This window comes from Euleptes europaea, chromosome 2 (assembly GCF_029931775.1).
Source record: "Euleptes europaea isolate rEulEur1 chromosome 2, rEulEur1.hap1, whole genome shotgun sequence".
Taxonomy (NCBI): Eukaryota; Metazoa; Chordata; class Lepidosauria; order Squamata; family Sphaerodactylidae; genus Euleptes; species Euleptes europaea.
Window position 1 is genome coordinate 133,170,093 of NC_079313.1, and position 115,818 is coordinate 133,285,910.

The following is a 115,818-nucleotide window of genomic DNA, read 5'->3' on the forward strand; positions in this document are numbered from 1 at the left end:
CTTTTTTTTTTGTTTACTTTTTACTTGCCTAATGGAAACTTAATAAAGCCTGAGCAGCCTTTTAAACAGCTTGTGTCTGGTTCATTCTTGTCCTCAAACAATAGGGTTGCCAACTTTTGAGTTGGTAGCTTCTGAAACTACAAGATACCCCCCCATCCCTCGCCAATGGCCAAGGGGGGACTTGGCAATCAGTGAAATAACTCCTGTTTAAAGCAGGAGATCAAGGTTTTTTTTGGTAGAGGCCTGGTATACCAACTCCAGGTGTGGATACTGCCAGATTGCTTTTGCCTGATTCCCCTTCTCCATTGCAGGCCCTGTTCCCTGTGGCTTTGTCCAAGGGTCCCATGATCTCTAGCAATACCCCTCCTGGTGTTTGAAAGGGATCCCCTCCCTTTGTCCAATGGAAAAGCGGGGAAGACCCATCCAACCCATCAATCTCACATTTATCTTCCTCAAAGGAGTTTGTGGTGTCATATTCCCCTCACCTTACCCTCACAACAATCCTGTGAGGGCGTTTAGGCTGAGAATTATGGGGTCGGCTTCATGGCAGGGGGGATCTCAACCTGGGTTCTGTCAGTAGTGCTCTAATGCTCTCACCCAATGTTTCCCAAGGGAATGCCTATGGGTGCCATAGTGTTGGCCAATGTTTCTGGACACCCACCTCCTTCTTCCCCAAAGTAAAGAGTCGATGCTGGCTATCCTATACCACACCAGAGAAGAAAGTGTTTCAAGGGAGCCCAGGAAACATAACATTTGTGCCTTCAGAGAACGTCCATTCAGAAGCAGCCATCTTAGGGCAACCCTTGACCTGGACCCACCTGCCATTTGGGGAGTGGCCCCAGCTCCCATGGCAGCCATCTTGGGGCAGCACACACTGCCTGCTCACAAAATTAGAGGGCCCAATGGTCAACCCTGTTAGAGATCCCTGCTCTAACTACGACCCTACATAGGGTTGCCAATCTCCAGGTGGTGGATGGAGATCTCTCACTATTATAACTGATGATCTGGTGACAGAGATCAGTTCCCCTGGAGAAAATGGCCACTGTGGACTCTGGCATTATACCCCATTGTAGTCCCCAAACCCTGCCCTCCTCAGGCTCCATCCCCTAAGTCTCCAGGTATTTCCCAACCTGGAGCTGGCAACCCAGCAGTGCTTAAGATCTTGGGACCACACACTCAACTCTTCACAGTTGAAGATGGCTGGAAAGGACTGCCAGTGAGTAAACATATCCTTCCCACTTCAGCTTCCAGGAAACAGGGTGGACAGGCTTTGGTGCTTTAACAAAACCCTGTTTTGACCAGACTGCAGTGGAGAGCCAGCGTGGTGTGGTGGTTAAGAGCGGTGGTTTGGAGCGGTGGACTCTGACCTGGAGAACCAGGTTTGATTCCCCGCTCCTCCACTTGAGTGGCGGAGGCTAGTCTGGTGAACTGGATTTGTTTCCCCACTCCTCCACATGAAGCCAGCTGGGTGACCTTGGGCTAATCACAGCTCTCTGAGCTCTCTCAGCCCCACCTACCTCACAGGGTGTCTGTTGGGAAGGGAAGGTGATTGTAAGTGGGTTTGAGTCTCCCTTAAGTGGTAGAGAAAGTCGGCATATAAAAACCAACTCTTCTTGAATCAAAAGTATATAGACCAGAAAAGGCTTCTTCAAACCATGTTTTTGTCTTAAAACTCAGTTCTTCAAAGGAAGATTTTCCTATGTGTGTATTCAGTGCATTTTTGCCTTGCCTATAAAGAGCTAAGAATGGCTCTACCTACTTTCCTTTTGCCCTCACACCTACCAGCATGGCGTAGTGGTTAAGAGCAGTGGACTCTAATCCAGAGAACTGGGTTTGATTCCCCACCCCTCCACATGAGCAGTGGACCCTAATCTGGAAAACCGGCTGGTTTCCCCACTCCTCCACATGAAGCCAGCGGGGTGACCTTGGGCCTGTCACAGTTCTCAGAACTCTTTCCGCCCCATCTACCTCACAAGGGGAGAGGAAGGGAAAGCACTTGTAAACCACTTTGAGACGCCTTAAAAGGTAGAGAAAAAGCAGGGTGTGAAAACCAGCTACCCTGCGAGGTATGCCGGGCCTGGAGCATGTGAGGTGGTCACGTGACCGACTTGCCCCCTTTCCAACACCTTTAAGGGAGTCCTGAGCTGCAAATCAGTATCCGTATGTCTGAATGCAATTGCCTGGATTCCAAGACCTTTGCCCAGTCATGTTGATCTGTAGTCGGCGTGTGCTGGGAAACAGAGTGGAACCGGTTTGGTTGGTTGCGTTCCAAGGCGCGATGGAACCCAGCCTCCAAAACTCATTAGCCAAGCTAAACCGGCGTCCTCAAATGCCTTCTTTGTTCATGCCAGATCTGCTTTGTAGGCATCGCTGCGGTGTTTTCTGGGACTCAGATCCGCTTTTTTTCTTTAAGTGATCTTTATGTCCGGCTTACGTAGTTCCCCCCAGAATGTCTTTCGACGGGCAGTCTGGCCGCCACCCCCCGCCCAGTGGTACCATGATGAGATTGAAGTTCCCAACAATTATGTGACACCCAACTGATACATCTTACTCATCTCTGTTATAGGAGCTATTTATGCATATAGGTTGCAGAGCTGATGCAAACAAGCTGTGGGTATAGATGCCGGTCAGTCTACAGCCAGGATGAATTGCCCAAGAGTGAGCTGAGATACAGCTGTTCTTTCCTTTTAGTGAGGGCATGCCAAGGAAGGCAGAACTGCACCCATTTTAATATGTTTTCAGCTGTTGATCGAGCAGTCTGTAACAGGCCTCTGCATACTTCTGTTGTCTTTGTACTGCCCTTGTACAAATCTATGGTGAGACCACACTTGGAATACTGTGTACAGTTCTGGTCACCACACCTCAAAAAGGATATTACAGAGCTTGAGAAGGTGCAGAAAAGAGCAACCAAAATGATCAGGGGACTAGAGCAACTGCCCTATGAGGAGCGGTTAAAACTCTTCGGCTGTTTAGCCTGGAGAGAAGGCGGTTAAGGGGAGACATGATGTGTGTGTGTGTTAAGTGCCATCAAGTCGCTTCCGACTCATGGCGACCCTATGAATGAAAGTCCTCCAAAATGTCCTATCTTTGACAGCCTTGCTCAGATCTTGCAAATTGAAGGCTGTGGCTTCCTTTATTGAGTCAACCCATCTCTTGTTGGGTCTTCCTCTTTTCCTGCTTCCCTCAACTTTTCCTAGCATGACTGTCTTTTCCAGTGACTCTTGTCGTCTCATGACGTGACCAAAATACGACAGCCTCAGTTTAGTCATTTTAACTTCTAGGGTCAGTTCAGGCTTGATTTGATCTATAACCCACCGATTTGTTTTTTTGGCAGTTCACGGTATCCGTAACCCTCTCCTCCAACACCACATTTTAAAGGAATCTATTTTCTTCCTTTCAGCTTTCTTCACTGTCCAGCTTTCATAGCCATACATAGTAATAAGAAATACGATGGCATGAATTAACTTGATCTCGGTGGCCAGTGACACATCCTTACACTTCAGAATCTTTTCTAGCTCCTTCATGGCTGCCCTTCCCAGTCTCAATATCCTTCTGATTTCTTGGCTGCAGTCTCCCTTTTGGTTGATGGTGGAGCCAAGGAATAGAAAGTCTTGAAGGAGGTTGCATTTACCTATCATGGCTAACAGCTGGAAACAACACAAAGACTCAAACTCACTGTTAATACAATATTGTAGAACCCAAACAGAGAAGGCTCACAGATTTCAAAATTATCAAAAATGTATTCAGAGTCAGTCAAAACAAGTGCAAACAAACTACAAAACAGCACAGTGTCAATTAGCTATATACAAATACTATACAATCATAAGTGAACTATTTACAGAAATGTATAGTACCAACAAGCACACTGGCTGTATCAAAAGCACTAACAAGCACACTGGCTTTTTCCGAGGTTAGACGTGAAGCAAAGTCCACTTCAAAAGGTGAGTTGGAAATTCCTTTTGGATGTTATAAGTTTGCCGCCGCACCAACCGCAGGCAAAAGTGAAAAGAAACGTTTTCCGGATATTTTTTGGCGTTTTCACTGTACCAGCTTCATCAGCCTTAAGCACTGAAGAAAAAGATATCCCCACGGGATGTTTTCCAATTTTCCGGGACTATCGTGAATTCACTTAAAGAACTGGTTAATTAACCTTGTTTATTTATTTTGATATTTTTATTTATTTTTATTATTGTCTATGCTCCCCAAAGAACCGGGGCTGCAATGCATAGACAATAATAAAAATAAATAAAAATAGCAAGTTCTTTAAGTGAATTCACGATAGTCCCGGAAAATTGGAAAACATCCCACGGGGATATCTTTTTCTTCAGTGCTTAAGGCTGATGAAGCTGGTACAGTGAAAACGCCAAAAAATATCCGGAAAACGTTTCCTTTCACTTTTGCCTGCGGTTGGTGCGGCGGCAAACTTATAACATCCAAAAGGAATTTCCAACTCACCTTTTGAAGTGGACTTTGCTTCACGTCTAACCTTGGAAAAAGCCAGTGTGCTTGTTGGTGCTTTTGAAACAGCCAGTGTGCTTGTTGGTACTATACATTTCTGTAAATAGTTCACTTATGGTTGTATAGTGTTTGTATATAGCTAATTGACACTGTACTGTTTTGTAGTTTGTTTGCACTTGTTTTGACTGACTCTGAATACATTTTTGATAATTTTGAAATCTGTGAGCCTGCTCTGTTTGGTTTCTACAATAACAGCTGGAAACGGCAAAAAATACACTGTCTGCTGGGTGACTCTCAGACTATTTAGCCCAGATTGGCAGGATTTTGTATTTGCAGTTACTTTAATGTAATTACTAAACTAGTCCTGCTTTTTCCACTTAAATATAACCCAGCCAAAAGATTCTCTAAACTCTGGCTACGCCCAATTTTTTCACTATATCCTGTTGCACTCAATTGAACTTGACTTCTGGCAACAAAGGAATTCTTCTGCATACTCACATGGCTTTTTTTTTAAATAAACAGGTTCTTCAAAATCATTCCTTTTATTGGGGACTTCTGTGTTTTCCCATTAGGGCTGCCAACCTCCAGGTACTAGCTGGAGATCTCCTGCTTTGACAACTGGTCTCCAGCCGATAGAGATCAGTTCCCCTGGAGAAAACGGCCGCTTTGGCAATTGGACTCTACAGCACTGAAGCCCCTCCCCAAACCCCGCTCTCCTCAGGCTCCGCCCTGAAAACCTCCCGCTGGGGGCGAAGAGGGACTTGGCAACCCTGTGTGAAACAAGCTGCCCCCTTGGCTGTATTTACAAAAGAAAAAAGTATTTCAAAATAAAGTCGGAACTAACTTTGTTTACGGGGTACTGAGGGAGAAACAAATGTAAGGTTTGTGGATTAGGGTTTATGGATGACTCATGTGAGAAAAGTCCATGTTTGCTTACAGTTGCTTCTTTCATGCTCTTATCAGGTGTTGTGCAAACCCTACCCCTAGCTATCAGAACTGTTTTTCTAGAGATTGGCAGTCAAGGCAATCTAACTTGCATTAACTCAAGGTAGGGCAGCTGATAACCGCATGCTCCTGTCATGATGCGCAGGGCAGTTAGGGTTGCTGATGCTGGGTTGGGAAATTTCTGGAGATTTGGGGGCAAAGCCTAGGAAGGGCAGGATTTGGGGAGGGGAAGGAGCTCAGCAGGGTATAATGCCATAGGGTCCACCCACCAAGCCATTTTCTCCAGGGGAATTGCTCCCCGTCCCAGTACGCAGACCAGTTGTAATTCTGGGAGATCTCCAGGTCCCACTGTGATATTTGCAACCTTAATAGTGTAATGCCTGTAATCATTATTATTATTCGAATGTATGCTTTTGTGTTCAGTCTGCATAATTGCTCTTATGGAAATGCTAGGCCTAAAGTGTAAGAGCTGGTTTGAAACACTATGTATTCATGTGCACCCACATGAGGGCTTTGGGAAGGTGGCACCTGGGAGTCATGAGTCAGTAAATCAGGCTCTCTGTGTCTGGTGCAGCCTTCCACCAATACACGGCCCAGAATTACCTACCGCTTAAGGAATGTTAAGTTTCGGTTCCCCGTCCCAGATCATGTAGCCACCTAGATCCCCGCCTCAGCTCCCACTGATAGGCCTATGCTAATCCAAAGGTGTCCATCATAGGGTCTTTGTGGGTCTATGCTCTGTATTACGTATATTGTAACACCCCTGACCAGAAGTTATAAATGTTGTGGCAATCCTTTGTTCTAGTGTGTAAAATTGTCCTGCACTTTAGGACAATTGCACCCGACTGCATTAGTTTGGCCACAATAAACAGATTGTTAATCTTTCAACCTCCGACTGTATTATTTATCATTGGCTACTAAGTAATACAGCAGCACTTCAATAGTCCTCACGCCTCAAAGAGAGAGTCCTGCATGACTTTTAAGGAAATCTTTTCCTATGCTGTTTGCTGCAGAGTCACTTCCAGAATTGCTCTACGTAAAGTTGCCAACCTCCAGGTAGTTGCAGGAGATCTCCTGCTCTTACAACTGATCTCCAGCCGATAGAGATCAGTTCCCCTGGAGAAAATGGCTGCTTTGGCAATCGGACTTTATGGCATTGAAGTCCCTCGCCAAGCCCCGCCCCCCGCCCCCGCCCCCCAAATCTCCTGCCGATGGCAAAGAGGGACCTGGCAACCCTAGCTCTATGTGATCATGGTCCCCGCCCCCAGCCAGAGATCTAAGTTATTATTCCGAATTTGACTTGTAAAACACTTGTGCACAAAAGATTTTTTAAAAAAAAAACTGGAATGGAAAGACATTTGGATGGGAATTTCTCTACATGATCATGTAATAGCAGGAGATCTCCAGCTAGTACCTTGAGGTTGGCAACCCTATTGTTTGAGGACAAGAATGGCTGAGGTGTGTGTGGGGGACACCCACTTTTTCATCCTTCCTTCCCCTGCTGCTTCCTTGCTACAAAAGCCACTGCTTAACTGGGAGGGGATAATAGGTACTTGGGAGTTTCTCCCAACAGAGATCAAACTAGCAGATTTTTTTTTCCCAGCAAGAAAATAGTTGGGAAGAAAAAGCTAGGGTTGCCAGTATCCAGGTGGTGGCTGGAGATCTCCCGGAATTACAACTGGTCTCCAGGTTACAAAAACCAGTTCCCCTGGAGAAAATGGCTGCCTCAGAGGGCAGACTTTATGGCATTATACCCCACTGAGGTCCCTCCCCTCCACAAACCCTGCCCTCCCCAGGCTCCACCCCAAAATCCTCAGGAATTTCCCAACCCAGAGCTGGCAACCCCAGTCAAAAGCCCGTCCCCCCCAACTGTTCCCTTGGTTGAAATGGCAGTTCCTTTAGTTGCACTTTGAAGAGGAAACGGAAAAAGCCTTTTAACGTGAACGTTGCAGAAAATGTAATGTGCGGTTTGGCACTTAGTTCAGAAAAACCAGCAGCTGGAATTCTGCTGCTGCTGTCCGGGTCCTGGCTCAAGGTCAGGGATGATGGAAAGAGAAGAGAAGAAGAAGAGTCGGTGACTTTCTCTACTACTTAAGGCAGAATCAAACCCTCCAGGATCCCTGGCCAATCTGGCCTGGAGGAAAATTGCTTCCTGATGCCAAAGTGGCGATCAGCATTTCCCTGGGCATGTAAAGAAGAAGAAGAGTTGGATTTTATATGCTGACTTTCTCTACCACTTAAGGAAGAATCAAGCCAGTTTACAATCACCTTCCCCTCCCATCCCCACAGCAGACACCCTGTGAAGTAGGTGGGTAGGCTTGCCAGGTCCCATAGCTCTACCGGCGGGAGCTTTGCAGGGCCAGGCCTATGGTGCATGATGTGCAAGCCTGGCATACCACATGCACACACCCCGCACGACGCAAACACTCTAGCGATCTCTAGAGTGTTTAACGCAGGTTGCCAGAGTGTCTGCGTCGCTTCCGGGTAAACCTGAAAGTGACGTGCGTGCATGCGTTGCCCGCCGGCCCTCAGCTGGTCAGCAGGTAGCCCGGTGGATGGGCGGGATTTTACCCGCCACCACTGGGCACTTGGCAACCCTATAGGTTGGGCTGAGAGCTCTAAGAGAGCTGTGACTAGCCCAATGCCACCCAGCTGGCTTCAAGTGGAGGAGTGGGGAAACCAACCTGGTTCATCCGATTAGCCTCCGCCGCGCATGTGGATGTCCCCCCCCCCCCTCGAGGCTATTGGCAACCACAGCAGGAGCCGAGGTGGGCATGCCTCTCTCACATCTGTGCTGGAATGCAAAGCCACTGAAAAGGTAAAACTGACTTCACAAAAATAAGATTATCTGGATACATCCGTAGGGTTGCCAGCTCCGGGTTGGGAAATAGCTGTTGATTTTGGGGGAGGAGCCTGAGGAGGGCGGGGTTTGGGGAGGTTTTGATTCTCCTAGTAATGCCATAGAGTCCAATGGCCAAAGCAGCCATTTCCTCCTGGCGAACTGATCTCTATTGGCTGGAGATCAGTTGTAATAGCAGGAAATCTCCAGCTAGCACCTGGAGGTTGGCAACCCTATACATCCATTCTCAGCATCTTCTGGAAAGTCATGCCTTGTAGCACTCCCACTTGAGAAATATCTGGAGATTTGGGGTGCGGAGCCTAGGAAGGGTGGGGTGTGGGGAGAGGGGACCTCAGTGGGGCACAGTGCCATAGAATCCGCCCTCCAAAGCAGCTTTTTTTCTGCCCTCTGGAGATCAGTTGTAATTCCAGGGGATCTCCAGCCCCGACTTGGATGCTGGGCAACCCTATGAAACAGCCCTGGAAAAATAAATAAGCCATCAGCCTTAGTATTTTTAAAAGAACACTTTTATTACACTTTTATTAACCAAACCACGGTAGTATCGAATGTGAGTGTTGGCATGCTATTGGTTGAGTCACTCTCAGCTGACCCCTCAGAGCAATTTTTGCTCCCACACCGTTCAGAAAGGGAACAGCGAGCCAGCAGCTGCCTTTGTGTGGTGTAAGACACAACTTGTGATGCACAAAAACAAACGCAGACGCTCTGCAAACCTCTTCCTGTTGAACAGCAGGGCTGTGAAGCACCTAGAAGCCACAGTTCATGACAAGTCAGGCAAGGTTGCCAACAGACTGGAGAACAAAAGACCCTCCCCCTTTAACAGAGGCTTCATGGCACCTTATTTCCCAGGTGATAATATTTACCTGCCCTGACCTGGATAGCTCAGTCTAGCCTGATCTTATCAGATCTCCTGATTCCAGGGGGGGGGGGGCTGTGGCTCAGTGGTAGGACCTCTGCTTTGCATGCAGAAGGTCTCAGATTCATTCCCCGGCATCTCCAGTTAAAGCACTGGTTCCCAACCGGGGGTCCGTGGACCTCCAGGGGTCCGCGAGGACTAAATTAAGGTCCGCGAAACAGTTATAAACCCATAATAAATTAATATTTTCAATTAAAAGTTATCTTTTACAAAATATATATATTCAAATATTATTCTAAGTTTAATGTTTAACTAACAGTTATGATTAAAGTTTATTTTCAAATTCTCGGAATTTTTATTTTGAACCTTGGGGTCCCTGCACCGAACAAAAAAGTCCTAGTGGTCCCTGGTCAAAAAAAGGTTGGGGACCACTGATAAAGGGACTAGCCAAGTAGGTGATGCGAAGGACCTCTGCCTGAGACCCTGGAGAGCCATGGTGAGGGGCTATGGCTCAGTGGCAGAGCATCTGCTTGGCATGCAGAAGGTCCCAGGTTCAATCCCCGGCATCTCCAGTTAAAGGGACTAGGCAGGTAGGTGATGGGAAAGACCTCTACTTGAAACGCAGGAGAGCTGCTGCTGGTCTGAGTAGACAATACTGACTTCGATGGACCAAGGGTCTGATTCAGTATAAGGGTGTTCATGTGTGTTCAAGATCTCAAAAGCTAAGCAAAGACTTGGATGGGAGACCATCAAGGAAGACCAAGGTTGCTACACACACTGGCAAACCACCTCTGAACATCTCTTGCCATGAAAACCCTGTGGAGTTGCCATAAGTTGGCTGCGACTTGACAGCAGTTTCCAGCACCAGCAATACTTACCTCCATGCCATGAAAAGCTTCAGCTGTTCATTTTCAAACATGAAGCCTATATTAGGGGCAAGATGTTGTCTCTATAGCCTGTTAGAAACCCAGCTAGGGCGCTACTTACGAAGCCAAAACACGCTACGGATATGACATCTGCTTCTCCAGAATCACATCTGGTTTGATCCTTCTAAGCTGTTTGCAAATGCAAGTCTGTCAACCGTTGGACGAGGAACTCTATCGCGCCTCCCTCTTCTTGAACGGAAACAAAGTTATTTTTAGTTTTAATGTTTCTGGAAGAAGCTGAGTAGGAAAACACACAGAGATAAAATTATATAAGTCGCTTGCCTCTGCAAAGCCCATACAGAGCGTGGAAAAGATCTAGTTTCCATTGCTTTTTTGCACAGTGAAGGTGGCGTTTTTGTCATTCTGTTAGATCCAGGGTCAGCATGGTGTAGCTGGGTCTCATCAGCTCTCGGAAGCTAAGCAGGGTTGATACTTGGAAGGGAGACCACCAAAGAAGGCTCTGCAGAGGAAGGCAATGGCAAACCACCTCTGCTTCTCACTTGCCTTGAAAGCCCCTTGCTGGGGTTGGGGTTGCCGTAAGTTGGCTGCAGAGGCCACTTTACACACACACACATACACATCCAGGGTTAACGATATGTTTTGAGGGGGAAATGCTGCACCTGTTGGATATCTGCCTCTACATTTCTTGTGTATTATTTAAGTTGTTAGAGGCACAGAAAAAGTGGGGCAGGCAGATGGTTGTAGCAGCACAGTTCAGAATTGCAGTTTCAGGGCAGTGGCATTTAGATTGGCCGGGTCGTCTGAGTTAGATCCGGAAACAACACACTCTTTGAACACATGAAGCTGCCTTATACTGAATCAGACCCTGGGTCCATCAAAGTCAGTATTATCTACTCAGACCGGCAGCGGCTCTCCAGGGTCTCAGGCAGGGGTCTTTCACATCACCCACTTGCCTAGTCCCTTTAACTGGAGATGCCGGGGATTGAACCTGGGACCTTCTGCAAGCCTAGCAGATGCTCTACAAACGGAGCCACGGTCCCACCCCTTTGAATTGGGCAGAGGCTTCGCTGCCAGTTGACAATCAGGAATAATTGATGAAGGGATAAATCCTTAGATAAATTGTTGCCTATTTCTCCCCAATTTCCAAGCAACTTCTGGAAATCTTTCACTGTTCCTCCCCCAGCCCGCTTCTGTTTTGCAACACAAATCTTGAGCAAATTATTCTTCTGGCAATAGCAAGGGGTTCAGTGATGAGGTTGCTTTTCCTTGTATTTTCTGTCGGGAGCTACAGCTGGGTTCCGGTTGCTGAGGCTACGCCCAAGGTGGCCACAGCGATTGTGATGAAAACTATCCATCATCAAATGCCTAAAAAGGAAAGTTGCCTAAAATGAACTCTTGGCTTGGCTGGGGGAAGATGGAGTTATGTAACCTGCAGTTTGCTCTGGGAAGTCGTGTCATAATCATTCCACATGCGCTCTGCACCCAGCCCCCACCTCTGTAGTTAAATTCAGGATAAAAGCTTCCATTTGCAGAAATCATGTTTCTTGTACTCCCATCTTTTGATTGTCCCTCTGCAAAAGTGATCTGTTAAAAACCTGTCCATTACTCATAACTGATCTGAGATCCAGTGTGGTGTAGTGGTGAAGAGTGGCTGACTCTAATCTGGAGAACCGTGTTCGATTTCCCATTCCTCCCCATGAAGCCAGCTGGGTGACCTTGGGCCAGTCACAGTTCTCTCCGAACTCTCTCAGCCCCACTTACCTCACAAGGTGTCTGTTGTGGGGAGAGGAAGGGAAGGAGATTATAAGCCGGTTTGAGACTCCTTAAAGGTAGAGAAAATTGGGGTATAAAAGCCACTACTACTACTACTACTACTACTACTACTTCTTCTTCTTCTTCTTCTTCTCCTCCAAATTACTAATCTTTACTAAATTTTCCAATATACTGTCCAGCTGATCCTATTGGGGTACCATCCATGTGTACAGCTGTGTCTGGAAAGACCAAAATTGTCTATCAAGCAGAATATTTCTGTCAAGAGAGAGAGAGTGCCAGTGTGGTGTAATTGTTAAGCAGAGAACCTCAGACAATCCCGGCTGTCCAGCAAGGTTATATAGTCTGACCCCATGCCTACAAATATTTGACACATTCACAAATGACTCTTTTAGATGTACCTTGAAAAGCAAATAATATGTGAATAGGCTCCAGAAACAGACTGTGCCTATAGGATATGTGTAAAGTGCTGTCAAGACACAGCTGGCTTATGGCGACCCCTTATGGGGTTTTCAAGTGACAGAAGTGGTTTGCTATTGCCTTCCTCTGCATAGCGACCCTGGTATTCCATGGTGGTCTCCCATCCAAGTACTAGCCAGGGCTGACACGTACGGGGTAGTAGTACCCATTTTAGCTTCCATTAGCTCTTTCCTTAGTGCATCTTCTAAAATCAGTCTCCATCTTCCTTCATAAACAGACTGTCATGGTTTTCCTCTGCTCTTGGCCATTTAAGGGACCTGCGTCTTCCTTCTGGTGTCAGGGAGACATCTGACTGACCGCTGGCTTTTATATTTGCAACTGGAACTCTGCCACCGTCTCACCGTCTTCTTCCCAGAAGGCTGCGATATGGTACCAGCTCCACTGTTAAATTGTGCCTGCCATTCTGTGCAGGATACAGAGGCCAGACTTTCTTATCAGGGACCCAAACTTCTTTTCTTTTCCTTCCCTCGCTTTTTAAAACATCCAACTTGATGAAGAATTCTAGAAGATTCAAATGCTGTCCTGGAGTGGTGAGCTCTCCTTCCCTGGAGACTTTTCAGCAGAGGCTAGATGGCCATCTGTCCGCAATGCTGAGTCTATGACCTTAAGCAGATGATGAGAGGGAGGGCACCTTGGCCATCTTCTGGGCATGGAGCAGGGGTCTCTGCGGGTGTGGGGGAGAGGTAGTTGTGAATTTCCTGCATGGTGCAGGGGGTTGGACTAGATGACCCTGGTGGTCCCTTCCAACTCTATGATTCTATTCTATTCTAGCTCCAGGAATTTCCCAACCCAGAGTTGGCAACCCTAGGCCTGCCCATCCCTGGAAACAGTCCACCGGGCTAGAAGGATCTTTGATCTGAACCAGCATGACAATTCCTGTGTCCTTTTGAGAGCAGCCGTTTTCATCTGTCTGAGGCTGAACAGATTATAGAAAGCCTTTTGGCTTATCGCCTTTCCTCCCAAGGACTGACCTTCCATCTGTTTCCAAGGACATATAATGGAGAATGCATAACTTTACAGCTCCCTCATTCTCATAGTTGCTTTGTCAGATGCAAAACGAAAGACGATTTCAAAAACACAACCCCAAAGCCACAGAACCAGCCCGGCGACCTACAAAGGTTTCTGTAAAGAAAGGAGACGTGCAAATGCTCTCGCCAGCCAGGTGGTCAAAGATGCCTTTCACAGAGCTGGGTTCTCCTCTTTCAAAGAGCAACCATTGGTGTGCTTACCCTCCCAATGCTGCATTAGTTACACAAGCCTCTTATCTCTCCCTGAAGCAGAGAGAGGTGGGGAAATGTCTCTTTTGTGGCAATTCATCTTCTTCCCATGTGGCCGGATGGCCACGTCTGTCAAGTTTTTAGCGCTCTCTAGTGGGAGAAAAGCTGAAAGCCCAGTTTGGGGCCTTGGTTGATGATTAGGGTTGCCAACCTCCAGGTAATAGCCGGAGATCTCCTGCTATTACAACTGATCTCCAGCAGATAGAGATCAGTTCACCTGGAGAAAATGGCCGCTTTGGCCATTGGACTCTATGGCATTGAAGTTCCTCCCCTCCCCAAACCCCGCCCTCCTCAGGCTTTGCTCCCCAAAGAGAGCCAGCACAATGGAGTGGTTAAGAGCGGTGGTTTGGAGCAGTGGACTCTGATCTGGAGAACCGGGTGTGATTCCCCACTCCTCCACATATATTCGGAGGCTGATCTGGTGAACTGGATTTGCTTCCCCACTCCTACCCAGGAAGCCAGCTGGGTGACCTTGGGCTAGTCACTGCTCTCTTAGAGCTCTCTCAGCCCCACCTACCTCACAGGGTGTCTGTTGTGGGGAGGGGAGGGGAAGGTGATTGTAAGCCGGTTTGAGTCTCCCTTAAGTGGTAGAGAAAGTCAGCATATAAAAACCAACTCTTCTTCCAGCTCAGAACAAAATTCAAAACAAAGAGAAGAGATGTGGCCTGGATCCCCAGAACATCTCATTGTCGGAACCAAGCCCTGAAGAAAAGGATATTTCCCAGAAGTGTTGAGCCCCAGAACTTCATATTTTTGAAGCTAAGAATGGAGAAAATGATGTCTCCCAAACGTTTTGAGCCCCGGAACTTCATATTTTTGAAGCCAAGCACCGAAGACAAGGATCTGGCATGTCCACTGGGTGGACAATCAGCTTCACACTCCACTAGGGTTGCCAGCCTCGGGAAGTAGCTGGAGATCTCCTGGGATTACTACAATACTGACCTGGATGGACCAATGGTCTGGTTCAGTAGAAGGCACTAGGCAGCTTCATGTGTGTTCAGTCACGTGTGCCAATTGCATAGGAGTGGATTTCTGGCAGGTAGTGTGTGTGTTTGTGTGCTAAGTGCCGTCAAGTCGCTTCCGACTCATGGCGAACCTATGAATCAAAGTCCTCCAAAATGTCCTATCTTTGACAACCTTGCTCAGATTTTGCAAATTGAGGGCTGTGTCTTTATTGAGTCCACCCATCTCTTGTTGGGTCTTCCTCTTTTCCTGCTGCCCTCAACTTTTCCTAGCATGACTGTCTTTTCCAGCGATTCTTGTCTTCTCATGTGACCAAAGTACGACAGCCTCAGTTTAATCATTGTAGTTTTTAGGGTCAGTTCAGGCTTGATTTGATCTATAACCCACTGATTTGTTTTTTTGGCAGTCCACGGTATCCGTAACACTCTCCTCTGACACCACATTTCAAAGGAATCTACTTTCTTCCTATCAGCTTTCACACCCATACATAGCAATAGGGAATACTATGGCATGAATTAACATGATCTTGGTTGCCAGTGACACATCCTTACACTTCAGAATCTTTCCTAGCTCCTTCATGGCTGCCCTTCCCAGTCTCAGTCTCCTTCTGATTTCTTGGCTGCAGTCTCCCTTTTGGTTGATGATGAAGCCAAGGAACAGAAAGTCTTCAACAATTTCAATTTCCTCATTGTCAACCTTAATGTTGAGTAATTCTCCTTTAGTCATTACTTTTGTCTTCTTGATGTTCAGCTGTAGTCCTACTTTGGCCTACCTTTAAGCAGGGGTAAGAAGAACAGCACTTTCCAGAATTCTTCTGTTTATTGAAGTAAGAGGACCTTTGTCCTCGCTTGCATTTGGGTCACAGTGGCTCTCAATCTGTTTTTCATTGCACTGGAACTATTGGGTTCCCCCCCCCCAGCTGTTTACTGGTAGATGCTCAGGCAGGAAAAGGCCATCTATTACGAAAGTGGCCTGGAATTAGGGCTGCCTGGGGATTTGGGGGCGGAGCCTGTGGAGGGCAGTGTTTGCGGAGGGCAGAGAGCTCAGCAGGAATGTGGCGCCATCGAGTCCGCCCTCCAAAGCGGCCATTGTTTCCAGAGGAACTGATCTCAGTAGCCCAGATATCGGTTGCAGGGCTACCTGGAGGTTGACACCACAACCTGGAATGCCACCTGGGACTTTCTGTATGCCAAGCAGGTGCCCTACCACCGAGCCGTGGCCCCTACTGCGATTTGGATCCTGCCCCTTCTCAAGGCATCCCTGCAGGTGGCGAGAAACATGACATTTTAATGTGGGTTCAATTATTCAAAAGTAACATTGGCGCTGACTTTAGAACGCGGGTCTTGACAGCTGTGTTAGCAATCATTAACATGTGAAATGTCAGACTGGTGCTAGCAGAAATAAACATTGCCGTTCCCTTACTGGTTCAGGGGCCCCACCATCTCTGCAAAAGACATGCTCCTACTTGGCAGGGGTCTGGGGTGGCCATGGGTTGTGGTTGTTGTTGTTAGTTTCTGCCTCCTAAGGTCCACCAAGGCAGCGAACAATTTAAAAATTTGCATAATAAAGATCACGTAATAAAAGTCATATCTTAAAAACCATTAAAGCCAACAAAAACACATCATTAAAACCACAGCTAAACACACACACAAACATAGAGCATGCTGTTGAGTCGCCCGTGAGTCGCGGCGACCCTGTGAAGTTCCACCTCATGGGGCGTTCAGGGCCAGAGGTGAGAGGAGGTGGTTTGTCATTGCCTGCCTCTGCATAGTAGCCCCTGTCTTGGTTGTCTCCCATCCAGTACTGACCATGCTTAGCTTCCTAGCTGTGTCAACATTTGACTAGTCTGGGTAGGGTTGGCAAGTCCCTCTTTGACACCAGCGAGAGGTTTTTGGGGCGGAGCCTGAGGTCGTCAGGGTTTGGGGAGGGGAGGGACTTCAACGCCATAGAGTCCAATGGCCAAAGCGGCCATTTTCTCCAGGGGAACTGATGTCTATCGGCTGGAGATCAGTTATAATAGCAGGAGATCTCCTGCTACTACCTGGAGGTTGGAAACCCTACGTCTGGGCCATTAGGGCTGCTAAGAACCCCTTCATGCGGCCCTGTTATTGAGCAGTATTTGTTCAGAGGACGAGAGCTCGCCATTCTAGTCTGCTAAGCTGTGAGCGGAGCCCTTTCCAAATGCTAACGCAGTCAGAAAACGTTTGCGTCTCTCTGGAGGAGAGCCGTGGTTTTCTGTTGACTGGAAGCCCCTAGCGACCGTTCTTCTGGCCAACTGTTAGGCAAGGGCTGAAGGTATCTTTAACCCATTTGGCAAAAGGCAGCTGTTCAGCTGACAGATTGCGTTCGGTGTGGTTCGTGGGACTTGGCGGGTGAAGGTGACCCTCGCATCCGCCATGGTGATTTAGCTGTGTAGAGAGGGAATTATACTCTCGAGGGCATGGAAGAGGGATGACAGAAATAGGAATACATGAAAACTGCCTGATACCGAACCAGATCCTGGAGTCTTGCATTGTCTGCCATACTCGGTGACGGGTCTCTAAGCCAAAGGTTCTCCCCATCCCTGCTAACAGTGATCCCTGCTAACAGTACTAGCTGGAGATCTCCTGCTATTACAACTGATCTCCAGCTGATAGATATCAGTTCCCCGGGAGAAAATGCAATTGGACTCTATGGCATTGAAATCCCTCCCCTCCCCAAACCCCTCCCTCCTCAGGCTCCACCCCAAAAATCTCCAGGTATTTCCCAACCTGGAGCTGGCAACCCTACAGTGTGGACCTTATGGCATCATCACTCTACTGAGGTCGCTCCCCTCCCCAAACCCTGTCCTCCCCAGGCTCCACCCCCCGAATCTCCATGAATTTCCCAACCTGAAGTTGGCAAGCTTTAGTACTCCTAAGATGGTCTACTCAGAAGTCAGTCGCATTTTATTCCATGAGGATGACACCCTGGAAAGTGTTGACCTTTTTCTTGTTGTTGTTCTGATGCCCTTCGTTTTTCGTCCACCTTTCTCACTGGGATCCCCGGCATATTACAGATATGAATAAGAACTGTTCGGTCAACCAACAAGCAAATGACAAAGTAAGACAGAAATGTCTGAATCTGACAGCAAAGATTCCTGTTTGTGAGTTAAGTGCTGTTAAGTCGCTTCCAACTCCTATGAATCAGTGTCCTCCAAAATGTCCTGTCTTTGACAGCCTTGCTCAGATCTTGCAAATGGAGGGCCGTAGCTTCCTTTATGAGTCAATCCCTCTCTTGTTGAGTCTTCCTCTTTTCCTGTTGCCTTCAACTTTTCTTAGCATGATTGTCTTTTCTAGTGACTCTTGTTTGTCTTCTCATAATGTGACCAAAAGATTCCTGGTAAAACAGAACAAAGCAGCTGGCTGAGTGCAATCTCTAGTCCAGTTGTAGGATTGCAGCGTTAAGAGACAGCTGCTCTTCACAGGTTTTCAAGTTGCTGACCCATCCACATGTACCCAGGTTGGCAAATAGCAGCAGGTTTCCTTTGTTGCTACCTAGAGATGCCAAAATTTGAACCCAGATTCTGCCACATGTGAAGGATTAGGAAGAATTTTCTGACGGTGAGGGCGGTTCGATGGTGGAATGCACTGCCTCGGGGGGGGGGTGGAGTCCCCATCTTTGGAGGTCTTTAAGCAGAAGTTGGATGGCCATCTGTCAGGAGTGCTTTGATTGTGGGATCCTGCATGGCAGGGGGTTGGACTGGATGGCCCCTGTCGTCTCTTCCAACCTTGTGTGATTTTGTGAAGAAAGTGTTCTAGAATGGTGTCCAAGGAAAGGGGGACGGGGAGAAGAAGAGTTGGTTTTTATATGCTGACTTTCTCTACCACTTAAGGAAGAATCAAACTGGCTTACAATCTCTTTCCCTTCCCCACAACAGACACCCTGTGAGGTAGGTGGGGCTGAGAGAGCTGTGTCTAGCCCAAGGTCACCCTGCTGGCTTCGTGTGGAGGAGTGGGGAAACCAGTCCAGTTCACCAGATTAGCCTCCGCCGCTCATGTGGAGGAGTGGGGAATCAAACTCGGTTCTCCAGATCAGAGTCCACCGCTCCAAACCATCGCTCTTAACCACTACACCATGAAAGCTATTTTTGTTATTGTTTCTTCAAATGGAATTTGCCCTGTGACAGTATGTCGACTTTTGCCAATGTTTAGTTTGTGTGTTTTTCTTCCTAAAGATTGACAAATCCTCCTCCTTCCTGGAATGGCGTTTACAGTGAGGTTCACATTCCAAAAGGGAACCCATGTGTAGCCGTCTATGGCCCCATGAACACTGCCAAAAAGTCGTGGGGCACTGTAAGGACAAACACAGCCCTGACCTGGATAGCTCAGGCTAGCCTGATCTCGTCAGATCTCAGAAGCTAAGCAGGGATCGGCCCTGGTTAGTACTTGGAGGAGAGACCACCACAAGAACATAAGAAAGGCCCTGCTGGATCAGACCACAGCCCATCAAGCCCAGCAGTCGGTTCACACAGGGGCCAACCAGGGGCCTCTAGGAAGCCCACAAACAAGACGACTGCAGCAGCACCATCCTGCCTGTGTTCCAAAGTACTGAATATAATAGGCATGCTCCTCTAATCCGGGAGAGAATAGGGATGTGTCATGGCTAGTATCCATTTTTACTAGAAGCCATGAATAGCCCTCTCTTCCATAAGAACATAAGAAAAGCCATGCTGGATCAGACCCAAGGCCCATCAAGTCCAGCAGTCTGTCCACACAGTGGCCAACCAGGGGCCTCTCGGAAGCCCACAAACAAGTCGACTGCAGCAGCACCATCCTGCCTGTGTTCCAGAGCACCAAGGAATACCCAGCGCTGGCAAACCCTAGCTCAAAAAGGTCCCCAATAACCAAAGAGGTTATTGGGGAAGGCGGGGGGCGGGTTTCCGTGTGTTCATCGAGAGTCAGGTTGACTTCAGTTAGCAAGTTTTGCAAATGCAACGTGGGGCTGATTGCTCTTTGGTCCCAGCCCGGTCGGTGTTAGTGAATCCTTCATTAAAAAGATAAGAACCTCCAAGCAGCTGCAGATCCAGGATAGTGTAGTGGTTAAGAGCGGTGGTTTGGAGTGGTGGACTCTGATCCGGAGAACCGAGTTTGATTCCCTGCTCCTCCACATGAGCAGCGGACGCTAATCTGGTGAACCGGGTTGGTGTCCCCACTGCTACACATGAAGCCTGCTGGGTGACCTTGGGCTATTCACAGCTCTCTCAGCTCCACCTACCTCCCAGGGTGTCTGTTGTGGGGAGGGGAAAGGAAGGTGATTGTAAGCCACTTTGATCCAACCTTTAGTGGTAGGCCATTTAGCAACGTAATTAGCAAGGTAATTAGCAATGCGTTCCAGGCTGAAGTGCCCCGCATATTTTTTTTGGGTTCTTCATGCTGAATAGTCATTCCAGAATGACAGCGAAGCCGGTGCATACCTGCTTCACATTTCTTAAGAGTCCCTTTAACACGACTTTTTATGTTTGCTCACCCCCCACTTCGAAGAATCCCCTCAAGGAAGCATGCAAAATCGCAGCCCCTCGTTAGCTAAGCAAACGGCGGTTGCTAATGGCTATGCAAACGAAGGAACAAAGGAGCAGGCGAGTGTGTGTGTGTGAAATTTCTCCTTTTACATCCAGGCCCTGAATAGGCATTTTAAAGGTCGCATTTTTAAAAAAGAGCTTTGAGCAAGAATCAAAATTGACCCTGCATAAATGGCCGTGGAGAAAGTCGGCATATAAAACCTACTCTTCTTCTTTTAGCTACTGAATAACCGTAGCCGATGCTGAAAGAGCCGGTCTTACGATCGCAGGGACAGGCTGGCGCGCGTTCATAGCACTCAAAGGGGAAAACCTCCCGACCGCAAATGTGAATCCATTCCCGGCTCCTTTTATTCGAATTTAAGGGCGGGTTTGGTACGGAAGTCGGTTTCAGGTAGCCGGCTCAAGGTTGACTCAGCCTTCCATCCTTCCGAGGTCGGTGAAATGAGGCCCCAGCTTGCTGGGGGTAAAGGGATGATGACTGGGGAAGGCACTGGCAAACCACCCCGCAAACAAAGTCTGCCTAGTAAACGTTGGGATGTGGCGTCACCCCATGCGTCAGGAATGACCCGGTGCTTGCACAGGGGACCTTTACCTTTTTTCGGTACGGGCGGCTGCAATTCAGGATGTGGCCTGCAGAGGGCGCAGGATGCCCCCCAAACCTAGCGCGTCCGCCCGGCCGTCACCATCGGCCCTGCGAAGGCGGGCCTGGGAGCCGGGTAGAGCAAATTTGCATTTATGGACAACCGTCATGCATTGCGCAGGAAACCGGAGTTTCTCCGCGTCTGCCGCCGCCGTTTCGCACCGGAAGGTGACGAAAGAGGCTGCGAACCGGAGCAGAAACACAAGCACGTCTTCTTCTGCACCGGGTGCAAAACGCTCATGCCACAAACGGTGGGTCACCATATCTGCAGTGTCTGCCGTGGGAGCTGTACCTCGCCTAGTTGCGCCTTCGCAACTCATACTCTGGTTTCTCTTCAGATCGCATAAATCTTTCGCCTTTTACTAAAGATTTCCGTGGAGAGGAACATTTATGAGTTATTCGTGAATTTTTTGAGGCTCTGCTCCGGCAGAGCTGCCTTGACTCTGGTTCAAAGATAGATCTCAACGCTTGGTTTCATAACTCACCTTAAACCTCTTTACTCCTCTTTTGCAACATGTTGCACTCTGGACGCTCTTTATAACAGCTTTCCATTTCCCCCCTTTATTGCACAGCTTTCCGACTCCCACCTTGCGCTTCTCCTCCCAGGCTCCTCCTTCTCCTAAAGCAACTGCAGAGCCCCGACTCGGATGCAAAGCCCCATGGGAATTGTAGTTCGGAGAGAGGATCGAGGGACGTGGGAGATTCGTACTCCTGAGCCCCTCCCCTCGGGGGAGACCCCAAGCCAGGTTAAGGTCCTCCTCGGTTTTGCAAAAGGCCCCAGAAGGCAGGGAAAGATGGGAGTAGGGGGGTTCAGTCAAGCCCCATGGGTCAATGGGGCTGCTCAGCATAGGGTTGCCAACCTCCAGGTACGATTTAAACAAATAAAGGCATCACTATGCTTGTACCTAAGTAGGTTTGAAAATCAGCACAGTCAAGGTACAAAAATGCAAAATTGTTATTAGGGATTAGGACAAATTACAAGTGCTATACAACAATTACTTATCCTACTACTATAATACATAAAAATCACTTAATGTCAACCATTCAGGTGTACAATTATTCTTTGTGTTATAGGTGCAAATATGCAATTTTTCTTTATATTATGGTTGAAAAAGTCCAATTCGAGTAGGATATCCAATGATTGGTATAATCCAGCTCATTCTTTTTGGATTATACCAATCGTTGGATATCCTACTTGAATTGGACTTTTTCAACCATAATATAAAGAAAAATTGCATATTTGCTCCTATAACACAAAGAATAATTGTACTCCTGAATGGTTGACATTAAGTGATTTCTATGTATTATAGTAGTAGGATAAGTAATAGTTATATAGCACTTATTGTAATTTGTCCTAATCACTAATAATAATTTTGCATTTTTGTATCTTGACTGTGCTGATTTTCAAACCTCCAGGTACGGGCTGGAGATTTCCCGCTATTACAACTGATCTCCAGCTGATAGAGATCACTTCCCCCGGGGAGAAAATGGCTGCTTTGACAATTGGACTCTATGGCATTGAAGTCCCTCCCCAAACCCCGCCCTCCTCAAGCCCCACCCCCAAAACTTCCCGCTGGTGGCAAAGACAGACCTGGCAACCCTAGGTACTCAGTATAGGTTTGCCAACTTCCAGGTACTAACTGGACATCTCTTGCTATTACAAGTGATCTCCAGGAGATAGTCAGTTCCCCTGGAGAAAATGGCTGCTTTGGCAATTGGACTCTATGACATTGAAGTCCCTCCCTTCACCAAACCCCACCCTCCTCAGGCTCCGGCCCAAAAACCTCCCGCCGGTAGTGAAGAGGGACCTGGCAACCGTAGCTCAGGGGTAAACCTGGAGAAATCCCGTGGCCTTATTTCTATCAGAGGCTAAACTGCAGAGGTTGAAAGTTGGTTTTTGGTTTTGGTTGGGGTTTTTTTTTGCACCTGGTGCAGAACAGTCATGCAAATGGATGGGGGGAGACTCTTGCCTCATTGGCTTTCGCTGGGCTTTGACTTGTTTCTCTTCAGATTGTGTAAACCATTTGACTTTTGCAAAATATTTCTGGGGAGAGGGACAGTCATTAGCGCTGTATTCATTTTTGAGACTCTACAGTGGTAGAACTACCTTCGCTTCCTTTAAAAACAGCTTTAATTTATACTGTTTTAACATGGTTTCCTACTATTTTCAGGACCCACCCTGCACCATATTTACTCCATCTGTTTTGTGCCATTCAGTCACTTCCGACCCATGGCGACCCTATGAATTAACCTCCAAAAGCGTCCTCTCGTCCAGGGCCCCCATGCTTTCCTTTCCACCAACATACCTGCATGCCCCCACCTGCTTGTGCATCCTTCTCCTGCTTGCAAGCCCCCCCCACTGCCTATGCTCAGTCGCCTGCAGCCCCTGCGCACCATTTCCCTGGCAGCGTTGGCCTAGGGTATGCAGCTGGGAGGGCATCTGCCGTTGTCACCCCTGTGCACCACCCTTATGCCCTTCCTCAATCACTCCGGGCCGTTGGGAGTATGGGTAAAGACAGGTGGCCGGGAGGTGTGTGTGTGGGTGGGGGGGTCAGTGGCAGAGGGCCCCACCAGAATTCCTGGTGTCTGCCCTACCTCAGGGTAAGCTGACGCTGGCCCCGTTTCTGAATAAAGTCAGACAATCTTGGAAATACACAAATCCTTTATTTTGAGAAGAAGAGGAGTTGGTTTTTATATGCCAACTTTCTCTACCACTTAAGGCAGAATCAAACCGCCTTGCAATCGCCTTCCCTTCCCCTCCCCACAACAGACACCCTGTGAGGTAGGTGGGGCTGAGAGAGTGTGACTAGCCCAAGGTCACCCAGCTGGTTTCATGTGGAGGAGCGGGGAATCAAACCCGGTTCTCCAGACTCCACCGCTCAAAACCACCGCTCTTAACCATTACACCATGCTGTGATCACCTTTCCAGCCTGGTTGCGCATGTGTGCTGTCAAGTCACAGCTGACTTATGACGACCCTGTAGGGTTTTCAAGGCAGGAGACGTTTGGAGGTGGTTTGCCATTGCCTGCCTCCACATCACAACCCTGGTATTCCTTGGAGGTCTCCCATCCAAATACTAACCAGGGCTGACCCTGCTTAGCTTCTGAGATCTGACAAGATCAGGCTACCTGGGCTCTCCTGGTTAGGGCCTAGTCCAGTTACACACAAACACAGACATTGTGTGTATAGATTTTCCTTTCTGGAGCTGGCTAGTTCCAAGAAGGGCCTGTGGATCAGTATGAACCTGAGCACAAAATGACGTAGCCACACACATTACCAAGTGGAAGAAACTGCACGGGAAGCTCACTTCTGCTAACAAAGGCCATAGGGATGCCAACCTCCAGGTACTAGCTAGAGATCTTCTGCTATTACAACTGATCTCCAGGCGACAGAGATCAGTTCCCCTGGAGAAAATGGCCAGGCAATTGGACACTATGGAATTCATAGAATCAGAGAGTTTGAAGGGACCCCCAGGGCCATCTAGTCCAACCCCCTGCACAATTCAGGAATATCACAACTACCTCCCCCACACACCCCCAGTGACCCATACTCCATGCCCAGAAGATGACCAAGATGCCTCCCTCCCATGAACTGCCTAAGGTCATAGAATCATCATTGCTGACAGATGGCCATCTAGCCTCTGCTTAAAAACCTCCAGGGAAGGAGCGCCCACCACCTCCCGAGGAAGCCTGTACCACTGAGGAACCGCTCTAACTGTTAGAAAATTCTTCCTAATGTCTAGACGGAAACTCTTTTGATTTAATTTCAACCCGTTGGTTCTGGTCCAACCTCCTAGGGCAACAGAAAACAACTCAGCACCATCCTCTATATGACAGCCCTTCAAGTACTTGAAGAATTGAAATCCCTCCCCTTACCAAACCCCACCCTTCTCAGACTCCACCCCCAAAATCTCCAGGTAATTCCCAACCCGGAGCTGGCAATCCTAAAAGGCCATGTTATTACTCGACAGGCCAGGGCTTGTCGCCCATCTGTCCTTGTAGGGTAGTTGGATTTCATTGTGCTAAAATTCCTTTAGTACAGAGAAGGGGTGAAAAGAAAGAAAGTTCCTCTATTCCGGATTCTCGTAGTGAGTGATACTCTGAAGCAGACCCCAGAGCTGCTTAAAGTCCGGCCTTTCTTCTGGATTAAGTTCCCAGCATTTGCGCATCAGATTGTACATCATAGTGGGGCACTGGGGAGGGCAGTCCATCTTGAAACCCATTTGGACCTGCTTGAAAACTTCGCTGTTGGTCATGCCTGCAAAGGAGAGGGGGGGAAAACCCGACACTATGAGCATTCATTAAAAGGTACCGAGTGGAGACAAACTGAAAATGACCCGGGCCCACAATAAAACAAAAGTCCAGCGGCACCCTATAGATCTATCAACGTTAATCTCAATAACGCGTTCATGAGTCACTGCTCACATCTCTGATGAAGGAAAGGCAGTGACTTGGGGGTAGAGCATCTGCTTGGCATGCAGAAGGTCCCAGGCTCAATCCCCGGCATCTCCAGTTAAAAGGATCAGGTTGCAGGTGATGTGAAAGATCTCAGTCTGAGACAGCAGACCGCTGCTTTGTGTGAACAGACTGCTGGACTTGATGGGCCTTAGTCTGACCCAGCAGGGCTTTTCTTATGTTCTTATGCTGCCAGTCTGAGTGGACAATACCGAGTGACATTGATAGACCAATAGACTGATCCAGTAGAAGGCAGCTTTGTGTGTTTGGGTGTGAGTTTAAGTAAGCCATACATGTGCGTTAACTATCAAGAGGCGTGGCATTCTGTGTAAATTTAAAATGTTATCAATCTTTCAGCAATTCATATCTGAAATGCCAGACGTTATTTCCCCCAAATTTGATTTTGAAATCTGATTTTCAAGGATACTTTATTTTAGGGGGGGGGGATTAGAAACATACAGCTGGGAGGGACCTCAAGGGTCATCTAGTCCAACCCCCTGCATAAAGCAGGAAATTAACAACTATCTCTCCACACACACAGTGACCCGTCCTGTCCTGTGCATCTCCTACAAATAGTCTTGCCCAGAAGATGGCACAAAAAATTCCCTCCAGGATCCCTGGCCAATCTGGCCTGGAGGAAAGTTCTTTCCTGACCCCAAAGTGGTGGTTGTAATGATCCAGGTCATGTCAGAAAGGGCCACAAGAGCCAAACACTGACACAACAAACAGAAAAAAACCCAGAATAGTCTTCTTGGTGCTTTCTAAAGGTAGGTACTCTCAAACGCAACTTTGCCCGATGAAATCCAAGCAGCAGGATCCTCCCCGAATGTGTCCCCTGAACCCGAACCTGGAAGCGCAATATTTTGTGTGATCGGACGGTACCTGGATACGGGTTCTGGCCGAGAGTGACGATTTCATACAGAAGGATGCCGAATGACCAGATGTCGGATTTGACGGAGTAGCGCCCGTGGGAAAGAGCCTCTGGCGCGGTCCATTTGTAGGGGACGCGATGGGAATACGAGAGATAAACATCATCCTGGGACACAAAGGAATGACCATTTGAGAGAGGAACTAAGGGTCATCAGCACACCAAAACCTTTTGAAAACTTTTCCAGCCCTACATGCGTATTCAGAACTTTAGTTACCTGTCCTGTGCATCTCAGTCCTACAAATATTTATTCATAAGTGACAGGGCTGGTTCCAGGTTTAGAGGGGCTCCGGTCAGGGGATTTCCACAGTCCCCTTGCCCTCTTCTGCCCACTGCCAGGCCTGTACACCCCCCTACCCATATCCTTTCCACCTGCCTGTGCGTCCTTCCCCTGCCCAGCTTGTGATCTATCCCACTGTCCATTCCCACTACTACGCCAAACAATCTTCTATTATTGAACTTCTTGAAACTTAAGAGGTAAGGGGTTGATTCTGTGTACATGGATTTGGAAAGGAACAATGGGATTAAGGTCTTTCTCTCTACTCTGTATGTCTATTTTATACATATTTTTGCTGTGAAAAAGAGGCAGACACATTTTCACAGTTTTGAAAGGGTCAAAACCAAGCATCTGTGCTAATGTCTTCTAGACAGAAAAATTGCCCAAAATAATCTTACAGAAACCCCTGGAAGCGTATGACATTGTGAATGAACTGATGGAGTTCATTTACCCACCCCCCAAATAAACATTGCTTGAATATACAGCCTCATGCCACATTATTAAAAACTAATCCTTTTTTATATTTTTATTTAATATTTACAAAAATACACACTACACACTACATTACAAAATGCCATACATACACCATTCCAAACTTTCTAAAATGTGCCAAATGACAAACCATTCTCTACAACAGTTAACCACTAGATTATTAATAGTATCTATATTAAAAATCCTTATTAGAATAGCTCTGATATCCTTTGATTATACTATATTATACTAAAAAATAATCCTTATTTCATGATGAATAACCTTTGGACTATAATGTATCTTAAACAGAAAACTATCTTTAGATAGATGTTTCCTCAAAAAGCTTTTTATTTTTAAAAAATCTCATTTAAATTTTTAAAAATCAAATTTTTTAGTTTTTAAAAATTATTGATTTTTATCCACTCTGATGTATTTAAGATATTAATCTTATATATTAATCTTAGGTTTAGTTATTATTGTATGCTCTGTTTAATCCAGTGTTAGCCGCTCTGAGCCTGACCTTGTTGGAGAGAGCAGGGTAGAAAATCAATCAATCAATCAGCTCCAGGCTGGGAAATACCTGGAGATTTTGGGGGTGAAGCTTGACGAGGGCGGGGTTTGGGAAGGGGAGGGACTTCGGTGGGGTATAACGCCATAGAGTCCACTTTCCAAAGCTGCCGTTTCCTCCAGGAGAACCAATCTCTGTTGCCTGGAAACCAGTTGCGATAACGGGAGATCTCCAACCCCCACCTGGAAGTTGGTAAACAAAAAACAGCAGTAAAAAAGAGGAAAAAAATATTATAATGCAATATTACTATATTTGTGTGCAAAATCTAGGCAACTGAATTAGAACATATAATAAGTTCATTGAATATTTTACTGTATATGCAGTAAAATATTCAATTGAAGGCAACTAACAAAGTCCAACTAAGTTGCCTTCAATTGAATGTTTTACTGCGTATACAATGAACTTATTATATGTTCTAATTCGATTGCCTAGATTTTGCACACAAATATAGTAATATTGCATTATAATATATTTTTTCCCTCTTTTCTCTCTCTCTTTTTTACTGCTGTTTTTTGTTTACCAGCCCACTGTACAGCAGGCTAACTTATATTTACCATACCGCCACCTGGAAGTTGGCAAGCCTAGGCAATGGGCAGTGACTGCACCTGGGAGGAGAGTGGAACGCTAGCAAATAAAGGGGGGGGGGTTTGACAGCAGTGGCCCCCTCCAGAAGGCCTGTGCCCTGGCAAATGCCCCAACTCAGGGTATGCTGATGCCTGCCCTGATAAGTGAGCTTCAGGGGGAAAGCTAGAACTTTATTTTGCAGGAATATTCATGTTACAGTAGCCCTCTGGCTTCTTTTCCTGGGGGGAAAACAATGCGGGGGGCATGGGAAATGGAAGTGGTGGGCGGAGGGGCTACTTCCAGGCTTGGTTTTATGGGATTTGCGTCTACGTTGGTCTTCTCTGAGTAGGGTTGCCAACCTCCTCTGATCTCCAGAGCGCCGAGATCCGTTCCCCTGGAGAACATGGATGCTTTGGAGGGTGGACTCTGTGACATCAGATGCCCGCTGAGCTCCTTCCCCTTCCCAAACCCCACCCTTCTCAGGCTTCACCCCCAATCTCCAGGAATTTCCCAACCCGGAGCTGGAGATCAGCACACCTGGCCATTGGACTCTATGGCATTGAAGTCCCTCCCCAAACCCCGCCCTCCTCAGGCTCTGCCCCAGAAACCTCCCGCCGGTGGCAAAGAGGGACCTGGGCTATCCGGGTCACACAGTAAACAGAGACCTGTGCTCAGCCTGCCTGGTTACAGTTGGGGCACCAACTTTTGTGTTTCCTGATAACCCCTTTCAGCTCTGATGCAAAATACCTTGATAAGCCTTGCGAGCCCAAAATCTCCCACTTTGCAGATGTTGTTGTCTCCAACCAAGATGTTCCTGGCAGCCAGATCTCGGTGGATGAAATTCTGCGACTCCAAGTAGCCCATCCCGTCAGCCACTTGGGACGCCATGTCAACCAGCTCTGCCATTTTGGGGGGCTCCTTTGTGGAATCTAAAAGGAAACAGACGGAGGCATCCTTTATCTCTCGCACAAGTGCATGTCGGATGGCCGCAAAAGCCAGCTTTGCACCCAGCTTGTGGGCATCATACACACACATGTAAAGAGGTTGTTGAAAAAACTGAAGGGGAAATTAGAACAATATATAATCAAGGGACCTCTTGAGAGCCAGCGTGGTAAACCAGAGTAATGTAAGAGCGGTGGACTCTAATCTGGAGAACCAGGTTTGATTCCCCCCTCCTCCACATGAGCGGTAGACTCTAGTCTGGTGAACCGGGTTGGTTTCCCCACTCCGACACATGAAGCCTGCTAAGTGACCTTGGGCTAGTCACAACTCTCTCTGAGCTCTCTCTGCCTCACCTACCTCATAAGGTGTCTGTTGTGGGGGGGGGGGGGAAGGAAGGAGATTGTAAGCCGGTTTGATTCTCCTTGAAAGGTAGAGAAAGTCGGCATATATAGTCCAACTCTTCTTCTTCTTCTTCTCTTCGTGTTTAGTTTTATTCCCTTATGCTTAGTTATTCCATTTTCTATATTAACTGTCTTTAGCTTTCGTTCAGAATTGCCCATTTTAGAGAGAAGACTGGCTATCCTGATTTACCCCACTTGCCCGTATCCCTTCCCCCATATCCTGTTTCTCATCTTCGCCTCCTCTCGTCTATGTGCCAAACGTGATCCCCCTTAGAACTTTTTCTTAGGTTGAGCATAGTTCGATTCACAGATGATAGTTATCAAAATAGTGTCTAGATACGCAAGGATCTGGGTGACACTGGCCGGGAGGTGATAACGGTGGGAAAATACTTGCCTTTCATTGGCTAACGTACATTGTTATTAATTTGAATAAAAGGTATGTACATATGTACATATAATGGTCCTATGTACATATAATGCTGATGTCACGAGACCTATATGTGTTTGTTCAAACAATGCATTTTGTTAGTATCTTGGTCTTTTATGCATGGTCTTTTATGCATGGCTGTTTCACTCGCCGTCACCCCTCTGATGACTTTGGGTCTTTGTGTTGATTGTGCGTGCCGCTTCCGACCGTCAGAGGTTGCCTCTCTTTCCCCCTGCGTTTCCCCGCGTTCTGCCCGCATTTTCAAATTCAAAATAAAACAGGTCCCTCGAAAAGCGGGGGAAATGCGGGGAAACTCAGGGGGAGAGTGACGCGACATCTGATGGTCAGAAACGGTTTGCATAATCCAAAGAGCTGAAGTTGTTGGAGGTGTGAGGGCGAGTGAAGCAGCCATGCATAAAAGACCTTAGATTCTTTTAGAAGAACAGGTACTTCCTTGATCATGATCAATATTACTCGATAAGGAGCATGCTTCTATGTAGTAGTTTCCCATTCATTTAGACACGCATGAACACACGAAGCTGCCTTATCCTGAATCAAACCCTTGATCCATCCAAGTCAGTACTGTCTACTCAAACAGGCAATGGCTCTCCAGGGTCTCACGCAGGGGTCTTTCACATCACCCTCTTGCCTAGTCCCTTTAACTGGAGATGCTGGGGATTGAACCTGTGACCTTCTGCAGGCCAAGCAGATGCTCTACCATGGAGCCACGGCCCCTCCCTCTTAGGGTGAATCCAGGAAACTGAGTTTGTTCCTCAAAGCAATGATTGCACAACTATCCCTGAATGAAACAGTGGGAGGAAGGGCCACACCTCGAAGAAAGTCTAGCAGATTTCCTTTGCTCATGATCTCGGTGATGATGTATACAGGATCCCCGGTGGAAGAGATGGCGTAGAGCGAGAGGATGTTTTTGTGTCTCAGCTTCTTCATGGCCTCGATTTCATTCTTGAAAGTGTCCTGGAAAGTCAAGCCCTCTGGAAAAAAAAACACATCCAAGAAAAAAAGTCAGTGGATCTTCCATTGTGAAACTTCCCTGCACCGTGTGGTCTAGCTCAAGGTGGAACCAGCTCAGGTGAAGAAGAGCTGGTTTTTATATGGCGCAGTGGTAAGCTGCAGTACTGCAGTCCAAGCTCTGCTCACGACCTGAGTTCAATCCCAACGGAAGTCGGTTTCGGGTAGCCGGTTCAAGGTCGACTCAGCCTTCCATCCTTCTGAGGTCGGTCAAATGAGGACCCAGCTTGCTGGGGGTAAAGGGAAGATGACTGGGGAAGGCACTGGCAAACCACCTTGCAAACAAAGTCTGCCTCGTAAACGTCAGGATGTGACATCACCCCATGGGTCAGGAATGACCCGGTGCTTGCACAGGGGACCTTTACCTTTATAAGGAGAATCAAACCATCTTACAATCTCCTTCCCTTCCTCTCCCCACAACAGACACTTTGTGAGGTAGGAAGGCTGAGAGAGTTCTTGGAGAACTGTGACTAGCCCAAGGTCACCCAGTAGGCTTCATGTGGAGGAGTGGGGAAACCAACCCGGTTCACTAGATTAGAGTCCACCGCTAAGGAGGAGGAGGATTGGTTTTTATACCTTGATTTTCTCTACCTTTAAGGAGTTTCAAAGCGGCTTACAATCGCCTTCCCTTCCTCTCCCCACAACAGATAACTTGTGAAGTAGGTCGGGCTGAGAGAGTTCAGAGAGAACTGTGACTAGCCCAAGGTCAGCCAGCTGGCTTCATGTGGAGGAGTGGGGAATTGAATCCTGTTCTCCAGATTAGAGTCCGCCGCTCATGTGGAGGAGTGGGGAATCAAACCCGGTTCTCCAGATTAGAGTCCGCCACCCTTAACCACTACACCATGCTGGTCTAATGTACACATTTCAACAAACATGCTGCTTTGGCAGTTGTCCCCGGTAGATTAAAAAAATATTCAGCAGCATAAAGAGCCCGGGCCCCAGTATGGATGCCAGAACCAGGTTGGGAAACTCCTGGAAATTTGGGGATGGAACCTGGGGAGGACAGGGACCTCAGTGGGGCACGATGCCGTAGAGTCCACCCTCCAAAGCAGCCGTTTTCTCCAGGGGGAGTGACCTCTGTAGTCTGAAGGTAAGCTGTAATTCCGGGGGATCCCCAGGTCCCACCTGGAGGCTGGCGTCCCCTAAGCCAGCATGGTGTGGTGACTAGAGTGCTGGATCTGGGGGACCCAGGTTCGAATCCCCATTCTGCCATGGAAGATGGCTGGGTGACCTTGGGCCTCATACTCTGTTTCCCCCACCTCACAGGGTTGTTGTGAGGATAAAATGGACGCGAGGAGAACAAGGAAGGCCGCTTTGTCTTTCCCCGTTGTGGAGAAAGGCAGGGTGTTAACGATCTAAATAAATAACGTAAAGCAATAAATACTGGCAATTTCGACAAGGAACCGGCAAAGCTGGAAGAACCCCACGACCCCAGACCTCGCTGCGCCCCTTCTGGAAAGGCAGAGACACCCCAAGTATTCTGCCAACCGAAGCAGCTGTGAAAATGAACATCCATGCCATTCAATTTGGGCGTCTTCTTTCTGAAGTTGATTGGCAGGGGGGCAGAAAGAAGGAAGTACTTCATCACTCAAAGAAGAATTAACTTGTGGAATTCGCTGAGCCACGATGTAGGGATTTTTAAAATGTTTTTTGCCATCAAGTCACAGCTGGCTTATGGCGACCCTGTAGGGTTTTCAAGGCAAGAGACCTTCGGAGGTGGTTTTCCATTGCCTGCCTCCGCATCACGCCCCGGGTATTCCTTGGAGGTCTCCCATCCAAATCCTAGCCAGGGTCCGGGCCGAGTGTGTGTGACTGGCCCAAGTTTCCATGGCATGAGTGGGGATTTGAACCTGGGTTTCTGAGGTCCTAGTCTGACACCTTAACCACTATACCACGCTGGCCCTCAATGTGGGGATAGCAGGTAATTTAGTAGGGTTTGAAATGGGGTTTATGTATGTATGTGTGTGCTGTCAAGCCACAGCCCACTTATGGCGACCCCAGCAAGGGCCTTTCAAGGCAAGTGGGAAGCAGAGGTGGTCTGCCCTTTTCCTTCCTCTGCAGAGCCTTCCTTGGTGGTCTCCCTTCCAAGTGCTGACCCTGCTTAGCTTCCGAGATCTGACGAGTTCGGGATATACTATGCCACCTTTTCCTTTGCCATCCGTATCCTGGGATAAAAAGGTCTTAAGAAAAACACAAGGGGCTTTTCCACATTCTCCTTTTCGCCGCTTGTAAGTTTATTTGGGGGGAGAGTTGGTTCTGCATGTAATGTCTCCTCCTTTGTGGTTTTCTGTGGGCTTTTCCACATTCTCACTTTAGTTGGTTGTAAGTTCCTGTTTCATGGGGGGGGGGGCGGTTTGTTCCGTTCCGCATATGTTTAGCTCCCTCTAATGGTCGATTCGATATTACACCAGTTTATGTCCAGCATAAAAACCTGCAGTTTAAATCTGCAGGAAGGTGTGCTGGATAAAACTGGTGTAATACCTCCCCAAACCCCACCTTTCCCAGGCTCCACCCCCCAAATCTCCAGGTATTTCCCAACTCAGAGCTGGCAACCCTCATCAAAAGCCAGGGCCAGTAAAGCTCTTACCTCTGGGGAGCACTTTGACCGCAACCCGGACCTTTTCCTTCCAGTATCCTTCGTAGACCTCTCCAAAGTAGCCCGCACCCAGTTTCTTGATCAGGCGGAACTCTTCCATAGGCCTCTCCCAGTCATCCCAGTGGGGCATCGCCTTCGGTTCTTGCTGCAATCAAAAAGGGAATTAAGCTCATCCTTAGGGTTGCCAACCTCCAGGTACTAGCTGGAGATCTCCTGCTATTACAACTTATCTTCAGCTGATAGAGATGGGTTCCCCTGGAGAAAATGGTTGCTTTGGCAATTGGACCCTGTGGCATTTAAGTCCCTCCCCTCCCCAAACCCCCCGCCCCAAAACTCTCCAGGTATTTCCCAACCCAGAGCTGGCAACCCTACCCACCCTGAGGACTAAGAAAGCCCCCTGAGGTTTTTGAGGAGGATTATTTTTAAAGGGCCACAAAACCAGTCAATTTCTGCATGTTGCTGGCTAGCCTAGCAGGTTGGCTTATACTTAGGGTTGCCAGGTGCCCGCTGGTGGCGGGCAGCCCCCCGGCCATTTTCTCCTTTGCCCGCCGACCACGTGAGGGTCGTATGCACGCGCGTGTGCATACGGCACGCAGCACTTCTGGTTTAGAACCAGACGTTCCGCCTCGCGAGGGGCCTTTACCTCTTAGTTTGAGAGGTGAAGGGCCGCTTTACCACTCAAACTAAGAGGTATAGGCCCCTTGCGAGGAGTCACTTCCGGTTTTTTGTGCGTGCGTCAGCACACATGCACAATTACAGAGAAAAGCCTCCCGCCGAAGAAGAGGAGGCATCTGGTAACCCTGCTTATACTTTACAAAGGATCACACTACCTGTGATGTTGATATTGTCCTAAATATAACTGCTGGGAGGGGTACGTGGATTAGTAGGATTGCCAACCTGCAAGTGGGACCTGGAGATCTCCCAGAATTGCAACTGATCTAAACCGGAAGTGCTGTGCGTGCGTCGGCGCACATGCACAATTACAGAGAAAAGCCTCTCGCCAGAGAAGAGGAGGCACCTGGAAACCCTACTTATACTTTACAAAGGATCACACTACCTGTGATGTTGATGTTGTCCTAAATATAATTGCTGGGAGGGGTACGTGGATTAGTAGGATTGCCAACCTGCAAGCGGGACCTGGAGATCTCCCAGAATTGCAACTGATCTAAACCAGAAGTGCTGTGCGTGCGTCGGCGCACATGCACAATTACAGAGAAAAGCCTCTCGCCGGAGAAGAGGAGGCACCTGGAAACCCTACTTATACTTTACAAAGGATCACACTACCTGTGATGTTGATATTGTCCTAAATATAACTGCTGGGAGGGGTACGTGGATTAGTAGGATTGCCAACCTGCAAGTGGGACCTGGAGATCTCCCAGAATTGCAACTGATCTAAACCGGAAGTGCTGTGCGTGCGTCGGCGCACATACACAATTACAGAGAAAAGCCTCTCGCCAGAGAAGAGGAGGCACCTGGAAACCCTACTTATACTTTACAAAGGATCACACTACCTGTGATGTTGATGTTGTCCTAAATATAATTGCTGGGAGGGGTACGTGGATTAGTAGGATTGCCAAGCTGCAAGCGGGACCTGGAGATCTCCCAGAATTGCAACTGATTTCAAGGCTAGAGAGAAAATGGCTGCTTTGGAAGGTGGACTCTATAGCATTATATTCCATTGAAGTCCTTCCCTTCTAGGGTTGCCAACCTCCAGATAGTGGCTGGAGATCTCCTGCTATTACAACTGATCTCCAGCCGATAGAGATCAGTTCACCTGGAGAAAATGGCCACTTTGGTAATTGGACTCTATGGCACTAAAGCCCCTCCCATCTCCAAACCCCGTCCTCCTCAAGCTCTGTCCCCAAAACCTCCAGATATTTCCCAACCTAGAGCTGGCAGCCATACTATTGGTCTCTAACGTGCTAGTGGACTCAAATCAGAGTGAAGAAAGGTCCTGTCTTATCTTTATGGCCATCTTACAGAAATAATGAAGAAACCACTGGTACCACTGTTTTCATTTTGTTTTGTTCCAGTTTTACAGCCTTCTGGTCTGGTAAGTAGTCAGGAGGTTTAAAATCTGGTTGGGACAGCAAAGTTCTGGGTAGCGGGCAACCCTACGTCTTACTTATTTATTTATTTTTGCAAGTAGTAGTGTGACAAATATTTGCCGGGGCATGGGGAGGCAAACCACTCCACTTTGAAAGCCACATTTAACTGTGAGTGAGAATCTGGCCTCTCCTCTTACCTTGTAGCACGAGCTTGTCAGAGTCAAGCCGTGGGTGAGTCCCTTCCCTTTGTAATACTCGACAAGGGAAAGCAGATCTGGAAACGACCGGGTGGCGTTCATGCAGAAATTCCCTTCTTTGTTGCGCAAGATCTTGTAGTGTCTCACCACTGACTCATCTCGGACTGTGAAATCCCGGAAGAAGAGAAATGAAGTCAAGGTTCAGAGGCGTGCATGTGGGGGGAACCCCAAGAGCCATTAAAGATGTTCACATCTTCCTGTTCCCATAAGTGCCGGCATAAACATGGGGCAACAAGCCAACTCCCAAACAACGTGACCATTTGGGCCACATTTCCTTATCTGAAAGCCACCCCATGCCCAATAGGGTTGCCAACCTCCAGGTGGGGGGCTGAAGACCTCCCAGAATGATAACTGATCTCCAGACTTTCCCCTGGAGAAAATGGATGCTTTGGAGGGTGGACTCTATGGCATCCTACCCCACTGAGGTCCCTGTCCTCCCCAAACACCACTCTCCCTAGGCTGTTCCACCAAATCTCCAGGCATTTCCCAATCCAGCGCTGGCAACCCTACCACCCGACCTCAGTGATATTTCAGCCCTAATCCTGGATATTCTTGGATTGCTTGGGATGAGGTGGTAGCCACAGGAATGTGCTTTGCACATGTTCAGAAGCACTGCACTCTTCCATTATAATTTCACTGATAGTCCCCACTCTGCCAGGAAGCTCGCTGGAGAAAGCTGGTCCAGTCAACTTAACCTACCCCACAGGGCTGTTGTGAAGAGAATATAGGGAGGGAGAGCTGCTTATGCTGCCTTCTTGGAGCGAGGATGGGATATTAGATAATCATCACATATTCATGAGCCCTAGGACATCTAGAGTGGCTAAAGCTCTGGAGAAAAGAGTGTCCTCTCCTTTTAACAGAATATAATTTTTATCTATTTACTGTTTTTGTAGTCCACCTTTCTCCCTGAGACTCAAAGCAGATTAGATAGTTGATAATAGTTAGGGTTGCTACCTCCAGGTGGTGGCTGGAGATCTCCTGGCATTACAACTGATCTCCAGGCGACAGAGATCAGTTCACCAGGAGAAAATGGCCACTTTGGAAGTTGGCCTCTATGGCATTATGCCCCACTGAAGTCCCTCCCCTCCACAAACCCCACATTCCCAGGCTCCACCCCAAAAATCTCCAGGTATTTCTCAAAGTGGAGCTGGCGACCTTAATGAAGAGACTTCCAAGAAGCACTGTGTAGGTTGATACATCATATGAGACATCATATGAGAAATGTATTAGGACCAGGATTACTGACATCTGAATGAGCATCTGAAAGCCAGCGTGGTGTAGTGGTTAAGAGCGGTGGTTTGGAGAGGTGGACTCTGATCTGGAGAACCGGGTTTGATTCCCCCACTCCTCCACAGGAGCAGCGGACGCTAATCTGTTGAACTGGATTTGTTTCCCCACTCGTTCACATGAAGCCAGCTGGGTGACCTTGGGCTAGTCACAGCTCTCTTAGAGCTCTCTCAGCCTTACCAACTCACAGGTTGACTCAAACCGGCTTACAACCACCTTCCCTTCCCCTCTCCACAACAGACACCCTGTTAGGTAGGTGGGGCTGAGAGAGCTCTAACAGAGCTGTAACTTGCCCAAGGTCACCCAGCTGGCTTCGCGTGTAGGAGTGGGGAAACAAATCCAGTTCACCAGATAAGCCTCCGCTACTCATGTGGAGGAGTGGGGAATCAAACCCGGTTCAAACCAGGGAATCAAACCCGGTTCTCCAGATCAGACTCCACCGCTCCAAACCACCCCTCTTAACCACTAAACCACGCTGACCTAGCAACCCTAACTTCAACACAACTCTAAAGCAAAAGGGGTTTCCTCCTTGTTTGACATCAAGCCATTCTTCCTGGGAAGGGAGGAAGTGAAACTTCCTTACCTGACAGGACGTATTCTGCCCCTTTTTTCTCACTGATACGGATGAGGAAGGCCCCAATTTTGTTTTCTTCAGACAGCAGCCGATGGACAGATTCGGAACGGGAGATCTGCCCAAAAAACCATCTGGGGGTGGGAATAAAGAGCCAAGAATCATGATGCTTGAAGACAACAAAGTCTGTTAAGCGTGGTATTTCATTTTGTTGGGGCACACCAGCAAGACTCTGAAGGTGAAGGAGCTGGGTATAGCAAGGTACACTGCCTCTGTACATGGCAGTTCCATAAATAAAGGTTACCCCGAATAAATGGCAACCTACAGTTGACAGTCAGAGACATACTGCCTGTTATCATGGAAGTTCCATTGACTTCCTATGGATCCTCATGGTAGCTAAATGCCTACATAATATATCCCATGCCAGGTGTAAGGGGCATTTGGAGAGATCATAAAATGGTGTCAGTATGAATTGCTAGAGTTGGCAGATTACAACCCCCCTCCCCATCTCTGAGTGGGGAAGGTGAATGGATATTGTGTGTGGTCCACAGGCAAAGAAATGCATTCATGTGAATCTTAAAGTGCCTTAAAAACATAAGAACATAAGAAAAGCCCTGCTGGATCAGACCAAGGCCCATCAAGTCCAGCAGTCTGTTCACACAGTGGCCAACCAGGTGCCTCTAGGAAGCCCCCAGACAAGACAACTGTAGCAGCATTTTCCTGCCTGCGTCCCAAATATAATAGCCATGCTCCTCTTATCCTGGAGATAATAGGTATGCATCATGACTAGTATCCATTTTAACCAGTAGCTATGGATAGCCTTCTCCTCCATGAACATCTCCACTCCCCTCTTAAAGACTTTCAAGTTGGCAGCCATCACCACACCCTGGGGCAGGGAGTTCCACAATTCATACACAATTCATACACAATTCATACAATACTCCCTTCTATCGTATTGTTAGCATTAATTGAACACATGAATCTGCCTTATACTTAATCAGACCCGTGGTCCATCCAAGGGTTAGGGCTGTTTAGCTTGGAAAGAAGGCGGCCGAGGGGAGACATGACAGATGTCTATACAATTATGCATGGTTTGGAGAGAGTGGACAGGGAGAAGTTTTTCTCCCTCTCCCATAATACTAGAACATGGGGTCATCTGCTAAAGCTGGAGGGTGAGAGATTCAAAACAGATAAAAGGAAGTATTTTTTCACACAACGCATAATTAAATTGTGGAACTCCCTGCCCCAGGATGTGGTGATGGCTGCCAGCTTGGAGGGCTTTAAGAGGGGAGTGGACATATTCATGGAGGAGAGGGGTATTCATGGCTATTAGTTAGAATGGATACTAGTCATGCTGCATACCTATTCTCTCTAGTATCAGAGGAGCATGCCTATTATTTTGGGTGCGGTGGAACACAGGCAGGATGGTGCTGCTGCAGTCGTCTTGTTTGTGGCTTCCTAGAGGCACTTGGTTGGCCACTGTGTGAACAGACTGCTGGACATGATGGGCCTTAGTCTGATCCAGCAGGGCCATTCTTATGTTCTTATAAGTCACTATCGTCTACTCTGACCAACAGCAGCTCTCCAGGGTCTCAGGCAGAGGTCTTTCACATCTCCTACTTGCCTAATCCCTTTAACTGAAGATGCCAGGGATTGAACCTGGGACCTTCTGCATGCCAAGCAGATGCTCTACCACTGATCCACAACCCCTTTAATGATTCCTGGTTCCTGCTAGGGTTGCCAGTGTCCAGGTGGGATCTGGAGATCTCCTGGAATTACAACTAATCCCCAGACTACGGAGAGATCATTCCCTGGAGAAAATGGCAGCTTTGGAGGGTGGACGCTATGGCATTATACCCTCCTTTCCCCAAAACCCTATCCTCCCCAGACTCTCCTCCCAAATCTCCAGGAACTTCCCAATCCGGAGCTGGTAACCCTAGACAGATACTTACGGCTCTGTTTCTAGAGTCTCCTTCTTAGCCATGTAGTTGTATGGGACATAACCTTCCTCACAGTTCCTTCCAGCGGCATCCAATTTCTTAGCCCACCACCAATCTCCATTCTTCTCCACGACCTGGAAAACGTCCCCTGCCTTGAAGCTGAGTTCGGTCTCCGTCATCGCTCGGAAGTCCCACAAACTGGTGTAGAGGCAACTCCGTGGGTCCCGTGGTGAATCTGTCTTTGTACTCATGATGCCTGACGTTGAAGCCATAGGAAGAAGGAGATCTAGGGTGTGCGTCCCTCAAGCACACACACGAAACACTGCCTCACAATCTTGGGAGACACTGAGCCATCCGCGTTCACTCAGCTCTTGCCAACGTAGCTAGGGGAAATCTTTGCAAACCCGCAGAGTCGTTCTTATCAGAGCCGGATCAGGTTGGCGCTGCCAGCTCAAGGGACTTTGAAAGAATTCCCCCTCCACTTCCTCTCTGTGAGAAAGCAGAGTAACCTCCTAGCCCTGCCCTGTTGTTAACTCCTCCGACAGACTAAAGAAAAGGAAGGAGCTGCCAACACAGAGAGGCGACGACAGACGACCTTGAGTTTCGAGGCCTGATACCGATCTCAGTGCCTGGCAGGAATGCAGAGCAGGATTTTAAGCTAGATTTGAGTTCTCGTACTATAAGACCTGGCTCAGGCTAGCCTGATCTCGTCAGGTTTCGGAAGCTGGTTTAGTACTTGGATGGGAGAGTGCTAGGGAAGTCCAGAGACGCCATGCAGAGGAAGGCAATGGCAAACCACTTCTGTTAGTCTCTTGCCTTGAAGATCCTTCAGGGTTGCTATAAATTGGCTCTGATGTGACAGCTCTTTCCCCCGCCACAAAAACAGGGATGCCCCAGGCTGGCCCGATCTCATCAGATCTCAGACGCTAAGTAGGATCAGCCCTGGGGAGACTTTGAGGGGAGACTGCCAAGGAAGTCCAGGGTTGCTATGCAGAAGCAGGTAATGGCAAACCACCTTTGTTCATGTCTTGCCTCCAGGGTTGTGGTAAGTGGGCTGCGACTTGATGGCACTTTACACACACACGTTATCGAGTAGGAGAGTCCTTACTCAAGTTCTGCTTTGACCAAGACCTCACTAAGTAGATGTCAATTAGGGTTGCCAACCTCCAGGTAGTAGCTGGAGATCTCCTGTTATTACAACTGATCTCCAGCCGATAGGGATCAGCTCCCCTGGAGGAAATGGCCGATTTGGCAATTGGACTCTATGGCACTGAAGTCCCTCCCCTCCCGCCCTCCTCAGGCTCCGCCCCAAAAACCTCCTGCCTGTGGCGAGGACAGACCTGATAACCCTACTTGAGGACCCTTCTGGGTTGCTGTAACTTGGCTCTTACTTGATGGCACTTTCCACCACCACAATTAACAGGGATGCCCTGACCTGGATGGCTCAGGCTGGTCAGATCTCAACAGCTCTCAGAAGCTAAGCAGGGTCAGCCCTGGTTAGTACTTGGATCGGTAGGGTTGCCAGCTCCGGGTTGGGAAATACCTGGAGATTTTTGGGGCAGAGCCTGAGGAGGGCGGGGTTTGGGGAGGGGAGGGACTTCAATGCCATAGAGTCCAATTGCCAAAGTGGCCATTTTCCCCAGGTGAACTGACCTTCATCGGCTGGAGATCAGTTATAATAGCGGGAGATCTCCAGCTAGTACCTAGAGGTTGGCAACCCTTTGGATGGGAGCCCACCGAGGAAGTCCAGGGTTGCTACGCAGAGGCAGGCCATGGCAAACCACCTGTTCATCTCTCACCTAGAAAACCCTCCAGGGTTGCCTTAAGTTGGCTGCGACTTGATGGCACTTCACACACACACACATTATAGAGTTGGGGAGTCTTTATTCAAGTTCTGCTTTGACCAAGACCTCACTAGGCAGATGTAGATGCTTGGTATGGCATCTGGGGTAATTGACCTACCCTACAACTAGTGTAGCCAACCTCCATGCAAGGCCTGGAGATCTTCCAGAAATTATAACTCATCTCCAGGCTTCAGAGATCAGATCCCCTGAAGAAAATGACGGCGTTGGAAGGTGGACTCTATGGCATTCTCCCCCACCCAAGGTCTCTCCTCAAACACTGCCCTCCCCAGGCTCCGCCCCCGAAACGCCATGAATTTCCCAATCTGGACCTGGCAATCCTATCTTGAACCCTGGCTCAAGTAAAAATGCAGCTCTGACCATGATTGCAAATCTGAAAGGGAGAAAGGTAGCTTCTCAGGGAACTCTCTCCCCCCCCCCCCCGGTCTCTATGGTATTGTGCTTGTGGTGGGGAAGCCCCTGATTGGCTGCAGGGTTGACTGAACCAGAAATCAGTTTTTGCAATCCAGTTTCTGGGAAGGAAGGGAAAGTTTTAGTGTGATGCCACTCGGTGCTGAGTTTTGAAATTCTGAAAAGTGAATATTTGGGAAATCAGGTGTTGTGCAACAATAATTTATGACATACCGTAATAGAAAGGAGAAGTAACAGTGTAAAGGTACTGTTTTTTTAATGAGATATTCCAGAAATCTTTCCTTAGATCTGACTAATGAGATCGTATATTTATCTTTCTTTTGCTTTTTCTCTTGCTCTGTGCTTTTGCTCCTAAGGTGTGGATTTATTAAAACTGGGAAAGTTCCACCTGCATTTCTGCAGCTGATCAATGTGCGGGGGGAAAGGCAAGTTAAATTGCTAACAATGGTAAGATCGCCAGACTCTACAATTTTGTTTTCTATCCACACCATCTACCGAACATAGAAGAAAATCCCAATGTTAGTCTATAGCAGCAAAAAAATAAAAATAAAACAAGAGTCTTAAGGCATTTTAAAGACCAACACGTTTTAATTTCCAGCACAATCTTTTGTCAACATAGATTAAAATCCCTTTCGGCAGATATGCGTTTAACATAAGAACATAAGGAAGGCCCTGCTGGATCAGGCCAAGGTCCATCAAGTCCAGCATGGTGTAGTGGATAAGAGCGGTGGTTTGGAGCGGTGGACTCTCATCTGGAGAACCGGGTTTGAGTCCCCATTCCTCCACATAAGCGGCAGACGCTAATCTGAACCCTATGAGGAGTATTGCTCATAGGGTTGCCAACACTAGGTGGCAAAGCATCTGCTTGGCATGCAGAAGGTCACAGGTTCAACCCCTGGCATCTCCAGTTAAAAAGATCAGGTGGTTAGTCACGTGAAAGACCTCTGCCTGAGACCCTGGAGAGCCACTACTAGTCTGAGTAGACAGCGCTGACCTCAACGAACTGATGGTTTGATCCAGTTTAAGAAGGCTTTATGTTTCCATGTGTCCATTAGGCAGACATTTAGTTATGAAAGGGGGAAAGGTTGTAAACGCCATAGTCCAAAGTCTGTGAAATGCAAGTAGTACAAGCTGAGATGTAATCAGGGAAAATTCAAATATTATAATAAGTTCAGAGGCCACTGACAATAGAAGTAATTGGCGACTGTGCAATTTCCCCAGTTTTGTTACATATTTCCTTATCTTTATACTTACTGTTGTAGGTTAAATGCTAGAAAGGTGTGTCAGTCTCAAAGTGGTCAGACTGGCACTTCTGGTATCGAAATGAACCCAAGCATATGAGTTGGAAGCAATCAGTGCTATTCAAATAAGTCTTGGGCTATTTGTAGGGTTGCCAACCTCCAGGTGGCACCTGGAGATCTCTTGCTATTACTACTGATCTCCAGATTACAGAAATCAATTGCTTGGGAGAAAATGGCTGCTTTGGAGCCACACCTCATTTCTTCATGAAAGCTCGTACCCTGCCAGAAATTCATAGAATCATAGAGTTGGAAGGGACCACCAGGATCATCTAGTCCAACCCCCTGCACAATGCAGGAAATCCACAACTACCTTCCCGCACACACTCCTTGCCCAGAAGATGGCCAAGATGCCCCCCCCTCTCATAAGTGAGTTTTAAAGGTGCTACTGGACTCTTGCTCTTTTCTACTGCTATTGACAGACGAACACGGCAGGCTACCCATCGTGATCTGTATCCATGGAAGGCAACCACATTTAGCCGTACAGAATGGAAATCCATCAACCTTGATGGGCCTTAACACACACAACATAACAGGACAATTGTAAGCCGATATTGGCTCCAAACACACACACACACCTAACATTGCAGGTTTGTTTTAAGTCACACTTGCCCAAAACTCTCACTCCCCACCCCGGATTCTGGAAACAACAACTTCCTTGGCATTACTTGCAGCTGAATGCTTAAGTCAGGGAGGGGGAATTCCCCACCCCGATTTACTTGGAAAAAGCATGAAGGGCTGTCTTTACTCTAGTTGGGGTTTGTTTGTTTTTGGGCTTTTTTCCGAAGAAGAGTTGGTTTTTATATGCCGTCTTTCTCAACCACTTACAACCCTTTCCCCTCCCCACAACAGACACCCTGTGAGGTAGGTGGGGCTGAGAGAGTGTGACTAGCCCGAGGTCACCCAGCTGGCCTTGTGTGTAGGAGTGGGGAAACCAACCCGGTTCACCAGATTAGCCTCCGCCGCTCATGTGGAGGAGTGGGGAATCAAACCCCGTTCCCCAGATCAGAGTCCACAGCTCCAAACCACCGCTCTTAACCACTACACCACGTTGGGGGGCATGAGACACTTGCTAGAGCTCCATCACATTTACAAGAAAGTCATGCATTTCTCTGTACCTTCCAAGGGCAGTTATCACTTTCATGGACGGGGGAAGGAAAGATTCACAACCCCCCCCTCAAAGCCCCTTATTCTCCCCTCTGCCCTGGAGGAGCTGTGCTCTCCCTCACAGCAGCTGGTGATGGAAGAGATGTTGTTAGTCTTTGGGATGCTACCGATCTCCTGCTCAGTTGTGCCCTAACAGACTGACCCAGCTTTCCCCCCCTCCCAATTATGTGCTGCTACCAGGCTGGAAAAGACAGTCATGCTAGGAAAAGTTGAGGTCAGCAGTAAAAGAGGAAGACCCAACAAGAAATGGATTGACTCAATAAAGGAAGCCACAGCCTTCAATTTGCAAGATCTGAGCAAGGCTGTCAAAGATAGGACATTTTGGAGGCCTTTCATTCATAGGTTCGCCATGAGTCGAAAGCGACTTGACGGCACTTAACAGACACACACTCACACACCAGGCTGAGGCTGCCACCAGGCTGAGGCTGCCACCATGTGCTGCTACCAGGCTGAGGCTGCAGTTCAGGCCTCTTTGCGAACACCAAGGGTGCTTCGGAAGCTCGACGCTGCAAAATAAGATCCAGACGACCACGCAACATACGTCCCAACTCAGGATGGGGGGCCCCGCCCTGCAAAGGGACCCGCGCTGTTCCCCCCCCCACAGCCTGGTGAAAGTGCCAGCTGCCCCAAGGCGGGACGGCCCCCTCCCAGCGGAGAAACGAAGCTTAAGAATCTGGGGGCTGCCGCGCTCCAGCACGAGTTTTGGACGACCACCTCCCCCACCAGACACGGCCAGGCTCTGGGGACCGTGTCCTGCCAGGTTGACCCACGCTGGTCGGTGCCCGGCCCACACCCTGGCATGGGCATCGGCACCCGGAGCTTGGCAGACAGGCGCCCGCTCCGAAGTGTCAGCGGCCCCGACGTGAGCTCGGGATCCCTCCTTTTCTGGTGCAATAATTCACAGTGGGTAGCCGTGTTAGTCTGTCTGCAGTAGTAGAAAAGGGCAAGAGTCCGGGGAGCACCTTAAAGACTAACAAGAATATTTTCTGGTATGTGCTGCTACCAGGCTGGAAAAGACAGTAATGCTAGGAAAAGTTGAGGTCAGCAGTAAAAGAGGAAGACCCAACAAGAAATGGATTGACTCAATAAAGGGAGCCAAGAAAATATTCAATAAAGGAATATTTATTCAATAAAGGAATACTCAATAAAGGAAGCCAAGAAAATATTCTTGTTAGTCTTTAAGGTGCTACTGGACTCTTGCCCTTTTCTATTTCTGGTGCAAGATTTGCATTTCCGTGCAGCCAGGAGCACCCATCCGGAAGGGATTTCTCCAGGGTTACCGGCCCTTTCCCTGCCTCCTGCGGCCCTTTTGCAAAGCCGACGAGGCCCCCGATGGGAGGGCCCTGTGTGTGTGTGTGTGTGTGTGTGTGTGTGTGTGTGTGTGTGTGTTAAGTGCCCTCAAGTCGCTTCCAACTCATGGCGACCCTATGAATGACAGTCCTCCAAAATGTCCTATCTTTGACAGCCTTGCTCAGATCTTGCAAACTGAGGGCTGTGGCTTCCTTTATTGAGTCCATCCATCTCTTGTTGGGTCTTCCTCTTTTCCTGCTGCCCTCAACTTTTCCCAGCATGACTGTCCTTTCCAGTGACTCTTGTCGTCTCATGACGTGACCAAAATACGACAGCCTCAGTTTAGTCCTAGGGAGGGCCCTAGCAAGAACAATCTCCCAAGTCCATCAGCCTCCTTCCCAAACTACAATTCCCAGGGGGCTTTGCATTCGAGGGCGGGGCTCTGCCCCAGTCAAGCTGGTGCCTGCGCATCGCTGGCTTTGCAGCCTGCGTGGGGACCGCCCGGCTGGCCGCGGGTCTTGCGGGGGTGGGGGTAGCGGGGGCCGTTCTGCTGAAGGACGCGATTGGCTCACTCGCGGGGGGAGTTGCTTTGGGGGGAGGAGGAGCCTGGGCGGAGAAGAGCCGGAGTAGCGCAGGGTGGGAGTGGGAAAACGGTGCAACCGAGGTTACACACGGAAAGCTTTTAGAAAGGGCGTCAGAATACAACCGTTGCAAAAGAAAAAAAGTTTAAACGAAGAAGGTGAGTTAGGAAAGGAAGCGTTGAGATCTATCTTTGAACCAGAGTAAAGGCAGCTCTGCCGGAGCAGAGCCTCAAAAAATTCACGAATAACTCAAAAATGTTCCTCTCCACGGAAATCTTGGGGTGGGCAAAAGGACTCCATCCCCGCAAAGAGAACTGGCATAGAGGAGGGACTATTCAGCCCCTTGCAGATGAGCACCTGGGTGTTTGAATGACGCTAATTGCCCTCGGTATTCTCTCCGAACTACAATTCCCAGGGGGCTTTGCATCTGAGGCTGGGCTCTGCCCCAGCCAGGCTGGTACCCATGCATCTCTGGCTTTGCAGACGGCCTGGGAACTACCCGGGTCCCCCACAGGTCTTGGGGGGGGGGCATTTTGCGGAACGACACGATTGGCTCACTAACGGGGGAGTGGTTTTAGGGGAAGAAGTAGCGTGGGCGGAGAAGAGCTGGAAAAGCGCAAGGTGGGGGAACAGAAAGTTGTTATAAGGAGTGTCAGAATACAACTTGTTGCAAAAGAAGAAAGTATAAATAAGAAAAGGTTTAAGTAAAGATGGTGAGTTAGGAAAATAAGCGCTGAGATTTATTTTTGAACCAGAGCAAAGGCAGCTCTGCCGGAGCAGAGCCTCAAAAAATTCACGAATAACTCATAAATGTTCCTCTCCACGGAAATCTTTAGTAAAAGGCGAAAGATTTATACGATCTGAAGAGAAACCAGAGTATGAGTTGCGAAGGCGCAACCAGGCGCGGCACTGCAGCCACGGTGCACGCTGCACATACGGTGGCCCCTCGCCTTCGCACGGACTTTGACCATCCCATGCATGAGGCCGCAGCTCTGCGTTTGCGCTCCGGTGCGCAGCCCCGCGCGTCGCCGCCCCGGGGGAGTCGGGGGCTGCAGGGGCGGAGAGACCCGCTCCCCCTCCGCGCAATGCACGCCGGGGGCCTCGAAATGCAAATGAGATCCCCGGGACTCTCGGCCCCGCCTTCACAGGGCAGAGTGTTGGGAGGGGGGAGCGAACGGGCGGAGCTGGGGGGGGAGCTCGCGCGCCCTCTACAGGCCACATCGCGAACTGCAGCCATCTGCTGCCAATCCGGCGTCCAATTCGATTCAAGCCGGGTTGGCAGAGATGCCGGCTGCAAAGTGTCGCCTCTGCGTCCTGCCAACGCCCCCAAACCCCTTCGTGCAATTGCAATCCTGGCCCCTTCGGCGGCACCTGCCTCCCTCATTCAGTAGCCAGAAGGAATACGCTCCGCGCATCCTCTGCTCTCAAAACATTTTCGGGAACTGTAGTTTGAGAATAGAAAAGCTGCGGTGGGGGGGAGTACAAGTCGCATCTATATGATTGGAAACAGATCCTCGTGGATCCATGTGATTTTTCACAAATCCAGTTCCCCAGATCAGCCTCCGCTGCTCATGCGGAGGAGTGGGGAATCCAACCCGGCTCTCCGGGTCAGAGTCCGCTGCTCCAAACCACCGCTCTTAACCACTACACCCCGTTCGTTGATGGCTTCCGACCCATATGCTTGGTGTTCGTTTTGATACCAGAAGTGCCAATCGTCAACACCTTCGCATCACTTAACCTACAACAGTAAGTATAAAGATAAGGAAATATGTAATAAAACTGGGGGGAAATTCACAATCGCCAATTACTTCTACTGTCAGTGGCCTCTGAACTTTTTATAATATTTGAATTTTACCTGATAACATCTCAACTTGTACTTCACGGACTTTGGACTATGGCGCTTACAACCTTTCCCCCTTTCATAACTAAGTGTCTGCCTAGTGGATCCATGGAAACATATGGATCAGGTGTGGGATCCTTCTTAAACTGGATCAAACCATCAGTTCGTTGAGGTCAGCGCTGTCTAGTCAGACTAGTAGTGGCTCTGCAGGGTCTCAGGCAGAGGTCTTTCACATGACTAACCACCTGATCTTTTTAACTGGAGATGCCAGGGGTTGAACCTGTGACCTTCTGCATGCCAAGCAGATGCTCTGCCACTGAACCACAACCCCTCAGTGAAGACCCACTACACCGGTGTAGTGTAGTGCTTAGAGCAGTCATAGGATCATAGAGTTGGGGCCAGACAGGTCATCTAGTCCAACCCCCTGCTCAATGCAGGATCAGCCCTGACAAGTGCTTGTCCAGCCTCTGCTTAAAGGCTGCCCGCGAGGGCGAACTAACCACCTCTCTAGGTAGCTGATTCCACTGTTGAACAACTCTTAATGTAATCCCCCCCCCCCAATATCTAGCGGATACCTTTCTGCCCACAATTTAAACCCATTATTGTGAGTCCTATCCTCTGCTGCCAGCAGGAAGTGCTCCCTACCCTCCTCAAATACTTAGAGAGCAATCGTGTCCCCCCTCAACCTCTTCTTCTCCAGACTAAACATGCACAACTCCCCCAGCCTTTCCTCATAGGGCTTGGTCACACAGTGCCCAACACTCACACAGTGTTCCAGCCTCCAGAGGAGAACTGGAGATCACCCAGAATTACTACGGATCTCCAGACAACAGAGATCAGTTCCCCTGGAGAAAATAGCGGCTTTGGAGAGTAGACTCTATGGCATTGGACCCCGCTGAGGTCCTTCCCTTCCCCAAACCCTGTACTCCCCATGCTCCACCTCCAAAATCTCCAGGTATTTCCCCACCTACAGTTGGCAGGAAAAGAGGAAGACCCAACAAGAGATGGATTGACTCAATAAAGGAAGCCACAGCCTTCAATTTAAGAACATAAGAACACAAGAAAGGCCCTGCTGGATCAGACCAAAGCCCATCAAGTCCAGCAGTCTGTTCACACAGTAGCCAACCAGGTGCCTCTAGGAAGCCACTAACAAGACGACTGCAGCAGAACCCTCCTGCCTGTGTTCCACCGCACCCAAAATAATAGGCATGCTCCTCTGATACTAGAGAGAATAGGTATGCAGCATGACTAATAGCCATTTTAACTAACAGCCATGAATACCCCTCTCCTCCATGAATATGTCCACTCCCCTCTTAAAGCCCTCCAAGCTGGCAGCCATCACCACATCCTGGGGCAGGGAGTTCCACAATTTAACTATGCATTGTGTGAAAAAATACTTCCTTTTATCTGTTTTGAATCTCTCACCCTCCAGCTTTAGCAGATGACCCCGTGTTCTAGTATTATGGGAGAGGGAGAATTTGCAGGATCTGAGCAAGGCTGTCAAAGATAGGACATTTTGGAGGACTTTCATTCATAGGGTCGCCATGAGTTGGAAGCGACTTGACAGCACTTAACACACACACACAGAGTTGGCAATCCTATCAGCAATATTCCTCAATATGGCACCTGTCTCGTGTTTCAGGAAAGTGGGCAATGGCCTTACCTGGTGAGGACTGTGGTTGGCATTTGTTTCTCAGCTTGAACATAAGAAAGGCCCTGCTGGATCAGACCAAGGTCCATCAAGCCCAGCAGTCTGTTCACACAGTGGCCCAACCAGGTGCCTCTAGGAAGCCCACAAACAAGAGGACTTCAGAAGCACCATCCTGCCTGTGTTCCACAGCACCTGATATAGTAGGCATGCTCATCTGATCCTGGAGAGAATAGGTATGCATCATGACTAGTATCCATTTTTACTAGTAGCCACAGATAGCCCTTTCCTCCAGGAACATGTCCACCCCACTCTTCAAGCCTTCCAAGTTGGCAGCCATCACCCCATCCTGGGACAGGGAGTTCCGCAGCTTAAAATAGCTGCTGCCGGAGAGACACAAAATGTTATGAGCTTCCCTGAGGGGCAGGCTTCATGCTAGCGGTGGAAGTAAATGTGGCTTTTTTGGTAGATGGTAAATGTGACTGTGGACCTCCATAACCTGTGGGGTAAGTACCACTGGGTTAGAGTGTTGGCCTAGTGTCTGGGAGACCCAGGTTCAAATCCCCACTTTGCTATGGAATCTCGTGGGGTGACCTCTGACCAGTCATTCTCTCAGCCTAACCTGCCTCCCAGGGTTGTTGTGAGGATAAAACTCAGGAGAATAATGGGAGCTGCTTTGGGTCCCCCCCTTGGGAAGAAAAGTGGGATGTAAATATTAACATAAACAAACCTGGTTGGCCACTGTGTGAACAGACTGCTGGACTTGATGGACCTTGGTCTGATCCAACAGGGCCTTTCTTATGTTCTTATGTTAAACACACATCTGCTGAAGTGGATTTTAAGCTATGTTCACAAAAGATTATGCTGAAAATTAAAACTTGTTGGTCTTTAAAATGCCTCAAGGCTCTTGTGTTGTGGTTGTTTTGCTGCTATAGACTAACACTGGGATTTTCTTCTATGTTCGGTAGATGGTGTGGACAGAAAACAGAGAACAAGAGAAAAAGCAAAAGAAAGATAAATATGCAACCTCATTAGTCAGATCTAAGGAATGATTTCTGGAATATCTCATTTTAAAAAAACACAACCCACAGTACCTTAGAATCATTACTTCTTTTGATTATGTCATAAATTACTGTTGCAGAATGCCTGATTTCCCAAATACTCTCGTTTTCAGAATTTCAAAAACTCAGCAGAGTGGCACCACGCTAAAACCTTCCCTTCCTTCACAGAAACTGGATTGCAAAAACTGATTTCTGGCTTGAATACAGGCATACCTGGGAGATTTTGCGGTTTCGGTTCCAGACCACTGCAGTAAAAGCAAATATAGCGATAAACTGAGTCGACTTTTTTGGGTTTCCCGGTGCATAGAAAAGTTACGTTTACGCTACACTGTAGCCTATAAAGTGTGCAATGGCATTATGTCTAAAAAAAACCCATACATAATTAAAAATACTTTTTTTGCTAAAAATGTGACACGTAGACACGAAGTGAGCACATGCTGTTGGGGAAATGGCAGCGATAGATTTGCCCGACGCAGGGTTACCACAAACCTTAAATTTGTAAAATAGCTGCGAAGCACCGAAAAGCAAGGTATGCCTGTATGCAAAGTCATCCCAGCAGCCAATCGGGGGTTCACCACCACAAGCACAATACCATAGAGACCAGGGGAAAGAGTTCCTTGAGAAGCTGCCTTTCTCCCTTTCAGATTGGTGATCATGGTCAGAGCTGTATTTTCATTTGAGCCAGGGTTCAAGATAGGATTGCCAGGTCCTGATTGGGAAATTCCTGGGTTTTGGGGGGTGGAGCCTGAGGAGGGCAGCGTTTGAGGAGAGACCTCAGTGGGGAATGCTGCAGAGTCCACCTTCCGATGCCGTCATTTTCTTCAGGGGATCTGATCTCTGAAGCCTGGAGATCAGTTATAATTAGGGTTGCCAACTTCCAGGTACCAGCTGGAGATCTCCTTCTATTACAACTGACCTCCAGCCGATAGAGATCAGTTCCCCTGGAGAAAAAGGTTGCTTTGGCCATTGGACTCTAAGGCATTGAAGCCCCTCCCCTCCCCAAACCCCACCCTCCTCAGAGTTTCACTCACTATGAGAGTATCACTCACTTCACAGGTAGGGTTGCCAGGTCCCTCTTCGCTATCGGTGGGAGGTTTTTGGGGCGGAGCCTGAGGAGGGTAGGGTTGGCAACCCTACTTCACAGGGCCAACAGTGATGGGCGGGCAAACATGGTAGATTTGCAGGCTACATCCTGAATTGCAGCCGCCCATACCAAATCTGGCCTTAAATTTCCCCACCTCTTGGGGAAAGCTATGCAAAACCAGGGAGTGGGGCAACCCAGCAGCCAGGCTGTAGGTAGGCAGGGCTAGGTGCCAGGCTATTGGGGGGGGGGCTTTTCACTGCCTGCCTCTTTTTAGACAGGTGGCAGAGGCAGAGGTTGCCATATCAGTAGGGTTGCCAACCTCCAGGTACTGTATTACAAAATTATTATTAGTGATTAGGACAAATTACAACAAGTGTTATACAACAACCACAAATGCTATCCTACTATGATACATATATACAAAATTCTCTCAATGTCAACCACACAGGTGTACACATATTCTCGATGCTATAGATGCAAATATGCAATTTTTCTTTATGGTGAGGTTGAAAAGTCCAATTCAAGCAGGATATCCAATGAATGGTATAATCCAAAAAGAATGAGCTGGGGAACGGCTGTTTCAAGATGTTTTCTTCAGCCCCATGTTCAATTCATTGCAAAGTCCAAGGTCTGGTAATTTGTCATTAGTCTTCAATCCAATACTACTTCAAGTTAAATTCATGGTTCCTCAAGGGATACAATTCAGTGCTGATTTCCAAACCTACTAGGTACAGGCATAGTGATGCTCTTATTTGTTTAACCTTCAGGTACTAGCTGGTGATCTCTTGCTATTACAACTGGTCTCCAACCGATAAGAGAGCAGTTCCCTTGGAGAAAATGGCCACTTTGGCCATTGGACTCTATGGCATTGAAGCCCCTCCCCTCCCCAAACCCCATCCTCCTCAGGCTCCGCCCCAAAAATCTCCTACTGGTGGCGAAGAGGGACCTGGCAACTCTAGGTATTTCCCAACCGGGAGTTGGCAACCCTTCCTGGCCCCGCCCTCTTCCTGAAAATCACATGGATTTACAATCCATCATCATCTACCCACACCCCTTTGTCGTATTTTGGTCATGACATGAGATGACAATAGTCACTGGAAAAGACAGTCATGCTAGGAAAAGTTGAGGGCAGCAGGAAAAGAGGAAGACCCAACAAGAGATGGATTGACTCAATAAAGGAAGCCACAGCCTTCAATTTGCAAGATCTGAGCAAGGCTGTCAAAGATAGGACATTTTGGAGGACTTTCATTCATAGGGTCGAAATGAGTCGGAAGCGACTTGACGGCACTTAACACACACGCACACCCCTCAGGTTCCTCCCCTCCTTTCTGAAGGCTCGAGGGTGAAATTGTTCCCTAAATCCGTCTCACCTGGGGCTTTGCACTTTTCTATTTCCAAACTACAATTCCCGAAACGCTTTGGGGACGGAGCCCCGCTACAGTGCGGAGGATGCGCGGAGCGTATTTATTTCGGCGACTGAATGAGGCAGGGGGGTGCCTCGGAAGGGGCCTGGATTGCAATTGCACGAAAGGGTTTGGGGGCGTTGGCAGGACGCGGAGGCGAGACCTCGCAGCCGGCCTCTCTGCCCACCCTCCGCCCGCCCCAGTTCCGAATCGGACGCCGGATTGGCAGTAGATGGCTGCAGCCCACGAGGCGGCCTGCAGAGGGCGCGCGAGTCCCCCACAGCGCCGCCCGTTCGCTCCCCCCCCTCCCAACACTCTGCCCTGGGAAGGCGGGGCCGAGAGTCCCGGGGATCTCATTTGCATTCCGAGGCACCCGGCGTGCATTGCGCGGAGGGGGAGCGGGTCTCTCCGCCTCTGCAGCCCCCCACTCCCCCGGTGCGGCGCCGCGCGGGCCTGCGCACCGGAGCGCAAACGCCGAGCCAGGGTCTCATGCATGGGGTGGTCAAAGTGCACGCGCGAGCGAGGGGCCACCGTATGTGCAGCGTGCACCGTGGCTGCAGTGCCGCGCCTGGTGGGGCCGTCCCAACTCATACTCTGGTTTCTCTTCAGATCGTATAAATCTTTCGCCTTTTACTAAAGATTTCCGTGGAGAGGAACATTTATGAGTTATTCGTGAATTTTTTGAGGCTCTGCTCCGGCAGAGCTGCCTTTGCTCTGGTTCAAAGATAGATCTCAATGCTTCCTTTCCTAACTCACCATCTTTACTTACACCTCTTCTTTTTTACACTTTGTCCTTCTTTTGTAACATGTTGTATTCTGACACTCCTTATAGCAACTTTCTATTCCCCCACCTTGCGCTTTTCCAGCTCTTCTCCGCCCACACTACTTCTTCCCCTAAAACCACTCCCTTAGTGAGCCAATCGTGTCGTTCCGCAAAACGCCCCCCCGCCGAAGGCCTCAGGGGGACCCGGGTAGTTCCCAGGTCGTCTGCAAAGCCAGAGATGCATGGGTAGCAGAGCCCAGCCTCAGATGCAAAGCCCCCTGGGAATCGCCTTTTACTAAAGATTTCCGTGGAGAGGAACATTTATGAGTTATTCGTGAATTTTTTGAGGCTCTGCTCCGGCAGAGCTGCCTTTACTCTGGTTCAAAGATAGATCTCAACGCTTCCTTTCCTAACTCACCTTCTTTATTGCAACCTCTTCTTTTTTACGCTTTGTCCTTCTTTTGCAACGTATTCTGTTCTGACACTCTTATTCGTATTTTGTATTTTTATATTAGGTATTGATTTCATAATGTTGGATATAAGAACAGATTGATTACAACAATTTTGGGATCAGGTCCGTTAGCAAAAGATTATACAATTTAATTTTAGACGGGAGAGGGGGAAGTCATTTGATTGTAAAATTAGAAATACTATTTGTTTTTCTATTTATTAGTATTATTATATTTTTAATGGATATATTAAATGAAGAAAAATAAAAAAATTATTTTTTAAAAAAAACAACTCCCCTGTTAGTGAGCCAATCGTGTCCTTCTGCAAAACGCCCCCCCCCCCAAGACCTGAGGGGGACCCGGGTAGTTCCCAGGCCATCTGCAAAGCCAGAGAAGCATGGGTACCAGCCTGGCTGGGGCAGAGCCCAGCCTCAGATGCAAAGCCCCCTGGGAATCGTAGTTTGGCGAGAATACCGAGGGCAATTAGCGTCATTCAAACACCCAGGTGCTCATCTGCAAGGGGCTTAATAGTCCCTCCTCTATGCCAGTTCTGTTTGTGGGGATGGAGTCCTTTTGCCCACCCCAAGTGGGAACAGCCTGTATGGGAACAGAGGAAAAGATGTAAGTCATGCATGACTGGGTCACAGGTCGGGTCTGCGCTCCCCATCCTGGGAGAGACTGTGGCTCAGTGGCAGAGCCTCTTCTTGGCATACAGAAGGTCCCAGGTTCAATCCCCAGCATCTCCAAATAAAAGGACCAGTCAGTAGGCGATGTGAAAGACCTCTGCCTGAGACCCTGGAGATAGGGTTGCTAACCACCAGGTACTAGCTGGAGATCTCCTGCTATTACAACTGATCTCCAGCCGATAAGAGATCAGTTCACCTGGAGAAAATGGCTGCTTTAGCAATTGGCCTCTATGGCATTGAAGTCCCTCCCCAAACCCTGCCCTCCTCAGGCTCTGCCCCCAAAACCTCCCGCTGGTTGCAAAGAGGGACCTGGCAACCCTACCTGGAGAGCTGCTGCCAGTGTGAGTAGACAATCCTGACCTCAATGGACCAAGGATCTGGTTCAGCAGCTTCATGTGTGAGGAGGGGCCCCTGGCTCAATATTAGAGCATCTGCTTGGCACGCAGAAGGTCCCAGGTTCAATCGCCGGCATCTCCAGTTAACAGGATCAGGTAGTAAGTAATGGGAAAGACCTCTGCCTGAAACCCTGGAGAGCTTCTGCCAGTCTAAGTAGACAATATTGGCTTTGATGGACCACGAGTCTGGTTCAGTACAAGGCAGCTTCATGTGCGACCCTGTAAACTGCATCCTTGTGGAAATAATGCCTTGGATGTAGTAAGGCTATTTTTTTCCAAATGTTTGGATACGTATTTCTCAAAGTGCATCACACTGATAAGAAGTTTGTAACTAACTACATGATTTAGTCAGATTTTGTGGCCAATAGTTTAATACATATTATAACATTTTAATCCTATTTCATCCTTGAACGCATACACAGAGCTGCCTTCTGTAGAATCAGACCATCGATCCATCAAGGTCAGTATTGTCTACTTATACCGGCAGCGGCTCTCCAAGGTCTCTGGCAAAGGTCTTTCACTTCACCTGCTGCCTGGTCTTTTATTACTGGAGATGCTGGGAATTGAACTTGGGACCGTCTGCATGCCACGCAGATTCTCTGCCACTGAGCCGCGGCTCTTCCCTGTGGGGTTTGCCCTGACATCTTGAGATGGGTTAACCTGGGAGTGACTGGCCTCAGGTCACTCAATGAGCTTCATGGCTTTGTGGGGATCTGAAGTCCAGTTTCCCAAGTCCTAGTATGACATTCTAACCACTAACCACCCTGGTTCTCTTTCTTGATTTGGTCCGGTCTGGCAGGTTCTCCAAATGAATGGGAATATTTGATTAACCAAAGTGTTGGCTTTGCTGGTAGGAAGTAGGGTGTTAACCAATGGGTCGTAATGTGCTGACTTTGGTTTGCAGAGAGCTACGTCTTTGAACCCCTACTTTTCTCCAGATGGCCTTGGGCAAGGCACTGGTACTGAAGATAATAAGGATCAACTGGTGGCCCAGCTTAGAAGAAGAGTTAGTTTTTTATACCCCGCGGCTTACAATCGCCTTCCCTTCCCCCCTCCACAAGAGACACCTTGTGAGGTAGGAGAGGCTGAGAGAGTTCGGAGAGAACTGTGACTTGCCCCAGGTCACCCGGCAGGGTTCATGTGGAGGAACGGGGAATCAAACCCGGTTCTCCAGATTAGAGTCCACCGCCCTTAACCACTACACCGTGCATCCACAGTCGAAAGCTTCCAACAGTTTAATGAAACTCAGATCATTTTAAAAGGGGACTCAACAAGTTCATCGAGGACAGAGCCATCAATGACTATAAGCCACAATGGCTAAATGGAACCTCCATGTTCAGCAGCAGTATACCTCTGAGTGCTATTTGCTAGGGGAACAACAAAAGGAAAGGCTTGAGCTTGCCTGCCCTGCATGAAGTCTATCTTATCGGCTATTGTGGGAAAAGGGGAGTCTGGCCAATGCAAGCCCTTGGTTAGTTCCAGTAGGATTCTTTTCCTGTTCTTATCGAACAAATTACCCCCAGGCGATAATCATGTCACCCCAGAGCTCAGTTTATTTGCACAGATTTATTGAATAATGAAAATCAACCTCAGTACTTATGAGTCAATCAACCTCGGCGCAAGTAAATCAGTCCATAGCTTGCACGAGGAGAACTTTGCATCTTCTGCTTCCTTTCACAAGGACATCTTAGCGATAAGTATCAATAGTAAACGATCTTCAGGCGGACACATCCAGGAAAGTGGGGGGGGGTCTTCGTTGGACCTCCCGAGAAAAAGGCCTTCACATATTCCAACTTCAAATGTCTAAAATGTTCTTTAGGCCCAAGGTCGGCTTAGGTCGGGGGTATCTCTAGCAGTTCCTACTAATCCTGTTGAGGGTCCAGGAGTGACTGTCCATTGTTGATGCCGTTGATGGCATTCTCCCTTCAAGAGAACGAGTGATGCGACCATTTGTAAACAGAGAAGAGCTTCCCCCTCAAGGTAAGAAAAGTCGGTCTGTCGTCAGGGTTAGCTTTCCAGCAGTCTAGCATGATGCTGTATATTTCAGAACTGCAGTTGTTAGGCCGGGGGAGACGGTAGCCACGGGTAATCTGCTGGATTGTTTCTTGATTCGTCATCCCTGCAGGAGGAAAGTAAAAAAAAAAATTAAACTTTATATTCAAATACATATATTTGTTTTTTCTTTTGCTTCACTTACTGCCTTTGTCCCCAGTGGAGAACCAAAGCAGCTTGAATAGTCTCCTCTCCTCCAGGTTTATTCTCACAACATCCCTTGGAGGTAGGTCGGGATGAGGGTGTGTGACTGGCCTAGGGTTGCCAACCTCCAGCTACTAGCTGGAGATCTGCTGCTATTACAACTGATCTCCAGCTGATAGAGATCAGTTCACCTGGAGAAAATGGCCGCTTTGGCCATTGGGCTCTCTGGCATTGAAGTCCCTCCCCTCCCCAAACCCTGCCCTCCTCAGGCTCTGCCCCATAAACCTCCCACCGGTGGCGAAGAGGGACCTGGCAACCCTAGATTGGCCATGGTCACCCAGTAAGCAGAGTGGGGGTTTTCCATGGCAGAGCGGGAATTTGAACCTGGGTTTCCCAGATCTTGGTCTGACACACTAACTACTACACCACACTGGTTCTCATTTGCATTTGGCTGGGGGAAAGTGGTCTAAAGGAGGGTTGCCAACCACCATGTGAAGGCTGGAGATCTTCCAGAATTACAACTGATCTCTAGACAACAGAGATTAGTTTGCCTGGAGAAATGGCTGCTGGGGAGAGAGGACTCTATAGTATTATACACCACTGAGGTCTCTCCCCTCCCCTCTCGCCCTCGCCATATTCCATCCCCAAATCTCCAGAAATTTCCCAGCCTGGCATTGGCAATGCTATGTTTTGGATGACACTTTCAGGGGAGAATCAATAGGCCATGGAAGGAGTAAAGTTCCCTCTAGTGGTTGATTCGATATTACATCGCTTTGTTTCCCTGCAGATTTAAACTGGTCCTTTCCTGCAAATGTTTTCCCCACCACCACCACCATTCCCCTTTAACATTAACCCAAATTGGCAGGCAGTTCTACTTGCAGTGATCATTACAACAGCCCTGAACATTTGCATTATCATCTCCATACGGTGGGCAGTAGCTCGCTAAAGGACAGATGGCGAGGGTATTGGTAAGGGCAAACTTGAACCAAGTTTTCTTTCTGGTTTGCACTCTTAGCTGCTCTACTTGACTGATCAAGAAGGTCAGAGGACGAAAACCCACATCAGAAGAGAAAGGGCATGTTCAGAGAACACCTTACCTTCGTAGGGGCTTTGCCCATATGTAAAAACTTCGTAGAGAAAAATCCCGTAAGACCAAACATCTGATTTGAGGGAGTAGGTCTGGTAAACAGCTGCTTCTGGGGCCGTCCATTTTACGGGGATCATGGCGTTGCCGCTGGTGGAATAAATATCATCCTGCAGGGAAACCAAGAACGGGTCTTTTGCAAAACGGGTTCAAAATAGTCCCAGAGTTTGCTTTGGGCTGAGAGATTCATGAAAGCTTAATTGGGCATCGCCTCATGATCTAGTAGGGATTGTTGAAATGGCCACTGCTACTGTTCATTGTCCAATATTTTGACCCATCACGTACATCGTCTCAGTAATCATCACAGCTGCGTGGCAAGGTAGGCCAGCACTATGACAATTTGTAGATGGAGGGGGAGCTGAGGTTCAGAGATAGAAACTTGCCATAATCATCGGTTTAGTTCATGGCAGGATTGATATGTGGACTGGGAGCTTCCTGGTTTATTTTGATAGGGCTCCTGGCACAGGAGAATTCCTCAGTAGACTGTGTGAGGATTAGAACACCCTTTTCAGAATTAATGGAGAGCTTTGCAGTTCAGCCATATTATGCATCCTAATCTTAGAACATTATCATCTGCATAAAGGCAAAGAATCAATTTTCCACCTGTGTGATGTAGTGGTTAACAGTGTCGGACTAGTATCTGGAAGACCCAGGTTTGAATTCCCACTCATGCCATCGAACCTCACCGGGTGACCTTCGGCCAGTCAATGTTTGAGGGAAAACCTCAAAGGGGTTTTCCACATTTTCCTTGCCAGTATGTTCCTGCTGCTTCTGTGCCCCCTATATTTTGCACATGTTTTGCTCATTCTAGTGATAGATTATATTTTACATCTCTTTATGTCTGGCATTTCTCCCTGCAGATTTAAACTGCATGCTGGACATGAAAATGATGTAATAATGAATCAACCACTAGAGGGAGCAAAGCACACGTGGAACAGATCCATCCCCTCCCCACCCCAAGCAACAGAACCACACAAGCGAGGAAAAATGAGAGTTCAGAAAAGCCCACTCTATCTCTTAGACTAACCTACCTCACAGGGTTGTTGTGAGGGAAAATGGAGGAGAACAATGTAAGCTGCTTTGGGGCCCTGTTGTGGAGAAAGATGGGGAACAAACAAACAAACACAACTTTAGGGACAAAGGAGATTCACAAACCGGGGGAGACTCTTCAGTCTCCTGTCTCTCTTCCCCCTTTAAAGCTGGGTGGGGGGAGGAGGAGAACGATATGTGGGTTATCCTCCCATGTTCATTCAAAAGTCACATCTACATCATTATGGTGATTTTTGCTATGAAAGAACTACACTGCTCTGAAGTTAAGGTTTAATTTGGATTATTATTATTGTTGTTGTTGGTTTTTATATGCAGACTTTCTCTACCACTTAAGGAAGACTCATACCGGCTTACAATCCCCTCCCCTTCCCCTCACCACAACAGACACCCTGTGAGGTAGGTGGGGCTGAGAGAGCTCTAAGAGAGCTGTGACTAGCCCAAGGTCACCCAGCTGGCTTCATGTGCAGGAGTGGGGAAGCCAACCTGGCTGACCAGATTAGCGTCCGCCGCTCATGTGGAGGAGCAGGGAATCAAACCCGGTTCTCCAGATCAGAGTGCACAGCTCCAAACCACCGCTCTTAACCACTATACCATGTTGGCTCTCTATTACTCCTTTGTGTCTGTTTTCTTTAGCTTCCTAGATTCTCTGTTGTGAGTATGTGGTTTTGATTTTGTGGGAGTTGTGTTCTTGGTTGCACAACTCTCAGGGGAGAAAGCAGCTGTTACCCATCTGGGGATCTGACCTGGATGGCCCAAGCTAGCCCAGTCTCATCCAGGTCAGGTAGCCTAATACAGATGTGAAAAAAGAGACAGGCACAGGGCTTTTGGGTACGTATGTGCAGAAAGCTTCACCTGTACAGTTCTATGATTCAAGAAAAGGAATAATCGCTCCTTATCACAACATACGATGCTCCTGCCTATCAGTAAAGCAGAAGGATGTGGCCACCCACAGGGATGGTCAGGATATTTTGCTTGCTTGGGACACTCCCCAGGTATGCAGGACAAAATATTACTTTGTAATTTTTTTAAAAAGGCCACCACCCATAATGGGTTGAACTAAGTATGCTCAATATTCTCTGGGAGGCAGGGAATGTTGAGGGCTGTTGAGCATCAGTTGAAGGGTGGAGGAAACAGAGAGAGGTGGGCAAAGTAGCCGGCTCAAGTGTGTAAAATATTGGAGGGGGGGTGATCCAGGGTGTGCATTTCCTAACTATCCCTCCTCTTGGGTTGCCAACCTCCAGGTGGGGCCTGGAGATCTCCCAGAATTACAACTGATACCCACACTACAGAAATCAGTTCCCCTGGAGGAAGTGGCTGCTTTGGAGGGTGGACTCTATGGCATTAGACCTCACTGAGGTCCCTCCCCTCCCCAAACTCTGCCCCCTGGCTCCACTCCCCCCCAGAATCAATTGTAAAGGCAAAGTTTCCAAGATTTTCTTGAACAAACCTTGAGGAGTCTAGCAAGGCCGAAATCAGCGATTTTGCAAGCCAGGTCGTCTCCCACCAGAATGTTTCTGGCTGCCAAATCTCTGTGAACTACATGCTGCTCTTCCAGGTACGTCATCCCGTCAGCCACCTGGCAGGAGATGCTGAGTAGGTGATGCTTGGTGAGTTCCTTCCCTGCTATACCTTCAAAACCCAGAAAGAGTGAGAGAACCTTCATTAATTTCCAGTGAAAAGGAAGTACAGACCTCTTGGTGCAACATTTGCTGAAGATTACAAAAATGGGTGCCAAACTCTTTGATATCCTGGTGGTGAAAACCTCGCTATCTGTAGGGGCACAGGAACACACGAAGCTGCCTTATACTGAACCAGACCTTTGGGCCATCAAGGTCTGTATTGTCTGCTCAGGCTGGCAGCGGCTCTCCAAGGTCTCAGGCGGAGGTCTTTCCCTTCACCTCCTACCTGATCCTTTTAACTGGAGATGATGGGGATCAAACCGGGGACCTTCTGCATGCCCAGCAGATGCTCTTCCATTGATCCATGGAAGAGTGCAATGGATAAGGTTGTCAGCTCTGGGTTAGAAAATAACTGGAGATGTTGGGGACAGTGGGGAATGGGGTTGCCAGCTCTGGGTCAGATAATTACTGAAGATTTGGGGGGTAGAGCCTGAGGGGGGCAGGGTTTAGGGAGGGGAGGGACTTCAATGGGTATAATGCCGTAGAGTCCACCCTCCAAATTGGCTATTTTCTCCAGGTAAACATCTCTGTCGCCTGGAGATCAGTTGTAATCCCAGGAGATCTCCAGCCAGCACTTGGAGATTGACATCCCTAGAGGGGAGGGACCTCAGCAGGGCACAATGCCATAGAGTCCACCCTCCAAAGCAGCCATTTCCTCCAGGAGAACTGATCTTGGTCCACCAGAGATCAATTGTAATAGCGGGAGTTCTCCAGGTGCCACCTGGAGGTTGGATGGCCTTCAGAGGCACTCCCGTACATTATAACCTCAAAGCTATTCCAACTTTTGAATGGAAGTAGAGCCAATTTTTCTTTTCCTTATGAAATATCCACAGGGAACATTCACATTCCTGGAGATCTGTCGATTCCCAATGACCTGCCGGAAGATCTCGTCTCTGGTTTTGCAGCTGTGCGTTTTTCGAGGAAAATTCCTGTCTGGTGAATGGACAGGAGCGGACCGTTTCAGGTGGGCTCACAGTGGGAGGTTTGGCACAGACTCCCAGGATACCCAAGGGGTTTGGTGGGGCTGGATTGGTGACAGGACTCGCTCCAGGTAAGCCCCGGCATGTGTTTTCAGCACTAGAGCTTAACCCGGAAGTATGCAGTAAGGACAGACGAGAAAACAGGCGCAGAGGGTATTTCAGCAAACAACGACACGAGAGATTTTTTTTTGGGGGGGGAAACACACAGAGATGTAATTTCACTGGAAGAGCAGCTGTAAATAAACCAAACCTTTATTAAAAGCATTTGAGGTTTGCCACAATGCTTGTTCCCCAGAAGGCCCATGCTGCTGTCCTCTCCTGTTCTTTTGCAGAGTGCATTTCCCCCTCCACAATGTGGAACTACAAAGAGCCAGGCGTCATGAGACCCTCAAACCCTACAGCTGGAATTCCAGATGTTTAGTTTGGCCGAAGAAGCAGCTGTGGGATTCCCCAGTACAAACTGGGCTGTCATTCTGAGAAACATTTTTAAATCTTCCTCCTTCTGCTGTTTCCCTCAACAAAAATTACCCCTTTGGGTTGCTTTCAGCCTTTATAGGGGGAATTTGAATAATCGGGGGAAGGCTATTTTTGAATAGGGTAAATGGTGGGTGAGTAGGGTTGCCAACCTCCAGGTGGTGGCTGGAGATCTCCTGCTATTACAACTGATCTCCAGGTGACGGAGATCAGTTCCCCTGGAGAAAATGGCCACTTTGGCAATTGGACTCTATGGCAATTGGACTTTCCAAACCCCACCTTCCTCAGGCTCCACCCTAGGGTGGAAGAAAAAAGGAGGGGAATAAAACCCAACCTAAAAACAAAAGCTGGGTACCCAAAGTTGGGTGAAAGGAAAATTTATATGTCTATGTATAAATACTAAAAGTATAATTTATTAGAAGCTCTATATAAAAGTTAAAATTATTTAAAAGCATTAAAATAGCACAATGGCATTTCCTGAGGTTGATAACTATAACCACTGAAGAAAATGGCCACTTTGGCAATTGGACTCTATGGCAATTGGACTCTCCAAACCCCACCTTCCTCAGGCTCCACTCTAGGGTGGCCAACCTCCAGGTACTAGCTGGAGATCTCCTGCTATTACAACTGATCTCCAGCCGATAGAGATCAGTTCACCTGGAAAAAAATGGTGGCTTTGGCAATTAGACTCTATGACATTGAAGTCCCTCCCCACCCCAAACCCAGCCCTCCTTAGGCTCCACCCCAAAAACCTCCTGCCGGTGGCAAAGAGGGACCTGGCAACTCTAAGCTGACCCCAGCTGTATTCTAAAAATACTTGCTGGGAGCCAAGAAAAGTGTTGGCAGTAGGGTTGCTAAATCCAAGTTGGGAAATAACTGGAGATTTTGGGGGTAGAGCCTGAGGACGGTGAAGTTTGGGGAGGGGAGGGAATTCAGTGGGGCCAAAAGGGCTATTTCCTCCAGGTGAACTGATCTCTGGCACCTGGAGAGCAGTTGTAATAGCGGGAGACCTCCGGCCACCACTTGGAGGTTGGCAACCCTAGTTGGTAGGTGCCATGGTGCCCACAGACACTGTGTTGGGGACCCTGGCCTAAAGAGTCCCGACACAACAGAGATTAGGGTAAAACGTTTCAGAGGAGGCAGCACTGGTTGTCCCAGACAGGGCTGCCAAAAGCCCCCATGATATAAGATTATCTCTGGGGGTTATTATATGAGTGTACTTTTTACCTCCCTTCAGAAAAACGCACAAAATGTTTAATTAGAACAAGTATACTGCTAACTGTTTCCCAGCAGCTAACTATTTCCCCAATTGCTATTATCTTGCAGTGTCTTTCCTGCCTTCCTCAGCTCCTGGAATTTTGTACCCAAACAGACAAGATGAGGATCGTACATCTCAGTCTGCCTATAAAATGCAAATTTCAGGTTTGTTCAGCCTCAGTTTGTCTTGAGGCAGTGCAGGGAAGGGAGAAGAGGCTTAACCCTTCCCTTGCAACTCGGTTTCACCGAGGCCATTCATGCAGGGCTGTCTCCCTCGCGGTCACCCTGCCGACTGCTTCGGGGCTTCCTTTTGATTATGCATGCCTTTCCCGACTGTCAGAGGTCGCCTCGCTCTCCCCACGCGTTTCCGTGTGTTTTGCCCGTGTTCTGGATGCTATTTTAGCCAGAATGCGGAAAACGCGGGCAAAACGCGTGGAAACGCTGGGGGGGGAGCGTGAGCGACCTCTGATGGTCAGGAAAGGCACGCATCATCAAAAGGAAGCTCCGAAAGCAGTTGGTGGGGGTGACCGTGGGGAAACAGCCCTGCATAAACGGTGGGGGAAAGTTGTGTTTTAAAGGACGCATCTCTTCTCCTGTGGAATGCTAATAACTAAGCAGGGAGCTGAGTTCTGAACGGGCGAAACTGCGTGGGAGTTGAAGGTTTCCCTTTCCCTTCCTTGCAGGGCCCCGCGGCCCTCTGAAGCCGCAGCTGCCTGCAATTTGCATTTTATGGTCAGAACCCGATTGTTATCTGCCTCTCACCTGTTTGACCTCCCCTGCTCCCCAAGTCTCTCCTCTGAGAAATTTAATTGGGCAGGTCTTAGATTGCAACACTGTTGGGTATGTCTTACTGTAACACAGCAAGATCGAAGACATAGGATTGGGCTGTCCAGGTTCCCAGGTGCGTTCCAGAGATGATTATGACAACTTTATGCTGCAATCGACCCTTGGGACACTCAAGGATGCTCTCACACAAAGCCTTCCTATTGCCTGGGAACACATTGCAAAAACCTCCTTCAGGTTCATCCATGTCCTCCATGAGCCCCCAAGGGTTGATGCAAGGAAGTGCCAGCGACACAGGGTAAGAAGGAACCAAGGCAGGCCTAAGGGTGGTCTACGCCAGCATGGCATAGTGGTTAAGAGCGGTGGACTCTAATCTGGAAATCAAGTTTGATTCCCCACTCCTCCACATGATTGGCAGACTCTAATCTGATGAACCGGGTTCGGTTTCCCCACTCCTCCACATGAAGCCTGCTGGGTGACCTGGGTGACCTTGGGCTAGAAGTCACAGTTCTCTCCAAACTCTCTCAGCCCCACCTACCTCACAAGGTGTCTTTTGCGGAGAGGGGAAAGGAAGGCTAGAAAAGGTAGAGAAAAAGATGGGTATAAAACCAGCTCTTCTTCTTCTATGCTAAATATTCCAAATTCTGCTGATTAAAAATTAAAGCTGATCTCCAGACCACAGAGTTCGGTTGCCCTGGCAAAGCGGCAGCTTTGGAGGGTGGACATTTTAGTCTGGAGATCAGCTTTAAGTCCAGGATATCTCCAGGCCCCACCTGAAGGTTGGCAACTCTCCATGGCAATAAGGGTTAGACAAAGAAGTGTAGAGCTGGAAGGGACCTCAAGGATCATCTAGTCCAAGGATCATCTGCACAACACAGGAAATTCACAACTACCTCCCCTCCCACTCCTCCAGTGACCCCTGCTCTATTCCTAGAGGAAGGCAAAAAACTCTCCAGGATCCCTGGCCAATCTGGCCAGGAGGAAAATTGCTTCCTGACTCCAGTGTGGCGATCAGCCTTACCCTGGGCTTGTAAGAAAGGGCCACGAGAGCCAAACACTGGCGCAACCCTTCCTGCCCCTGTCATAATTGCCTAAGGTCACAGAATCAGCCTTGCTGTCAGATGGCCATCTAGCCTCTGCTTAAAAACCTCCAAAAAAGGAAAGCCCACCACCTCCCGAGGAAGTCTGTTCCACTGAGGAACCCCTCTAACTGTGAGGAAGTTCTTCCTAATGTTTAGCTGAAAACTTTTTGATTTAATTTCACCCCGTTGGTACCAGTCCAACCTTTTGGGGCAAAAGAAAACAACTCCACTTCATCCTCCATATGACAGCTAGGGTTGCCAGGTCCCTCTTTGGCACCGGCAGCAGGTTTTTGGGGCGGAGCCTGAGGAGGGTGGGGTTTGGGGATGGGAGGGACTTCAATGCCAAAGAGTCCAATTGCCAAAGCAGCCATTTTCTCCAGGGGAACTGATCTCTATCGGCTGGAGATCAGTTGTAATAGCGAGAGATCTCCAGGTGGTACCTGGAGGTTGGCAACCCTAATGACAGCCGTTCAAATACATGAAGATGCTTATCATTTCACCTCTCAATCATCTCCTCTCCAGGCTAAACATACCTAGCTCCTTCAACATAGGACTTGGTCTCCAGACCCCTCACCATCTTCATTGCCCTCCTCTGAACATGCACCAGCTTGTCTACACCCTTCTTAAATTAGTTGAGGCCTAACCAGAGCAGAGTAAAGCGATACCATCACTTTGCATAAACTGGACATGATTCTTCTATTAATGCAGCCCAAAATTGCATTTGCCTTTTTAGCTACCGCATCACACTGCTGACTCATGTTCCGTGCATGATCTACTAAGACCCTCAGTAGAAGGACACTTGTCTTTTCTTATTCATCGAAGGCAGAGATTCTTGGGACGCTGAATTTGGTGCTTGATATCACATCTCCATATTCCTATGACACCCCTCACATGAACACACAAAGCTGCCTTATACTGAATCAGATCCTCGGTCCATCCAAGTCAGTATTGTCTACTCAGACCGGCAGCGGCTCTCCAGGGTCTCAGGCAGAGAGACCTACCTGCCTAGTTACTTTAACTGGAGATGCCGGGGATTGGACCTGGGACACATGAACACATGAAGCTGCCTTATACTAAATGAGACCCTCGGTCCATCAAAGTCAGTATTGTCTATGCAGTGGCTCTCCGGAGTCTCAGGCTGAGGTCTTTCACATCACCTACTTTAACTAGAGATGCTGGGGATTGAACCTGGGACCTTCTGCATGCCAAGCAGATGCTCTACCACTGAGCCACAGCCCCTCCCTGCATAGTCTTGAATATAACAATATGAAAGGTGTCACTGGAAAAGTAGGGCAGAGGCTCCTGGCTCTCCGGCCTTCTGCGTGCGTGTGCGTTCTCTGGAGGAAGAGACTGTGCCATGCCTCATAAAAACAACACGTCCAAACCGTCTCCCTTCCTATCTGCCCTGTGCAATAAGGAACCTCATCAGGAGACAAAGTGCATGGTTTGGGCACGATGAAGCCCGGCTGGTCTCTCGCCGAGGTGGCTCTAGACCTGTTCTCTTTGGGTGTCGTCCCTGCTTAGGTAACTAATTCGAGAGGACGTCAGCTCGCCCACCCGAGAACGTCTCTGGTGAAGCGACGCCCTTTTCGGAAGCCGTTGGGCCGGCTTCCTGTGTCAAACATTTCCCGGGTGGGTGTTAAAAATAAATATAGCGCGCAGGGCTGTTCTTTTGTTGCGGTGGCTTATTTGTCTTCTCTGGCGCTGGCACGGGAGTCGGCCTTTGTTCGGCTCTTCGTTGACAAATTAGCAGATCCTCTTTGCCCACGGGAAGGAGATTTGGGGCATTTCAGTCTTGGAATACGTGCCAGTTTTTTTTTCCCCCTAGAGCCGCCAGGAGTTGTAGGTGCTGCAGGACAGGTTTGGGAAGCAAGAAATGCAACGTCTGGGAATCTTTCCTAGGTGAAACTGCAGCCTTGGGAGAAGCACACACACACACACATGGCTGGCCGGGCAGATTTTGTGATTGGTTGAATATTCCACGTAGGGTTGCCAACTCTGGGTTGGGAAATACCTGGAGATTTTTGGGGCGGAGCCTGAGGAGGGCGGGGTTTGGGGAGGGGAGGGACTTCAATGCCATAGAGTCCCATGGCCAAAGCGGCCATTTTCTCCAGCGTGATATAGTGGTTAAGAGCGGTGGTTTGGAGCGGTGGAGTCTGATCTGGAGAACCGGGTTTGATTCCCCACTCCTCCACATGAGCGGCGGAGGCTAATCTGGTGAACTGGATTTGGTTTCCCCACTCCTACACACGAAGCCAGCTGGGTGACCCTGGGCAAGTTACAGCTCTTTTCGAGCTCTCTCAGCCCCACCTACCCCACAGGGTGTCTGTTGTGGGGAGGGGAAGGTGATTGTAAGCCGGTTTGAGTCTCCCCTAAGTGGTAGAGAAAGTCAACATATAAAAACCAGCTCTTCTTCTTCTCCAGGAAAACTGATTTCTATCGCTGGAGATCGGTTGTAATAGCAGGAGATCTCCATCTAGTACCTGGGGTTTGGCAACCCTAACTCCATGGCAAGCAAAATTAGGAACTCCTTTCCAAACAGATTTAAATGACCGTTATGATCAGAACTCAAGACGTGTCTTCCAGGTCCCCACTGAGTTGGCTAGAGTACAGTGCACTGAAGCATACGGACCTGTAGGGTGATGCCTTTTGCGTGAAGTAAAAGAAAAGTGTGCTGAACTTTTTCCGACCGAGTACCAGTACCAGCGGGAATCATAGAATCATAGAGTTGGAAAGGGCCATAGAGGCCATCTAGTCCAACCTCCTGCTCAATGCAGGATCAGCCTAGAGCATCCCTGACAAGTGTTTGTCCAGCCTCTGCTTGAAGACTGCCAGCGAGGGGGAGCTGACCACCTCCCTAGGCAGCCGATTCCACTGCTGAACTACTCTCACTGTAAAAAAAAATTATTCCCCCTAATATCCAGCCGGTACCTTTCTGCCCAAACATGTTAATCTTGAACACATGAAGCTGCCTTATACTGAATCAGACCCTTGGGCCATCAAAGTCAGTATTGTCTACTCAGACCGGCAGCGGCTCTCCAGGGTCTCGGGTAGAGGTCTTTCACATCACCTACTTACCTGGATTGAACCTGGGACCTTCTGTATGCCAAGCAGCTGCTCTACCACTGAGCCACAGCCCCTCCCTAAATTTTCCAAAATGCTCCTTCACTGACCTAAGAGGGGCAGTCCTCAAATGGAGAAGCTTCAGGGGAGACTGGTGGTGGTGGAGGAAAGCGCCATCAAGTCGCAGCTGACTTGTAGCAACCCCATAGGGTTTTCAAGGCGAGAGATGTTCAGAGGTGGTCTGCCATTGCCTGCCTCTGGGTAGGGACCCTGGATTTCCACGGTGGTCTCCCACGCAAGGGCTAACCAGGGCCGACCCTGCTTAGCTTCCAAGGACTGACAAAATGGGGCCAACCAGTCATGGGCCATCCAGGACAGGGCCGCAGGGAGATTACAAAGCGAGATTGCTTAATGGCCAGATTAACGGTTTTTTTGCATGGAAAAGATATGGAAGAATTCAAACAAACATGGTTTAAGGCCACCTCATATTGGGACAAGATGGCAAAAATGGACTTTACGATATTATTTAGTGAGGTATAGAAAAATAATGTTTAAATAACTTTAATTTTAGATAATAGAGAAATAAAACTATCCAGACACTTCTTCGGAAGTCGGGTGAAGGGTCACTTTTGGTGGGTGTTGGGTAGAAGGGTATTATTGGATATTTTGATTGATTATGATTGTATTACAGATGATGTAAAAATACCTTTTTATTACTTTTTCTTCTTCTTTTCAATATTATTGTATTTTATTTTTATTTTTTTTACTTTTTATTTTTTCTTTTTGTTATTTTTTAACTTTATACTGTTACTAATTTCTTTTTGTCTTTTCATATTGTATGTTTTGTTAAAATTTAATAAAAATTTATAAAAAAAACCAAAAAAACAAAAACAAAGCGAGATTGCTAAATTTGAGTTCATTCACAAATTCAGAACAACGGACTCCCCAGGGCCGAATAGGAACACAGGATGCTTATCTCACTGCAGATGCTAATTTTCTGCCCCTAAGCATTCCTCCCCTGCTCCTATCAAGCAGATTACATCTTGCATTGTACCTCTGCATCCTGACTCCTTTCCCAGCACCCCTCCCACCTTCTGACTGGGATATAAGGACTTGGAGATCTCCAGTCCTACTTGTATCTGACAAAGGAAACTTTGACTCTCCAAAGCTTATGTCCTGAAACTCATGTTGGTTTCTAAGGCGATACTGGACTCGAATCTAGCTTTTCTGCTGCAAACCAACATGGCTACCCTCCGAAACCACAAATCACCACTCTCTTTGCACCTCCAGTTTGGTGTATCTAGGGTTGCCAACCTCCAGGTGGTGGCTGGAGATCTCCCGCTATTGCAACTGATCTCCAGGTGATAGAAATCAGCCCCCCGGAAGAAAACGGCCGCTTTGGCAATTGGACTCTATGGCATTGAAGTCCCTCCCCTCTCCAAACCACGCCCTCCTCAGACCCCCCCCAAATCTCCAGGTAGTTCCCAACTTGGGAACTAAGTGTATCAATTCTAGTTTGCCGATCCAAATATAAATTAAAGTTTTAACACATTAAAACATGAAGCTGCCTGCTCCTGAAACAGATCCTTGGTCCATCAAAGTCAGTATTGTCTACTTAGACCGGCAGTGGCTCTCCAGGGTCTCAGGCAGAGAGGTCTTTCCCATCACCTACTCACCTAGTCCCTTTAATTGGAGATGCCGGGGATTGAACCTGGGACCTGCATGCCAAACAGATGCTCTACCACTGAGCCATGGCCTCTAAAGCCCAGGGGCAATATGGGAATTGGGGGGAGGGTGTCTTGCAGCTACAGCTGTGTTCATTTTTGGAAGTGCGCCAGTGTGGGGGCTTATTCCAAAGCTGTGCTTAGCTTCTGAGCTGCTTGGAGGTATGGCTATAGGATCAGCCCCCCCACTCCCTGTGTGAGCACTTTAGAGTGAGCACTTCCAAACTCCATCCTGAAATCAGAGACAAAATCCTGACCCTCCTTCCACAGGGAGGGGAAGGATTGGCAGCAGGCATCAATTTTAGCTGGCGATGAAGGCCCTCCCAAATTTGGATTGTAGCAGCCCTAGTGTCTAAACTTTTACCTCTGTCTTCACTTGTGATGTGAACATTTCAGGGACTAGTTTAGAGGAATGAAATCAGCTTTGCAAGAGGTGAGTTGCTGGATTTAAAAAATGCATTGAGAGACTTCAGCTCCTCTGTAGGTTAAAAGAATGTCTTCCAGAGCTGAGCTAGAACCTTGGAAAGACTGCTTTACTAGGTTGATACCTGCACACATAGTATTTGAGAGACTTATACTAACCAGTATTACAACAAGAACCTATTATACCAGATGTTTGAGTAATTGAGAATAGAATTTACAACATATACACATGCCTGGTTGGGTTTGAACTGTTTGTAATTGTATTTGTATTCATTAATGTATTTCTGTAAACGTGTGCAGGTTTACAAAGGGTTTTACAAAGGGTTTTAATTAACCACTGATGAAGGCCCCATAGGCCGAAAAGCATTTGGTATGTGGTTATAGTTATCAACCTCAGGAAATGCCATTGTGCTATTTTAATGCTTTTAAATAATTTTAACTTTTATATAGCGCTTCTAATAAATTATACTTTCAGTATTTATACATAGACTTATATATATTTTATTTTCACCCAGCCTTGGAAAGACATTAGTCCCTTTGCAAGTCAGGATAAGCTTTGCAAGAGGTCAGCTGCATTCCAGTTAAAATTTTGCAAAAGATAGATAACAGAAGCCCTAAAGCTGCTTTTTGAAATATACCAGTGTCTTAATATTTTTGGGTCTAGCATGTACCTGAGGATTTCTATGCATACTTAAAAAAACCACCCATTTGATTGGCTAAAAGTACAATAGGGCATGGTGAATGGTAGTGCTTTGTTAGGCAGCATGAGAGACCATGAGGGCTAGTTTGAACTATAAGAATGTGGCGCATGGGAGAGGTCATGTAACCCAGTGAAAGACACCCCCCCCCCCACATACACACACAATAGGCCCAGGACAACCGTGAAACAACCAGGAATGCTACAGCCAGAGAGGGATACTAACTGTGGAGGTAGCTGTGCAAATTGCCCTTCCTCATTAGCTCCGTGACGATGTACACGGGTTCGCTGACCGAGCAGATCGCCAGGAGTTTGATGAGCCGCGCATGCTTCAGGCTTTTCAAGTTCTGGATCTCCTTGGCGAAGTCGTCCCGCATGTTCGCTGTTGAAGAAACACACCAGGTTGCAGGAATGGAAAGTTTCTCAGAGGAAAGTCTGTCGTTTGCTAATATTGATTTATTATGACTCAATAAAGGAAGCCACGGCCTTCAATTTGCAGGATCTGAGCAGGGCTGTCAAAGATAGGACATTTTGGAGGACTGTCATTCATAGGGTCGCCATGAGTCGGAAGCGACTTGACGGCACTTAACACACACACACATGGTGAGAGCCAGATTGGTGTAGCAGTGGCAGTTCTGGACTAGGATCTCGGTTCGAATCTTCAGTAGGGTTACTAATTACAGGTGGGGAAATGCCTGGAGGTTTGGGGGTGGAGGCTGGGTTGTTGGGAAGGGAGGGACCTCGAGGAGAATAACGCCGTTAAGTCCACCCTCTAAAGCAGCGGTTCCCAAACCTTTTGGGCCACCGCCCCCTTCGTTCCACAAACGCAACCCCAGTGCCCCCTACCCTATCCATAAACACAGTTGAAGGGGCCCACCTCTAGCGCCCCCTGCGGCCCCCTTGCCTCTTAGTGCCACCCCTAGGTAATCCCCCTGCCCCCCCGGGGGGTGGTACTGCCCACTTTGGGACCCACTGCTCTAAAGCAACCATTTTCTCCAGGGGAACTGATCCCGATGGTCCGGGCTGTAATTCTGGGAGATCTGCCTAGAGGTTGGCAAACTCAATCCACGCTCTGTCCTGGAAGCTTGCTGGGTGAACCACTCTGAGCCTAACCTACATAACAGGGTTGTTGTGAGGATAAAACAGAGTAGGGGAGAATGCTGTCAGCCGCTTTGGGGCCACACAGGGGAGGAAGGTGGGGTATAAAATAAGTAAGTAAGTAAGTAAACAAATAAAGACATTTAGGGCTCAAACAGGCCAAATCATTTGTCTCTGTCAGACTATTAATAGCAGATTGCTGGCTCATGCATTCAGTTTTGGGTGGAAGAAGAAGAAGAGTTGGTTTCTATATGCTGACTTTCTCTACCACTTAAGGAAGAATCAAACCGGCTTACAATCGCCTTCCCTTCCCCACAACAGACACCCTTTGAGGTAGGTGGGGCTGAGAGAGCTCGAAGAGAGCTGCACTAGCCCAGGGCCACCCAGCTGGCTTCGTGTGGAGGAGGGGGGAAACCAACCCGGTTCACCAGATTAGCCTCCGCCGCTCTTAACCACTACACCACGCTGGCTCTCACCACGCTGGAGGGCTTGCCAGGAAACGAAGAGGGGTTTAACCCATCCACCTTGTACCCTCTCCTTCCCCAGATGACCATGATGCAAACTGAGGCTTCATCACAAGTCTATAGTAATCTTACTGTAACAGACCTAGTTCAGAATTCTTTGCAAGAACCCCAGGAACCAGTAGAAACTGAAAACCAGCCAGCTATCCAACAGTAGACCTATGTTCTTCCCACACACCCCGGTCAGATTTGGACCAGGGAGACCTGGGTTCAAATCCTTTCTCAGTTAGGAAGCTCGCTGTGTGAATTTAGGGCCAGTCACTCTGCCTCAGCTGATCTCTCCTTACGGGGTTGTTGGGAAGGTTAAATGAGGTGCTAAGGTATGCAACGTAGAGTTCATCTGAGGAAGGGTGGAATCCTCATCTGTACGTTAAAAGCAGAAGGCATAATTGCACTCGGGTTAAAAGAAAGCAAACCAGCTTCCGGTTGTTAAAAATCTAGGTACCTCCCCTCATTTCAAGTCCTTAACTCCTGTTGCTGATTGCAGGATGGGTGAAAGAAATTTCCATTTTCTAATGCAGTCAATTGTGAACCAAGCAGTCAGGATTCTACTTACCTATCGATTACATTTTTCTATGCTGACTTTTCCTCCTGCTAATTTTTAACTGATTTTGTGGTACCTTGTTAGCTTTTAATTGATTTTGTTGTGTTTTACTGCATTGCGAGACAGCGTGGTGTAGCGGTTAAGAGCAGCGGACTCTAATCTGGAGAACCGGGTTTGATTCCCCGCTCCTCCACATGAAGCCTGCTGGGTGACTTCGGGCCAGTCACAGTTCTCTCAGAACTCTCTCAGCCCCACCTATCTCACAAGCTGTTTGTTGTGAGGAGGGGAAGGGAAGGTGATGCAGAAGGTTTAGTCCCTGGCATCTCTAGTTAAAGGGTGATGTGGCAAGTAGGTGATGTGAAAGACCTCAGCCAGAGACCCTGGAGAGCCGCTGCCGGTCTGAGTAGACAATACTGACTTTGATGGCCCAAGGGTCTGATTCAGTATAAGGCAGCTTATCATGTGAGATTGTTAAGCTGCTTTGAGACTCCTTGAAGGTAGAGAAAAGCAGTCTATGAAACCTAAGTCGTCGTCTTCTTCTATTGTAAACTGCCTTGGGGTCTTTTAGTTGAAAGGTGGTACATAACCAAAGTAAACAAGGAGTTAGAAACACTGGGTACTACTCTTCCTCGTTGTATGCTCGCAACAACCCTGCGAGGAAGATTAAGTGAAGGAAGGGTCAGTGGCCCAAGGTTATTGAGTAATTTTAACCTTGGACTTCCTGGTCCCAGTTGGACAGCCTAACCTAATGGTGCAGCCACCAATCTAGTGAAACCTCTGAATAGCAAATTCCCAGGACAAGTTTCCCTCTTTAGCCAGGTCCTGAGACTTTGGTCTAGTCATACAAATGCAAATGAGCTACCTGTTAGGAAACAGGCAATCAAGAAACTGAACAGGAGAAGGATTTCACAACTGGTGACATATTTCACACCCCACAAACCTTGTTTCATGATTTTGATGGCCACTGGCACCGTGTTCTTCCACATTCCTTCCCACACCTCTCCAAAGCATCCTTCTCCCATCTTCCTCCACAGCGTGAATTCTGAACGGGGCCGTTCCCATTGGTCTGTCTCCGTAGACCTCTACAAATGAACAGATATAACATGGCAAAATAACCAGGCAGAACATGGACGGTGGTGGAAAGGGCCATCAAGTTGCAGCTGACTTATGGCGACCCCGTACGGTTTTCAAGGCAAGAGATGTTTACAGGTGGTTTGCCATTAGAATAATAGAGTCATAGAGTTGGAAGGGACCACCAGGGTCATCTAGTCCAACCCCCTGCACAATGCAGGAAATTTACAACTACCTCCCCCACACACACCCAGTGACCTACTCCATGCCCAGAAGATGGTCAAGATGCCCTCCCTCTCATCATCTGCTTAAGGTCATAGAATCAGTATTGCTGACAGATGGCCATCTAGCCTTTTCTTAAAAACCTCCAGGGAAGAAGAGCTTACCACCTCCCGAGGAAGCCTGTTCCACTGAGGAACCGCTCTAACTGTTAGAAAATTCTTCCTAATGTCTAGATGGAAACTCTTCTGATTTAATTTTAACCCGTTGGTTCTGGTCCGACCTTCTGAAGCAATAGAAAACAACTGGGCATCATCCTCTATATGACTATATTGCCTGCCTCTGCATAGCGACCCCGGATTTTCTTGGTGGTCTCCCATTCAATTACTAACCAGGCCAACCATGCTTAGCTTCTCAGATCTGACAAGATCAAGCTAGCCCGGGCTATCCATGTCTAGCGTGGTGGTGGAAAGTGCCGTCAAATCACAGCTGACTTATGGTGACCCCATAGGGTTTTCAAGGCAAGAGACATTCAGAGGTGGTTTGCCATTGCCTACCTCTGTGTAGCAACCCTAAACTTCCTTGGTGGTCTCCCATCCAAGTACTAACCAAGGCCAACCCAGCTTAGCTTCTGAGATCTGACAAGATCAAGCTAGCCCGGGCTATCCATGTCTAGCGTGGTGGTGGAAAGTGTTGTCAAATCACAGCTGACTTATGGTGACCCCATAGGGTTTTCAAGGCAAGAGACGTTCAGAGGTGGTTTGCCATTGCCTACCTCTGTGTAGCAACCCTAAACTTCCTTGGTGGTCTCCCATCCAAGTACTAACCAAGGCCAACCCAGCTTAGCTTCTGAGATCTGACAAGTTCGGGCTAGCCTGGGCCATCCAGGTCAGGGGAGAACATTGTTTGACCCAGCTATATATTCAAGGGACAGCCTGGTGAATGAGTCCACCCAGCATTATAAATGCAGCTGTTATCTTCTATCCAAAGGAGCTGAAACGTAGAATTTATGGTGCAAAATTGGTGTTTTGATAGGTAAAATGGAGATATTTCAACCCAAATAAAGTGAATTGGTGTATGCGAGAAGTTCTGCTTTTGATGGGGAGTGTACATTTAATTAGTAACTTAATTTCCAGTATTAAAAACACAGTTTTTATCATCAAAATCTGAATATCTTTACAGCTTGATCCTATTGAGTTAGGTGTGTGGAAGCCCATTGATTTCAATGGGCTTAAATCTGTTTTAACTCTGCGTTGGGATGAACAAAGAGGCCAATTAAACTATCCAGAATTACTCCTAAACCGAAGTTGGACAGTAACCAGAGAATCAGTTTCCAAAGGACCTCTTTCCTCGAATCAGAACCGTACACAAATTATCATTTTGTCCCCCTTGGGCAGGCGGGCGGTGCACACTCGGCAGACGGGTGGAGGTTTCTAGGTGGGGCCTGGCTGAAGGCCAAGGAAATCTGGCAAGAGCGAGCTGCCGGCTGGGAGGTGTGGAATCTACGGCTGGGAAACTGGGTGGGACAGCGTGATTGAAGGCTGGGTGAGAATTTTGCTTGGTCCTCATCTCCCAAGCCATTCCCAGGACTCTTTAACTGGGTGTTGGCTTGAAGGGAGAAAGAAAGAAAAAACTGGAAGAGGGTGCCATTTTGCAAAGGAGGTAAGCAAAGAAAGAATTGAGGATGGGATATAGGGTTGCCAGGTCCCTCTTTGCAACTGGCTGGAGGTTTTTGTGGAGGAGCATGAGGAGGTCTGGGGAGGGGAGGGACTGCTATTACAGCTGGTCTCTAGCCAATAGAGATCAGTTCACCTGGATAAAATGGCCGCTTTGGCAATTGGACTCTATGGCATGGAAGTCCCTCCCCTCCCCAAACTCCGCCTCCTCAGACTCCACCCCAGAAACCTCCCGCCGGTGGTGAAGAGGGACTTGGCAACCCTACCTAGTGGTCTCCCATCCAAGTACTGACCCTGCTTAGCTTCTGAGATCTGGCAAGACTGGACGATACCCTGCCACCTTCATTCATCATCTTTCCAAGAAAGAGGAGAGCAACTTGTTTGGACCAATTTTAAGTACACACGTTTTAGGACACTGTTTCTATTTAGGGATTATCCATACTTTGACCTTATTTGTGTACTGCCTTGGGATGTTTAACAAAAGCAGGGTAAAAATATGTTTAAAAATAAATACTGCCTGCTGGAACATAATTTTTGAGATATTGGGAAGTTCCTCCACTTTTTTTATATATATATATAATTTTTATTGAATTTTTAAACAAAACATACAATACAAAAAGAAAAAAAACAACAAAAAAAGAAAAAAAAAGAATATATATATATATTAAAAAGAAAAATGTAAAAGGGTATTCATACAACATATTCAATACCATTCGGTTTTCAATACAATCATCAATCTAAATAATCAAAAAATACCCTTTCTCCCCCGACCACCAAAAAAAACCAGTGACTCATCACCAAGGCTTCCGAAGAAGTGTCTGGTAGTTTTAATTATTAGTTATCCAAAATTTAATTTTAGATAAAACAGAATTTTCTATAACTCACTAAGTATCATAGTAAAGTCCATTTTTGCCATCTTATCCCAATATGAGATGGCCTTAGACCATGTTTGTTTGAACTCTTCCATATCATTTCCATGCAGAAATTCCGTTAGTCTGGCCATTCTCATATATAACCATAATTTCTCTCTCCAGTCTATAATTGAGGGTTTATTTGTTTGTTTCCAAACCTTAGTGAAGTTCCTCCACTTGTGATACCATCCATTAAAAATTTAATTTGCCCACAAGCTTTGAAATGGTGCAATACAAAATCTAATCCACAGAGTTCAGATTTCAGTCCTAGAATCTGGCTCCAGAATACAAGCATCACACCAAAAACGGCCCCTTGATGTCATCATCTGGATCCTCAGATTCAAACATTCATAAACTTCAGACCTGGAGTTAGATAATTTGGACTGTTTTCCCCAAGGACTGGCCTCTTGTGTCCAATGAGGGGAGGCATTTACCCAGCTGGCTATCATGGACTCGTGGGGGATGACTTCAGAACCATTTGTTCCGCTAGAAAACCTCAATTGTTGAGATTCTCTCACCCTCCACACTTTGTTTATATGTCGAAATCATTAGATTCCCCTTGTTATTTCAGCTGTTGATTTTCGCATTTTGTACTCGTCGTTTCAATTTGAGTACCATAATTTATTTCTAGGATGCTGTGAATAGGGTTTTGGAGCTTGTTGTTGTATTCCTTTCCGTTTTGCCTTGTAGTTAGATATTGCCATTAGACTTTTTAGATAGTTGTGTGTATTTATTAGCATATAGTCCCCTTTATATAGATTATGCATTTAATTGCCCCAAATACTTTCCTAGTTAACCATCTGTATATTTTTGTTTAATAAATTTAATAATGATGATACTACTACTACTACTACTACTACTACTACTACTAATGATAATAATGAGCCCCATGGCGCAAAGTGGTAAGCTGCAGTACTGCAGTCCAAGCTCTGCTCACGACCTGAGTTCGATCCCGACGGAAGTCGGTTTCAGGTAGGCGGCTCAAGGTTAACTCAGCCTTCCATCCTTCCGAGGTCGGTAAAATGAGTACCCAGCTTGCTGGGGGTAAAGGGAAGATGACTGGGGAGGGCACTGGCAAACCACCCGTAAACAAAGTCTGCCTAGAAAACGTCGGGATGTGACGTGCTTGCACAGGGGACCTTTATCTTTACCTTTAATGATAATGATAATAATAATAAATTGAAAGGATAAAAGACAAGATAACAGATGGATCCCCCACACACATACACACACACTAACCTTTTGGACGCAAGGATGAAGCAAAGGACTCTGAATGACTTTCCAGTTGACCGTGTAATAAGACAGGAGCTGTTCCAGATTAGGAAACGTGTGTTCCTTTTCCAAGTATAAACTTCCTTCAGGATCCTTGTAGATTCTGAAATGTCTCACTTTGGCGTGGTTCCGAACTGAATTTTGGAGGGAAGGGAAAAATTACATATGGCTTTGCGACTCTACCTCAAGCCCCAGAATTGCATCTATACTGGTTTGGGTGTCAGAAAGCTGATATCTTGAATTCAGAGCCAGGACAGGGGATACAGTGGTTAAGAGCCAGCGTGGTGCAGTGGTTAAGAGCAGTGGTTTGGAGCGGTGGAATCTGATCTGGAGAACTGGGTTTGATTCCCCACTCCTCTACATGAGCGGCAGAGGCTAATCTGGTAAGCTGGATTTGTTTCCCCGCTCCTACATATGAAGCCAGCTTGGGCTAGTCACAGCTCTCTCAGCCCCACCTACCTCACAGGGTGTCTGTTGTGGGGAGGGGAAGGGAAGGTGATTGTAAGCCAGCTTGATCCTTCCTTAAGTGGTAGAGAAAGTCAGCATATAAAAACCAACTCTTTTTCTTCTTCTTCTTCTTCAGAGTTCATAGAATAGAATCATAGAGTTGGAAGGGACCACCAGGGTCATCTAGTCCAACCCCCATACACAATGCAGGAAATTCACACCTCCCCCCATGCCCCCAGTGACCCCTACTCCATGCCCAGAAGATGGCCAAGATCCCCTCGTTTTCCTCTTGTTCTCAGCAATGTGCAATTCCAGGAGTTTCCCAGTCTGCATTTGGTGACCTTACTGCCCATCCCCTGCTGGGGGCCAGGAGTACCGGGAAACCCTAGTCGAGATGCAGCTGCCGCCCCCACCCCCCATTTGCTGCGCTTTCCCCCCTGCTGACTAGCTGAGTGGCAGCAGGGAAACACTGGCTGGGGGTGGGAGATGCTCACCCCCTTCAGGGGGTGCAAGCCTGTAAGCAGATGTTCTACCAGTGAGGCACAACCCCTCTCCCGGTGGGAGAACTCTGTCCAGGGGAGCTGCATTCAGCTTTTGTTCGGCCTTCAAACTGCTTAGGAATTCATTAGGAGTACCAACCTGCCAGACTGCTCCCGAGGCTAGCGGGCTGATGCTCCTGGAAACATGTTCAATAGCTCAGGGGTAGGCTTGCCAACCTCCAGGTGGGGCCTGGAGATCTCCTGCTATTACAGCTGATCTCCAGACAATAGAGATCAGTTCCCCTGTAGAACATGGCTGCTTTGGAGGGTGGACTCCATGGCATTACTAGGGTTGCCAGGTCCCTCTTTGCCACCGGCGGGAGGTTTTTGGGGCGGAGCCTGAGGAGGGCGGGGTTTTGGGAGGGGACTGTAATGCCATAGAGTCCAATTGCCAAAGCAGCCATTTTCTCCAGGGGAACTGATCTCTCTCAGCTGGAGATCAGTTGTAATAGCATGAGATCTCCAGCTAGTACCTGGAGGTTATAGCAAGAAAAGAAACAACAGCACAATAATTAAATGCAATTCAATATATTAAGTGTAACAAACAAACAGATAAACAACAAGTGATCATAAGGTGAGTAATATAGAAACGTAACAATCTTATCACATCAATGTCCTGTTTTTCTTTTGCAGAAATGAAAATTCCCAGGTAAATATTTTTATCTTCTCAGAGGAAAAATTAATGGAGAAACAGCTGAAGATGATGAATGGACGTGTTGTCTAGATCAATATACACGTTTCGCCGAGGCTTCATCAGCTGGACAATCTCATTAAAAAAAATATATTTTGGTACTATATCCATATTAGGTAGTGACATTTTCTTAGAGCCTGTTGGGCTTGCGATTTGCCGCTCTCTAGATGCATAGGATCGGCTGATCCCATTCATCCCAATTGGAAAAAGGGGGGGACCCATATCTCTGGACCCCCTGATCCCATCTTTACAAAACTTGGGGGTTCTTCCAAGAAGCCTCATCTGAAGCTACGCTGAAAGTTTGGGGGCTGCACCCCCCAAAATGCGCCCCCTGCAGCCACAGAAAGGAGCGAATGTGCACACACACACACACACACACACGGGGATTTCTCTCTCACACAAACAGATACTCTCTCTTTCTCTCCCCAGGCCACGCAGCAGCTGGGCTCAAGTGCTCAATCGCGACTGATTGGCCAGAAGAAGACCCTGCTTGGCCACCGATTGGCCGCAGGAGAATGCTGCTTACTAACTGATGGTTATGCTGCTGTGCCAAACCCCAAATTTGCAGAATTTATTCGCCGAACACCCCGAACTCGCTGAATTCGGCTCCCTGGTTTCCAGCCTTTTTTGAGTTCGGTTCCATCTGAACTAAAAACCGCCGAATCGGGGAAAATTCGGCTGTTTTTCGGTTCGGGCCGAACCGAATCGACAGTCCTAGTGGTAACTTTGAAATTGTCTGTGCAACCATGTTTCAATGGATAATCTGATGTTGGAATAGAGAAACTAAGAAAGAAAAATATATATGGTTGCAATTTTGATCCCTAAAAGGGTAATGTTTAAAAGTTAAAAGTTTATGGAAATTATTGGAGCTACAGAAGCTTATATTGAAATGAACACATTTGACATCAATATTTAAATGGAACTGAGGAAGAATTGAAACGATCGTATCCCTTTCTACCCTTCCTCATTTGAAGACATCGACCTCGGATTGATTGTTACTGTACTTGGACTAATAGACTTTTTGTTGTATATTTGCTTGGTAGCACGTTGTTACATTCAATACACTATTGTTATTTCGCATTGTTATCTGCCTGTTTCTGTACTAATTTTCTAACCTTAGGTATAGGTACAGAGGTGTTGTTTTTTGATTGAGTACCTGGAGGTTGGCAACCCTAGGCAAACAGGAAACATACCCCCACTATTATCCCCCACCAGGACCCCAACTGTGCCTGCCCCATGCCACTGGGGTCCAAGCACGAGGCGGCCCTAGCCCTGTGTGAGTTGGGTGTTAGCCACTGCCCCCACCAGGAGCCGGCTGCTGGGTCAGCTGTCTGAGCCCTCCCCCTGGTATGGCAGGTGTGAACAGCCCCCTGCTGCCAACCTGGCTGTCCCCATCTGGTGAGAGAGCGGGGTCATGGGTGGTCAGGCCCCCTTCAACATGGGGCCTGAGGCAGCTGCCCCCGTCGCCCATGGGTTACGACCATCCCTGCTCCTACAAACCCTATACTTAGGGAATAAATTGGGAGTCTGCAGCAGAAGTAAAAAAAAACAACCCACAGATGGGAAAGCTGTACCGTCATGGAGGCTGCTGCCAGAATGGAGCGGGTGCAGAGGAGAGTGACGAGGGTGATCGGGGCCCGGAGACCAAGCCCTACGAGGAAAGGCTGGGGGAGTTGGGAATGTTTACTCTGGAGAAGAGGAGGTTGAGGGGGGACAGGATTGCTTTTAAGTATTTGAAGGGCTGTCACTTCGAGGAGGGCAGGGAGTTGTTCCTGTTGGCAGCCGAGGATAGGCTTCGCAATAATGGGTTTAAATTGTGGGCGGAAAGGTACCAGCTGGATATTAGGGAAAAGGTTTTTACAGTAAGAGTTGTTTGACAGTGGAAGCAGCTACCTAGGGAGGTGGTGAGCTCCCCCTCACTGGCAGTCTTTAAGGAGAGGCTGGACAAGCACTTGTCAGGGATGCTCTAGGCTGATCCTGCATTGAGCAGGGGGTTGGACTAGATGGCCTCTATGGTCCCTTCCAACTCTATGATACTATGAATGGCAGCCATTTCTAGTTCACTTGTTCCTCTTCAAACCGAACGAAGTTAAAGTGGTTGAAACTCATATCTCCATCCCGCCCTCGCCTTGTTTCCCACAACACGAGATGCTTATTAAAACGTTTCTTTTCCTGATCTTCTCGACTGCTCCCTCCCATAGTAAACAAGAGCGTTCCTCTTATCTCTGCAAAACTGTAGCCTCTTTGGCGTGCTACATATTGGCAGGTGGTGAAACCAAGCGCCTGGAAACGCAATTGCGAAACATGTTTTCTCTGTTCTTTCGCGCACTCGAGCAAACCCATCTCGCGTCGAGCGTGCGGCTGTGATCTTGCTGTCTGCTGACAGACAGACCATCCTGGCATTGCCTCACCGAGGTTGACAGAAGAATGTCAGATTTATTCTGTCTGTAGAAGCGTCTGTGGGGCATAAAAAGCTTTCCCATGAGGCGGCAGATCTGCTATACCGTGTCAGTTGTAGAAACAGAGACCTTTCCCTGCAAGGTACTTCTCTTTCAACCAAGCCTCAGAAAAGATGAACAAGAGTCTAGCAGCACCTTGAAACTAACAAAATTTCTAGCTGGGTAGAAGAAGAAGAATATTTGGTTTTTATATGCCGACTTTCTCTACCACTTAAGGGAGACTCAAACCGGCTTACAATCACCTTCCCTTCCTCTCCCCACAACAGACACCCTGTGAAGTAGGTGAGGCTGAGAGAGTGTGACTAGCCCAAGGTCACCCAGCTGGCTTCATGTGTAGGAGTGGGGAAACAAATCCAGTTCACCAGATTAACCTCCGCCGCTCATGTGGAGGAGTGGGGAATCAAACCCGGTTCTCCCGATCAGACTCCACCGCTCCAAACCACCGCTGTTAACCACTACACCATGCTGGTATGAGCTTTCATGAGTCACAGCTCACTTCTTCAGACCCCTGAAGAAATGAGCTGTGACTCACAAAAGTCATACCCTGCCAGAAATTTTGCGAGTCTTTAAGATGCTACTAGACTCTTGCTCTTTTCTACTGCTACAGTCAGACTAACATGGCTACCCATCATGATCGATCTCCATGGAACGAACCAAGACACAGTGCTTGTTTTAAGCCTGCCAACTGCAGTTTTTCAGACCTCTAGACTCAGCCCAAGGGGCCAACTGACACATTAGAAAAAGAAGAAAAAGAATTGGTTTTATACCCTGCTTTTCTCTACTGTAAGGCAGCTTACAATCACATTGGCCTTTTATGCAGGGATGAGAACAAGAGAAAAGCCTTGTGAAATTTGGCATCATTCTGTGCATGTTGTGAACTACATTGTCTACAATGGTGAAAGTACTCTTACAGAGACTTTTGAGAAATCCATACAACTTAGGTTGACCGGCTTGCTGCACCTTGTTGTTCTTCAATAGATTGTGGATTTTTATATGTTGTACATATCTTTGTTGTTGTGTTTATTTTGTAGCATTCATGATAAATTTTGTTGCACTTCGTTTCTCTACTGTAAGGCACCTTACAATCACATTGGCCTTTTATGCAGGGATAAGAACAAGAGAAAAGCCATGCTGGATCAGATCAAGGGGCATCAAGTCCAGCAGTCTGTTCACTCAGTGGCGAACCAGGTACCTCTGGGAAGCCCACAAACAAGACAACCGCAGCAGCAGCATCCTGCCTGTGTTCCACTGAACCTAATATAATAGGCATGCTCCTCTGATCCTGGAGAGAATAGGTATGCATCATGACTAGTATCCATTTTCACTAGTTGCCACAGATAGCCTCTCCTCCATGAACATGTCCACTCCCCTCTTAAAGCCTTCCAAGTTGGCAGCCATCACCACATCCTGGGCAGGGCCGGATTTAGGTTTGATGAGGCCCTAAGCTATTGAAGGTAATGGGGCCCTTTATATGTCCAGCTGTCCTTTGTCAACAACAAATTGTCGCTGTTTTTTGTGTTGAATATATGCTATATGGTAATTTATGGACCTAATAGGTATCGAAAGCCATTTGCACATAACAAAATATGTATTTTATCAAAGTAATTGTTGAACTGAAATACAATTAAGAAGAAGTATTTAATATAATATAATGTAAGAAAAATATTTAATATAATTATAATATTTATATATAGTATTATAGTAGCAAGTGGGGGTAATAGGGAACTGTACTAGTAAATAATAATATAAGCCTATTACTACATAATAAAGATGAATATTTTTCTAAAGTAATTTTATAATGGGATCAAAATAAATAAATTATGTATTACATGAAATCAATCAGTAGGCATAAGACTTATACCCTTAGTCTATGCTGCCTGATCATCAGTCTACAAGCACTCTTTAATATTAGACAACAAGTACAACAGCTTGACCTACATTCAACTGTGCTGCACTGCAGTCTGCAGCTGCATGCTACATGTTGCCATGCAACCAGTCCATGCAGAGTGTAGGCACCCTATATATAGAAATGAGCAAACCAGTGATATTTTAGGGAGCAGGCTAGCAGGCGGGGCCCATTACTTACACCTACACAACACAAAACACTGTTGCTGTATGTAGGTTTTATTTTATTTGTTTTTTATCTTATATTTTGGAAATGTACATCCAGGTTTTTTTCCCTTTAAATTTTTTGGGGCCCCCAAGAGAGTGGGGCCCTAAGCTATAGCTTGTTTAGCTTATACGTAAATCCAGCACTGATCCTGGGGCAGGGAGTTCCACAATTTACTATGCGTTGTGGGAAGAATGTTTCCCTGCGGTACTCCCCACCCCACCCCGTTGACTGCTTTGGGGCTTCCTTTTGATTATGCATGCCTTTCCTGACAGGCAGAGGTCGCCTTGCTCTCCCCGCACCAGGGACCCTGGTGGTCCCTTCCAACTCAATGATTCTTTGATTTTTTGATTCTATGGACATTGTTCCTATCTGTTCGTAACATGAGATCTGGCAAGAAGAGGCTGTTGCGGATCCATGCTATCCCAGTTCTGGATTTCATTCTTGCAGTCGACTGTTTTGTGGATGTCAAAAAGGAAATTCTGCAGATGAAATATTTGGCGGCGACTTGCCAAGATATGGGTTGAGCCCAACTCTGCAGGTGCTTGCAAACTAAAGTGGTGTTTTGCCTCCCGGCGCTGAACTCATTACTGCGATGGAATGCTCTGGACACTTGCCCAAACAACAGATGTTGGCTTGATTTTTTAAGGTTTCTTTGGACAGCTTAACCTGACCCGATCCCTGTTTCTAAGCCCCAAACACCATTCTCAAGCATTCTCAAGGCTGTTTAGCCTGGAAAGAAGGCGATTAAGGGGAGACACGATAGAGGCCTAAACAATTATGCATTGTTTGGAGAGAGTGGAAAGGGAGAAGCTTTTCTCCCTCTCTCGCAATACTAGAATGCGGGGTCATCTGCTGAAGCTGGAGGGTGAGAGATTCAAAACTGATCAAAGGAAGTATTTCTTTACACAATGCATAGTTAAATTGTGGAACTCCCTGCCCCAGGATATGGTGATGGCTGCCAACTTGAGAGGCTTTAAGAGGGGAGTGGACATGTTCATGGAAGAGAGGAGTATTCATAGCTACTAGTCAAAATGGATACTAATGATGCATACCCATTCTCTCCAGGATCAGAGGAGCATGCCTATTATATGAGGTGCTGTGGAAAACAGACAGGAGGATGCTGCAGCTTCAATTGTCTTGTTTGTGGCTTCCTAGAGGCCCCTGGTTGGCCACTGTGTGAACAGACTGCTGGACTTGATGGGCCTTGGTCTGATCCAGCAGGGCCTTTCTTATGTTCTTATGTAAGCAGCGGCTGGTGCTTGCTTTAATTTCCTGTTTTTGAATTCTGTGGAGCCAGGGTATTGATTTACTGTCACAGACGAGAATCCCTCACCCCATCCAGTCATTCTCATGCGTTTCGGAAATCTTGTGATCGGCCAGTTTTTATTCCTTTCCCTGACTGGCTAATAAGTCCTTTCTGCCAATTCTGATTTGGAAAACTAGAGCAGAGGATTTGCCAGATTCCAAGAGGCGTTTTTTTCCCCACATCTCTAAACTGGGATCTTGCTATGAAGTAATCTTCTTGCGTTGCCATCCTCTAGGCAGGGCCTGAAATTCTCTCAAAGTTACAACTGATCTCCAGATTATGGAGATCAGTTTCCCTGGAGGAAACGGCAGCTTCCGAGGGCGGACTTTATCATTACACTGTTCCTAATCTCCTTCCCAGACCTTCCCCTCCTCAGGCACCTCTAGGAATTTCTCAACTTCCCAAGCCTGAGCTGGCAGCTCTACAAAATTTTCCTGCGTCTTTGTTCTATTTCTCAAGTACATTTTTTATTCAACACTTCCTCTGTGGAGGCCATGGTGGGCGTGCACGGTTCTCCCCTGCCCTTGTTTTATCCTCACAACAACCCTGTGATGTGGGTTGAGCGGCAAGAGAATGACTGCTCGCCCCATGTGTGCCACAGTAGAGGGGTGATTTGAACGTGGATCTCCCAGTTTCTATACTCTAACCACTATACCAAAGTGGCTTTGGTGGAGCTGGCAGATTGGGCTGACTGTAGGACTTGCCCAAGGTCACCCAGCACTCCTCGGCAGCAGAGTGGGGATTCGAACCTGGGTATCCCAGATCCTAGGCCAACACTGTAACCACTGCCCCACACTGGCATCACCACCAATGGTTGCTGCTGGCTGGTGCTTGCCCATGATCCCAGACGGAGGAGGAGGAGGAGGAGAAGAAGAAGAAGAGGAGGAGGAGTAGTTGGTTTTTCTACCCCAATTTTCTCTACCTTTAAGGAACCTCAAACCAGTTTACAACCAGCTTCCCTTCCTGAGAGCCAGCGTGGTGTAGTGGTTAAGAGCTGTGGTTTGGAGCGGTGGACTCTGATATGGAGAACCAGGTTTGATTCCCTACTCCTCCACATGAGCAGCGGAGGCTAATCTGGTGAACTGGATTTGTTTCCCCACTCCTTTACAGGAAGTCAGCTGGGTGACCTTGGGCTAATCACAGCTCTCTTAGAGCTCTCTCAGCCCCACCCACCTCACAGGGTGTCTGTTGTGGGGAGGGGAGGGGAAGGTGATTGTAAGCCGGTTTGATTCTCCTTAACTGGTAGAGAAAGTCGGCATATAAAAACCAATTCTTCTTCTTCTCTCCCCACAACAGATACGATGTGAGGTAGGTGGAGCTGAGAGAGTTCTGAGAGAACTGTGACTGGCCCAAGGTCACCCAGCAGGCTTCATGTGGAGGAGTGGGGAATTGAACCCAGTTCTCCGGATTAGAGTCCACAACTCTTAACCACTGCACCACACTGGCTCTCCTTTGTCCTTATGTTTGCCTTGGATGGAGGTTGTTGGTGGTGGAAAGTTGCTCTCAAGTCACAGCCAATTTATAGTGACCCCATAGGGTTTTCAAGGCAGGCTATTGTGGTTTGCAATTGCTTTCCTTGGTGGTTTGCTATTGACTTGGTGGTTTGCCATTGACTTCCTTGGTGGTCTCCCATTCAAGTTCTAATCCAGTGCTGACCCTGCTTAGCTTCTGAGACCTGATGGGATCGGGCTAGCCTGGGCCATCCAATTCGGGGTGGGAGGAGATTGAAATACAATGAATTTACTAAGGCCCTCTGCTTCAGATGCCAACCCAGGGCAGAGACAATCAATTGAACCTACAGCAGGCAGAGAAGAGCCTCCAGCAATTTGAAGGGTGGGGCGTTTGGAGAGAGCTCACAGGTGTGCAAAGCCCCATATTTTCTTTTGTGCAATGGTGCAGAGTTCAACTACACCTGAAAGGAATTCCAAACATTTAGTCTGTGCTGCGAAAATAAACAGAAGTATTGTGGCAATCTGACTAGAGCTCATGTCTTCAGATGCATTGAAGATGGACCATTGAAGAAGAAGAAGAGTTGGTTTTTATACCCCAATTTTCTCTACCTTTAAGGAGACTCAAAGTGGCTTACAATCGCCTTCCCTTCCTTTCTCCACACCTAGGGCTGCCAACTTCCAGGTAGTAGCAGGAGATCTCCTGCTATCACAACTTATCTCCAGCTGATCAGTTAAAAGGGTCACAACCACATGAACACACATGAAGCTGCCTTATCAGACCCTTGGTTAGGGTTGCCAACTTCTGGGTGCTAGCTGGAGATCTTCTACTCTTACAACTGAGCTCCAGCCGATAGAGATCAGATCACCTGGAGAAAATGGCCGCCTTTGGCAATCGGACTCTATGCCATTGAAGCCCCTCCCCAAACCCCGTCCACCTCAGGCTCCGCCTCAAAAATCTCCCACCAGTGGTGAAGAGGGACCTGGTAACCCTACCCACAACAGATACCTTGTGAGGTAGGTGGGGCTGAGAGAGTTTGGAGAGAGCTGTGACTAGCCCAAGGTCACCCAGCAGGCTTCATGTGGAGGAGTGGGGAAACCAACCCGGTTCTCCAGATTAGACCACCGCTCTTAACCAACACACCATGCTGGGCCACCACGCAGACGTTTATGATGGAGGAATGGAACGGGGTGGGGAGAACAGCCAGCAGAGTCAAAGGGACAACTTCATATGGATGCTAAAAAAAACCCCCAACACTCTAGTATAGATGCCAAAGCAGATCAAAAGTGTAGATGCCAAAGCAGATCAAAACCTTCACATGTGGCAGCCCAGTGTGGCTACTTTCAGGGCCATAGATTGCTGGTGCGTGAACACTACACACAAAGGGGGGTTGTTGAAGTAGAACAAAAACAGGCTACATAGAAGGATGCATAGGTAAGTGGTATTTACAGGTTGGATGTCAAGAAGGAGGAGGAGGAGAAGAAGAAGGAGAAGAAGGAGAAGGAGAAGGAGGAGGAGGAGAAGAAGAAGAAGAAAGAGGAGGAGGAGGAGGAGAAGGAGGAGGAGAAGAAGGAGAAGGAGGAGGAGGAGAAGGAGGAGATGAGTTGGTTTTTACATGCCGACTTTCTCTGTCACTTAAGGGAGACTCAAACCGGCTTACAATTACCTTCCCTTCCCCTCCCCACAGCAGACACCCTGTGAGGGAGGTGGGGCGGAGAGAGCTGTGACTAGCCCAAGGTCATCCAAATGGCTTCATGTGAAGGAGTGGGGAAACCAACCTGGTTCATCAGATTAGCCTCTGCTGCTCGTGTGGAGGATCGGGGAATCAAACCTGGCTCTCCAGATCTGAGCCCACAGCTCCAAACCACCGCTCTTAACCACTGCACCACGCAGTCCCCAGACTGCTAAGGAGCAAAGGTACCAAAACTTAGCACCACTACCATTCTTGGGGGGGGCATGGTAGGTGAAGCTGGTTTATGTCGATAGGGTTTGTACTCCCCCCCCCCCCCCATGAAAGCAGAAAGGTAAGGTGTGGCGCTTACCTGACAGAGAATATTCGCCCTTGTTACTCTCACTGTCCCGGACAAGGAAGGAGCCGTGCCGATTCGGTGACGAGAGGAGAAGGAGCTGGGCTTTGTTTCTGCTGATGCCGCTTATGTACCAGCTGCAAAGAAAAGTGACAGAGGTGAGCCAGCGGGGAGGATTCTTCAGAAACAGTATAGAGCAATGGTGCTGATGTCTTTGCTGCCGGCATTGTGGTTGCAGGGGCGTAGACTTTCTAATTTCCCAGGGTGGGCTGGGGCTGGACCAGAGGCATTACTATGGCATCATAGGGAGAAGCCAGTGACATCACAGGGAGGGGCCTCTATCTATGGAGGCAGGGCCATGGGGGATTTAGGGAGGGGCTCCCCAGAAATATAGGGGGGGGCTTCAACAAGTGATTGATCAGACAGCTGAAATACAACTTTAACTTTTAACTGAGCATGGATTAGGGGTCACTGGGGGTGTGGAGGGGGGAGGTAGTTGTGAATTTCCTGCATTTTGCAGGGGGTTAGACTAGATGACCCTGGTGGTCCCTTCCAACTCTATGATTCTATGACACTGAATGTGTTTGTTCTAATTGATGTTCTTTGAATGAACTCATTAGCTATAACATTGAGATTAGTTTGTAAAACAAGTTGCACTTACCTGTAACTGCTGTTCATCGAGTGGTCCTCTGTGCAGGCACACATGGGATCTGCGCAGATCCCATCTGGGACTGCACAGAGGCCATGACGATGTACTCCCGGTCTTTCCCTTCCACCCCTGAAGCCAGCTGCTGGGCCCCCAGGGCACCAGGAAGACCTTCGGCGGCGGCTGCCACCTCCAGCACCGCGGCTGGCGAGGGGAAGAGCCCACGTGACCGTCCCTTGCAAGGTGACCACTCCTGGCCCCGCTTCCAGTACCAGGCGAGGCGGCGTGAGTGCAAGGGGGAAGATGTAAGCCAGTGCTTCCTTGCCTGTCGGGGTCGCATCGCGCCGGGGTGTGTGTGTGTGTGTGTAAACAAGAACACTGCCATTGCAACTGAGCCCCTCATGTGGGCACTGGTTGCCCGGGGGGGCACAGTCCCCCCTGCCAAGTTTGGAGTGGGCTTGAGTCCCCGCGCCCCCCCATAGATTACCCCTATATATGGTTGGGATGTTTGGACTGGAATCCGGAAGGCCTACGTTCAAATCCCCACTCTCTGCTATCCAACCTGCTAAGTGACCTTAGGCCGGGGATTATCTCCTTAACCTACTTTACAGGGTTGTTTTGAGGAACAAATAGGGAAGGAAGAACGAGGTACTCTGACCTGAGCTAAGCGTTGCCAACTTCCAGGTGGGGTCAGAATTACAACTGATCTCCAGACTAGAAATCATGTCTATTAGATCAGGTGCTTTAGAACAGGGCTTCTTAAACCTTTCCCGCTCGCGACCCCTTTTCACCCCAGAACTTTTTATGCAACCCCAGGTATATAGGTCTATAAAATAGGTATAAAAATCAAACATTTACTGATAAATGGTTCAGAAACCAATTACTGTTGCCAAATTTTTCGTGACCCCCCCATTCAGTTACGCGACCCCATATGGGGTCACGACCCACAGTTTAAGAAGCTTTGCTTTAGAACACAGGCAGGATGGTGCTGCTGCAGTCGTCTTGTTTGTGGGCTTCGTAGAGGCACCTGGTTGGCCACTGTGTGAACAGACTGCTGGACTTGATGGACCTTGGTCTGATCCAGCAGGGCCTTTCTTATGTTGTTATGTTCTTATTTTGCCTGGACAAAATGGCTGCTTTGGAGGGTGGAGCCTAAGACGTTGCCCCCTACTGAGGTTTCTCCCCTTCCTAAACCCCACCCTTCCCAGACTCCACCTACACCATCTCCAGGAATTTCCCAACCTGAAGTTGGGAACCTTAACTGAGCTCTAGAAGTGTTGATAAAAATGTACTAGGTAGATGGATTTCATAAGAAAAACATTGAGGGCGTGGATGCATTTTAAGAGCATTTTTCAATCATACATAGAAGGCCGAAGTGTCCTTTGAGTTTCTCACAGACTATTTCTGGAAACATCCCAAAGTTAATGACAAAGAAAAAGCAGAGGACAGGCTTTTTTGTCGTGCAAATGAGCATTCTGGCAACCATTGGTTCAACAGTCATATGATTAACGGAATGAAGCAAGAACTGTTTAATGCCTCAAATAGAAAATCTACTGCAGGTATGTTTTAAAATGCTTCCCAGTAGAATTTCTCTTGAGTAGTGTTTCTGTCACAACCAAACATTGACCAATGTATGTGAGAAACTTCCTCCCTTTCATGCTTTCTCCCTTCAGAGGCCCTTCTTGAAGGTGCTGGCTGGAGATGTCCCACTATTAGAACTGATCTTCAGGCAAAGGAGATTGGCCTCCGCCGCTCATGTGGAGGAGCGGGGAATCAAACCTGGTTCTCCTGATCAGAGTCCACCGCTCCAAACCACACACACTTGTGAAAACAACCACCGTGTTCCTCCTTAACATATACTACAGTCTATCAACACCGTGAGGCAGCTCATTCCCCCATCGCTACACAAGATAATTGTCTCTTTTGCTGGCAGTGCGTGTGTGCACATTCCCGCCTGTACACTGTTGAATGCACATTGTTAGTAGAGCACAGTCATCATAGCCAAACCCTATGATGTTAAAAGTTATGTTTTCCTGGAACACAATTTGAAAACCACAGCTTCGCTTAGAGCCAAGATCAGAGCGGGAGGAAGGAAAACAGCATTATCTATTTAATCTTCTACCTTAAAATCCGATGGCTTTACAAGCTTGAACGAATGTTTTGGAGAGGTAAGGTGGTCAGATGTGACTAGGGTTGCCATCCTCCAGGTACCAGCTGGAGATCTCCTGCTATTACAACTAATCTCCAGCCGATAGAGACCAGTTCCCCTGGAAAAAATGGCCGCTTTGGCAATCGGACTCTATGGCATTGAAGTCCCTCCCCTATCCCAAACCCCACCCTCCTCAGTCTCCAAAAACCCCAAAAATCTCCCGCCGGTGGCAAAGAGGGATCTGGTAACCCTAGGTGTGACTGACTGGCAGCGTTCCCAGAAAAACGGTGCAGATCATTGACAGCAGAAACAAAGAAAAATGCACCAACCATTGAAGACAATTATAAGGAGAGTGTCAACACAGGCTCTTTTAATGAAAATTAGCTGCAGGCTTTACTTAGAAACCCCACACACACACACACACACAGTTTTGCTTTAGAACAGCTAGATTCAAATTCAGTAGCACCTTCAAAACAAGATTTTCAGGGTATCAGCTTTCGAGAGTCAAAGATCTCTCCGTCAGTTTTGCTTTAAAAAGCTGGGTGGTTGATCCAAAAACGTGGTTGCTATTTCCCACACCTCTTTTAATCACGGGTTGTGTTTGGAGGTGAAATGGACTCCAGCCACCTCCTCGTGTTTATGGTTTCTCATGTTGATTCATAGCCTTCCTTACAAGTCAGGCTAGGCAATGCTATTTCCATACTGTGATTCTTCTCACGCTAGTCTGATGAGGCAGTTCTGATGGAAGAAAGGCAGGGTGTGAAGACATACACAACCTCCTATGTTCTATGGTGATCACTAGGGTTGTGCATATCGATCTACCCGAACTGAAAATTAACCTGAAATTAGCCGTTTCTGCAATATTCAGGTTTCGGGTAGACCGGATACCAAAACCTGGGAATCTGCCCGAAGCCGAATAAGCAATTCCCGAAAAAGCCAAATAAATATTCAGCTTTTTCGGATTTGGCTAGTTGCCTTTGCTCAGATGCATGGTTCTGTGCTTTCTCCCATTTTTCTATCATTGACTGGTTTTGTTAGGGCCCCATAGTTGGGACCCTTTTGAGGTAGGGGTCATGTAATCAGAGCCACCTTGGTCTGACCTACCATCACCGTTCAGTGGGTTAATCTGGACCCAGTCCTGTCCGGAGGGATATTCTCTCCAACTAAAAAGAACCTGCTTTGGCAGCTGCTCACACCACCAGGTTTCCGAAGGAGACTCCCTCACCCGCTCGGATGAGCAATCTCCATCAGAACAACCCCCGTGGTCGGGACTTCAGCTGGCTCCGATATCAACCCCCACCCATGAAAACCTACTTTCAAACAGAAGGGATTGAACTCAGGTCGTGAGCAGAGCTTTGACCGCATGTCACTGCACTCCCATGGAGACACAGATCCCAGGTGCTGTTTGGCTTCTCTGTTACAGCCCATCCACATACTAAACACTACTGAATTGGCTTGAGTTGTAAGTTGTCTGTAGACAGTTCAGCCAGGTCTACTGTGGGGGTTGGGCCGAGGCCCCAGGTCACCTGCCGCAACATACAAAAGATGTGTTGTCACACCGAGTGTTGCTTTTGCTGCGAAGGCCTCCATGCAAATCCAGGGGTGTAGAGGCGATTGTCTCCGCAAAAACAAGCCTTGAGTCACCTTAAACACAAACCGGTTTACAGGACAACCCAATGCGGTGTTAATCCAATCTAAGCCCAATGGATTTAGAGTGGAGGAACTCTGCGCAGAACTGGTCTGCTACTGTAGCTAGGGTTGCCAGGTCCCTCTTTGCTACCAGCGGGAGGTTTTGGAGGTGGAGTCTGAGGAGGGCAGGGTTTGGGGAGGGACTTCAGTGAAGGGGCTGTGGCTCAGTGGTAGAGCATCTGCTTGGCATGCAGAAGGTCCCAGGTTCAATCCCCGGCATCTCCAGTTAAAGGGACTAGAGGCAAGTAGGTGATGTGAAAGACCTCAGCCTGAGACCCTGGAGAGCTGCTGCCAGTCTGAGTACACAATACTGACTTTGATGGACCAAGACTCTGATTCAGTATAAGGCAGCTTCATGTGTTCAATGCCATAGAGTCCAATTGCCAAAGCAGCCATTTTCCCCAGGTGAACTGATCTCTATCGGCTGGAAATCAGTTGCAATAGCAAGAGATCTCCAGCTTAGGGTTGCCAACCTCCAGGTACTAGCTGGAGATCTCCTGCTATTACAACTGATCTCCAGATAGTTGGAAATTCAATGCGAGTTCCATTTCTGTCAAGGCAGTTAAAGGGTTAACTTGTTTATATCAACAGTTTAGATACTCTCTAGATGATGATGAAATAACATATGTCAGTAGTCTATTGGCTAGCGAATCGCCATTGCAAACGTGCAGAAAGGCACGGAGTCAGAATTGTTTTATTGCTCTATTCCTTTGTTAAGGTTGTAAAAGTTTAGGGCAGGATAACCAGTTGCTTTTTGAATCTTGCTTTACCCACTTTCTGAGGGACCTGTATTATTTCAAATTTGAAAACGAGGGCAAAATGCAGGGAAAAGCAGGGGGAGAATGAGGTGACAAAAATATGGAAAACGTAGTCAAAACATGCAGGAAGCTAGGGTTGCCAGGTCCCTCTTAGCCACAGGCGGGAGATTTTTGGGGTGGAACCCGAGGAGGGCAGGGTTTGGGGAGGGGAGGGACTTCAATGCCATAGAGTCCAATTGCTAAAGTGGCCATTTTCTCCAGGTGATCTGATCTGTGTTAGATATTGAGGGCCCATGGATCGTGATTGTGGTTAGAAAGAGTCAGTTCAGAGCACACAATAAAACGGTCAAAGACTTTCTTTTAATAAAAAAAAAATCCTTTACTTTCCTAAACAGGGTAAGTTACATGGGATAAAAACAAATAACAATCTTTCTATCTAGTTCCCTATAAAACTTGCTAGAGATTCTAGCAGGTACTATGGCTTAAATCCCTTTGTCTGTGTCCCAGCTCAAGAGAGCTGAAACAAGCATCTTGCATCTGTGAGATTCAAAAAGCAACTGGTTATCCTGCCCTAAACTTTTACAACCTTAACAAAGAAATAAAGCAGTAAAACAATTCTGACTCTGTGCCTTTCTGCACGTTTGCAATGGCGATTCGCTAGCCAAAAGACTACTGACATATGTTATTTCATCATCATCTGGAGAGTATCTAAACTGTTGATATAAACAAGTTAACCCTTTAACTGCCTTGACAGAAATGGAACTCGCATTGAATTTCCAACAATCTGGAGATCAGTTGTAATAGCAGGAGATCTCCAGCTAGTACCTGGAAGTTTGCAACCCTACGGGAAGCATGAGGCGACCTGTGATGGACAGGAAAGGCATGCATAATCAAAAGAAAGGCCAAGGGGGAGAGAGAGGTGACCTCTGATGGTCGGAAAATGCAAGCATAATCAAAGCAAAGCCCTGCGATGGGGTGACCGTGAAGAAACAGCCAGGTATAAATGGCCACCGTTTTTCTACTTGATGCCTTTTATGCGTGGCTGTTTCCCTCACTGTCACCCCTCCGACGACTTCGGGTCTGTGTGTTGATTATGCATGCCGTTTTCGACTGTCATAGGTTGCCTCACTCTCCCCCTGCGTTTCCCTGTGTTTTGCCCACGTTTTCAAATTTGAGATAAAACAGGTCCCACAAAAAGTGGGCAAAACGCAGGGAATGCAGAGGGAGAGAGAGGCGACCTCTGACTGTCGGAAAAGGCATGCATAATCAACACAAAGGCCTGAAGTCGTTGGAGGGGTGACCACGAGGGAAACAGCCATGCATAAAAGGCCTAAGTGCGAAACTAGCCCATGTCTCCAAAGCTAACATCAGTTCACTTGGTTCGACTTAAGCTGCGCTTTAGCACGGAGGGGCTTCTAGCTTCTTTGAAGCATGACTCTTATAAATCCTCATGGTAAAAAATCTTAGATGAGAAATTGTCAGTGTTGGGCAGGATATGATATTAGATTTTGGGGAAACTGAAGCTTTCACCAGAATTAAAAAGTGCATTAAAGAGCTTGATTATAACAGCACTACTTTTCGTGCTCGCCGCGTTTGTTCATCTCAGTTTTTCGGAATAACATCACCACGCGATTTGCCCACTTATACTTATTATTTGACAACTTGTCTTTCTAGAGCCTTCTGTTTAACTAGTCTGAATGCTAACCCCTCTATGGTTATACAAGGCAGAATTTACCATACCCAGAAAGGACCTGTCCTTGCTCTTCTGGCTCTATTGATTCATTAGCTCATGCCTTTTGGAATGCGGTTTCCATGAGGACCTTAGAGCATGATATCTCCCTACTTTTTTAATACATAAATTCAATGCCTCTGTGTCTGACATAATGCCTTTTTTATTGACAGGGATCCCAAGGCTACATTGTCAGTGGCAAGATTTATTTCAATCCTTATATCCCTGAAACATTAGATCTAAAATTATGCTGCTCAAGATCAATGGATCAAGGAGCTTCTAAGGGATAAAGGAAAGGAAAGTTCACTTGGTTACCTCCTCATCCAGCAGTTTCGGTAAGTTACAAGGTAGCCAGAAACGGACGTGGTCAGGTAATTTTCCTCATGGCTAATGAAACTGCCATGCTCGACTGGATCGAGTCCATTGACTTGCTGGCTCTGGCAAAGTGGTGATTTAATATGGAAATGTAACTGTTTTGCATATGTTTTTGTTTGTCTGTACATATGTTTGTACTTCTTCCTTTCCTGTCATAAACTATAATTAAAAGGATGGCAGGAACTCACATGCCGTGCCACGGTGGAGTTATTAGGCACAGCATTAAATACACAGGGACAATTCTAATCAAGAGCCTCCATATATTTTTTATGGGAAAGTCAGCACATTTAAATATTTTGAAATGACACATGAGTAAGTACCTCTCCACATTCTGAATTGTAAGATTCAGAACGTGGGCGAGAATTTTAAGTTCTGAGTGCATCTTGGTGTGTTTTGGGATCCAGTCATGGTGGAAATAAAATTATATTCTTTTCTATCTTTTCAGATGTTGACATTGTTTGTTGTACAATGAAAGATGTTGCCCAAACACTGTGTTTTGAAATTCAAACATTACAGTACTATTCCCTATTCTTAATTTTGTTTGTAACGCACTCTGGTCTTTTATGCATGGCTGTTTCCCTCGTGGTCACCCGTCCAACGACTAGGGTTGCCCACCTCTAGATACTAGCTGGAGATCTCCTTCTACTTCAACTGATCACCAGCCGATAGAGATCAATTCACCTGGAGAAAATGGCCACTTTGGCAATTGGACTCTATGGCATTGAAGTCCCTCCCATCTCCAAACCCCACCCTCCTCAGGCTTCGCCCCCAAATCGCCAGGTATTTCCCAACCCAGAGCTGGCAACCCTACTGTCAACTTTGGGTCTTTGTGTTGATTATGCATGCCGTTTCGACCGTCAGAGGTCACCTTGCTCTCCCCCTGCATTTTCCCGTGTTTTGCCCACATTTTCAGAGACCTGTTTTTTCTCAAATTTGAAAACGTAGGGAAAGGCAAGTGGAGAGCGAGGTGACCTCTGACAATCAAAAACGGCATGCATAATCAGAAGAAGAAGAAGAAGAAGAAGAGTTGGTTTTTATATGCCTTCTTGTGGAGGAGTGGGGAAACAAATCCAGTTCACCAGATTAGCCTCCAGCGCTCATGTGGAGGAGTGGGGAATCAAACCCAGTTCTCCGGATCAGAGTCCACCACTCTTAACCACTACACCATGCATATAACCTGAAGTCATCGGAAGGGTGACCCCAAGGGAAACAGCCATGCATAAAAGACTTCAAGGAGTTCAGACAGAGCTGAAATTCATGTGGGAGGGAACCACATTATTAACATTATGAAATTTTCACGTGGAAATGGTCCTCCATTAGACCGAAAATTTACTAGCTTTAGGCTCTAATCTAGCAAGAATTTGTCAGGACTGAAATCAATGGAACTAAAGAAGGACATTTAAGTGAAATGCAACAGAGAGTGATTTGTGATGCAGATACATCAATCTATTTATGTATAAGTTGAAAATTGGCAGCTCAACATATGAACTGCCCCGGTGCAAAACATAGCATTTAAGATCAGGTGTGGTCATAGGAAAATTCTTCCTGTAATGTTACATTTGGGAGGGAAGGCAGCATGGTATAGCCCAAACTTGTGAGGTCTTGGAAGCTAAGCAGGGTCGGTACTTAGATGGGAGACCTCCAAGAAAGACTCTGCAGAGGAAGGCAATGGCAAACTACGTCTGCTTTTCACTTGCCTTGAAAGCCCCTTGCTGGGGTCGCCATAAGTCAGCTGTGACTTGTCAGCCCTTTACACACACAATGTTACAATTCACACATGCTTGATGTTTATTTTGTGGACATCTTGCCCATGCAAAGTCGCACAAACTCTCATTGGATTATTCATTTACCATTGATGTGAAATTCCATCCCAGTTGAGATTTCTCCTGCCAATGAACCCTATTTTATCTCCCACTTTATGGCTTTGTTCAAGCCCTTCCTTCCCATTTCATCCATCTCCCATCCCTTCTCCCTAGGGCTGCCAGGTCCCTCTTCGCCCCCAGTGGGAGGTTTTTGGGGAGGAGCTTGAGGAGAGTGTGGTTTGGGCAGGAGAAAACAAATCTAAAAAAAATCACCATTGGGTGATGCGTGATGTCACTTCTGGGAAAAACCCGTAAGTGACATCAGTCCTGTCTAGGAATCCCTAGGATTCCTAGAGAAGTTTGACATCACTTCTGGGTTTATCCTGCAAGTGACATCATGCTGGGGCTGATTGCCCCTTTCCCATGTCCCCACCTTGCCAGTCTGCTTCTGGTTGGCAGCCTTATAGAATTGCCAAACTCCAGAGGAGGGGACTAGAGATTTGAAATTACAACTGGTTTCCAGACTATAGAGATATAGTTCCCCTGCAGAAAATGTCTGCTTTGGAAGGTGGATTGTATGGCTTACCATGCTGAGGTCCATCTCCTCCCCAAATCACACCTCCCCAGGCTCCAGCCCCAAATCTCCAAGAATTGCCCATCCTAGAGTTGGCAACCCTAGTTGGGACAAGAAATATTGGAGGACAGAGATGGCTCTCACCAGCCCCTGTTAACCTGTCTTTTAAACCCTCCAAGAAAACAAGGCCCACCCCACTCCTGTGAGCTGTACAACATAGGGATGCCAGCCTCCAGGTGGGACCTGGGCATCCCTCGGGATTACATCTTATCTCCAGACTACAGGGATCAGTTCCCCTGGAGAGAATGGATGCTTTGGAGGGTGGACTCTATGGCATTGTTCCCCACTGAGGCCCCTGTCCTCCCCAAGCTCCATCCCCAAATCAGGAGTTTCCCACCATGGATCTGGCAATCCTACCCCCTACATCCCCTTCTGGTAGCCGGGGGGTGGGGGGACCTTGTACAGTATCTCGCCCTCGCTAAATAAATAATAGACTAACTAAAGCGGTTAATTATGGTTATGGGATTTAGACCACACCAGAGGGGAAATAGTTGAGGATAGGGTAGCTGGAGGGAGAGGATGATGTTTGAAGCTCAGTACTTCAAGAGGTTCTCATCCCTGAATTTTACCAGTGGCACATGCCAAAAGCTGCTTCTACAGGGGGATTTTTTCATTACATAGAAAACAAGACACCCCCCTGGATTAAAGGGGAGGGTCCACATGCCATTGTGCTCATTCTGAGCATGACACATGACATTCCCAGGGCTTTATCTTTTCATCCAGAGGAACCGCCCCCCGCTAGTCTTTTCTGCATAGAAGCGCTTCCCTAGAGAATGCCCAGTGTTGCTGCAGCTGCCAACACAGTTCAGGCAGCAACGGTGCTTCTAGGATTCCTAGAGAGGTGTGATGTCTAAGGTTGCCAGGTCCCTCTTCACCACCGGCTGGAGATTTTTGGGACGGAGCCTGAGGAGGGCGGGATTTGGGAAGGGGAGGGACTTCAATTCCATAGAGTCTAATTGCCAAAGTGGCCGTTTTCTCCAGGTGAACTGATCTCTGTCGGCTGGAGTTCAGTTGTAACAGCAGGAGATCTCCAGCTAATACCTAGAGATTGGCAACCCTACTCCAACCCTCAGTCTGCTGGAGAAAATGGCTGCTTTGGAAGGTGGACTATATGTAGGGTTGCCAATTCTGAGTTGGGAAATACCTGGAAATTTGTGCGGCGGGGGTGTGTGGATCCTGGGGAGGGCAGGGTTGGGGGGTAGCTGCTTTGGAGCCCCCCCTCCAAAGCAGCCCACTTTCTCTAGGGGAACTGATCTCTGTCGTCTGGAAATCAGCTGTAATTCTGGGAGATCTGCAGGCTAGGGTTGCCAACTTCTAGGTACTAGATGGAGATCTCCTGCTATTACAACTGATCTCCAGCCGATAGAGATCAGTGCACCTGAAGAAATGGCCGCTTTGGCCATTGGACTCTATAGCATTGAAGTCCGTCCCCTCCGAAACCGCGCCCTCCTCAGGCTCTGCCCCAAAAAACCTCCCACTGGTGGCGAAGAGGGGCCCGGCAACCCTACTGCAGGCCTCTCTCTATATGGCATTATAGCCTGCTGAGGTCCCTCTCCTACCCCAAAGTCCACCCTATCTCCCCACTCAAATCTCCAGTGTTGGCACATAGAATCATAGAGTTGGAAGGGGGGCAATACAGGCCATCTAGTCCAACCCCCTGCTCAATACAGGATCAGCCTAAAGCATCCCTGACCATTCTTTGTCCAGCCGCTGCTTGAAGACTGCCAGTGAGAGGGCCTTTTCGGTGGCAGCCCCACAATTATGGAACAATCGCCCCAGGGAAGTGCGCCTGGCCCGTTCACTGTCGATCTTCAGGTGGTAGTTGACAATAGTTTTATTCAGGACTGCATTTGACTGATTCAGTTTTTATTTATTGGCAGTCCTAATTGGAGTTTTTAAGCTGTGACCTTTTATGTGCTTTTATAATTGTTGATTTATTCACATTGTTCTTCTTGTGTTAAGAACATAAGAAAGGCCCTGCTGGATCAGACCGAGGCCCATCAAGTCCAGCAGTCAGTTCACACAGTGGCCAACTAGGTGCCTCTAGGAAGCCCCCAAACAAGACGACTGCAGCAGCACCGTCCTGCCTGTGTTTCACAGCTCCTAATATAATAGGCCTGCTCCTCTGATCCTGGAGAGGATAATTAAATAATCATTTTATTTATATTGTAAGCTGCCTTGAGTTCCTCAAGGGAGAAAGGCGGCTAATAAATGTTTGAAATAATAATAAATAAATAAGCCCAGAATCGGCAACCCTATTTTTACCAGAAGTAATGTCATGTGTAGTGGTTTGATTCCTCACTCCTCTACATGAAGCCTGCTGGGTGACCTCGGGCCAGTCACAGTTCTCTCCAAACTCTCTCAGCCCCACCTGCCTCACAAGGTGTCTGTTGTGGGGAGAGGAAGAGAAGGAGATTGTAAGTCACCTTACAGTAGAGAAAAGTGGGGTCTAAAAGCCAACTCTTCTTCTTGTTCAGTGCTGGTGGTGTGCACCCCCATTTATCTCTCGCCAACCTTTGAGGCAGAGGGAGAAATCACCCAGAGCTCTCTGGCCTGCTGGCATAGAATTTGGGGGCAAACCATCCATATAGAAACAGCCCTTTTCTCTTCCAGTCCCAGCCTCTGTTTTATCTTCACAACAACCCTATGTGGTAGGATAGTTGAAGAAATAGTGACTAGCCCAAAATTACACAGTGAGTTTCAGGGAAAAGAGGAGATTTGAAACCTGGTCTCCCTAGTGCACCACGCCAATCCCTACAGCACACTGGCTTTATACAGGTGCACAGTATAAGATAGGACATTTTGGAGGACTTTCATTCATAGGGTCGCCATGAGTCGGAAACGACTTGACGGCACTTAACACACACACACACACACACACACACAGTATAAGGTATCTTCCTATGGATACTCCCAGATCTATTGCTGGGACAACAGAAGTGAAGTCATATGAACACATGAAGCTGCCTTATACTGATGTCTTCTAATGTTCAACTTGAGATCTACCCTCCTGTAACTTGAATACATGAGGCTGCCTTATACTGAATCAGACCTTTGGTCCATCAAGGTCAGTTTTGTCTACTCTGACCGGCAGTGGCTTTGCAGGGTCTCAGGCAGAGGTCTTTCACATCACCTACTGCAAGATTTTTTAACTGGAGATGCTGGGGATTGAACCTGGGACCCTTCACATGCCAAGCAGATGCTCTACCACTGAGCCACAACCCCTCCCTACTGTTGGCACTGGGCAGCTCAAGCGGCTCCTTTGAGTCCATGGTTGCCCCATCTATTTTTGCTTGACGTCAAAACATTTTTCTAGAATTCTTATTCATCCTTCAGCTCAAAGGTGGGACATAATTTGAACCTGGGTCCACTGTCAATTAACCCCAGAACTGTCTTAAAGGTAATAGTGGTCTTATTCTTAAGAATCCTGTGGTGACCCATAAATCTTGTCGTATCCCACATATCTGAGTGTCCGTAAGTCTGTCTATCCACCTGCTCTTCCTGACCTGTTTTTCCATGGTGCAGAGGAGAATGGACCATATTTGGGGAAGCTGAACCATTGGCTTGGGTCAGAGCAACCCCCTTCCTCATACACAACACACTCCTTAAGAAATGGCATAGTATTAGTACTGTTTCCCTCTGATTTATTCAGTCTTCAGTATTACATCATCTGCTGATCCCTATTCTCATCTCAGACCTATTTGCATAACTAGAAACCAACTCTCTTCATACAAAGGAAAGGGACGACGATTGCTTTCCTTACCAAGCTGGGGGAAGCGAACGATCATGAATGGACATGGACATGCTGAGGTGTGCATCAAGCCGGCACGGCTTAGCTCAAACACATTCCCACCATTTGGGTAGGCCTTTTGCTAGCCATGTAACACATCTCGAAACCCGATCCATCAAAACCAAACAGAGAGGCGACTTAAATACCATCAGATCAAGCAAGACAAAAGAAGAGGGATGCTCTTCCAGATGTACCCCTCCTTACAACCATGTTTGGAGCGCCTGACACAATTCAGGAGCTTTTTAGAAACAGCAAACGAAGACGACAACCCCTCCATCCATCCGTTCAGATACTTACGCCGGCTGAGCGACCGACTCTTGATTGATTTTGCTGATGTAATTGGCAGGGACGTAGCCGACGACCGGCTCCCCGGAAAGCCGCCTGGCTAACACGTACTCCCCCTCTTCTTTGAGGACGCAAAGCTTGTCTCCCCGGTTGACGCTCAGTTCGTCCGCGCTCCGGGCCGTGAAGTCGTACAAGACACCAAAAAGAGAAGAACTGGGCCCGGCTGCCTTGGGGTCCTGCGTTGGATTTAAGGACCCCAGGTCCGGCTCCAAGAAATCCAGGGAGTGGTTGCTCGGGACGCCATTGGGCAGAAACTTGTTCCAGAAGTTGGTGAGGAAAGCCAGGTGTTTCCTGAGGAAGTGGTCCATCCTTCCTCGCGCCTTTCTCATGTAGGACGCCGTCTCGTTATTCCCAAGGGCTTCGCGAAGAAAGATGGGGAAGAGGCATCGCTTGCGCCGCCATGCTTGCCGTCTGCTCGGCTTCTTTCGGGCCCCGCCGTCACGCGCGCCCCATGCTCCCCGACGACGCAGAGCGCTAGGAGATGCTGCCTCCTCGCTCAGATACGAGACTGTGCTGGGGAGCGACTCCCAGGTTCCAGAAGCGAGACTCGAAGATCAGGTGGAACTTGTTCGCTGCAGGCCGAAAGTCATATGTCCGGGCCTGCGAACGAATCCGCCGAGGCAGCCGGCAGCTGGAGGAGCTGCCTTAATGAACCGACCGGCTCGAGAAGTGAGCTGCGCCCAGGTCTTTTGAAAGAGAAATTAGCACTCATTTCCACACGGTTGCTTACGTTGCATGTTAATTGCTTGCTCTTTGGCAGGGTGGCTGGGCGCATTTGTTTACAAAGCTGTTGGCACGGCGCGCAAGATCCGGCCTTGGTTCTCCCGAGACTGGGGGAGTGTTTTTCCTTAAACTTTCAAGCTGCTACACAGGACAGCTCGTTCGATTAGTGACATGGAGATGAGTAGGGTTGCCAACCTCCAGGCAATGGTACAAAACCCTTATGCTGCCAAATCAGCAAACTACAAATAAACAGCATAAGCCAAAAAGGTGCAATGTATCAAAAAGTACCACAACCAAAAAGTATATGTCAATAACCCACATTCACAGACAGAGCAATAAAAAATATACATCACATACTATAGAAATATTAAGACTGACACATAGTATTTTCTTAATCTCTTGCGGGAGACGTGAACAATGAATACATCACAGAAGAAAGGTAAGTGGTAAAACAGTAGTCCATATGGTTTGAAGCTTGTATTTTTGTCTTTTCCCTTTTCCAAAGGAGAAAACTCCAAAGAAGAGAGGACAGCCTGGCTGCCTCTTTTAAAGACAGTTTCGCATTGCTTAGAATGAGCTAAGCTTTTTCAATTCTCCAAGGTAATATTCTTATAGATTCATCATATAGTCAGCGTCATATGGCTATTGCTTCCATCCTGATGAAGTAAATTATCTCCAGGTAATACTTGGATATCTCCTGCTATTACAACTGATCTCCAGCCAATCGAGATCAGTTCACCTGGAGAAAATGGCCACTTTGGCAATTGGACTCCATGGCATTAAAGTCCCTCCCCTCCCCGAACCCCGCCATCCTCAGGCTCTGCCCCAAAAACCTCCCGCCGGTGGCAAAGAGGGATCTGGCAACCCAAGAGATGAGGCAAGGGGTGTTTAACCTTTCCCCTGCCCCTGGGAAACCCTCGGCTCATTGTTGAACTAGGGAGGGAAGACGCCATGGGATAACCCGATTTAATCAGATCTCAGAAGCTAAGCAAGGTCGGTACTTGGATGAGAGATAGGGTTGCCAGCTTCAGGATGGGAAATACCTGGTGATTTTGGGGGTGGAGCCTGATGAGGGTGGGGTTTGGGGAGGGGTGGGACTTCAATGCCATAGAGTCCAATGGCCAAAGCGGCCATTTTCTCTAGGGGAACTGATCTGTATCAGCTGGAGATCAGTTGTAATAGCAGGAGATCTCCAGCTACCACCTGGAGGCTGGCAACCCTAACGGGAGACCACCAAGGAAGACTCTGCAGAGGAAAGCAATGGAAAACCACCATTTGCCATGAAAGCCCCTTGCTGGGGTTTTCCATAAATCAGTTGCGACTTGACGGGAACTATATACATATTAGTTAAACTAGACCAAGATCCATTATAAGACTTTACCCACTTTTTTTAAATAGCTAAACTGCAGCTGTGTACAAGCCCAATTTGGATAGCACCTGGATGCGGTGGGGGCTCAAACCTTCAAGTGCTGCATAGTTTTGCCTGTCAAACCCACCCTCCCTGTTAGGCCAGGAAGAGAAAAAGACAGGCACACCTGTCCTTTTGCCTTCTAAATACAGACCTTCAACTGTCCCATCTAATTTAAGCCAAAATTGCTCCTTTCGCAAAAGCTGCTATTAGGTCCAAAGAGGAGAAATGACATAGGTGTTCTGTAGGGGGGCAGGGGATAAGTACTTCAAATACATGCTTTAAAAACAGGATTTGGGGGCAATTGTAGGATGTTGCAAAAGCAGAAAAGTTTTTCAAAATGAGGGCCATGTAACATTTCCATGTTGTTTGCATGGATGTCTCCTCCCCTTTCACATTTGGATAAACATGACTGTTTATATGCACTGGGACACAGTCCCTCTCTGGTCCTCCATATACACATTCATCACACTTCTGCAGCATCATGGATTGTGCAGTCTACAGCTGTCTATAAAATCTGTGGTGTGGCAGGACTGTGATAGATGCTGTTTTACATGTTGGAGATGTTTTCATGCACACACACCAATTTGAACGGTCACACTGCAACATGGGGCTTATAGTCTACCAGAGACTGCAGAACATCTCCAGATAGTACCTGGAGGTTGGCAACCCTAGTCACAAAGGTCATTGGATGCCCTCATGCCGGTTATTCTCTCTCAGCCTAACCTACCTCACAAGATTGGTGCGAGGATAAAACGGGGAAGGAGAACCATGTACCCTGAGCTCCTTGTAGCGAGGACCAGATAAAAATGTACCAGATGGGGGCAACTGTAAAAGATTTGCCCAGAGGACACAGATGCAAATAAAATCCTAAATGTTTGTGACAGTTTTATTTCCAACAGTGTGGAAATTCAGAATGTAAAGCTTTCCTTCCCCATACACCCTTCCAGCATGGTGTAATGGTTATGAGCGCTGGTTTGGAGCGGTGGACTCTAATCTGGACAACCGGGTTCGATTCCCCACTCCTCCACGTGAGCGGTGGACACTAATCTGGTGAACCAAGTTTGATTCCCCACTCCTCCACATGAAGCCAGCTGAGTGACCTTGGGCTAGTCACAGTTCTCTCAGCCCCACCTACCTCACAGGGTGTCTGTTGTGGCGAGGGGAAGAGAAGGTGATTGTAAACTGGATTGATTCTTCCTCAAGTGGTAGAGAAAGTTGGCATATAAAAACCAACTCTTCTCCTCCTCAACGTTTCTGACTGGGAAAAAATATTCTGCAAAGTACTGCATTGACAGGTCAAAGAGACTTTTCTCTAACAAGTAAATCCCTCCCCGCAAGTTCTAAATATTACCACAACAGGACTTGGCACAAACCCACCCCTACACAATAATGTAACTTTGTTCATAACAACAACTAATTATGTGCAAACCATGTACCAGGATATCTGAGCTGCATGTTCCCTGTTGCTCTTGGGAAGAGGAGGAACCACTTGGCCTTTGTGTGGTTCTGACCTAATATGCATGTTTCCCAAACTGGCGGTGACGGCACACCATGGCAAACCACTTCTGTTCCTGCAGGGGTGATGCCACAGGAAGGAGATTGTGGTCGTCAGCCAGAGGTTCCAAGGTCATTTATGGCATGGGAGTTTGACCTGAGGCTCGTTGCTGGCTGGACCCACACTTTCCTGTTGGGAATCTATCCACCAGCAGTCTCCAAGCTCAAATCAAGTCCCCGCCCCTTGAAATGCTGCTTTGTAACTGGCTTACTTTGTAGAGCTTCCTGTGAGAGAAAATCCCCCCCCCCAAACCCAATTGCCACATAAAAAAGCATTTTAAGAACGTACAACAAAAAATGGAGCAATCTGAAAGGCAGCGGGGGGAGAAATCCAAGCCTTGGTTTTAAAAAGCCTTTCTTCTGCTTAGAAAGAGCTCTGAGGAAGCAGGGAGGAGGAAGTATTTGAATCCCCGCCTCTGGGCATGCTGCTTTGTAATTGGCTGTGAGAGAAACCAAGCTTGCGTGCCTCACAGTTTGCCTTACGCACGGGGATTTCAACCAGGCTTTGCTCAGAGAAGATGGAAGAGTAGAGTTAACAGAGGAATGGGAAGACCCAGACATTGTGAGGGCTGGCAGCGAGGTCATCTCTGTGAGTGAAAGTACCCATGCATAAATTACCCAAGACACTGGCTCTCTAGCAGCCAATGGCAAGGAACCATCACTGGTGCCTGGCTTCCATCTTTACAGCACCTCCTACAGTGTTGGCAAATGTGCAACAATTCTTTGACAAAAGTTTCCATTCAGTGTCTCTGTCTAAGGCCCTCGAAATTCTTGTACATACACTGTACTGAAAGTCGGCAAATGTGCAAGAAGTCTTTAATGTGTATGAATGTTCAGCATCTCTGAATGTTCCATTTCCATTCAGGTCAGCTAAAGAGGGGACGGTCACCACACGCCACATGGCACGGCACAATAATGTCCCTTCCAAGGTAAACCCAGAAGCGACACTCAAAAAACTCTATGGAAACTATAGAGGTTTTGGAGGATTACGCTAGAGCGTCCCCATCACTTCCAGGTTCGACAGGTTCGCCCTCCCCAAACCTGGCAACCCTAATTCCCAGAGAACTGACCAGAGATCAGAGGAGGTAAGAATTCTCAATTTGTCACATGGCAATGCTGTCTGACAGCTGGTGGTAGGTCTACCTTGCTCAAGATTACAGCTAAGCTGGGTTTGCTGACACGTGCACCACCTCTCTCTGCCCTTTCTCTTGAATCTTTCAGTCCTACCTAACAAATCACCATCCATTATTCTTCAGTAAGAATTGTACATCGGATGTCAAAGGGGGGGAAAACCCCTTCTTAACAATTCTTGAATTGAAGAGGAAGAGGCAATGCTGAAAAGTGCAAGAAAACAGGTCTACCTAGTGAATGTCTTGTGATCCTCATACTCCAAGAGCTGACAGGGACCAAGGTGGGGCCATTATAAAACAATACTGCATATATTGTAGCACCATTGCTTATTTTACAAAAAAAGCACCTCAAAATAGCAAGAGCACCATAAATCAAATTCAAGAATGGATTGTGTCCTCCTAATCTCAACTTCAGAGTAGGTGCAATAAATACACAGATAGGTTGCATTGGTTGGCACTTCAGTACAAGCCTATAGAATTATCTTGGGGCTCATTCGTGTAATGCATCTCCTACCCTTTAAAGAACATCAGTACTACAAACGTGAAAACAGTTTAAGGAGCAGGGCTTTCCCCCAAATGACCTTAGAAAGCGTAATTCTGGAAGGGTGCCAAAAATGACCTTAGCTCCTTCACAGAACTACAGTTCCCAGGGTTCCTTGAGGTGAGCCATGACAGTTTCACTCCACAGTGACAGCACTGGGATGTGTGTGTGTGTCAAGTGCCATCAAGTCGCTTCCAACTCATGGCGACCCTATGAATCAACGTCCTTCAAAATGTCCTGTCTTTGACAGCCTTGCTCAGATCTTGCAAATTGAGGGCTGTGGCTTTCTTTACTGAGTCAATCCATCTCTTGTTGGGTCTTCCTCTTTTCCTGCTGCCCTCAACTTTTCCTAGCATGACTGTCTTTTCTAGTGACTCTTGTCTTTTCATAATGTGACCAAAATACAATACACTGGGATGCTCTGACACAAACACTTTCCTTGCTTGTGCATCAGTTGTAGAAAAGCTGGCAGGAGGACCAACGGCTCATCGTCCTGTCGAAACAAGATTGAAGCAACAAAGAAAAACTAATCTCCTACTCTATGTGGATTCGGCTTTCCATTTCTTGTCTGCAGGTGGAGATTGGAAGGGTACAGCACAGACGGTTGGGAGACTGGGATGTGAAGCAGATGCACATCCGAGAACAGTTTCCGGTGGGTAGCCATGTTGGTCTGCTGTCGACGAGCAAGATTCGAGTCCAGTAGCACCTTAAAGTCCAATAAGATTTCCAGGGTGTAAGCGTGGACTCGCGAAAGCTTATACCCTGGAAATCTTATCTGAGAACAGATACTTAGAAGCAATTTTCTTACGCCATGGTTCACAAAGGCCTGAGGTGTGTGCCTTCTGTGCATGGTGTCATTAAAAACCTCATGACATCGAGACGACTGGAAATTTCTTTTGTGGAAGGACAGAAGAAACTGGAGGGGCGCAGCCCAAGGAGAAGCGTGTCCATTATTAACATTCGATAGCAAAAGACGATATCGTCCAGGCAGGTGTTTATTTGAGGAGTTGCAAGGATCTTCCAAATGATTGACATAGGGCAGAGGCCTAAGGGGAAGTTCAGTCAACCTTCATTTCCGGGTGTTTTTCTTCTTCCAAACATGAGTGACTGCACACCAGGAACGGCAGAAGCCATTTCCAACAGGCGGGTCTTTTCTTGTTCCTCGCGTGAACTGTAGGCCCTGACTGCCTGCTTTTTCCAGTCCCGTCGAAGATTTCCTCGTTTCGATCGCTCGAGTGTTCGAAATTTTTGCAGGACACAGCGAACTCCGGCTTTGCTCGCTCGTTCCGTTATCGGTGTCCGGAAAGATCACGTTTTGGCGGCATCTTGGAAAGGCTGACCAGTCCAGGATGTCAGGTGGAAGGCGAAGTGGTCATTTGCGATTTATTCCAAAATACGGTGTCCACATCCTTAGTTCAGATGTTGTGGATGGGAAGTGTCATTCCAGGAGCAGATCTGGAAGACCGCTGCTGCAGTTCTCCAAACAAGGCAGAGTAGAAGTTCATTCTAAATCATTTCTGGATGGGGCAAGAGGAACTAGAATCCAGGGTGCAGGAATGGGAGAGGTTTGTGGTCTATCAGTGTAGCAGGTGAGGGGTGCTGAGAAGCACAGGTGACCTGGGGGCAGGCCCAAGATTCGGTGGGGCTCAGGCAGTGATGCTGTAGCAGTGGGCTCTCTTGGAGGGAACCGGGCTTTTCTGACAAAACAGCAAGTTGGCCATCGTATGAAAGAACCTAAGGAGGATGACACACAGACTGAAGTCAGGAAGGAGGATGGGCTAAAGACATTTTGCTGACCCAAGCAGATCAAAAGAAGAAGAGTTGGTTTTTATATGCCAACTTTCTCTACCTTTTAAGGAGCATCAAACCAGCTTACAATCACCTTCCATTCCCCTCGCCACAACAGAAACCTTGAGAGATAGGTGGGGCTGAGAGAGTTCAGAGAGAACTGTGACTAGCTCAAGGTCACCCAGCAGGCTTCATGTAGAGGAGTGGGGAATCAAACCCGGTTCTCCAGATTAGAGTCCTTCGCTCATGTGGAAGAGTGGGGAATTAAACCCAGTACACCAGATTAGAGTCTTTCGCTCATGTGGAGGAGTGGGGAATCAAACCCGGTTCTCCAGATTAGAGTCTGCTGCTCATGTCCACTGCTCAGTTTAGGGTTCCCTAGGCAAATGCTGGGAGATTTGAGGTTTGGTGGTTAGGTAGGGTTGCCAGGTGGGTGGCAATTGCCCGCCAATCCACCCAGCCACTCTGGAGGGTTTGTTAAATCAGCCGCAGCGATGCAGGACTTCCGGAAGTAAAACTGGAAGTGCCGTCATTGCATGTGTGCATGCACCTGCGGCCGCTTCAACCCCGCCCCCTAAAACCTCCCGCCAATCAGGAGGGGGGACCTGGCAACCCCATGGTTAGGGGATGATGGAGTTGGGGAGGATGTGATGACACTTGTGGGTGATGCTCTAGGAATGTCCCTCATTCTCTGGTAAAGACCACTGGGGAAAATGCCTAGATCGTCACTATGGAGGCCATTTTATCTCCCGCTCCTCAATTTCTTGAGGGCAGGTGACTGGGGCTGGAAGTGGGGAATTCCCCGCCGAGCCTAGATCAGGAAGCCCAGCCCTGTCACCTGAAATTTTGTAGTGAGAAGCACCAAGGGCAATGGGGTGACGGTAGAGATTGTAAGGCCCATGGAACAGCAAAAGGCTCAATACAGATAATCTTGTTTGTGGGCTTCCTAGCGGCACCTGGTTGGCCACCATGTGAACAGACTGATGGATAGGGTTGCCAGCCTCCAGGTACTAGCTGGAGGTCTCCTGCTATTACAACTGATCTCCAGCCGATAGAGATCAGTTCCCCTGGAGAAAATTGCCTTTGGCAATTGGTCTCTATGGCATCGAAGTCCCTCCCCTCCCCAAACCCCGCCCTCCTCAGGCACCACCCCAAAACCTCTCACCGGTGGTGAAGAGGGACCTGGCCACCCTATCTACCACTGAGCCACAGCCCCTCGACATCTCCATATTCCTATGACACCCCCCACATAGTCTTGAATATAACAATATTAAAGGTTTAACTGGCAAAGTAGGGCAGAGGCTCCCAGCTCTCCAGTGGCAAAGAGGGACCTGGCAACCCTACTGCTGGACTTGATGGGCCTTGGTCTGATCCAGCATGGCTTTTCTTATGCTCTTAGGGTGGGCAGTCCCGCAAAGCTCTGTAGGGTCCTGGTAGTATCTTTGGGGGAAAAAATCCAAGTGACTTTCTAGTCCTCATGACTGAAAGCGCTAGAAGAACAGAACCATAACCAGAACAAGACAACCGAAAGAGCCTTGCCTTCACGCACGCAGTTTCCCCTTGTCGATTTCGTGACTTCTAATCCCATCTCTTTATTTCCGGAGGGCAGAGCAGCGATCATGGGTGGGGCACGTTTGCGAGACAGATGTTGCCTGCCACGGTCATAGAAGTTATGCTAACAAGGCATCAGACAGACGAGCCGCAGTCTTCTCATTCCTGATTCATTTCCAAGCGGCTGTCAGGAGCCAAGCCAAGTGCCGGCACTTGGGTGGCCCCGTAGCTCTGCCCATTTAATAGGGTGACGACAGGTATTAATGGGGTTGGCAGGGCTCGGGCCAGGTCAGGCCCTTGTTCCCAGGACGGATCCAGCATCTCGCCCCCACATTTCTAAGACTTTCACACACCCCTGGCTTGTGGTCACTGCCGCACAAGTGAATTGGTAGATGAGAGGCAGTCATCTGGCACTAACTAGCTAAGAAGACGAGTTGGTTTTTTATATGCCGACTTTCTCCACCACTTAGTGAGGGCCTTGTGGAGTGTTGGCGGTACCAGGAACTAGAGTAAGAGCCTCCCATGGACGGGCACATCTTTCTTTTTGGGAGGGACTGTGACTCAGTGGTACAGCATCTGCTTGGCATGCAGAAGGTCCCAGGTTCAATCCCTGGCATCTCCAGTTAAAGGGACTAGGCAAGTAGGTGATGGGAAAGACCTCTGCCCGAGACCCTGGAGAGCCGCTGCCGGTCTGAGTAGACAATACTGACTGATGGACCAAAGGTCTGCTTCAGTATATGGCAGCTTCATGTGTTCATGTGTTAAGGAAGACCGGCCTACAATCACCTTCCCTTCCCCACAACAGACACCCTGTGAGGTAGGAGGGGTTGAGGGAGTGTGTCTGGCCCAAGGTCACCCAGCTGGCTTCATGTGGAGGAGTGGGGAAACAAATCCAGTTCACCAGATTAGCCTCCACCACTCATGTGGAGGAGTGGGGAATCAAACCCAGTTCTCCAGATCAGAGTCCACCGCTCCAAACCACCATTCTTAACCACTTCACCACACTGGCTCTTCAGGGAGAGTCAAACTGCCTTACAATCACCTTCCCTTCCCCTCCTTACAACAGACACCCTGTGAGGTAGGTGGGGCTGAGAGAGCTCGAAGAGAGCTGTGACTAGCCCAAGGTCACCCAGCTGGCTTCATGTGTAGGAGTGAGGAAACCAACCCGGTTCACCAGATTAAAGTCCACTGCTCCAAACCACTGCTCTTAACCACTACACCACGCTGGCTCTCTAACATTTGTAAATTGAGTGGATTTTTCAATCTCCATTTTTTAAAAGGGCTGCGTGTTGTTGATCGGTTCAAATCCACAGGCGGAAGGCGATTGCATAACCCTGTGGCAGACCATAAAAACTGTCTGCTGCACCGTGGCAGTAATAAAACAGAACACATGAGACGGGTAGCTCCCTAGGAGAAGGTGCTGGTATCCACGCCTACTGACTTGGCTACTGACGAGTCTTTGAGCTTCGGGGCAGGGTTTGGATGCAGAACATGGGAAGAAGCACAGAGACAGAAATCCCAGAGCAGGGGTGTCAAACTCAATTGTTACGAGGGCCGGATATGACATAAATGTCACTTGGTCGGGCCGGGCCATGCCTCACCAGCCCAGATCGAGGAGGGGGGGATTAAGCATAATGTAATTTAGAAACCTGAATAATAATAGTTTGGAACTGACAAACAGAACAATAATCTAGATGGAACTATTTCTGCTGGCTTTAGAATAATTTGTAAGTAAGATAAACCTATTGTTTAGATTAAAAGAAATGCCTGGCGATTTGGGGGCAGTGCCTGTGGAGGGCAGAGTTTAGAGAGGGGAAGGAGCTCAGCAGGGATGTGATATCAATCTAGGACTTCCCCTTCTAGACTCTATAGAAGGGGTCCCTAACATAGCACCCGTGGGCACCATAGCACCAGCTAACAATTTTCCCGGAGTCTGCCAAGTGCTTTTAGAAAGTGCCACTCCTGCACATCCCCAATGGGGACTCAAAACTGCTCACCTCGTTCTCTTCTCCTCCGTTTTATCCTCACAACAATCCTGTGAGGTAGGCTAGGTCAAGAGTGTGTGACCGGCCCAAGGTCGCCCAGCACACATCGGTGGCAGAGTGGGGATTCGAACCTGGGTCTCCCTGACACTCTGACCATTACATCATACTGGGTTGTCCAGAAATTACCAAGCTGCACTCACTCCAAGGAGGATACGCCCACTGTCGGCCCTCTTTTTCTATTCCATACAACCCCACTGCATTAGGAACAGGAACCCCACCCAGAAGCTCCGCATTGCAATGGGATGCTTTAGCACTCAAATGCTACAGTGTTTGTGGGGGGGGGGGGGGGTTGAGTGCTGAAGCATCCCATTGTGATGTGGCGCTTCCAGGGGTAAACCCGCAAGGGACATGATCGCATTGCATGTGGCCGCGTGTGCGATCGTCACTCCCGCCAATCCACGGGCCTCCTCGGAGTGACGATCGTACACGCGGCCACATGCAACGCCATCACGTCCCTTCCGGGTTTATCCCTGGAAGTGCCACATCGCGACGGGATGCTTCAGCACTCAACCCCCCCCCTCCAAACGCTATAGCATTTGAGTGCTAAAGCATCCCATTGCAATGCAGACGTTCTGGGGTAAACCCTGAAGTGACGTAATCCCGTTGCATGTGGGATCGTCACCCCAGCCTTGCCCCAAAAACCTCCCGCTGGTGGAGAGAGGGGACCTAGCAATCCTAATTGGGAAGTCTCCTTGTAGATCTTCTTGGGGCGGGGGGCCTTCGGAAGCAGTGATATCAAACCGATATCAAACAGAAGCAGACTGCAAATTGACTTTGGCAAAGTCAGTTGGCCATCCAATTGACCAACTGACCAATTGGTCAATTGGGTTTGAGTGCTAAAGCATCCCGTCTTGGCTGTGGCTCAGTTTGTAGAGCATCTGGTTGGCATGCAG

General features: G+C 47.9%; 3 protein-coding genes and 3 non-coding genes across 6 annotated transcripts in view; 3 read left to right on the top strand and 3 right to left on the bottom strand.

Annotated features, from left to right (window-relative positions):
- The window catches only part of PPDPF (pancreatic progenitor cell differentiation and proliferation factor), a 15,915-nt gene extending 15,863 nt beyond the window's left edge, over positions 1–52 (top strand). The window contains exon 5 of the mRNA XM_056844638.1: positions 1–52. This exon is cut by the window's left edge and continues 346 nt beyond it. The gene's annotated coding sequence lies outside the window, so the exon portion shown is untranslated.
- A 20,938-nt stretch (positions 53–20,990) lies between these two features.
- Positions 20,991–21,106, top strand: LOC130474036 (U5 spliceosomal RNA). Its single transcript, XR_008933187.1, has one exon. It is a non-coding gene; the product is annotated as a U5 spliceosomal RNA (small nuclear RNA).
- A 3,635-nt stretch (positions 21,107–24,741) lies between these two features.
- On the bottom strand, positions 24,742–39,683 carry PTK6 (protein tyrosine kinase 6). Its single transcript, XM_056844905.1, has 8 exons — positions 39,445–39,683; positions 37,505–37,626; positions 35,575–35,738; positions 33,321–33,474; positions 30,535–30,696; positions 28,682–28,863; positions 26,009–26,162; positions 24,742–24,929 (listed from the first exon to the last, which is right to left on the bottom strand). The coding sequence occupies exons 1-8, from the start codon at positions 39,681–39,683 to the stop codon at positions 24,742–24,744; spliced, it is 1,365 nt and encodes a 454-aa protein (XP_056700883.1).
- Positions 39,684–46,805: 7,122 nt separating this feature from the next.
- On the bottom strand, positions 46,806–46,921 carry LOC130474032 (U5 spliceosomal RNA). Its single transcript, XR_008933184.1, has one exon. It is a non-coding gene; the product is annotated as a U5 spliceosomal RNA (small nuclear RNA).
- A 6,745-nt stretch (positions 46,922–53,666) lies between these two features.
- LOC130474033 (U5 spliceosomal RNA) lies at positions 53,667–53,782 on the top strand. The gene has a single exon (XR_008933185.1). It is a non-coding gene; the product is annotated as a U5 spliceosomal RNA (small nuclear RNA).
- Positions 53,783–57,295: 3,513 nt separating this feature from the next.
- SRMS (src-related kinase lacking C-terminal regulatory tyrosine and N-terminal myristylation sites) lies at positions 57,296–104,524 on the bottom strand. Its single transcript, XM_056844641.1, has 8 exons — positions 104,135–104,524; positions 90,281–90,402; positions 79,202–79,368; positions 75,026–75,167; positions 72,149–72,304; positions 61,208–61,389; positions 58,664–58,820; positions 57,296–57,489 (listed from the first exon to the last, which is right to left on the bottom strand). The coding sequence occupies exons 1-8, from the start codon at positions 104,509–104,511 to the stop codon at positions 57,296–57,298; spliced, it is 1,497 nt and encodes a 498-aa protein (XP_056700619.1). The 5' UTR covers positions 104,512–104,524.
- Positions 104,525–115,818: the final 11,294 nt, after the last annotated feature.

Coding starts and splice junctions, on each gene's coding strand:
- PTK6 (XM_056844905.1), bottom strand. CDS start 39,683: ATGAGTACAAAGACAGATTCACCACGGGACCCACGGAGTTGCCTCTAC. Junction 37,627..39,444: donor GAGACTCTAGAAACAGAGCC/GTAAGTATCTGT, acceptor TCCCACCCCCAG/ATGGTTTTTTGGGCAGATCT. Junction 35,739..37,504: donor GGCAGAATACGTCCTGTCAG/GTAAGGAAGTTT, acceptor GGGATTTCACAG/TCCGAGATGAGTCAGTGGTG.
- SRMS (XM_056844641.1), bottom strand. CDS start 104,511: ATGAGAAAGGCGCGAGGAAGGATGGACCACTTCCTCAGGAAACACCTG. Junction 79,369..90,280: donor GGGCGAATATTCTCTGTCAG/GTAAGCGCCACA, acceptor TCCAAAATTCAG/TTCGGAACCACGCCAAAGTG. Junction 58,821..61,207: donor GCCTTGCTAGACTCCTCAAG/GTTTGTTCAAGA, acceptor GTTTCCCTGCAG/GATGATATTTATTCCACCAG.